Raw genomic sequence first — 144,179 nt, 5'->3', positions numbered from 1 at the left:
ATTTAAGCCATTTCATAAAATGCATTTTTATTGGAATAATAAAGTTTATATCGCATTGTATTTTAATATTATAATTGTTATCATGGCTATACTTTGCCATAAACAAAAATATCAACCGGATGTGATATAAAATAGTACGTGATAAAAATTATTTGTTTGTCTGTCTTTCGTTTGTTATTATGATAGCTCAGGGCAGCCACTATGGTTTATTGCCTTATTTGTTATTCCTATTTGCACGTGTAATTGTAATATTAAGTTTTTTTTAAGAGAAGTAAAATAAAGTACGTCCCCGAATTCGAGATAATGTTTATTTAGATGAATTGCAAACCAAAAAAAAAAATTCGGAAATACAGTAATCGCAGAAGTCTTATGGTTTGTACTTTAAAATACAGTACATCAATAAAATAACACGTTTAAAAATCAATAAAAGAACAATCAATCAAAAATCAACAAAATAATCAATAAAAATCATCAAATATATATATTCAATTATGAAATAGAGTAAAAGGCAGTAGGGACTAAAAATAAATACACAATATGACGTATTTGTAAAAATTAACAAGTATTAAAAATTTAAAAACATCTGACACGTGTTCGTTTGTCTGATAAAATCTGACTGAGTTCATAAGGCCCAGTCAGATGGATAAAAGTGGTTAAACATATTAGCTTATTAATTTTAAAATGTTTCAAACATCAGAAACAAAACCCATTAATTATAAAAAAAGTCGAAAGAAAACTGCACGTTTCTAATAGAGAAAAAAATCTGTCTCACACACACGCACACTGAATGTATTTTCTCTTACACTAAAGCTCGAATCCACATACAAGATATTACCATCTTCTAAATACGTCTTAACCCCAAAATCCATTGAGCCAAAACTTCTTGTCGACACCCACTATAAGATGCAAAGAGAACCTTTTTGCAAGCATCAAAAATACATAAAAGGCAAAAGTAATTTCTATTTAAATATTCGTAATATTATCAACTAAAAGTCATTCTTTTATCCACGATAACAAACGATAACAAGACACCTCCTGCCATCCCCATAATACCATTTATAAGAATTCATACAAAAAAAAAAATAAAATAATAAAATAAAATAAATCATTAAGCTTGCTCCAGTTTGTCGATTGAGTTCTCCAGCTTTAACGCCCTCGTATAGAAAAATTCCTTTTTTTAATGTCCATTCTTTGCTTATTCAACCAAGAAAAAACATTAAAGTATCTCGTTATACCTTCATCAGGTCTTGCACGTGCTTATGTACGTGTTACGCGCCAAAGCAACTAAGGCTACAAGGCGTCAGTATATTGTATCTATAACTGCATGTATTGTTAAGTTGATTTTACGTTTGCTGGATGAAAAACCATTCAATCCCCTCTCTAGACCGACTAACTCAGCCAAATGAAAAAATAAATAAATAAATAAATAAAAATGCCCATATACAAAATATAAATCCTCGCGTCATTAACGGGATTCGAACCTACTCCTTTTCCACACGGGTTAGACGGAAGGCAATCCAAACCACTGCATCAACCACAATTGGTAGGTGGGCCATAAAATGTCATATTGATTCTTAAGTTCCTATTATTATTATTCAAATAAATTATATTCTCTGAAAATAAAAATGAGGATTTCGTGCTCTATTCTGTCTTATCAATATGTTACTAGCTTTCTCCTTTAATATTAAGAACCATTATAATGTATTAACTACATTTATATATCAATTATATTGAAATGGTGCAAAGGAATGTCAATTGGTATTATTTATAGGAAGAAAAGCAAATTCAAATTTTACGACCAGTGACTGGTAAGGATTTCGTCACCGCAACAAATATCTTAGCTCCGATGTTTCCCAAGGACCAAGACAGGTACAAAAGTTCACGCCTCATTTCCGTACGCTGACGTTACTCCATCACGTTATCCTCGAGAGTCCTGGTAGAGCCACTTCCGTATACCTCCTGATATTGAGGTGGTGGATCAATGGAGAAGTAGTAATTAATCGATGCAAGTTTTTCAACGTATAACAAGGACAAATTGGAACTTTTATTCTGCATATAAAATAAAGGTACCCAAGGTAATCATATCGCTAGCAGAAATCTGCACAGCTAAATGCATTTAAATGTATTCTGCGAGACAGAAAACTCAAATACTCGTACGTGTTCTATGCTTTCAGTCGATAACGCGTAATTTTAGAATTTAATAATTACTTTGTTTCCAGGTTCTGCACGCTAAATTGGAGTGGCCGTTTAAGAAGTTTCCCAACTGAAACCAGCCAAGCTCTGCTGTCTCCTCTGAAAAACCGGATATTTATTCGACGATGGAGTTAATTAAACTTTATAATTAAATTTAATAAATACACGACTATGGTTGTCTTAATAGTGGGATGGGTTACCAAGGGCACAGCGAACACACGTTTTGCTAATCTTTTTACCTCCCACGCCCCGTTTCTTAACCTCCTTTTGTTTTCTTTCCCCTCCCTCTTCACCTAAACTGCATAACCTTTTCAACTATCTTAAGAAAGATCATTGTGTAAAAACTTGTTCAGTGCTCTTCTACCCCTCCGTTAAGAAGCAGTTCTTTCAATCCCCCGAGAACTTAATCGATCTTCAAGTGTCCGTGAGGTAAATGTGATGTGACGTCCATCGGAAGACCTTGACCCTAGTCGCTCCCTTCTCTCTCTCTTCTGAGTTCGCTCCCTTTCTTGGCCCCCCCTGATCCTGTCTTTAAGACCAACAGCTGACTTGCATTTTGACTCTCGTGAAACTTCCGCATTCAGTGTGAAAAAGAAAAAAAGCAGTTGGAAGAATCAGGGTTAAATCTATTCCAGCCGGAACCACAAAAATTACTTAATAAACAGTTAACCTAAAAGGCTTTTACTCCTCAAAAGTGTCTTTTGAGGAGTAAAACTTTTAAAAATTCGAGTAAATAGTTAAAGGGATTTTTAAAAATATGAGTAATTTTATATCAATGCTATAATTTATTAATATTGTATAGAAACCTTAAAATATTAATTTTTTACCATGGTATATCAAACAAGAATTGTGGTTTACAGCTCTTGGGTTTTTAATTTTTAGCCTTTCAGTGGATGCGACCAATAAAACTACACCGGTGTCCAAAAGTAAATTTGTAACTATAAAATCCAAGATGGCTGGAAATCTCTAAAATCATATATACATAATTCATTGCCGAATCATTCATGGAATGTCCGTTTCCATCCTGAAACCTTCTATACAGTTTGCCTTAAAAATCTCAAGAGCATCCAGAGATGTTGTAACTCTTGGCCGACCATGAACTCTCTTTGGAGTCACTTCCTTCCTTCCTCCTAAGGTTGTTGCTATAACCATGGAATAATATAATTCTTGACATATATAAGGCTCTGTTCACTTCATCTTACGACTGTTCAATTTTAATCCACAACTTTGAATGTCCTGATGAAAAGAAAATACGTTAAATGTACCTGGGAACGATCTGAACCATTGTCCTACCCTTCCCCAAAGATGAAATAAATAACAGCTGTTCTGCGTAATAAATTTAGTAACCGCTTGTTTTAACATCTTATGGAACAATATGGATGTTAGTTTTACAAGCAATGTGATGAAACTTGAAGGGCTGTCCCAGAATAATTAACAGTGGTTTCTTTTTCATTACAGTTAGAGCGTGATATCTGAAGCATTAACAAAGCAGTAACCTTGAGTTTGACGCAGCAATGAACACACGAGTATTTCTCGCTGGTGCTCTGTCACAATATTAACGGAAAACTCATAAATAGAATTGCACATTAGGTGGGAATATACGAAACATGCAGCTGTACAAACACACTGAGATCGATTTTAGGAACTACACGTAACACTCAAATGGAGTTTTTGTTTTTGTAGAATGGAACATGCACTGTCGATTTGATGTAGCGCACATATTTTAGAAAAAATTGGCAGCAGAGTCTCTGTAATTATTCCAGCTTAGAGTACAGTGTATGAAGAAGACAACAGGAAAGGTGTTGATACGCATCAGAAGCCTACATTGATTTATCAAAGTTATTTTGATGACATTATAAACGTACAGTATAACGGAGAGAACATTGCCAGAACCATTGCGAAATTTTGTACCGATGCATTAATAGAATAACAGATTTCATATGACCGATAAAATCAGCCGTTTTTTTTTCCTTTCTTTCTGTTGAAAATGTGTTGATGGAAGAGAATAAAAATCGGTTCGCAGAATGCCATGTTGAAACAACGGAAGCTTCCGAGAAAGACATTTAACTGCGGAAGTGCCCACGTTACCATAGCAACGCACGAATCGATCGTTTTTATAACGATAACACAGTTGCTCGCTGCTCGAATAATATGGGCACAATATTTTAGAAAGGAGACCTTGTGTTATGAAAGTGATATAATATATTCGAAGTAAAAGTCCCCGAAGTACGGCTTTATTGTTTTATTCTTTTTTTAATGTTTGATTGACATTTGGTAACCTCAGTTGTGACGTTGGTATTATGATAAATATATTCCTACTGATTTTTATTTTTTATTTTTTGAGCTTTCGCCGATTCTAGGAAACAGAAACACCTGTTATTTGCTCGATAGATTTCAGTATGCATAATTCACTTCATGTTTATAGCTGTCAAACGTGAAGAAAGTTTTCTATGAGTTTTTGAAGAGCTTATAAGACATGCACTCCTTAAGAAAACCCGACTTGTAATTATATTATGCTCTAATATAATTACGTATATATACGCGAATAATAATATAATTACAACTCTCATCAAGCCCGAAGTTTTAAATTTATGACTAAATGTAAAAGATGGACTCCATAGACCCCTGATTAATGGGTCCCAAATTCTAAATTTTTAAAATGTTTATTTATATGTACAGTAAACTCCCGTTATAGCACTTTATAAGGGATTAGCCGTATTGAGCACGGATTTATAAGGGATTAGCCGTATTTTTGGAGTATTGTGAGTGTTGGGGGAGTATTTGGGAGTGATGTTGTTGTTATTGGGATTCAGGAGGATTCAAGATGGCATGAGGCCTCCCATCCCACCAAATTTTATGAAATACATCCCATCATTACTGAAGGAACTTTTACAGGCTATTTAGACATGGCCGAGTTAGTCGGTCTCGGCAGAGAGTTGCATGTTTCTTCTCCAAGATACTTCGATTTTCTATCCCCCAAATGGACCATAGCATGTTTATCCTTAGGCGGCAATTTACAGACAAAATATACTGACTCCTCGTAGTCTCTACTGTCCTTTCGTAAACTCAGAAGAGCTCAAACCCGACTTAATTGTCACGTTTATCTTCGTTGCGAAGCAGAAAAAAACAAATTGATTAAGTCCAAGTTCAGTATTTCAAGCATAAATAGGAAGTTTGAATGAAATCATTGAAAATGCCATAAGTTCTTAAGGGGTTCTAAAACTAAATGGAAAGCATATTATGTTTATAGAGAAAATGCCTCGAATTTCCCGAAATATCGGTGTGGTTTTCGAAGTTTCGATTTGATCACTTCACAGATTCCGGGTCGCTCATTTGAGACACTTACTGAAGCCTTTCAGACTTCAATGGGAGTTTATCTCAAGGTCACAAATCAGGAAATTGCTGGAATCTCATTCTATCTTTGAGTTTTTGTACTCGTCTTAATAAAAAGTTAAGTATTTGGTTTGTAAGATTTACCGATAACAACCACAACCGAATGCGGAACAAAGGCTTTAAAGGAAAGTAGTGTTGATAAAAACTTTGCAGTGAATGTCTTCTTTGAGTTGTGATGAAATTGATATGAAAGTCACAATAATAAATGTCCCTTTTAGTTACTCACTATAATTACAGGAGATCCGCTGGCTAAGTAAGGTCATGTATCCGGTTAATAATGTCTTTTAAAAGTAATCTAGGCTGCATTGATTTTCGAATTATTCCAAGGGATGTTCCATTAGTTGGCAGATAAAAGAGCCGGGTTGCAAACATGATTCAGAAGATGGAAGAAATTTAAGTTTAGAAAATTAATAAGGTATAGGCGGTTGTCTTTGATTAGCATTGTTTGTAGCAGTTAATTAAGGAGGTACCTACTTCAATTCTAAAGGGAAGGGCCTTTGCTTTCATAATGGTTCATAAACGTGTCTACAGGGGTCTCAGACAGTTTTTGAATTCTGTACAGTGGGATCAACTGATGACGTTACCAACGTTGAATTCTAAATGGGAAGCCTTCAGGAACTTAATTTTGGAGACTACTAGGCTTTTCATTCCAAATAAGAAATACTGTTCAAGGTTTAGGCCTAAATGGATGTCAGATGAATTAACAATGCTCGTGGCCTTTCCTTCTAGAGTGTAAACTCTAGAAGGAAAGGGAAGAATTAGATTGGACCACTTAACATAGATGGGTTGAATATTGATGATCATACTCAGTAGCTGATGAATATTTTGCGTCTACATTCATTCAATGAGGGGAGTGCCACAGGTTTATCAAATTCTAACAGGGAACTAAGGGATTTTGTAATAACTGAGAGCAAAGTGGAGGAGAAATTGTTGAAGTTAACATAAAAATTGTTGAAGTTAACATAACCTGGGGTGGACGGGATCTCGCCAGTTATATTAAAGGAGGCATAAGAGCTTCCTTGAACTCAGGGGAGGTCCTCATGGATTGGAGGTGTGCAAATGTATCACCAATTGACAAAGGGGGATCAAAAGGTGACACGAGTAACTACAGACCTGTTAGTTTAAATTGTGTTCCGGGGAAAATAATGGAATCACTGGTTAAAGCGATTGCAGAATCATCTAGACAAGACTGAAGTAATAGTTAAGCCATGGCATGGGTTTGTTAAAGGGAGGTCTTATCTGACCAAACTGATTGGATACTATGATGTGGTCACAAAGGAACTGAATGTCAAAAACAATTTTGATATCAATGCTTGGATTTCAGGAAAGCTTGTGATACTGTTGCACATGGTAGACTGCTGTGCAAATTGGAGAGGTATGGCATTAAGGGTAAGTTACTACAACGGATAAAGGGATGATTGAGTGGGAAACGACAGAGAGTGGTAATCAATGGACAAATGTTATTATTATTATTATTATTATTATTATTATTAGCTGTATGGCGCAAGGAAGCCTGCACCAGCCAAAAAAAAAAAAAAAATTCCCGAGTTACCCTGAGAGAGAGAGAGGTATTCGTAGGTAAATTTAGGTATGCGCCTGCATTTACGTTCATTTACTCCATGACATGTCCATTTACGTAGACATGCGCACGCGCATTCGCAAATTGACTGCGCACGCACATACGTAAATCGACCTGCGCACGCGCATACGTAAATAGACAAGCGCACGCTCATACGTAAGTGAACATGCGCATACAAAAATAGACGTGCTCACGCGCATACGCAAATGAACATGCGCACGCGCATACGTAAATGAACCTGCGCACGCACACAATATTGAATATGTTGGTGTTTCTTGAGAATGATAACTGAGAAACTTAGCAATGACATGGCAACGCGTATACGTAAATGAATCGGCGCATGCGCATACGTAAAGTGACATGCGCACCTGCATAAGTAAATGAACGTGCAAAGTAAATGAACCTGCACACGCGCATACATGCGCACGTGCCGGGTCAGTGCAGGATGTTCACCATTTCTATGTCACATGGTGAACATGTGCAGCACAGTTGAAGAGTTGACTGCCCAATACAACATGGGCCATCCCGGAACAATATCTGGCATGACCATGCGTCGCACGCGTGTGTTTGCGTGAATACGCACAATATTGGATATGTTGGTGTTCCTTGAGAATGATAACTGAGAAACTTCGCAAGAGATTAGTAACAAAATCAATGCAATCAATGGATCAGAGCTTGCGGTTATTCACCTCTTCAGTTCAAGTCGGAAGTGATGGAAGCAGTTAATTTAAAACTACTTCAGAGAAATCTTGTTTCCAAGATATGATAATAACAGCATGGCTTCTCTATCGAAGGTATCTTGTATTGACATTGTACGCAGTCATTTCGTGGAAAGCTTCAAAGCACTTTCATGCACGCGTTACGCAGAACTCGGCAAATTTGCTTCTACCACTGGGAAAAACATTTCCTAATGTTGGTAAGCAATTTTGGATCTCTCTCTGTTCTCGATATTGTTTCCAACCTGGACAAAAGACCATAAAGTTAAACTGAGCACTAAATGCCAAGGTCATTAGAGAAGTAAGGCGGGTGTACTCATCCCATGGTAACCGAAATGCGTGTTGTAACGTACGTTTCTCTTGGCTGAGACACGCAAGAAAATTTGCCACGGACATGCGCGAGTCTTGTCGGGCCACGAGAACTTAACAATCCTATCAGAACGAAAAGATCACATCGGAGTATGTTCTACACAAGCTGCAATGCTTAATTTCCCTTCTTATCAAGATAAGAGGCCATGTAATGCTGAAAAGAAGTAATTATGGATCAGAGAAATATTTACCGTGTTTAAAACTGATAAAGATGAGTTTATTTTCGTACTTTTCTCACTAACGTGTGTGTATTATTCTTCTAACTTTACAAGTTTAGAATTCTAGAGATAAATCTGTCGTTTAGTTGTGTTTCCATACACTAAAAAGGGAAACAAAGAACTTTTCTCAGAGTAGCATGCAATCAAAGAGCTCTCTTTGTCATCGAGAAGATTGAAATCAATAAATAAATTAAAATGATGCTTTAAATGCTTAAAATGATGCATTAAATTAAATAAATACATTTTTATGTTTTTACAACATAGGATCAAAGGAATTTACAAAATAGCAGAATATGACAATATTTAGCGGTTACGTGGATTTGAACTGGTATTCTACTGTACTCTAGTTTGACCACTCGGCGACATCAAGGTGTATAAAGATGCTGTGATCAGTACAACCCTGACCCATTTTTAGAATTCTGACCTTTTATCTACGAGTAGAAGTATGGGATTAATTATTAACTTAATCCACTTTTTCTATTAAAGTTACTTTGACTAATCCATTAAAAAATTTATTCATGTGAGAAATTTGGTTTGGAAGAAGAAATAGCGGTTTAGAAGGGCCAATTAATGCAAGACCTTAATAGCAATGAATCGTAGGTCAATCTAAGGTCTTGGGAGTGGAGGAGGTGACCGCAAACATGATCGAATGATGATTCATTAAATTATTACACGGTCATTTGCTTAAATGCATATACTTGTATGTTAAAGGATACAGGATTGGATCTTGTCTTGTTTTTCCATTTGATTCCATCATATTTCGCTTAGGAATCTGCAGTTTTTGTTTATCTTCGCTTTGCAGAAAATTCAGCGGAATTACAGTAAGAGGAAGGCTCCGATAAAGGCAGATTTAGATAAGAACCTCGAAGCAATTCGTGTAGTTTTGTGTCAGGGTTTCACGACTTCGGAAAAGTACGAGGGGATCAGCGTGCAGAACTATGTGTGTGTGTGTGTGTGTGTGTGTGTGTGTGCATGTGTGTGTGTGTGTATGTTTGAGCAAATTTTAACTCAACCTTCAAATTGGGCGTGAATTGGTTTCACGGCAAAGCCCGCTTTTTACCCGTCACCTGGGGTGAACAACCTAGGTCATGGTGTCAATTGGTGTAATAGGTAGTGGAGTGTAGCCTTGGCACACCTTTCCCGTCTCTTTGTTCCACTTTTTTTTTTTTTTTTTTTCCTAGTCGCATGGCTTAGCGATTCCATGGAATCGAAAGCGACGGTCCAAATGCTGAACGATTAAAAGGATGGCACTTTTTAATGATGGGGGGAGGGGTGCATAAGTCATGTGACGCAATTTTAGTGTGGTATTACACGGTCTCGCATACAACGTTTTTTTTAATAAAATATATTTCAAAAGATAACGATTTCATCTTCGCTAAAACTATGAATGCCTTAAATTAAACCGTTATTTGATCAGAAAAAAAAATGGTTTAATCAAGTTTAGATTATTAATTCTGTTTTTATTTTAAATATCATTCTACTACGAATAAGAAATACGTATTTCGAGACGAATGTCTCATGTTTTAATAAATCGTTCTCTACAAAATGACATAATAAAGAGAATGATGCTTTCTATTGTTTTGTTAACCACTTAAATAACCATCTTGTGTGCTCAACTGGATAAGAGCAGTATACGCATTTCAGCTGGCCGTGATTCGAGTTCACTTGATCGCTAAATACGGGTAATGTAACATTCTTATCAAATGACTTGCACTAAACTATGTTGATCTATTTTCTGTAGCTCGCAATCATACCAGAAGAATCAGTATGCAGTGGTCGAATTTCTTTATTTTATTTCACTGTCACTGCGTCGCTCATCCAAAATCCAGAGAAACAATTGTGAAGAGAGATACGCATCATCTGTCTTATTCCTTCTCGAATTCTGCGATCTATTCAATTTTTTTCCATCATGGCTATTCGGCCACTGATGGAGAATTTTCTTGTAATTTCTTCTGCCTCTGTTTCCCTAGTTTCATCACCCCTCTTCCTTCCTCTGTTTATCTCAATTTCAGGCAATGCTTTATACATCACAGAAATCCTATAGCGAGTTTCTGTAATTCAGACAGCTTCAATTTAAACGTGAGACTAAGTATGATCTTTTAATCATCCAGAATCAGTGGGTTTAATGTCCATCTTTAACAGCATCTGCAGCAAAATTGTCATCATTCCATATAATTCACTGTGATCATTTAATTGTTCGTTAAAAGAATGCTACGCAAACTTACTTTTCTAACTATATACGTATAAATTAATTGTCTGTATGCTCTACAATTCACCTGTCTTCCTTCACGAGCAAACCACATCTAGTATCTGAAATCAGAGAAGAATGGCTTCGAACTCATCGGACTATATAGTCGGATGATTTAAAACAGGAAAAGGGATGCTCTTTATGTATTTAGTGATTTGAGTTTAAAAAGAACGAAATTCTGTCTCTTCCAATGATAAATTGATTATCATTGGAAAAGGCAGTTTAATCCAAAACCAAAGAGCAGTACATTTTACAGAAACAGAAAGCTAATAACCGACCAACACCTATGATCAGACTATGCATTACTTACGTTTTCAATTTCAAACTTCAATTTAATTTAAATAATAATTATTTAGTTTACAAATAAGTCTGAAAAAGCTTTTACTCAAGTTTTATCTTTTACTTTTGAATTTAAATTATAATAATTTATTTAAGTAAATGTTATGTATCTGCAAATTTTGTACAAAATATAATAATTATGATAATATTAATTTAAGAAATCTCTCAGAATTTTATTTTTAGTTAAATCAGAACCGGGTATCTACAATATTTCTAATGTTATTAGTGGAGTCCCCCAGGATTCAGTGCTTCAGTCCTGTTTTGCTGGACAAAAAAACTGAGTTTTCAGGAGAAAAAGAGCCTTGTTATCCTCTCCTGACATCGACTAACTCAACTAGAATTTAAAAAGCCGATAAAAGTTCCTCGTGTCACTGACGGGATTCGAACTCAGGCCTTTTCCACCGGGTGTGGAGGAGGACAGTGATTATAATCACTGTGCTACTTGTGAGGACACAAAATGATATAGCGACTGTGTACTTCCATGGACAAGAGAAAATTCTCAAGCATGTGCAACGCTATGTAGTTATCTTTAAGGTTTATTACCACGCAGTGTCTGAGAAACGAACAGCCTCCATAAAGCCACCCACAACACATTTAGAGAGAGCATGATGAAATCATTTGAAGGTTATACAAACCCAATGATATTCGCTCCCAGCAATATTAGGCTGACCTTTGATATTTTGACTAGAGAGTCGATGATTTTGGAAAACAAAGCCCCCGTGAAATTCCTACTCACTAGACTAGATACATACTTAAATAATTTAAAAAGTCCTTGATCACTTCATTCTCTTTAGAGGTTGAAGTGATCAGGGCATAATAATTTTCACATTTAATGACTCAAAGATTCCAACACACATACGAACAGAGGAAATCATGCAAAATCCATCGGTACCTGTGTAGGACTCGTTATAATAATGCGTCCAATATAGGTCATGGCTGTTGGAAGTGATAGTAAACCCAAATGAAATACGAGCATACCATTTAGAGTAACGAACGATAACACGCTCGAACCAGCCAAGGATCTGCTCGTTTCCTAAAGTCATTTAAAAAAAGGGCAACAAACTGATGTCCTCGCTATGGAAAGAGATAATCAGTTATTTCTATATGTAAACAGAAATTCCTGAAGTTTATGATTGTAACTGCTGTAAAACCGATAATTCAGATTCGTGATGTGTTTCGATAAGTTCTAGATCGTTGAGTTGCGTGAATATTTCTATTCAGACTTAATAGATAACGGTTAGCCATCAGTGCCCTGGAAATGATGTCATTTATAACGTTTGCGTGAGCGAATAATGCAATAAACGCTTAATTTCATTCAGAATGTAAAAAAGATTCAAGGATGTTCTTTTCCACGTATTTGATTTTATGAACAGAAAAATTAGAATTATTAAAATTATTTCTGATCAGTTTTTATTAAGACAAATAATGCAGCGCGTTAAAAATAAACATATGCAAGGTAAAATAACAATAGTTAGAATGGATATAACCAGCAGCATTACCAGAATTCAGTGGACTGAACAATGAAGAGTATGGATAGGATGCTGACAATACAATATGAGAAATGGAGTTAACTCCTTTGGTTATGTGGTAAGCATCCATGTCAGCATTTACTGTACAGATTTCAATATCAAAATACGAGGTTCACCTCCAAAAGCAATGGTTTCTATTGTTTCTCTCAGCGATTAAAACGAACAACGCGGTAATTACTTAACTTAAATATGTGTAATAAAAGCTGGGCACTTATTATAACTCAGCCTCCATTACATTGAATTCATTTTTCCCTACCGAAAAGCAATTCCTGGTTTACAGTGGTGACGAATCCTGGTTTACACAGGATTCGTCACCGGCTATTATCTGTTGAAGGTGGTTGTCTCCTAAATGCTTAAGAAGTTTTCATCTAGTTTCTTCTTCTCTCTACTTTTTTTTTTGTACGTCAATGAGCATGCACTGTACTCGTCTAAGATAGATCTTACTGCATCTAAGTCATGTTCTTCAGGGAACATATTTCTTCTTAATGAATGAGATCCAACGTGTATACGGGTTAAAATCAGGGGCGGTTCCAAGTAGGAGTTAAAGGGAATATGGCCCCCTTTGACTCCTACTTGGACTCAAATATTTTTATTGCTGCACAATGATTAAAGCTTAATGATTCCCCAGAACACTGCATAAGCCTCACTATAGAAATTTCTTGAGCCTCTTTCTGGTTATAACAACATATTACACCATTATATTAATAATAAGTAATTTATTCCGTGCAGAACTGAAACATATCTATTATAGTACGGAATATATACGAATCTTTCGGATTATATGCAACACTCTTCACAACATTACGCATGTATCAGAAAAGTTCACCATTCTAGCCTGTTGTATGAATTCCAACCGGTATTTTGGTCCCCTTTCTAGAATACTGACGGTCCTAGGTTATGTTGATTTCCTCTCCTAAAAATTTTCTTTATTATATATAGCTTGATATTATGGTTTGAACTATCAATCTTTGGGGTAGCAACATCAAGGATTCGGGAACGTTTTGGAAGAATCACGGAAGAAAGGCAGCAGAGAAATGCTAAGTAATTGTGCTGTAGTGTGGAATTCATAAATCAGAATGTTCATAGTCTATTAGTAAGCAAATGGAAGTGTTAATGTGAAGAAGAAAATAAGCAAGCGTGTCCAAGGCATTTAAGCAACATCTTTCTGTATAGCATGAAGATGATGCTAGGATTTTCGAAAATGGTATTTTCAAGGAGAACTACTTTTCTTTTGCCCTTGAAATAGCAGATTACAGGGCGATGATTCACAGACGGCAAATCATTTTGGTTGTATATATATTTTTATAATCACTGCACTCCCGGAACTGAGAATTTAATAGGCTGTACGTACATACAATATTTAGAATTTATGCTGACAACCTTGGAACTGCGCCATTTTGACTCCAAAGATCATGGCGGCCTACAGTAGAGTACAATACAGCAGAACGCTTTCACTTTTTGTTTAAGCAGTTAGAAGAAACAGTTGCCTTCGTGATCAGCACGGTTTTCCCCATACATTCTTAATATATATGATTTAAAAATTATGAATTAATTTTTGTCCCAAATTTATCCTTGGAGATCAAACAGATGGTGCAAACAACAACACTGTGAACTCTGTACACCCAACCAGTATGGCCCCGACGGAATATATTACCTAATGCCCATCCAACGCTTATAAAATAAATCACTATATTTGCTGCTAACCTTTTACAATCGCATCTTCATTGAACATTCATTCCCAATTTCGGGCGTCACTCCTATGTACTGTAGTTCCCAAACAATATACAGAAACTTTGCTAGCAGGAGCAAAGAAGTGATTATCCCTTTGTATAAGGCCATGGTTAGGCCGCATCTTGAATGCTGTATACAGGTCTGGAGGACTCACTTTAGAAAGGACGTAGAACTGCTGGAACGGTTGCAGAGAAAGGCAATCAGACGGATGAAGGGAACAAAGGGGTGCTCTTACTTAGAAAGGCTTCGATTCAGCAAATTGCAGCGTTTCGCACTAGGCACTTCCGGGGAGATCTGATTAAGGTGTTTAAAGCCTTAAATGGATTTAGTAAGCTGAATGTTAATGGCATTCTTCAACTTGCTGTGACCACAGTCATGAAGGGGCTGTAAATTCAAGTTGACGAAGGATAGTTGCAGGTAAGCTGTGTGGAAGCTTTTCCTTCAGCCAGCGGATAGATAGTAGATTGTTGGAACAGGCTTCCATTATTGCTGTGGACGTGGATGGGTTGAATAAATTCAAGGGAGGTTGGTTGGTTTCTTGTTGTTGGGTTTTAGGAGCATCGATGACTAAGGCCATGTTGCTCCGTTTATATTGTCTGCAAATTGCGTGTGTTCCGAGGTCGATTTAGTTTTTGCTGGACGAGAAACCCAAGCTTCCGGGAAGGAAAACCATGGTACTCTCGCCTGTGGCCGACTAACTCAGCTACGTTGTGAAAATACTCATAAAAATTCCTCCCGTCATCGATGGGATTCGAACTCAGGTCTCTTTTTTGCAGGGTACGGATGGGTGAACTGTGTAGGTTTTTTGTTTTGTTTTTGGCTGATACTTGCTTTTTTGCATCATTTGTCATTACTACTAGTACTTCTACAAGAAGAAGGAATCCCCCAGGGTTCTCTTCTCAGTGCAACCTTATTTGCAATAAAAGTAGATCAGATGATCAAAAAGTCTGAGGGTAGAGTTAGTGCTGCAGCCGTCTTTCCCTATAACACCATTTCTGTTTCACTTCCCGCTGACTGCAGCAGTTATACATCTGAATTACGCGCCATCAAGCTTGCTCTAGAAAATATTCTTCATCTGTCCATCCGAAAAAGTGTAATGTATACAGATTCACAGAGTGCACTTACCACTTCACCAACTCATCCGTTAATAAAATCTCAGCTGATGTATATCCAGGAACACTAGCAAGTAGTCATTCTTTGCTGGATCCCTAGCCACTCCCGTGTATCAGGGAATGAGAGAGCGGATTATGCAGCCAAACATCCATTCAACATTATTTCGTTTCATATATTGACTACAGATCCAATATAAGAAGTATATGTAAGGAACAATGGAAGCTTCTATGGCAAGTTCCTTCAAATAAAATCTGAACCACAGTTATGGGCTTCCAGTTTCCCTGTAAACGGAAAGGAAAAAGTCATCCTAGCCCGAGTACGAATCGCTCACAATCAGCTCAGTCAGCTTTTTCTTCTACCAGAAAAGGATCTTACTTACTGCAACTCCCTGCTCACAATGAAGCACAATCTTGTTGGTTGAATGTACGTTATGCACTCATGCCCGAAAAGCATTTAGGTTCTACAAAATCTTGAAGAACCTTTGACACTTTGCCATATTATAAGTAATGATGCAAATCTCCAGGAATTGTTTTGATTCCTAAAACGGACAGAACTATATGACCGTTTCTGACTGTTCTTAAAGTCACAATATGTGACCTTCATCTCTTTGATAGGCGCAATATGGGCTTAAGTAGCCCTTGCGAGGGAAACAACAATAACAATACAAATCCAATCCAACTGGAGGTATCCAAAAATTTTAATTGAGGATTCCGAAATGCACTGAAATAAACTTCAGAGAATGACACGACCAAATATCCATTAGAGCTGAATTATCACCTGATTGCAGCTCGAGTCAATTTCTTTATGTTGTTAATTCAGTTGTTTGTAAGAATCACGAAACAGGTTTTCGGAATTGATTCCAATGAAAAATACTATCCAGTTAAATTGTCGATACATTTCTGCATGTCATCAGTTAGTTATCTCTTCTTGTTGAATAATTAGATATTCCTTAAAACTTTCCTGCTACAAATAACAAGTTGAGATGAAATTGATTAGTAAGATATTCTGGTTAGGCAACTGGATATAATGGAATTCAGGAACTAAAGTTGTGTTTTCAAGTCATGAATATGAGCCGTGAGCTGTCGTGACTTCAGGTTTCTTTATTCATGACACGGAGCGCCATATCGATAGCTTTCACCGAGAAAGAAAGCCTGTCTATATTTTCTAGATCAATTCTGTTCCATGGCGACCATTATGTTGCCCCAGATACCAATTGTTCCCTCCGTTATGGTTGGGTAGTTTCATCAGTGTTAATGATTTCAGAACGTGTCTTATACCATCCTCTTCATCCCCCCCTTCTCACTGAGAGATAGTGATGAAATTTGGTTTCCAGATCGCTAGTGACAAACTTGGTCGTTCGTTTCCCTCTGTCCTTTTGATTTACATAGACAATAGCTGTATATTGAACAAAGCTCCATTGTGGTCGTGTTTCTGCGTCAAAACATTTACACACTCTTGTCGGAAACGACCAAGTGAAAAGCTCCATAATTTGCCTTTCCCTGCTGCCAATAAAATGAAACCAACAGACCAGAAATAACTGGACCGGAAACTACCCTGTCGCTGAGACAGCGTACAAATGACACGTGGCAATTCAAACTAAAAACTTTATGACACAATTTGTTAACAATGTGGATTCATTAACCGTGGTTGTTCTGATGTGGAATATTTTTGCTCAAATTTATGGTTGTACGCAACACACACGCACACTGACACGTTAGCTTTAATAAGAGAATGAATATAGCACGTGTTCCTTCGCTGATGCATAACAACTGAAATAAACTAATTGGAATTCATTAAGATCTCGATAATCCGAATCTCGTTCATCTTGAAACAATCAGGAATGATTGTGAAAGTTTTGTTTTTGCGCATTCGCCATATTGTTCAATCATTCCTCTAATCAGCGTCTGCTAATAAAAATAATAACCAGTGCTTCATCAACAATATACCATATATGGATAGCCTATGTGATATGTATGAAAATAATAATAATAATTGTCGGTCTCTATTGGTCTGATTTTAATGAAATGTGGGATGACTCTGCATAGCTTTCTTAAGGTCCAAATATAAAATTTTAATAAAATCCATCTATCGGAACTCGATTGTTACGTGTGGACGGATAGACTGACATGGTGAAGACAATATGAGCATTATTCATATACGCTAATGCGCTTAAAAACATATTGTATCTGATGCTAAATATTTCCACTTGATACAACTTGTTTTTGCCCTAAAATTTCTTCAACTTTCGTTAGGTTTTGAATATGCCCATGTAGAAACTAACGATTGTTTCGAATCATTTTAAATCCTTGGATTCCGAGTACAATAAGTACGTTTTTACCTAAATATTGAAATTCCACTGATTCTGAATTCCCTAAACACACATGTTAGTACCCATTTTGTTTAACAGTAAATATTTAAATAATTAATTAACAGTAAATATTTAAATAATTAATTAACAGTAAATATTTCAAATTTCTCAAAACCCATACTTTAACAGTGCATCTATTGGGATAGGAAAATGAGGTTTTATATTCATGTACGATTTAAGAAGTTGATTGACCACGTTCTTGCCACTGTACTTTTAATTAATCTCTTTTTATTTATAGGAATTCAAATTTGACTTCCAGGACGAGAAATCGATTAAAAAAAGAAAGAAAAGAAAAGGAAAAAAGCTGACAACAGCACGTAGTAATGGTTGGCTTGTCACACAAATAGGTTTTTTTTTTTAACCCGAGGGGATATAGAAGTGCTGCTACAGTAATTGAACGTCTGGCTGATGATGGCTTTTTCTTTTTGTGATGTAAGAAACAATAATTAGGTATGGATCTTTTGATCTGTTTAGTTGAGTTGCTTTAAGAGGAGTTGGAAAGAAAAGAAAACAGAATTAAGGAAAAGAAGACCGAAATCGTGGGAAGATAATATTTAGAAAGGCAGGTCAAGAAAGACATCAAAGAGACACCAGACTTTTTTTAGGAAAGGAGTGAGAGAAAGTCAGATGGAAAGAGTGAGAAAGTTTTAGCTGTAGTACAGTAAAATCCTTAAAGCTAATATTGTTTTGATCATGATTTGTGTTAAAGAAGGTTACATAAATAATCGTGTTAGTTTACCGAGTTGTTTTAACGCACTGGGATCCTCTGTAATTAAATAAAACAAATCCAATTAAAATTCTCCCGATTTTAACTTCGATTTTTACGGTGTGTCTCTTCAAGGAGGAGTCAAGGACAGAAAACAGATGTGCAAATGAGTTGCAGCCCCTTGGAATCAACAGCTTTGCTGACAGCTGGGTCATCTAAATTAAACGTAATCAGTTCACGGTTGCGCATGTTTCAATTTGGAAAACTCACTTCACGCATCAAGGTTTCGTAATAATAGCAATTATGAGATCCACTGTAAGAGAAAAATAAGGAAAATCGCAAAATAATAACGCGTTACCCTTCCTTTCGTTTTACAGCTAGTAATTAGGAGAAAATAGCGAGTGGGGTGACATTTTTGCTTTCTTTCTAATGACCTCATTTCCTTCCCCCTTTAACTTTCATTGCCTGCGAGTCTTGTGTTAACAATAAAAAAAAAAAAAAAAAAAATCCATCGCTCGAAAACAAAGGAAATGAAAGAGGAAAAATGGGGAAATATAAAATGGATAATAGTGCAGAATCTCTTTGATTCGGCTACTACTAACGAAACACTGGATGTCAAATGTTACATGTAATCCGGCCATAAATTAAAATTATGGTGTTTCTATTGTGGCACTGTTTCTGTGTCACCTCTCACAACAATTCTAAAATGGTTTAGTGACCTCTGAAGGTCACTAAACCGTTTATAGTATCTAAATGCTCTTTCTTTTACTTGGAAGGGAGGAAATATCTCTGCCATTGACCTCCTCCTCCTTTTTATTTCCTTGATTCATTCATTCATGAATTTTTTCCTCTCTGCTATTTTCAGGTTGAAGCTCACCGAACAGCAACATCAGCTTCGGAAACTGCGATCGTCTACTTCGCAAGTCTGCTGTTACGGCTGTTGAATCGTTCATTTATCTCCTGTAGCGTTTTTATACGACCATGCGCAGTTCCTAAATGTCTGGACACGTGATTTGCATTTCTACAGTTAAACGCAGTTCAGTATTAATTTCCTTTTACGTATTTCCGTTTTACACGCTTTAAATATATTAAATAAATATATATAATAATTGCATATAATAAATATAATTAAATAAATGTATAATAAATATATAATGAAATAAAGGTATAATAAATATATAATTAAATAAATGTATAGTAAAAAATAAAATAAATAAATATATTTTAAATAACTACCCTATTATAAGTATAATAGTAGATAGTTTTAAATATCTGATTGGCTCATTTAATTTTTTTTAAGTTTTAAGTATTTTTTAATTTATGTATCATACCGATTAAGCTACCACGAAGGAGATCCTCTTCAGTTAGTAAAAATTGGTTGATCAACAGTGGTGAAACCCCAAAGAGCAGTTTTAATTTATTTTAAAAAGCAATGTCTGTACCAATATCACCATCTTTATATCGCGAATTCACTTGTAAAGTGAATTTAAGCCCTTGAAAATTTTAAATGATTGAAATATCCTTGTATGTCAATGCGATTAAATACCAGAAGAATATGCATAATTAATAGTGTTTGTTGAAATGACCTAGTTAACCTTTTCTTTATTTAATATTCAATATCCATCACTATTCTGAATAATCATTCAACATTCATGGAAAGCGGGCTGTTTGCCAAGGTAATCTCGTCCAAGGACGCTCCCCTTTCACTGAGTTGATCCGTTTTAGTTAAAGGATATTTGACGTGTTTAAATGCATTATGAATTTTCGTGAAGGACTGAAAAGAAGTATAAAGAAAAAAGAAGCATGCGTAGATAATTTAAATGCTTTCTTAGAAATATCCCATAGAGTTCTGGGCACCAGTGAATGTTGTTGTATTAGGGTTTTAAGAGCATCAGCGACTAAGGCCATATTGCTCCGTGTATATGGTCTGTAAATTGAGTGTGTTCTGTGGCCAATTTTCGGTTTGCTGGACGGAAAACCCCAGTTTCCTGGAGAAAAATCCATGGTACTCTCCCCGGAGATCGACTAATTCAGCCACTTTAGGAAAAAGACCCATAAAATTCCTCACGCCATCGACGGGACTCGAGCTTAATTCTTTTCCATCTCCTGTGGAGAGAACTGCGATTCCACCAACTACACTAACCACGAGGGCCCCCAGTAAATTCCCATTTCACTACCACGTGAAGTCCTGCAATACTTTATACATATGGTACTCAAATTTATATTAACCTCAAGTGCATCTGTGTTCAGCTAAAAGTATGAATTTTAAAAGTTTTTTTTCTTTTTTTACCCTTCTTGTGATCTTTATAGAAATATTCCGTTTTTGATATATTGTGAAGTTTCTTTTTGTTACCCTTCCGGCTTCTTTGCTTATATAGCTCGTTTTGTTAGCCTTCCAACGTTCATAGCAGGTCACCTGATACAGTGTTCTCAGTTTTCTATTTTTCAGCGATAACAATGCTTTTTTCCGCTCTACTGAAATACTGGATTCCTTCCTCTTTGGTTTCCTGTAATTATATCACTCACTGGTTCCAATGCTATAGAAGAATGCCTTTATGACACTGTTATCTTTGAAACTGCAGAAAAAAAAAATCTAAGGTTGGTTATTCGATACGATTGGAAGAAAAGCATGAAGAGTTGAACGATCTATAGTCCTTATAATGGTCTTCACAATAAAATTTAATTGGAAACTTTGGGGTTTGGTGTCACTTCTTCAAAATATTCACTAGATTAAATTTCTTTTCTGTAAATATTTTTGAGAAAATACTGGATATCTTCTTTTTTCGTTAACAGTACGACAGCACATCAAAGAAACTATTAATAAATACACCGTTGAGCCAAAACATTATGACCACCTACCTAATATGATGTTGACCCTCCACGTGCAGCCAAAACAGCTCGAACCAGGCGAGGCATGGAGGCACCTCTGTAACCAGGTGGGCAGGAGCAGCAGTGCTTAGCACACGCTTCTTGATTAGACCGGGGTTCGAGCCCGTGACCACCAAATACGGAGGATGAGGAAAGGTCAGGGAATGACCACCGCATATCCCCGGAGCAATATGGCCTTAGTACTAATGCTCCTAAAACCCAAATAACAAACAAACAAGCGAGGCATGGACGCTACAAGATTTCTAAATGTGTCTCGTGCCAAGGCCTACCCGACTATCTGCTCGCCCTCCTCCCAAAGGGAAGAAGAATTTCCTCAGGAGGATATGAAATCGATCGAAGGAAGAAGGGAGAGAGAGGAGAAGGACTTCCATGCCCAGAGAAGTCCCAACTTAGGAGAGATGCAAGAGAGGGGGAAAAAATTGAGAGAGGAAGTAAATAGGCTACCCTGGGCTGAGGAGTATCAGTCCAGAGCAGATTGCGATAAAATATATAAATAATAATAATAATAATGACAAAATAATAATAAAATAAATATTAATAATAAAATAAATAAATAAAATATTATAATACAAAAAATAAATAAAGCAGTAATAATAAAAAATAAAGAAAATAGTAATAATAAAAAAAATAAAAAACTTATAGTTTCAGAATAGTGTTTTAGGTGCTGGAGTCAGGAATTGTCTCAGAATAACCTGACTTCCTGGCCTGATTGTTGGCTGCTGCTATAAGTTGTTTCCTTCTATTTAAGACTTCCCTTGCGAAGGTCTGGAATGCTGTCAATTTCAATGGTGCTTTAATCATTTGGTTGACTGCATTTGGAGAAAAATCTTCTACAGTTCTGGTAAGTTGCTGCCTTAAGTCTCCGTACAGTTCACAATGGAAGAGTAGATGTGCCCAGTTTTCCACCTCCCCACTGGAGCAGAGGGGCGAGTCCACAAGCCGTAATTGGTATAGTTTCTCGTTTAAAGATCCATGCCCAGTTACCAGAAAAGAAGTTTCTAAGCTGAGTGAGAACCATGTCTTGGCTTTTTTTGATGTTGCTAATGTGACCTCTGGGAGAAAGCATCGAGTGGTGGCCCCCACCGAGGCGGTGTCCCATCTGGTTTGCCAGAGATTAAGTAGCTCATTATAGCAGCAAGATTTTTCTTTTTGATGTCAACTTCTAAGTTTATTTGTATATCTAGGATTTTAGTGAGATGTGCTTTCTCAACCGGTAGCACAGGCCTTTGAAGATTAAAAATATGTCCAGAGGAAGAGTTCCTGCTATGACTTGCATCGCTGCTGTGGAGGCAGTTCTGCAGAAACGATGTGTTGCTAAGATGCTGTTCCGTTGTATTGATTGGAGTTCGTCCCTGATCCTGCTGTGGACTGTCCTATGGAACCACGCTCCAGCAGCGAAGGTGGTGATTGTAAGAAATACTGCGTTGTAATATAATAAGAGTGTTCCTTTGGAGAGCCCCCAATCATTCTCTGATATTCTCATTATTGCTGCTGAGAATCTTTTGATTTTGCCGTTTAGATGCACAGTATGGGGTAAGAAGGATAGCTTATGATCTACTATTATTTCTAAGACCCTTGTTTGGGTGACTATGGGGAGTTGAGCCCTTCTATCTTAACCTGGGGAGGCCTCCTGATGTCCAACTTACCGCCGAAGATCATCATACTAGTTTTGCTGGTGTTGATCTTGAGCTTGTTTCTTTTGGTCCAGTCAGTGAGATTTGCCAGGATTCTGAGGGCTTTGACCTCCAGGGCCCGGCAAGAGTGCCCTGAGAGGACAATGGTGAGGTCATTTTAGTTTCTTCAAATTTTAGTTTCTTCAAAGGTGTCTTGAGCCAGTTCTGTAAAACAATATTCTAGACATATGGACCGAGGAGGGACCCCTGTAGGCTGCCTCGCTGAATGCTCCTGTTCACTTGGTTATGTTTGGACCTTACTGTGATGTGTCTATCTTGGAAATAGCTTCTGAATAGCTAATAGAGGTGCCACGGACAGTCTGCTTTGCGGAGGCGTTCGAGGGCACTCTCCCTCCAAACATTGTCAAAGGCCCCCTCAAAGTAAATGAAAACTGCCAGCTGGTACTTTGAACTTGAAGTTTTTTTGTGTAGGACTAAGTCCACCAATGCATCTTCGCACGAGCGACCTGGTGTAAATTCGTATTGGGATGGGGAGATTACGTTCTTGATTTGGAACAGATTTGTAAAGCGGTTTGCCATTAGCCTTTCAAGGATTTTGCCCATGTTTGCTAACAGCGCAATCGGGCGAAAAGATCTGGGATTTGTTGGAGGTTTTATCTGGTTTAGGTATTAACCGGAGAAGAAACTCTTTCCAGATCCTTGGAAAATGGGTTTGGATGAATCTTTGATAATAGTATTGTGTCTTTGGCCACATTTAGGAGTTGCGATGTGATATAATTTGTCACATCATCAATAGGCTGGAGACGAATTTTTTCCTCGTCGATAGAAATTGATGGCTGAAATTTTGCCCAGTTTGGTTGGGCAAATTTCCATTTCCTGCAGGGTCTAGTTAAAGGAGCCTGTGCTATCAATAACTTGCATTCGATTGGGAAGTGATCACTGCCCTTAGGGTCATTTCTAACAAACCATTCTATGGTCGGGACCAGTACTGGAGAACAAATAGAGAGATCTATTGCTGAAGTATGCCCAGTTGGGAGCTGAATGTAAGTGTGCGCGCCAGTATTCAGTATGGCGAGATTTAGTGCGTCTAAAAGGCTTTCAATGAGTCGACCCCGTGTATCTAATTTAGAAGTTCCCCATAAGGGGTTGTGCCCATTAAAGTCCCCTAATATACAGAGAGGTGGAGATATCTGTCTGAAGAGGTCTTCAAGTTCTTTTAAACAATAAGTATGCTTTGGCTGTAAGTAGATTGATTCTAGTGTTACTGCAATATGGAGAGTTATACGAACAGCAACAGCAACAGCTTCTATTTCAGTTTGAAGTGGGATATGCTTAGTTGGGATCTTTGAATTTATTAGGATTGCGACACCACCGTGGGCAGCATTTGCTGTATTGCGATCTCTTCGATAAAGGCAATAGTTCTTTATCGAAGGAGAAATTTGCGAGGTTAAGTAAGTTTCTTGAAGACAAAGAGCAACTTGAGAATACCGGTTAATTAAATCATGGATATTATGTGTGTTGCAACGAAAGCCTCTGCAGTTCCATTGTACAATGAAGGCCATTATTTGTGTTTAATTGTTGGAGCTGTATCTGACTGCTTTTTGAAGGTGACTTATGACTTTCGAATTTTTGTTTGTCTTTTTTTTGGAAAACTGGCCGACCAGCGAATATTTTTCATTATATTTCAATTTGTAATACATGGTGTGATAGCACTCATTGGAGGAGGAGATGCCGCTGGTATTGTCAGAGGAGTGTTATTTGCCAGGTCTGAGACTTTGTGTTGGAAACGTTTCTCCGAATGTGTGTGGTTAGTAGTTTCCACTAATAGGTCTCCTGAGTGCAGTCTCTTAACAGTCTTAGGAGATCCTTCAATACCTTCCAGATGTTTTTGAATCACAAAGGGAGACAGTTTGCTCATAGGCTGACTAGTGAGGGAGTGGAAAATTAGAAACGATTGGCACGGTTGCTCCATCCTATCTTCGGTCTCTTTGTATTATTTCCTAAGTCATAATTGGAGTCATGGTCATTGTTATTTTCTGCTCTTGAGCTCGAAGGCTCTAATGGTGTTTAAGTATTTTTATCCATGTTGGCTCCTTTTGGCCCTGGGGGTTTCTCTTTGCACCGGCCCCGCCACGGGGAGGCAGGAGCAGTGCCACGAGGTGACCAAGCGGCTATTAGTTGTATTAGTAATAAAGGAAAAAGAAACAGAAAGGTGTCTTTCCTTTCTGGGCCTTTGCCTACTTCTTGTAGAACGAAAGAGCTACTGAAATATAAAATGAGGAAAACGGTATTCAGAAATAAACAGAATATGTATTGGCAAAAGCTCTTTAGATAGTTCGCTTGGATAAACGCACTGAGATCGTTTGGCCACGGAACAATTGGCACCCGGGGCCATTGGGGGGGCTGTGTGAAGTTGCTGCTCTCTGGTCCACAGACGATTCGAAAGCGTGTTCAGCACCTTCTCAAGAATGGGGGTTCTTGTCTTGAGTTCTTCATTGGTGGCTTTAAGTTTCTCGTTGTCGAAGAGGAGAGCAGTAGTAATAGATTCAAGGATGGCACAGAGTTCCTGGACATAACTTGCTGCTTGTCTTGTGAATCGTCGACTAGTATCTTGATTGAGAAAGGTCACAAGGTTCTATGTTAGTGTAGCTATTTTTTGATGGGTTCGAGAGTCTTCATCTATGGGTTTGTGAGTTGTAGGGTATGCAGAAGGTGTAGTTGCTGGAATTGATAGTTTTCTGGATGGAAGCAGGCCTGTTGCCACAGTCTGATCTAATGCTGTGGGAGGTCCCTCTGGTTGTATGTCAGAGGTCTTAGGGGCCCATGATGGGATAAGGAGATTAATTAATGGGTTGGCTGCAAGTACAGTGCTAGGACTCTAAGTTAGATTAGGGGAGGGCTCTGAAGCTATGTGGGAGGCACGAGTACTTAGGGCTGTGGGAGAGAGGATGACTTTTAAATTTCCCAGTGGAGGAAGGGCTTGTCTGTGGAGATTGTGGAATAGAAGAGGCAGGGGCTAGGCGTTGATGTATTGAATTCGAACTTAGATGAAACCACAAGGTCAGGTTCATCAAGAGGCACTTTGTTAAGCGTCCTGGTTTTTGTTCTCCTCTTACTTCTCTTTTTCTTTGACTTGTTGACTTTGGGAGATTGGAGACCAACCTGGTCTGAATCCTCGGCTGCAGCATCCTCGTCAGCCAACGATGAGGATACTTCTCTTGAACTCATGAATAGGAGTTGTGTGGTTGGAATGAAAAACCAATAAAGTTATACTAAGGCAAGTGTAAGAGGTTACTCCTGAAAATATTTGATTTCTCCTGAAAAGCCTACAGGATGAGGAATAAAGTTCCTAAATTTTGTAGTTCTTAGTAAATCATTTGGGGGCACTATTATAATGTTTAGGTAGGTGGCAGACGTCAGAGGCCCGGCACATGGATGACTGCACCCAGGGTATTCCAGCAGAACATCGCCCAAAGCATGACACCACTGCCACGGTGGTCCACGGGGCATCCAGGCGCCATCAGGTAAACGACGCACACGTACACGTATTCGGCCGTCCACATGGTGGGACAGGAAACATGATTCATCGGACCAGACGACCTTCTTCCAATCACTCAAGGTACAGTTTTGATGCTCGCGTGCCCATTGTAGGCGCTGTTGCCGGTGAACCGTGGTTAGCATGGGCACTCGGAGCGGCCTGCAGCTACGCAGCCCCATTTTCAGCAGGGTACGATGTACTGTCTGTTGTGACACATTACTCCCGTCACTAGCATTCCAATTACTGGCAAGTTGCGCCACAGTCGCCCTTCTGTTGCCAATTACCATCCGTGAGAGCCTTCGCTCACCTCGAGCATCGATGAGCCATGGTATTCCATCACCTCGCTGGCGGTTCGTGGATTTTCCCTCCTCGGACCACACTCGGTAGGTAATACTAACTATGGCTGACCGTGAGCATTCCACCAGCAGTGCTGTTTCGGATATGCTCTAACCCAATCGTCTGGCCAATACAATTTGGCCTTTCTCAAACTTGCTTAAGTCCCATCTGAAGAACAAGAGTAACACTAATTAATGGAGCTCAGTATCAGATGTTTTTTATACCGTGTCCTGATCCGCGCAGGCGCCATAGTTCACCTGCAGTTGCTTCGATTTGCATAACGACTCGCTGGTCATAATGTTTTGGCTCATCGATGTATAGTGTTTTGATGAGAGTGAATAATATGTGAGTAAGAGAAGGCTGTAGTTAATTCCTAGTAATTTTTAGTAGCAAGACTTGTGCAGTCCCGTCTCGATGGAGGATCCTTTATCTGTTTTCTTCGCACCGTGGAGGAGTTAGCCCGTCTTGGACGAAGGTTGCAGGCGCTTTCCAGAAACTATGTATTTTCAAAACAGAAAAATCCTCAGAAACTTTCTAAACACCCTTTATATATTCATTTTTATAGAGAGTTTAACCTTTCTGGATCACCCAAATAGTAGCGAAATCAGCCCAACATCAACAGGGAACTGAAAGGATATCACAGACTTCCAAAGAGGTATCATCTTCGGCGCGTTTAACAGCTGTTACAGCAGAGTAGACGGCTGCATTGACGAGTTTTCAAAAACTTGTGCCATTCCAGTATTTAGCCAATGGAAAATATCCGGAAATATCATTGAACACCAACTGAGGCCGCAAATGTAAGATGATGGAGTTAGGTGCTCAATGTCTAGACCGGATTATGAAGTGTACTACTTGTCAAGCGACAGAACAATTAACAATAACTTCTGCATTTAATGTCGGTGCATCATATGGCATCAGAAGTCGCGCAATACAAAGAATCCTACAGAGGATACTGGAATAAAAACCTTCACGGAAGCCATTGAGCTCGGACATCAGCTGGATAATACAACTACGTTAGTACCAGAAATGCAAGTCATAGGTTCGGTGGCAAGTCATAGGTTCGGTGAGTCCTGATTTATGCATTTTATCACTGATCAAATGGTGCACATACAGAGAAACCGCAGGAGGCTTCGGCACCAGGAGTAAGGGTAATTGTGAGGCATATTTTAGGGGCATATTCTTGATCTCCTCATTCAACTGGACGGCATCGTGAGCACCTATGGATACACTTGTGGATAGGGATATCCTATCCACAAGTGGAGTGGTGGACTTTCAAGATGATGTATCATCTTGAAAGTGCACCACTCCAAATGTGTAGAAGAGTGATTTAAGGATCTCGAGGCGGACATTAAACACCTACTGTAGCCAACTCACGTCCGGATGAAAAAGGCATGTTCGCCAGCACAGTACCTGTCATATAACTCCAGGAATTGAGGACAGTTTGCTTCTTGAATGGTGTAATATTTCTTGTCTTTTCAACACCTTGATTCCAAGCAACGCTGTATTGGACTACGATTGGCGAGAGCAGCGGTTCGTCACGAAAATTATTTCATAGCGATAATAAAATGGCTTAATGTATTTTAAATGTATTTTAAAGTACTGCAATAAGGAAAAGCAGAAGTTTTATATTACACTCTAATACTCTCAAGAATAGAGCTTTTTCCACGCCACAGCTGTATTAGTTGGTTTCAGGCCAGAAGAGCAAGTTAATTTTCTTTTAAATTGTATTTTTCGCGAATTTTTCGTATTGGCTTAAATAAAAGACAAAATATAAGAAGATTATAAATGCTTTAACAAAAGATTTAACCTTACTAACAACTAATTATAAGACAATAAACATTTTTTGGGAAAAAAAAAACTTCTGTCAGCGAACTCAAAGAAATTTCAACTGAAGGAATTATTAATCCTTGTGTAACCAAACAAAATTCCAAAGCATTCATCGCAACGAATTCACTTGATAAAAATTCCAATCATTCGTTTATTTTTCTTTCTATCTCTCCATTACTAAGTAATGGTGATGTGTAGTATTCTACGTGAAAACATCTCATATTAAACGTTTTCGTTTTGTTTCTTGCGTTATTTTCTCAAGATATTTTCCAAGCGTTCCGAAGTGAGACGATTTGTTTAGCTCGGGTGGGTTTTAAACGTTCATACATATGTGTAAGTGTGTTCAGTCAATCATGGTCGCTTCCTGGTTGCTATTTTCAGAAGGGGTTTCAGTGGTGGCAACTATCACTGATCAGGCTTAGCCAAATTTCCCAGTTTCCTCTGTTACTGTCCAACAGTTATCATTATTGAAAGCCACACTATTTTCTGAGGATTTCCTTTCGAAGCATTCTTTATGAGATCTTAAAACTTTTATCTTTGGTAAAAGTGGAGGGAACATCGCTGACTTTTATTGGCAACTGCGTTACTTTACTCGTGTGAGTTCCATTTCGCTTACTTAGCTCGCGATTATGACCTTTGTGTACCTTCACAGACAGTTAATTGTAAAAAGCTATCTCGAATTAAGTAGGAGCAAATTTACTGTGAGAAAATCGGTACCTGTTCAAGCGACCTCCCTCTCTCTGTAGAAAAGGACTGAGTTCGAATCCTCTCAATGACATCAGAAAGTTTCATGGATTTTACACAACGCGGCCAAGTTAATCGGTCTCTGGTAGATGTTGCTTACATGGTTTTATCTATCGGAAACTCGGAGTTTTTCGTCCATAAAACAGACAAATCCACCGAAAAACACGAGCAATTACACGCGCAATCTGACTCATCATACCCTTTATTGCTTTGGTGCTTAATTAACACAGAAACCTAATAACTACTTAGCTATTGTGGTTTTAAAAAAATGCTACATGCTATTCTGTTTTGTGGATTCCCTAAAATTATTAAAATAGTTTTGGAGGGGAAAAAAGCTTTATGGATGTGTTAAATATTGGAGAAATTCCAAAATCTGCTTCTCATTATTATTGCAGTTCGAATAGCCTGATTTTTTAATTTTTCTTTTATCAATGGCCGTGTTAGTCGGTCTCGGGTGAAAGTTTTTCCTCCAGCAAAGCATTCAGATTGATCATTCAATTTATACACAATTTACAGACACAACAAATTGATGTTTATCGATTTAGGTGCTTCTTTCAAATTGTAAATAATTCAGTCCTCTTCCACCACTTTGGGAACTAAGAATTGTTTTGGAGTTAAAGAGATGGTGATTGTTATTCTCGATGACTCATCGTCATTCTGAAACAATGAGGGTAAAGACCATTTTCATCTTCGGAAACAATGCTGACGATCTCATGACCTGCTTTACCTGAACTGCCACACCTGCCATCATTTGACGATGAGAACTTTCTTTTTTTAAGAATGCATATCAGTAAGGGTTTAAAGCTATTATAAAATGCTATTAGAATGCACATTAATTACGCTTTTTCTGTGGATATTTTCGTTATTTAAGAAATGAATTTGTGCAATGGATATAATCAGGAGATGTCTATTCTCAAGGGTCAACTTCTATTCTCCACATCTGCTTAGCAATCGTTAAGAAACCCTAACATACAATAAGCGTTTTAAGTGTGTGGTATATCCTTCCTTGGGTCCATTGCTGTCTCTATTTTCCCGAGGAAATTGTCAACTTTTCCACGTAATTTCTTTCTTTAGTTGCAACATCCGGTGCCATATCCGGTCAGGAAAACCTGGGGATAAATTAAAAGCAAATTTCACTTAGTGGAATAAACAAAGAAACACATTAAGCTATAAGTTTTCTTCTTTACCTCAACACACACACACACACAAAACTACCACGAGGTGGGGGGGAATCCCACCACTCACTTTTTCCCTGTACTTCTTTCGCTCATTTCTCAGTTGTTAAACAGGCCAATGAAGTGAACGTGTTTTCGTATTTCCCAGTTACGAACTACCGACTGCTAACCAACGCTGACGGGTAACTAGGGGTAACCGGTAGGAACCTAGTACTGGCTCGTGATCTCTCTCGTTTGCACGCACCGTAAGGCATAGCGTCCATACCACGACTGTACCGAGTAACGTAGCAGGGCTTTTCGTTGTGTCTGAACAAGATGTTTTGTCTTTAGGCCAGTAGCTGAAAGCAGAAGGACTTGTCTAGCTATTGGTGACATGCAGGAACAACGTAGGGGTTGTCGCTGAACCTGGAAGACGATTCTGCTGACACAGGTAATAAATACGATAGTTTTCAAGTTGTTAACTGATTTTAATTTAAGAAGCGGTGCATTTCTCAGCCTTGAGTGACAACGAATTACAGAATTTTTATGCTGTTTTATACTTCGTTTACTATTTTTAAATAATCTTTATCTGTAATTACGTTCCGATTTTTTGTTGCTTTGCAAACAGTGTGATTGATTTTTTTCTAACGCGTGGGCGACAATAAGTCAAATGGCGAGCATCGACTTTGGTTTTGATTAGTTTGCGTTGGTTGATCTTTAGACAAAGGCTTATAGTTGCTTTATGGAAGTTCAGAAGTTTTAAGAAAGTTGCATTAATTTGTATCGGTTTGCAATATAAAGATTCTTTCTCTCCCTCCCTCTTAGATTATAGTAATTGAGTTCATATTAGTTGGAGTATACTAACTTGGGAAAACCAGCTACTGACAATAGTAGAAAAAGACCCTTTGAGCTAAAGGGCTTTTAGACGAATTATAGTTTGACTGCAGAACGACTTCACAACATAACCATGTTTCAAATTATGCTTCAACTAGGAAGAACGATGGAGAATTCGTGACTTGGGTATGATGGTATAGCAATCCTAAGTTAGTCCCATTGCTCTTGGTACGAATTGTACAATTAGTATACACCGTGAACCTGAAGATTATCTTGACCTCACTTCAGTCTGGCAGATTTTGTTGGGCTCATTGCGAAGGTTTCTTATGTATATATTTATCTGTACAATTATTTTTAGTCATTATCAAGTTCCATCTTTTCAAGTTATGTTTTCTGCTGATTATTGATAAGATTTCCTTACTGTACTTTTCTTAACTTTAATTTTGCTGATATTTCGTTATGATGTTAATTCCGTGGAGGACCTAATCCATTCTCCAGATTAGGGGGATATTTGCAATATGCAAACAGGCAACGCTGCTTTTCCAAATTCAGTGTTTTATTTTTCTTCCTTTTTTTTTTTTTAATAAGGAAATTTTTTAAAATTATTTTGAAATGATCTGTTGTTTCAGATCGTCAGGTTAGGTTAATTAGATACTGGTTAACGAGTTTCTAAGAAAAAGGTCAGTGCGATCGTATCGTCGCTTGCGCTTAGTAAATAGATTTGGACTCAATCCACTAGTCAGAATAGACCTACCCATATTTGTAATTACGAGTTACCCATTCCATCAGTTTCAATAACGAACATTTTTAGCAAACACTACTGTGAACTATTTTCCACCACGAGCCAACAAAGCACAATGAATTGCTTGTTTGAGGTGGTGAAAATTTTTAGGCCTTTGCCAAAATTATCATATGATTCGGATTTTGTAAATCATCCATTATAATTAGTAAAGAATAGCAACCTCCTTTTCAGGCCCTTTCGCAAAAAGCGCCTGTTGGCCTAACCACAAGGCTCGTCGATTCGCAGTGAACAGATTTTCATAATCTACGTGGGTTGAGTTATCCATAACTGAAATTGAAAGATTGAAACTATATTCGTCTGTTCGGTACATACTTCGAAAAGGAAAAGTCAGCTAAGTTTTTAGTGGTGTTTTGTTAGTCCCTGAGAAGGTTTTAGGCTGAATTTCGATTCCAAAACACTCCTCCCCTTACCACTCAATTTCCAGAAATTCGGATTTTTCATCCAGCAAACCAACTGAAGACATAATTAAAGTACACGCAATTACAGAAGCAATGTTGTGATGCCTCATAGCTTTAGTTTCTTTGGTGCTTGACACACACCGAACAAAATTTAAGGTAGACGAGGGTTAACCCAATTATTCCGTGCTCTCGTCCTCAACCCTTCAGGTACGTCATTTGATAATAAAAGAAGCTTGAAATGGACTTTACGAATTTATCGGATAATTGCAAGAAGCTTGGTAGAATTCAAGATTATAGTGCCAAGTTAGATAAATTAGGGTCGAGGGGTGGAGACTTGATGAATTCAACGATGTTTGAGCGAAATAGTCTGGTGTGATAAACACCCGTTTTATTCACCAAGTGACATCTATTCAGCTCGTATTTTACCCTTTAAGTATTACCATTGCTTTTACATTGGCATGCGGTCAAGAAGCTAGTGATGGCGTGACATTTAACATCGCGTGATAGTTTGACTGCACAGCAGCGTAAATTATTTGGGAGGTGAGCATAGCCGATGCTCATCTCGCAAATAATTTACGTCTTTGGAATGGAAAAACTCTGATTCAGAACTGCGGTAGCAGGCAACCGTTAACTGATACAAGGTAACCTATAACTGGCATAACCTTCATGCTTCAAGGTTAGTAGCGGCTGGTAATTGGCAATTTGCAGAAGATAGCTTTAGATTGAATTGACAAAAGAAACCCGTATTATCTTATTTTGCTGCTTTTGGGATGCCCTTCTTTGTTACAGTGTAGCTGAATTACGAATCAAATTCCACAGTGCTTAAACTTTGAAACTGGACAGCACAAATCTTTAAGTAAAGACAGTGTCGTGGTCTAGGAATACATCCTAAGGAGCAGCGTCTCCTGCGAATCCACATGTTAGGGAGCAGCTAAAAGATAAGAGTTCATCCGATTTTCTTTTCTTGAATAAGCAACTTAAGACATGACTCTGTCTAATAGGCGAGTCTAGACTTTCGTCTGGGGCGAGTTAAACATGTGACGTTAATTGACCTTGATTATAATGCGATCGTAAAATAACATTATAGGTATGTATAATAGAAATAAATGCATTCGAAGATCAGAACCTATGCTGCTTATACCACGTTCACTTCATGAACACGGCTTCATAAAATAGAGCTCGCATAAATTCCTTTTATCTTGTTTTCCTTAAGTATACCTCTCACCCACATTTAAAACATCTTTAACCATGCAGATAAAAGCGCATAAACGAAGAAGAAAAATCATAAGTACTTCTTTATCTTATTTCTTCCCTTTTTTACGATGCTTTTGAGCATTAGGTGAAACTGAAATACATGATTATCATAAACTGTACTCTTTGAACTGAGATACTCGAAATTTAGTTTCATTTTTGTATCTGGTATTATCGAGTTTGCATTTCATACGTCGATCCTTGTAGAAAGGAAAGTGAACATGAACCAGGAAGGAAACTGTTTATTCAGCTTCTCGTGAAGTAAGCCTTAAATTTAACATAAGTTCCTTCCTCTTTTATCACAAACATAGCGTGTATGGGGATTTTAGTTTCGCGATTGTGATAACTGGAAAGAAAACTGACTGCAAGATTAAATTTACAGTTGGTCCATGATTTTAAATGGACAAAGTATTGTCCATAATTTTGCTCCTAATTTATGTATAATGCTTTTACTTCATCTTCGCTTCGTAAATATTCATTTTCCTTGACACGTGAGCCACCTCTCTTAAAGGTAAACGTAGGAGACATTCGGGACAAGCTCAGCAAACATTTCTCTTAATAGAAGCTGAAAGTAAATAACTTCAGAATTTCCTTATGAATGACACCAAAGAGGACTTCATGCCTAATGTGTCTCTGGATGTTAGCATATATATATTTTTTAAAATTACTATATAGGTCAAGGTGTCCAGGAAATGCTGAAGGACACTAGCGTCTTTATTGTGCGTTACTTATATAACGCTATATTGGTCAGACGCGAGGGTTCATAAGTACACGTGCCTTGAGTGATTGGAGTTTATACATACACTAAATTACCAAAACTAACCGGACACCCCCATGTCTTGAATAACCTTTTATTCATACAATATTTAATAATATATTGGCTCATCGTTGGCCTTAATTACATTGTATCCTTGTCGATAGACTTCGCACCAATATCTGATAATGGGAAAGCGGTATTTTGGCGCATTCCTTCTATAATACAGTGGTCAGTTCAGCTACTTATTGTAAGTATATTGGCCTGACCCCAAGCCGCCGTTCCTGTTTATTCCAAAGGTATTCAATAGGATTAAGATCTATCTTCGGGCAGGTAAATGAAGCATTCCTATCCCCGTCTTCAGACCAAGTCACCATGACATAAATGACTTTGTTTGAAGACGGGAGTAGAAAGTTTGCATGATGTATCGTCATACTGAAATAGAAAATGGATTTTCCCATACCGTTTCCAGAGTGTAGAAGAAGAAGAAGAATTGTCCAGCATGTTGGTGTCTACCAAAGGAATTTATCGATACAGAAAAGACAACCAACAGTCGAAGCTCAAACCACGAGAAGCAAACTGAAATCACAGCAAATCCCCAAACTTCCCAGTTGGGACGACACACTGGTAAATAACGTTGTCCTGGAATTTTCAAGACCTATACACGTTCTTTAGATGGGAAAATCGTGTACCTTAATTTCTTACTTAATCGCACAACTTTTTAACATTCCAGAGGTTAATTACAATGGATTATGCAACAGCTGAGTCGATCCCTTGCATTGCGTGTTATGATGTTTGGTTTGTGTGCTGCAGCTCTTCCTGAAAATACTATGCCACTAAGCTCCCTACGTATTAAAATCAGTTTCTGTGGCCTCTGAACTACTCCTTGACGGTATTCCATGGTGGCAGATGGGATCAAACATGTTTCCAGTTGATGATTTCATCAGCCACAGATGATCTAGGTGTTCAGTTTTGTTGCAGTGGTACAAATAGATAATTTGTCACCGTTTCCCCAATGGAGGAATGGTGTCCTACTCTATTTCTCCTAATGGAAGATGCCTCAATCCATCAGTTTTATTTTTGCTCCACTTACTCCTAGCACGAAAGTGGTTGCCCATCACACATATTTTTGACGCTATAATTATGTGGATGGCGAATATAGTTTATTTTAAGCCAAATCTCCGGGATGTCCGAATATATTTGGAAATATCACTTCATCAATGAGAGGAGTCATGTTTTCCCACTGATTTTTGGTTTCGAGTTTCGAAACGCTGTCTTATGACATTGACACCTTGAGGAATGCAAAAGTATCCTACCTGACGTTACCAATATTTCGCTTGCTGTCTTAAGTCGATAACTGCGTTCTTCGTCTTGAGCATCGTCGATCATGAAGTTAAGACAATTTCCCTCCTATATAATGGTAGATCAAAGCATAAGCGCAATATAATAGTGGATTTATATTTTTCATAATTTTCGTGTGCATCGTCTTTAAGACTGCCAACTACGAACGCGTATAAATAAGAAATAAACTTAAATAAATAAATTAGGCTAATGTAGTGAGTTTTTACGCTGAAACTTACTTATTATATTTTTATATTTTACTTTAAAATGTTTAAAACTTTTTTATTAAATAAAAGAATATAAATATAAAAGTGCCAAAACTTTTATTACAATCTTTAACTTATATTATAAAGATACATGCAGTCAGTGATATAAAGAATAAATTATCTGGAGCTTAGAATTTATTCCGCACAATCGCCAAGAACAATATTACTATTGAGGTCAAGAGAAAGATTTCTTCTCAACTTTCGCTGGCACAGCTCCAAGAGATAGAATCGTTATAGTGCCGGTTCAGATTAACTTTGATAACACTACAATTTCGGATAAGCCTTTCTCGTCCTTTTTAAATAGGACAACTTCTGAAAAGACGTGATCAAGTTTTTGAGGAAAATAACGCTTATAAGGCATTCACATGTATCGGAAACCTCACCCATGGACGTAAAAAGAGGAGAAAGTGGAGTAACATTTCATTTTGGCTACGTTTAAGAGGCTAACAATGTCTTTCAGCTCCTTGAGAGACGTCAACATTCCATCCCATTGGTGAACTCCAATTTAGGACTCAGCTAGAAGCTCAGTAACCCACCCACTTTACGGTTTTACTGAAGTATGTTTACAGTTATTGATTTTCCTGTGCAGCATCTCTGCTCGTTTTAAGAAACGCCCTTTGTTTTCAAAACTGCATATTCAGGATTAATCTTATGGGCACACTCTCCAATGAAATGCAATAATGTGAAGTTAAATGTCCTAGTCACGCTAATGTATACATTTTACTTTGTTTCTGTGCCTCTTTCTATATATTTCTTTTTAAACGAGTCAATATAGGACAGCTCAAATCTTGTCTCTGACCTTTAACACTCTCCCCCTAATTTTTGTTCTTAATAATGTATTTCTTCTAATTTTTCACACATTTTAAAACAAAAGCAACCATCCTTGACTCCATTGCTTTGTTTCTAGTGAATCTAGAAAACGCATTGAGATGCCGAAAGATCTTAATTCTTGCCTTACGAAGCGTAAAGAAAAGATAGTATACAACTCCATGATATAAAGCAGATGCATCGTCAGCCAGGTTGAAGACGGATGGCAGAGCATTTCAAGTTGCTGACAATGCTTTCATCAAGTAAACGAGGTAACGGCTTAGTGTTTCGGGTCAATGATCGGAGAGAACCCACCGAAGGATCAGTTCGCATCTGAGAATAATGTCTAAGTTGCAGAACCAGATAATTAAAACTAACTTAATGACATTTTTTAGAAAAATACTCGATGATGATTCTACACATGACTGTATACGAAGGTAATTGTTTCTGAGGAGTTAATCTTTAAGATATTTTTCAACAACTCAATGAAATCCAATGACGTAATTAAATATTCCGCTTTATTACTCTTATGGAAAGCATGTATTCAAATATCTGATTGAATTGTTAATAAGTATGCAGTTTAATGCGTAGATCTTGAACAGGTTGTTCTGCGATATCTCTGTATTTCAATTCTTACAGAAATTCCTGCTGTGTGTCCTCGAAGACCTCTTTCAGTGGGTGAATACGAGTTTGCTGTTTGTGCATATATATTTATATATTTTGATTGGTGAAAAGTGTCCACAGTGTGTGTGTGTGTGTATATATATATATATATATATATATATATAGTTATCCTTTTCACAGTGAATGTCCTACACTTACTGGCATCCACTGTAAAACGTATTCAAAATATAAAAAGTCCTTTTCTTAAAACTTAAACAAACGTAATATGAAAGTAGATGTGGGTCAACAATTTTTCCTTGAATTAATTGTGGTGGTGGGAGGGGCTGGCCAAGGACGTCTATTAAGATTCTCCCTTCTTATTATACCATTTCGTAATTCCCTCCAATTTAAGTTTACTATGCCCTTATGTTGTTTCTTGTTTAATTATAGAGTATTTGAAGATAACGGTTATGTCACAATATATGCATGCCCTGTATAGGTATTTGAAGTTCGGTTGTTGTCTCCATTGAAATAGCATGGGCATGGAAGAAAATTATTATTGATGGATCTCATGAAATATGGGATAAGCAAGTTTCTGGACTGCAATTAAACAAGGTTTTTTTTTTTTTTTTTTTTTTTGAGAGATATCAGCTATAAATCTAATTATAAGAAAAAATTCTAGCACACTTGTACCAAAGTGCTAGAATCTGGAATGTACCAGAGCAGAATAAGAGACGTATCTCGCAATAAATGCTACTGATAGTTGAGCCAACTGGTATTGTCGCTTGACCCCGAGTGCCAAGCGATTTTTCCCAAACGATATATAAAGCGATTTTTGACAGTAATTTCGTTTTGTTTAATTTCTAGTGCCCTTATTATTATAAGTTCACTGTATGTGGTTCTGTACTTGACAGATTTTGAGTGAGAACCCAGAAAGGGAAACCACCTTTCTTTTCTTTGTATATATATTTATTAGCTTTCTCACTAACCAACTAACTTCACTAGCAGCTTGGTCACTAGGTGGCACCGCTTCTGCCTCCACGTGGCGGGGCCGGTAACCTGGGGAAAAAGTTATCCTCCAGGGCAAAAATGAGCCACAATGGGTATAAATGAGTATCCACCTCTAGAGGCTCTAAACTCAAGGCCAGACACATCAACCGACAATGACATGAACCAACCGAAAAGACTTCGGAGGGAGAAGGAAGAACAGTGCCATGACTTCCCAAACTTTTTGGTGATAAACTCACTGTCCACGCAGCCTGTAGGCAAGTTATCACCATTTCTAATTCAGAGATACTTAGAATCCATTGCCAGATTACCAAAAATGGTGAAACGACTGCAATCGGGAGACCTCCTGATCGAAAAATCTCCCTCCAAACATTCTCAGTGGCTGCTAAAAACAAAGATCTTTAGCGGGCTGCCAGTATCTGGGACCTACTTAGTCTCTGAGGAAGAACTAGTTCAAGAGCTTAGCAGTCAAAAAGTGATCAGTGCCAAACGAATTATGACAAAAAAAGATGTAAATCTCGTTCCTACTAGTTCCATCATCTTAACATTTAGCACTCCAGAATTGCCATCCACAGTAAAAGCTGGCTATTTAAATTGCAAAATTCGCCCTTACATCCCAAACCCGATTCGTTGCTTTAAATGCCAGAAATATGGGCACTCTCAGCAGGCATGCAGAAGGGATGCCATCTGTCCAATTTGTGGATCAAAAGACCATACACAAACAGATTGTTCAGCCTCAATTCCCATTTGCCCCAACTACAAAGGAAGCCACCCTGCTTTTTCCAAATCATGTGAAATGTGGAAAACTGAAAAGAAAATCCAAAAATACAAAATTTAACATAAAGTAACATCCTGAGGCACGCAGACAGATTATGCTGACCATGCCTAGTCGATCATATGCGACTCACACCCGGAGCTATTCGTCAACTGCAGTTCAAACAGATGTGTCAATTCCGTACAGCACTTTTCTTGCTAACTGGGTTAAAGCAACCCTATCAACATCTGGAAAAGACAACTAAAACCAGTGAAGTCACTAACACTTCAATCAGTATTCCAACTGATACTCCAACGGTCTCGAGTGACAGAGGAAAAGTGAAAACTGCTAAAGCCTCTGAGAAAACCGAAGCACCCACTAACAGTATGGAAGTAGATGAACACCAAGGTTATGAGGAACCCATCTTGGAACTTCATGCCAATGGACATAATGGATACTGGACGCCTCACGTTTCCAAAAAAAAAAAAAAAAAAAAGACTCAAGGAAATTCCTCGTACAAAAAAAAACAGTCAGATGAATCTTCCTAAACTAAACCCAAATAATGCAAAACATCAGAAAATTGAACTACAGAGGACTAAGAAGCCATTCAGATGACTTGAAGGATTTACTTATGCAATTTAATCCCATATGCGTATGCCTACAGGAAACATTCCTCTCACCGCAAAGCTCGCCAAAATTTTCAAATTGTCATATACAGGCGAGATAGAATCTCCTGCACGTGGAGGAGTAGCTGTTCTTATTAATTCCAATACTCCTTGGAGGCTCATCCAGTTACAAACCTCCCTAGAAGCTGAGGCAGCTCGTATTGAAGTTGGCAACTCAGTTACCCTTGTTACAATTTACATTCCACCATCTCTGCCGGTTCCTCATTCAGAACTGGACAATCTCCTCACACAACTCCCAACACCAATTGCCTTTTCGGTGATTTTAATTGCCACCATTCATTGTGGGGATCCACTACAATGGACGCAAGAGGCAAATTGATTGAGGAGCTTTTGAATAACAATGATCTAAATTTACTGAATTCTGGATCTCCCACATACATCCATCCACCTACCTACAGGATCCACTTCTGTAATTGACCTGTCAATTTGCTCACCGTCAATTTTTACAGTCATGACATGGTCGGTGTTAACCGATCCCTTTAATAGCGATCATTTTCCGATTATTTGCACATTACAAACAGGGGTAACTATAAATCCAGACCAACGATCCACTTGGAAGTTTAGAAAGGTGAACTGGGATGACTATTCTGCCCAAATATATCTAGACCGACTTTATGTTCAAGAACAACCCATTAATGATGTAACTGCATACATAACCAATCAGATTCTGACAGCATCCGATGGATCTATTCCAAAATCCAAGGCATATCGAATTCGCCGGAATCACTGGTGGAATACAGACTGTCTTCATGCCAAAAAGGAGAAAACCGTGCGTGGAATAATTTTCGAAAGTATCCTACCACAACTAACTTAATCACTTATAAGAGGCTAAAAGCAAAGCAAATTAGATGGATAGCAAAACGTGATTCGTGGATTGCCTTTGCCTCAACCATCACCAAAGACGCCGACACCCGGCTCATCTGGAGAAAGATACAGGCTTTAAATGGCAAATTTGCTCGGCTGCTCTCTCGAATACTTAATTGGAAAGGGAACGACGTGTCTACTCTTGAAGTTGCTAATGCACTAGCAGAATCGTTTGCCACAATCTCTGCTTCTACTTCCTATTCATCCATCTTCCAAAATATCAAAATAGCTGCAGAACGGCATAAAATCAACTTGCTCACACGCCACTATTTCCCGTACAACCAACCTTTTACATTAACAGAACTCCAAGAATCATTAAACAGATCATCCAATAGTGCCGCAGGCCCAGATGGTATTCATTACCTTATGCTGAAGCGTTTACCTGAAAAGAAATTGCTTACTTTGTTGATCTTCTACAATCGAATTTTCTATGAGAATGCTTATCCTTCTTCCTGGAGCCATTCTTTTATTATTGCCATACCAAAACCAGGAAAAGATCCTACCCTTGTTCAAAATTATAGATCCATATCTCTCACCAGCTGCTTGGATAAATTTTCGAAAGGATGGTTCATAGTAGGCTCACCTACATCCTGGAGTCAGAGAACCTCTTTCCAGATCATCAGTATGGCTTTCGAAAAAAAATGGATCAACCCTAGATGTGGTCATCAAAGCTGAATCTCATATCCGCGATGCCTTCGTCAGGAAACAACATCTAGTTATGGTCAACTTAGATCTTGAAAAGGCATTCGATACTACCCGGCGTCATGGTATTCTTATGGATCTTTGCCATCTGGGATTTAGGGGCCATTTGCCTGAAATAATTAAATTCCTGCAATTGCGCACTTTTCAAGTCCAGTATAAAAGCGATTCTCACATTCAGGAAGGAGGCCCGCAGGAATCGATACTTTTTGCAGTTAGTCAGCACCATGACACGTGATATCCCAAAAACTGTCGAAACTTATATGTATGCAAACGATCTTACCATTTCCTGTTAGTATCAATACCATTGAACGCCAACTGCAACTTGCCATTAAGGAATGGTTATCGACTATCAGAAAAAGAAATGTACTGCCACCCACTTTTGCAAGCTTCGGGCTCTCCATCCTGATCCTGAATTACATATCAACAATATTCCAATCCTACTTGCTAACTAATGTCAGATTTCTTGGTCTGATATTAGACAAGCTCACATCACTCAATTAAGAAATGTTTGTCTAAAGCATATGAACATACTTCGGTCAGTTTCGTCCATGTCTTGGGGAGCTGATCGATATACTTTACTTCACCTTTACAGAACGTCAATCCGTTCACGCTTAGATTATGGTTGTCTAGTACATGACTCTGCTAGAAGTACTACTTTACAACGTCTAAACATCATTCAGAACAGTGCTTTGGGGACTGCGTTGGGCGCTTTCAGGACTTCTCCAATCCAAAGTGCCTGACCAATTTGATTGGATACTATGATGTAGTCACAAAAGAACTGGATGCAGGGAATAACTTTGATATTATATATTTGGATCTTAGAAAGGCTTTTGATACTGTTGCACATGGAAGACTGCTGCACAAATTGGAGCAGTGTGGCATTGGAGGCAAATTGCTGCTATGGATAAGGGGATGGTTGAGTGGCAGAAGACAGAGAGTGGTAATCAATGGACACTGCTCAACGTGGACTAATGTTATTAGTGGAGTTCCTCAAGGTTCAGTGTTGGGTCCGTTGTTGTTTTCGGTGTTTATGAATGATATTGATGATGGGATATCAAGTTTAATGTCCAAGTTTGCAGATGATACAAAGGTTGGCAGGGTCGTTAAGGACAATACTGACGCTATGCTGCTGCAACAGGATCTGGACAGGTTGAACAGATGGGCTGAGAGGTGGCAAATGAGGTTTAACATCGACAAATGTAAAGTGCTGCATATGGGAAACAGTAACCCCAGAGCAACGTATCAACTCTGCGGTACTACACTGACAGTGGTGGAGAATGAAAAGGACCTGGGGGTAATTGTGCAGGCAGATATGAAGTTCTCTGAGCAGTGCAGACGAGCTGCAAGAGTAGCTCATGGTGTCTTGTCAATGATATACAGGAATTTTTCTAGCAGGGATAAGGAGGTGATTATTCCATTGTATAAGGCAATGGTAAGGCCACATCTTGAGTACTGTATACAGGTCTGGAGGCCTCATTTCAAGAAGGATGTAGAGCTGCTGGAACGGGTACAGAGAAGGGCAACAAGATTAGTAAATGGAACAAAGGGTTGCTCTTACGAAGAAAGGCTTAAGTTTTGCAAATTACAGAGTCTGGAGACTAGGCACCGGCGAGGTGATCTGATAGAGGTGTATAAGGCTTTGAATGGTTTGAGCATGCTCAATGCCAATGGGATTCTTCATCTTTCTCAGAATAATCACCTCAGAGGGCATAAATTCAAATTGAGGAAGGACGGATGTCGGATAGATGTGCGGAAATTTGCCTTTGGCCAGCGGGTGGTTGGTTGGTGGAACCGACTTCCATCACTGGTTGTTGAAGTTGATACCCTAAACAAATTTAAAGCTCAACTGGACAGGTATTTCGAACGAACGGAGGGGTGAAATGGGAGTGGGTTTTTTTTTTTTTTTTTTGTTTTTTTTGGCTGATGCTGAATAAGCTTGCTTTCTTGCATCATATGCCTCTGCTAATGCTAATGCTATATCGAAGCGCATGATCCCCTAATTACATCTTCTTAGGAAATTATTACTGCTCCACTACGCTGCTAAAATCCAACGTATATCATCTCATCCCAGTTTGGAGTATCTTTATAATACTCGGTGGGATTTGTTCTATCAGAGCAAACCGAATGAAAATAGACCTGCTGCACTCAGAATTAAAGAGCTTGTTCAGAATTGGAATGTTGATTTAAGTGATATCTTTCAGGACACACTGCTCCTGTTCCACCTTGGACATACGTTTCTGCATCTTACGATGTACATTTTCTTCAGTGGGGGGAAAAATGTCATACCACCTTACAATATCAGACAGTTGCACTCATCACGCGCTACTCTGAACTAACTCCCATGACGGGTCGAAAACTGCGAGTACGGTAGGTGCTGCTGCAGTTTTTCCTTCATTTACTGCTACAGCCTCACTACCATTAGCCTGCAGCATCTTCACTGATGAATTATATGCTATCAAGTTAGCACTTGGTAAAATTATTGAGCTATCCATCTCACCTGCCATAATTTACACAGACTCCCTCAGTGCTGTTTCTGCCATAAGGAAGAATTTCTCATCTTCCCATCCAGTCTTGAAATACATTAATTCCCAGTTAATCTCCTGCAACGTGTCCAATCAGTTTTTGCTGGATACCTGGTCATTCTGGCATTCCAGGAAATGAAAGTGCTGACTTTGCCGCTAAACGTCCTCAACCCTCTCTCTCTCTCACAACATCCTCAGGTTCCTTACAGCGACTATAAGCCTATCATTCGCAAAACATGCTACGACAACTGGTCACAGATCTGGAAAATTAACACCAATAATAAACTTTACCAGATAAAAGAAGATCCAAAGCTGTGGCCCTCTAGCTTCCGACTAAACAGAAGAGAGGAAGTGATGGCACGACTGAGAATTGGACGCACTCATCGTACACATCTCTTCCTGCTGTTGGGAGAAAACGCACCTCAGTGTTCATCCTGTGAGATGCAATTTACGGTCCGTCATTTTCTGGTTGATTGTCCCTTACATTCAACCATCCGCTTTAACACTGTCAAATCTCTCCACATTGAACATCTCTCATGATTTATCGCGCTTCATAGGAAATGAAGCAAACATAGAAGAACTTTTGATGTTCCTAAAACATATTGACCTGTACAGGAGCATATAATTTAACATCTATAACTATATGTTGCCCGTAAATAAACGGGAACAGACAATTCGGTCTCAGTAGCACTTGTGTCATTAAGCTCTGTACCAACAACAACAACATCGTTGTAAGTGGCTGGAAGTAATCTTAATTAACAGCATGGGAAACGTGTTGTTGAATATACAAGGTCTTCAATACGCCGTCTTCTTGGAATTGAAGTTTTTTTTCCTGTTTGTTGTTCTCTCGAAGAACCTGGTAATTTGTCTCTAGGCTGCTTCAGATGGAAATGAAGGTTAACACCTGCTGTCGCGTGTACATATCAACTTGTGCATCACGAACTCAGTTTATTTTCAATTTGAATGTGATTTACCAAAGCTGATAAAAGAAAGGTACTGTTTAAAAATAAGTGTCATATGTATCGTGAAATACATTTTAATATATCTTATCTTTTTTGGATTGTATCTTATGATACATAGTATAATTAAGTCAATTTGGCTTAACTTATAGTTTAACTTCTAGGTTTAGCAAAGTGTCTGTTTGGCTGGACAGACTGAACATTCTTTACATTTACTTTAATATTGTATTAAGTTTAATTTTTAGAATTCAGTGACAGTTTATTATTGAAAATTGAGTGCCGAGACAATACAAAGCAGGTTTAGACACTTCTTCGTGTTATAAACAGTAATAAAATCTACAGGAGAAATTTATTAAATCTTTAGAAGATTAATATCAGTTCCTGTTCATTACGAATAGCTTTATAATCATTAGTAGTCATGTTTTTACTTCTTTTCAAATTATCCCACGTAATTTATGTTGGTTTTATGATTACACGAGTACCGTGCGCATTTTTGTAATGTTATTGAGCGATTCTTTATTCTAAGGAGTTTGTCCAAACACAAAAAAAATCAATTGGACATCATAGGTGGTGGGTTAACAACTGGTCGTATTTCCGCACTCGTTTACCAAGAAGATTCACGCTGTGTCCTGGATGACGTCAATGTAGGTATTCGCTTATGCAAGAAAGATCATTCAAATGTGGGGAATGAAAACATCCTCTCTTGTTGCTGCATTATTCTATAATTACAAAACATAAAATCTAGGTAGATGGTGATTTATGGCCGCTGTGTTAAGTAATAGCGAATAAGGTCATCGTACTTTTCCTGAAAAGCGAATACCTTTTTAGTATTCGCTTGCCAGTTTACTGGAATTGGCTGTGGGTGAAGAAGTTTCAAAACTCAGCTAATCCTCCTAAGATACAAGTTTCACACGACTATTCGGAGATTATAATCTTGCTGGAAAAGTTGAGTCAATATTGAATTTTAAACAGGAATATTGAAGATATCGATATTGTATTAGAAAGCCAAATTTCTTCAAAATGAGTATTAATAAAACGAGAAATGAATTTCTTTTACCATCATACTATAAATTAATATGCTGACGCTGTAATCAGAGAATTACTTCTTAAAATAACTAAATTCTTCAAGGAAGGCGACTTTATGGTTATTGCTGTAATCGGGTATTATCTTTTTCTACTCTCCAAAAGTAAGAATTTTGCTACTGCATTTTAAACGTCTTATCTCGTTTAGTATATAAAGATGATGGCACGTAGTTTATTATTTCATGGAATTAGTGTGCCTAAATACTTAGATATAAACAAGAGCAACGGTATCCAGAAAAGATAAGAAATCTTTTTCTGTAAACGGTTCCGCATTCCTCGTGCATGATTTTTTTTGTGGTGATTCTAAAGCCGAAAGCTGGTTGAGTTCTAAAGTTAGTTGGGTCGCATGCTAAAGGTGAGGGAGGGGAAGATATGTATGTGGACCTTGGGTCAGAGTTAAACCCATTGTGTAATCTCTGGGTATATTCTTGTCTACAAGCGGTGTGTATTGGTTCGGTTGTTTCTATGACCAAAATTCAGCGTTTCAGGAGACAACTAAAGGATTAACAAATATTGGCTCGGCATCAGAATAGTCTTAAAATTTACTTCTCAAAAATGCAGGTATATATCAACTTCAGTCACGAAATTGAAGCCCTGGGAATGAAGTCTAGCGGAGAGTATTCCAAACCGCCTAGACTTCATTCCCAGGACTTCAATTTCGTGTCAAGTCCAGCATCGACAGAAGATACTTGTCGATGCTGGACTTGAATTTTTTATTTATTTTAAGAAATACGTATAGTGGAAGATTGTTTCAGAGAGAAAAAATAGGGGAGACGAATAATTTAATGCTATTTCGATGAGTTTGGAGTTAAATGATTAGATATATTGGCGTTTTGTGTTATGACTGTGTAAAAGAAAAATCTGGAATTACAAATAGCATTTCAGGAGAGGAAGTATTTGTAGAAAATACGCATAGAAATGATTATAGAAATAACGTGCAGTAGAAGCTGACTGTGTGATAGAGAATATGTGATTAGCCGTCACTAATTCGCGTGGCTGTTCTCCTCTTTAAAGACCCTCCATTGACGGGTAAGAGATTATTTGCTAGGCGAACTGGAAACGTTTCCATAGAATTGTTTATTATTTAGCGACTTGTCTATGAATCGGTTTTAAATCTGTCCCTCAATATGTAAAGAATGCTGCATTTAAACTTGTGTTATATAGTTATAAAACAGATTTATATTATACGACAGAAGAGATGAAAGGATGAGAAAGCAGGAGCTTTGCTTGGGGATACAAATATGGTTTTAGCTGTCTCGGGCCTCCAGTAAAGAAGTTGATGATTTTGCACTGGGTGATGGGAATTAACTACCAGCTGTATTGCCTAGTGTCACAGAGACCCGGTCATTCCTCTTTGAGACTGCGGGCGTTCCACCTTTTGCCTACGTTAGCTACACCCAGTTTTACTGAAAGTCCCACCAGATGATGTGGTTACCGCCAAACGTTTGCTGAAGTTCTATACCAGCCCCGAAATGATTATAAAGTGCAAATGACGACCTCTTTCGTCTTCAAATAGTTTCTAAGGTTGCCGTCATGGGCGATCTGATGCCTGAAAAAGATTAACTCAATGCAGTAGGCAGTTTTCTCCCAAGCAGTTCATAAAGATTTTAAGAATGAAGCCATTTTTAATGCTAATATAAACTGCATTTAAAATTACGAAAATTAAGTGTAAGCATGTAATTAATCCTTTTTTGGCATTGTGGTTTGCGTTCATAGAGGAATCAATCAAAATTGGTGCAGACACCGTCTCTGGAGCCAAGGTCAGTTGACCAGTATTCTTCTTATAGATAAGATGAGATGCAGTCTCGAAATCATATCAAATTCGATATTATTCAGTGCTGTAGTAACATTATTGGTTTAACGGAAGTCCATCGAATATATATTTTTCTGGGTATCTCCAATCACGGTTGTAACCTCCTTCTGAAAGCCAGTGTATGGTTTTGCTAAGCCATCGGGACACGTGCAGTAAACTGTCATAAAAACGAGAACACATTACTCCGATTAATATTTTCAATTGAATGGATCTGGAATTTTTCCAACTGCGCACAAGCTGTTTTTAACAACTTCGGAATCTAACTCTGGCGAATTTAATATCTGTATAATCATAAACATCTAACTTTTCGCTTGCATTTTCTTCCAGGTATGAATACTACTAAAACTGAACGACTCTTTTCTGTCTTTTCAACCTCTGAAACATAATGATACACTGCGTGCAAACTTGGCATAAAAGAAACCCCCCGGTATGACTTATTTTTATGTAAGGTTTTTTCAAAAAAAACCTCTCATTTGATATTCAGAATCTGTGTCAAGAAAATTAATGTTCCCGGAAAGTCAAAACATTCATGAAATAAAACATGATGTAAAAACTGAGTTGATGTGGTACGAAGAAAAGTATTATTAACTGCACCCAGTAATGTTATTACATGTAGTGGAAGAAAACTCCAGGATAATAAACTGTCACAAGGCGAGAGTTGCAAAATTTAAAGAGGAATGCGGTAAGCCATTCAATTGCTAGCATATTTATATCTGGCAGACAGACTAGCTGCATTCCCTGCTTTTTATAACAGAGTTTTCACTGCCCCCCCCCCTTCAAACACTCAATTCATACGTGATCATGTTTTGAAGGAAGATTTACACTCTTATGCAGCAATATGGCCTCCGAGTGCTAAGCGATTTCTAGTGCGATTATATAATTTTTTTTTTTATCTATGGACAGTATTAGCTTTTCTTAAACTCTACTCCGCTCGCAACGTCCCTCTCCCAAGGGCTAAAAGGAGCAGCCATGGATTGCGATGCATATCCACCAGCAGAGCCGACACGCGCTCAACGCACTGACACCCACAGAATGGAACATGACCTTAGTCATTCCCAAAAGAATGAGAATGGATTCGAACAAATCCCAAACACCAGCCTTTCTGATAATACATTCTTTATTGACTCAGCCGGTAGGCAAACCCTTTGTCATTAAGGTCCAGAAATTACGGCAGGTACACCAAACGACTCCAGTCAGGAGATCTATTAATTGAAACCATTCAAGAAAGGCATTCTGAGCTGTTATTGAAACTGTTCTCTATAAGCGGAATCCCAAAGTCATACCACATAACACTCTAAACTCCTCGAAAGGATATAAGCGAGTGGGATTTATTAAACCTCACTGGAGAGGAAATGTTCATGGTATTACAAGAACAGAAAGCAACTCCAGCAAGACGAATAATGATACGGAAGGACGACATGCTTGTTCCAACGTGTAATATTATATTGACCTTTAGTACACCTAATTTGCCGACCTCAGTTAAAGCAGGCTACCTACACTGCCATATCCGACCATACATTCCAAACCCTTTAAGATGTTTAAAGTGTCAAAAATTTGGTCACTCTTAGACAACATGCAGAGGCGAGATTACTTGCCCTAACTCTGGGTCAAAAAGTCATTCACAGAGTGTAGTGCAAAGGCTCCAGAATGTCCAAATTGCAAGAGCGATCATCCAACATATTCAAAATCGTGCGACCTCTGGAAAATGGAAAAAAGAATGCAAAAGTATAATATCGAGAATAAGGTCACATATCAAGAAGCAATAAAACAAAGTCAACAATCTCAAAACGTACGTACGCTACCGCTACACAAAAGTGCAAAACTGAGGTATCCCATTAGCCCTTGTGTCATTAAACTTAATACTAACAATCAAATTGAAGTATCAATTCTGCTTAATACATCCATTGCAGAATGGGCATCCGTACTGTCGACACATTAATCTACTACTAAACCTGTTTTAGTTGATGAAATAAGTAATCCCGTATCACAGTTCTGCTTAATATTACAGTGATGCTGCTGTTCCTCCAGATTTGCATCACTGCGATCAACGCCCACAGCCTAGGTTCAAGGCTATGATCATAGGAATTCGGTGTGTTTGCTGTGCGCTACCAACCGTGGAAACTCTGAAAGGGGACTCTAGTGGTTGAGGGCCCAGCTTCAACACATCACTTTGGTCCCTGCTTAGACAAGGCAGGTGGTCCTGGATGGCTCTGCCAGGATTAATCAGCTAGTGGGTTCGCCTGCAAGGGTCAACCGCAGCAGTACCATTCCCCTACCCTCATGGTCCGAGGGACAGGATTCAAGCTGGCAGTGTTACGGGTATAGTGTCTGGGTAGCCCTGAAGTCTCACTCCGATCGCATTTACTGCATGCCGGGTAGTGGACATCCAATTTGGGCACCGTGGTGGGTGGGGAGCTCGGGCACTAAGCGTAAAACATACTCATGAATCCTGATAATCAATTTTTCTTCTGGAAACAGAACACGGTTCCTACCAGATGATAGTACCTTTTGAAAACAATATAAAACAGTGTATCTAAACTGCCCATGACTTACACCACGCTTCCTGGTAATTCATTCCGTTATTGAAAATGTCATTGGGAAGATATAGCCCTTCTTTATTCAAAAGAGGGTGAAAGGGTTAGCAGAGTAACAAAAATAAACGAAACACCTACGATCCGGAGATATATTGGTAGAAACCAAAAATGAAAATCATTCGGAACAGCTTCCTAAAGCCACCTCTACTGGGCGAATGTCGGTTACAGTTCCCCCCCCCCCTCCTCATAAGAATTCATTGAGTGGCGAGATCACCGAGTGGGATCTTGCAAAAGTGTCGGAGGAAGAGATCTGTTTCGAACTTAAATCACAAGAAGTGAGAGCTGTAAAGAGAATATTCGTGTGTAGGGTAGGAATCTAGTACCCACTAGAAACTTCATCCTTACTTTCAATTCCCCGACGTCTTCTAATGCTTCATAGCTGGTTACCTACACTGCCCAGTCAGCTCATGTGTACCAAATCCATTAAGATGCTTTAAATGTCAAAAATACAGACCCTCGCAAATGTCCTGTCGTGGTGGCCTAGCAAGCGCTCGATGTGGGGCAAAGGACCACGAGATCATGGGGTGTTCAGCAACAAACCTGTATGCATCAACTGCCTTGGAGAACACCCTGCATATTCATGTGTATGCCAGCGGTGGAAGAAGGAAAAACAGACACTCAAGGCAGAGTTAAACCTATCCTATCAGAAGGAAAGGAAAGCAGTGAAGCCAATAAATAGCAGTAAGTCAACATATCACGAAAAAGTTGCAGGAAAGCACTCCATTGGGACACAAGCTGAAATGACTGTTCCACCAAAAGTAATTCATCCCAATTGGATGCTATTTATTGAACTCGCTAAAGCTCACCCAAAAAACAGTCAGCTGCCACTTCAGTACTTCATAATGCCCCATAACCACCAAGACAAAGTGATAAAGTAAAACCGAAAGAGCCACTACCTGTATAAGAAATAATCGATGTAGCGATTAAGGTGATACTGGAAGATAGTCCTGGAACTCTTTCCACAGGAGATGAAGAGGAGAAAGAACGAGATATGGACACAGGTCAAAGTCCAAGCCATCAGACGGACCCAGCAAACTTAAATGATGACTAAATTCAAACCTATACAATAGACTTGTCGTGGATTCCTTTGGAATAGAGATGACATCAAGGCCATTCTTCAAGTAAACATGAGCCAACATTCTTTTGCTTATATGGACGTATTTAAAGGCAAATGAGGACTCTTACTTGCATCAACTGCGTTTTGTGGAAGATTCCATCGGTGATTTCCCACATCTGCGCCATGGTACTTTGTTGGGAAGTACAGAACCTCTAAAAGCTAGAAATGTGTGGTTTGTGTCAGAGTAGTTTATGTTCTGTTGTTGTGTTTTTGGCTACTTGGCCGCAGAGCCCCTAGTAGGACCTAATATTCAATCCTTAGTTCGATGGCCTTAATCAGTTGCAATAAATGTATTTTACATAAGTTTGTTATACTTTAGATATCTGCACTTGTCTTTATATCTTGAATTAGATAGGTTCATTTTAGTTTTTATTATAATATATGTACAGCTGGTACGTGCTCCTCAAAAACAATACCTAGCCGGGCAACGGTGTCGTACATTATTTCTACCTTCCAACCCATTTCAAATACCTTCACATTCTGATATTTCTTTTTACTGAACATTCACAACTTACCAATACATCAAGTGTGCTCAGTTTGAAAACAGTTGCTTAACTTGCCTCTGCAACTCGACCCTCTTGCATTTGTTGTTCAATTGTCTATCCTTGTTAACTTCCATACCTGGAGGCTAACTGCATTTGTAGTTGCACCTGGTGTTACTTCTACTTCCGGGTTTCGCAAAGTTGACTCTAAAACAACCTTGTCTAAATTACGTTTCAGGAATACGTATTTGGTAGCAAAAACTTAAAAGGTCTGTATTTCTGGGTGTCCTTTCGCGATTTAAAACTTTCCTAAAAAAATTATCTTCCACTACAGTCAATTCTGATCCTTAACAGAGCAATTGACAATGAGTAATGTTCCCCCTGACTTATAAAACGTGTTCAATTAAAATATCTAAATCTTACGAGCGAGGTTGTTTTGTTCAAGTTGGTCACGTAATGTTTCAATGTTATTTTCCTTTCCTCTACGTTTACTTAAGTTAAACACGTGCCTGTATCCTGGGGCAAGCCAACTATCAAAGAAGTCGCAGTTGGAATGGTATGTGTGAAAACAGCAAAGAACAGCTGACTGAAACTTTCCCATTTCTATCTTCATTCCTGTTTTCAGTTTTCCTGATTTTTGAAAGCGAAATGAATAAAATGATGGAAAATTTCTAAATAAAGATGATACTTGCGCATGTTCAAAGACCAAACAATAAAATAATGTTGAGAAACGTGGCTAGATAGGCAATCTTCTTTATAAAGAAAAATTAATTTCCCTGTGGACAAAAACATGTTTTAAATTACCAAGATCACGAAGTCCCAAAGGACTCACAACCACAGATTTTAACAAAAGACCACAATGGTCTTCGCTATCGTCCATATTACCTTGGAGACTATTTATTATTAACAATTTAGTTAGATATTTGAAAAAAGATAGCGTGTTATGCAAAAACTGATGTGAAACTCTTGTTGCTCTCTCTGGGCTAATCGTTGTGTTGACAGGCTCTCTGCACACAGGTATCTGCTAAATTTAGAGCAACAGTATTTTCAGTCTCCCTGGAGAAATCCGCTCTAGCAGGGATGCTCGGTGTTGTTGTTTTTCCTTACTGGCTATAGATAAAACATGAAATTTGAAAGATGCGAAGTAAACACCACTCGTTCAACTTTATATGGTACAATGGCTGTTATATGGGCTCCCTAAACCGCTTTTTCCTTATAAAAGTTTTCACAATGCGCTCTCGCGGGTAGCATGTGGATGTAATATAATCATCCTCCTTCCCACACTGGGTGAAAAAGGTAAAGTCTGAATCCAGCCAGTGGCAGAATGAATTCTTAGAGGCCTTTTTAACAACGCAGCTGACTTAGTTGGTCTCGGGCGAGGACAGCGCGGTTTTTCATCCAGCAAATATACACAAATCGACCACAGAACGCATATAATTTACAGACTTAAATATGTACCTCTCAATATTGACTGAGTCGCTGGTGCACTTAAAACGCAACAAAACATCACCATGCTTATATTGTAATTCGGCGTCGGATTGGGTTTATTAGATTAGGACTTTGAGTATCAATATGGAGACTACTTGGAAAAACTGGTAAATTTCGATCTCTGTATAAGCGGCTGGTCAAAATATTCAAAAGATTTCTTTATTTCACGCCGTGATTGTGTTGGTCAGTCTCCACTTGAAACAGTATGATTGTTCCTGAAGAAAACTTCTGTTTTTCATCCTGAAAAACAGACAAATCAACCCAAATGCGCTCAATTTACAAAAAGTATACTAACGCCTCATATCCTTAATTACATAGAAAAAAATCTGTCATATTAGGACCACCCGAGAACGAACTAATCTGCACATGTATTATGTCCATAAACTGCGCGTGTTCTCTGGTAGAGTTGTCTGTCTTGCTGGACGAAAAATCTAGAGTGGGGAGATGAGAACTTTTCTATCCACGCTTGAGACTGACTACCTCAGCCATGGAGTGAAAAAAATGCCCATAAAAGTTCCTCGTGTCATTGGCGTTATTTGAACTTGGGCCTTTTCCACCCGGTGTGGGGACGATGGTGATTATAACCACTACGCTATCGCGCTGATTAGTTGCATGGGCAGTGATATTTAACTCAGTTAGTTAGACTCATTTCACCTTCAAAGAGGATTAGGAAATTCTGCACGAGCTTAAAGATGCACCTGGTGATTTCTGTTTGCTTATTGGATGCTGCAGCGGTGCGAGGGTTATAAGCACTGGTTGGGAAATGCTTCGTTCACATTCTATAGAGGCAGACTGGAGTGTTTTATATCGGCTTGCTTAATTCGTAATCCTTGGGCATATTTGAAATTCGATCGACAAAGTAGCCTGCGGGATTATCTGAGATCAGCGAGGGAGGAAAACAGACGCAGTAACTTGTTAGCCTTGACGATACGAATAAATCTAACGAGTTTTTTAGCCACACAAATATATAAAAAATACTTATTTTTGAAGTATTTTCACTTAAGTATAGATTACAAGGTCAAATTTCGAAAGTGGACAGTAAGAAAAAAAAAATCTTTGTAATTTTGAGGTTTCACATGGTAGTCGCCATACATTTTAGGCCTTATTTGTTAAGTAATTATTTATATTTCGTTCTGGTATAAGGATTTCACCTTTTTTAAATTACAAAAAAAATAAATTAAATATATTATGCTTTATTGTGAGAGTATTCTACCCAATTTTCCGTTCATTTTGTTCTTAAATGACAGACTTGTCATTCTTAAACGAGCCCACCAAACAACTTATGGACAATGAATTTTTGTGCGTAGTGCTGGCTCGAACTAGCTACTTTTTGAATGTCTAACCCTCACGTAACTGTTGGTCCACGGCCACACCGTTGCAAAGTGTTGTCATGCAGTTTTCTTGAGATAACGTCAAGTTCTGCTTAATCGAAAAGTGCTCGCCTTGGACATGACGTCATCATTGATGAGTCAGGTTTTGTTTGTGTTATAAAGGAAGTTAAGGTGACATTTGATTACCTTAGATCCTCGGAAATCACATTGGCTGGCTGGCATCAGATGATATCACGAGTTGAGATTCCGGTTTAGTAACGCAGCAAAGTAATATTAGCTGCTTCTGTGATTGGTGGATTCTACTGAATTAACTGGTCACTTCTCGTTTAGAAATTACCTTCTTGATATGATGACTTGAGACTGCAGTAGTTGGTGCAAGTCACGAATTTGGGTTCTTCGAGAATTCTATGACAGAGAGCTACTACCTTTCGAGGCGGAGTTTAGACAACAGGTGTTCCCTGTGAGAGGACAGCATGCCACTATAACCTTGAGTTCACCTTATTAAAACCAACTTTATATGCCTGATGTGCAGTCCTTGACATTTGACATTTTTTAACTCGCATTATGCTGGCTTAGGGAACAGAACCATTTTTATTCCTTTCCATGTTCTAGGTGGTATATTATTTTTTTAAAAAAATGCTGCTCTGGGTTTGGCATTGTAACTCTACTGGTTGAAAAACAAACATTTTGATTTCCATGATGGTTTTAGTAAAAATATCATTAGGCAAATTTAAGTGGGTGTAAAAAAGGGCATTTAATTGAAATATAGTCCCTAACAAACCCTCTAAGACTGGAAAGATTTTTAGGGGGTGTTTTTTTATACTGGCCGAGTTAGCTTGTTTCGGTGAGGTCTGTTTTGTTTTTTTCCATCTCCCCAGTGAACGCAGGTCACGATCCTGAGCAGCATGCGTGCTGGAACCTGCACGACGCCACAGAAATGCACGGTCCATTGCCATTAGGAAAGCTTTTAGCACTCTTCCTGTGTACGAACAGAAAGTAGCTTATGCGCTGCTCAAAGTAATTTATTATTTAAAGCAAATATCCGAGAACTAATTTCTAAGTTTGTTTTCAAACTTTCATAGACGTAAATATATAAATCATCTATCACGCTACCATTTGAGAAGAATCCATTTCCCCCCTCTAGTTTGTGTGTTATGGTGTCAACGAAAACAAAGACTTTTATTCATGTTATGATTAAGCTTATCGAATACTCTGCATTTGCAGTACGTCCAGGGGTTTCGATTATTGGGTGTCTCCGGAAATATGTTATCATTTAGGTCGTTTGACCAGCATAAGTAAATTAAATTTATTTTCCTCTTCCTGCACAAAATAAGCCAAAAGGATAGCACCATAAAGGAACAGAAGGAAGTGTAAACTTTCCATGAAAACTAAAAATATCAGCAATAATAAAAAAAACACAATGCGTTTAAGTAAAAAGGCTTATGGTGTTGTGCTGAAATGACACTTGACTTTTGTGATAAGGGCACTTAGGATGATAGAAGAACATTTGATTAAAGATTTTTTTTGGTGGGGGGGGGAGGAATTGTGAAGAGTACATTATCGAAAAACTATACTCTCTGGGTATACGAAAAGAAACGCAGAGAACTGGTTAAAGCAATTTATTTCGTTTTTATTTGAGTGCTATCTGGCTCTGTTATCTGCATCTTTTTCCTTGTTTCAACATAAATTTGCAAAATATTCTAAGATTACTAAACCGTAAAAATATTTGCAATAATATTTATGTATTATAAAGAAACAGGCTTTTTTAATGCCATATAATAGCTATTTTGAAACAGCTTAACCTCTAATGGAGCACAGACTTAATGATGAAATTCAAAAATTAATGTAAAAATACGTTCTTGTTTAGTATTTTGAAATGGAAAAGTAAGACTATTAAATTGATCAGAAAATATTCTCCATAATTATTTATAAGAAGGTGATTTTATGATACGTAGTTTGCTTTTAATGACTTGGCATATGAACTGTATAATTCTTTAATTACACGATGTTGTGCAAACCGTTTGTACCACATGTATTTATTTATGATGTGGTAACTCTTAAATTATTTGATTAATACTTTGAGGTAAACAAATATTTCGGGGTATGTCCATAAATTGCGTGTGTTCTGTGGTCGGTTTGCCTGTTTTTGGGAAAAAAAGCCCCAGGATTCTTGGGTAAAAAAAGCTTGCTGTCCTCGCCTGAGACCGACTAACTCAGCCAGATGTGAAAATGACTTATAAAAATTCCTTGCGTCATTAACGGGATTCGAACCCAGACCTCTTTTACGCGGTGTGAGGATGACGGTAGTTATAGCCACTGTGTTACTGCGATGACACTTTATGGGGTAAAAGTGATGCAAGTTAAATCCTAAATGAAGTCAGAGATCTTATAAATCTCTATTTTAAACGTTTCAATTTCCTCCACTGAAAAATTTGTTCAGTAGGAGATATTTATACGTATTATTGCTGTGATTCTGCTAGGATTTGTATTGAAGGCTGGGATGGTTGAGAAATGCTTCGCCTAAATTCTGCAGAGGCAAATTGGAAAGTTTTATAAGAGGAGTTATCATTCAATTCGTGGACTGGCGCAAGGTTTTATGTTTATCATAAAATTTCGCGAACTTTCCATAACTGCCGCTAAATGTGCTGATCGCTACTGAGCAGACTTTGTGCGCGCGTGCCAGTATTTGTCGAACTAGTGTTGTGTGTCACTGACGATCGTTTTGAAGCAAGCATCGTGTCGGACATACAGATTGAACAGTGATATGTGATTCGTTATTGTGTCAGACTGGGCTTAGATGCATCGGAAAGAGATGAATGAAACATGTGGTAATGAGAGTCTTGGGAGGATATTCTTAAGATTTTGAAGAATCTGAATGCAATTGGAAAAATGTCATTTCCACTGGACAGAGTGTACTCATTTGTAGTTCGCTGAAAGGTAGTGCTTGGATGCAACACGTGAACATTGCCCTGGATTGGTGCCAGTGTTTTTCCCACTGTAATCCTCGGTTCTTCATCCCACAGAAGAAAAAAAAAAAAAAAAGAAAACAACAAACATTAATCCGTCACAGCAGACGCAATACACAGACGTCACACTATGTTTTGAAACAACCACCTATTTCAGCTTTTATCTTATTAACGTGTGTTTTGCCAGCGAGAAATGCGCGTTCAACTACTGAAACGAAATTTTACAAGTATATTAAGCCGTCGCAGATGTGTTTTCGTCGTTCCCATGGCAACAAAACATTCGGTGGGCTTACGTTAAGCAGAAACGGAAATTGCCCCGGATGATAGAGCAGCATCTCCCGTCTCCTTTCCGGCCGTGCTGTTTTCCGGTCATCACAAAGAAATGCGGCGAAGTTTTAAGTTTTCGGTCCATTAGAGATTTGCAGTTTCTTGCTTTTATAACGTCCACGGATTTTATTATCATATTTTTTGTTAATGGATTTTTCGCGTTACTTCTTTCAGTTTCAGAACTAATGGCTCTTTTCGATTATTATACTCATTATCAGATAACAAATATTTATGGAAACTTTAAGAGCAAGGTGGGGACGATGTCGTTTGCCATTAGGTAAAAGCCTTGCCACCCCCCACTCCTCATCCTAGAAATCCTCTCCTCTTCTGATGCATATTTATCAACAAAAGTAAAATTTATTTATTTAAAAAATAAATTGATTTATTGAAGCAATGTGCGGTTCCCTGACCTGTTAAGAGGAATTGTTATGTTACTGGATTAAGTATTTTTTTTTTTTTTTTTTTTTTAGTTTGTAATTACCATAGATTGGCTAGTATGGTGGATTCAGAAAAAGGAGGCGTTTGATGGGAATATTTTGGAGTTACAGGGTGTAATGAAGGGGATGACTTAAAAGATTTGAGGATACTGGGTGGATCGGAGAATGTCCGTGATATCCTCAATTTCTATTTAAAATATCAACATATTCACTGCAGAGCTGGATGCAGTTGAGCTTGCCTTGTATCATATACAAACCATCCACCATCAAATATGTATGATATATACACCGATTCTCTCAGTTCATTGCAGGCCTTGTCATTGATGAGGTTTAATCCTCATCTAGTCCTGTCCCAGATACAGCAGAAGTTCCACTTCCTTTCTCAATCTGAAGTTGATGTTCGTTTCTGTTGAATCTCCGACCACGTTGAGATCTGAGGAAATGATTTGGCAGACACTGGAGCCAAATCCCAATGACAACACTCATGACATGGGCAGGCTGCAAACAAGTTATGAGATTAAGCCGTTAATCGAACGTTGGTAGTAAAGTCTGCACCGGAACCATAAAGAGGAAGTTGTTCTATCTCGGCTTCGCATAGGACATTGTCACTTGACGCATTGCTATTTGCTGAGGGAAGATGCTTTTACCTTTTTGACTTGATGCGTAGACTCTGATGTGCCCTAAAACAAACAAACAAACAATAAACTACAAAGCTCATCAGTTCTTATAACTGACTATAGTAACTTTTAAATAAATTTATACAAGACGGCCACATAGATCGAAAGAAGTTTTACATCGCAGCGAGTACAAGAAATTTAGGTGACAGTTTGGCCAAACCGTGAGCGATTGAAACACATACTACTAGCTTCGCCTTTGACCACTGCTCATACCTATCAACATTTGGACAGTGGACGATGTAATTAAGTGGATAAATTGAGATTAGTCGGGATATGAAACCTGTGAAGGAACTGTTATAGCACTGGGCTGGCTTGATTTATAGACCACTGGAAGTTGCCCGTGAAATCGGTCATATACCGGATTTGGGTTGAGCCTGACTGTTTACTTTGGTGAAGAACTTAATGTCATCGTACTCATTACCGTTTGAACTGGTTGACTAAGAGTTATGAGAGAAGAGCATTTGTATATACATTGAACTGAAGCGTCCCCGACTATCCCTGTGGAATGCCACTGAGTGTAATAATAAAAAGGTACTTGGGTTCACATTGATAGGAATTACTTTGAGGCTCTAGTGATAAGTAGCTGCTAGACCAGTTCAGTAATGGATCAATGAATCCTAACAACAGTAATGGGATTAGAAGAACGCGAAGTATTTTATCGAAGCCATAACGTCTTTAAACACTGCATTACATTAACCTAATGACTTGCGTCATTAGCATCGGTAACATATTGCCAGTATTTTAAGACATTGGTATCCACTAAATTTTCTTATCACGCAGCCAAAAGGTACATTGTTGGCTGATTAAGAAAGGTTTTAAAATACATACAAAAATTTCTATGACTCGCCAACCGGACTAAGCAAACAGTAAATTGAACGCTGGTATTAAAAATACATGTTCTGCTTTACAACATGTATTTTAGTACATGCTGAATTGCGCGTGTGGACACACACATTTGCAGAATAACTGTGACAGGCACAATTTGGCCTTAGTTGCTCTTGTGCCAATAAACTCCCATTAAAACCAACCAGGTTATCCAAAAACCTCCTTTACAAAATTACAACGTTACTGTGTGAATAGGTACATGATATAATCCTGAAACCAGAACCAGGTGTTAGAGGATATCTTTAAGTTTTAATTAGTGGCGTTCCATATGGGTACCTTTAGTTACTCTGCAGATGTCCCGCCTATAACCTAATTTCCCTCATATTCGCATAACATATCCTTACGTGGTCAATTTGCTTCACAAATGCATTAATTTCCATAATAATTCCTGGCAGTGGAATATCTATCTGATCTTTTACGAAACCCCTGAAATCTAAAGTAGTTAAATCAGGAGTCCGTGGGCTTAAAAAAAAATTGGCCATCCTCTTACAACCCACTTTACAAGAAACAGTGTTCAGATTTGGGCAAATTTCTTGTGCTAACGTGTTAGAGCTCCATCTTTTTGGAAAATCAAGTCACTATCATTGTCATTTTGCAACACTTTCCAACAACTCATCAACAGAAAGGCTTGTCATCAAATACAATCCCCAGTACAAAATGGTAACCAAAGAGATATTTTTAAGCAAAAGAACTAGTGGAAACTTGTCAAGAATGGATTATAGTAACCGACAACCGAACCCCACTAAGGAGGTATGGTCGCAATGCGCTCAGGAACACCAGCACTGGATAGAGGAAGATGGATTGGAAAAACGTTCGACCCATCCTCAGCTGGTGTCAACAATGTAGGCTGGTAGTGGCAGAGCAATCGTGTGGAGAGTGTTCGCGATGCATTTGGGTCTTTTGATATCAGTCGAGCAACATTTGGGTGCCACAAATTATCTGCAATTGGTTCCGACCAGTACATCCCTTCATAGCTGCATCCATCTGCAAATGAGTTCTTCCAACAGAATAAATGCGGCATGTCACAAAGCCAGAATTCTAGAGGACCCGAAAAGAAAGAATAAAGTGACACACATGGTGTTATCAATTAATAATTAGCCATAATTCAATAAGATTAATCACTCTTCTGTCTGTGACATTATTGCTGAACCCACAGCTTGTATTTTGCAGGTAACTACTACTGTTACCATATCGGTGGAGGTCAATACCAGTATAGAACTGGTTCCAGAAACATGAGATTGAACTCAGCCTATTGCGGTGGTCTCCTCAACCACAGCTCTCAGTCCAGCTCAGCACCTGTGGGATAAAGCTGAACGAGTTCCGTAGAGTTCATTGGTAGAACTGCTTGCAAATTGGATGGTTCATTCGTTGAGTCCATGCCAACGATATAATGTGTTTTGAGGGACTATAGGGAAGGAGTATCCTAATATGGTAGACAACTGTGTGCTCGTTATGTGTATTAATAGAGATAAACAATTTGATTTAGTTATAAGATCATCTATTAGACCATTAAACGATTAAACCTTTGTGATTGACATACATTTTTTTAATATAAATTTCAAATGACGTTTTGAAGGCTATATTAACAATTCATCATCAAAATAATTTCAGCTAATGTTATCTTAAAACGATGGTTGATATTGGATATCAATACCCAACACTGAAAATAATTTTTCCATTCCTGACACGAAATATTTAATTATTTGCGATCGGCCGTAACAGTTCTAGTTAGCTTTGGCAGCCCTAGAAATAGTCTAAGTTTCAAGAGATAAATAATACTAAGAAAATAATTACTATCCGCGTACACGCCTACACTGTGGAAGGACAAATGCGTGCACAATAATTCGCTGAGCAGCGATACACAGGAATTGAAAAGAACATTCTCTTCTATCAGAACAACTTCTCTGTTGATTCTTAGCAAAATATGGAATTAACTAAACGTCTTCCAAGAATGCTGAGATAAGACGTTGAGCAAATAGTTATTTATGCATCTCTTTGCAATTTCCGTTTTATGATAACTGTAGGGTACAGATGGATTAAAAGCGTCAGATGGGAGACCCCGTGACTTTCAAATAGAATACAAATACGCTGAGGAAACGGCCATTTCGTGTTCACAGCTTACGCTTTCAGACAGTGTCTGCTGCTTTCTTACTCTCTAATACCGGTTGACACACGGATGTTGTAAATGCTGTCCCTGACCACATTAAGTAGCGAAACCTGACTTAACGTCCCTGAACTGAGGGGTTTGCTTACATATTTCGGGTCGTTGAAGGGCCTTTGGCACAAGAAACCGAGGTACAGATTCCTCAGGGCGAACAGAATTTCAGCAAACAGGCCACCCTGCCCATGGGTCTCACTCGGGGGACAGCTACCGTTATCACTGTCCTTGAATCACGCGCGTCACATGACGCACAAGGTGAACAGTCGCGCTGACCTGAGCTGCTCTTGTGCCACATGCAGTCGGCAGATGTCTTTACCACTACGTAGATAAACTAGACTAGAATAATAGTGTAGACGTTGTTCTCCTACCGAGATCTTGATTTTGCGAGCGCCTAGGTGTAGAGCACAGTAAGTGAATACTTTTGTAATTAGGCTTATGAATGCTGGAGATATTTTGGTAACTTGATATCAATAGCGTGATTCTGTTACCTTAAACTATATTGTGAGACTTTAATGGTTGTGCGCACTTCTCGATTGGCTAGTTCGTGAGTCATCAGCGAGGTTCGTATTATTCGTTTCCTTTTTTACGGGTTTTCTTTCTGGTGGTGTTACCACTTAAAGGACATAACGTGGATCATTGCCTGTAATTCCATCCCCCTTTCCCCCATCCCAGATGCACTCAACAGTAACTGGTGTACGGATCAGTCATTTGCGGAACTGCACTTTTGAACAAAAAGATTGCAGACAGTGAAGAATGTGCAAATTCTTAGTTTTTAACACGAAAAAGGTGGAGGAAATCGTTTGTGATGAATCAGTAACCAGACTAGTCACTCGTTATTCATCTGTTTTAGGGACGTTATTATTAGTATGGATATTAGAATGAACTAATTGCACTTCATATTTCTTTTCAAAGGTTCATGTATTACATCTTAGACTTTTTTTTTTTTTTTTTTTTTGGAAATGGATTGGGTACTTTGGATTGTCAAATTGGCATGCCAGGCAACGAGGATTTTTCGTGTGTTTTAATCAAAGGGTTCGTCTATTTTTGTGATGTCTCCATCTGAGACAGATTACCTCAAGTTCATCTTAAAAAGGTCTCATGTCTCCTATAAGATTCGAACCCAGGGCTTTCCGGGTGGAAAGCTATATACCCATTTGTGGATCAAAGATGATTTCTGACCATAAGTGAGCATTATTTTTCTTGGTAGCACATGGAAAGTTGAATTACCAGGGCAATTTACGTTAATGAGAAAGTATGCCATAGTTTGGGCGTGTAAGAAGCAATTAAACAAAAAATGGTTTCAGTCAAAAATTGGTTCAATACAACCAATTTTTGACTGAGAGGAGGAGACGGGTGCAAATAGGATAAATTAATAGACCACAAATATTTCTTGATGTACTGAATTGCTAATCTAGGTGAAGTCGCAATCACCTAAATTGCGTGAGAAGAATAGCTTTCAGGAACTGAACTGTCTCAGTGGAGAGTGATGGAAGGATTTCTTTAGGCTATTGGGAGAAGACTCGAGTAGCAAGAGATAAATGTCCAAAAGATTTCTAAAGCTATTTATACAGAGATTCTGTCAAAAAGACTTTCTGCTAACTAAAACTATCTGAAAGACAATTTATCTTTTCTGCCTATAAACCAGGACAGCATCCCCCTGGGAGAATTCGAACTCCCTCTCCCTTTTCTCGGTTAATCCATTCCTCATTTTGATTATCGGACATCTATTTCATTAGCCATGCATTTAATTATGCAATATTTCATCACGATCGGATTCCACAACACTACGATGTACCACATTCCAGTATCACAGTGTCACTTTGCTTTAATGATACCTGCCATCCAGCGCAGGAGGTTAATATGTTGCGTTGCATAAAGAGGTGAACAGAATTAATTACTTGAACTGGTAACCCAAATTGATGTTACAGCAAAGGAGGGAATTGAAGACATTTCACTTTTTGAATTAAAGTTAATAATATATGCAATTTTGGATTTTCATTTGATTATTTAAACTTTGCATTCCATATGTGTGTGTGGGTGTGTATATATATATGTGTGTATATATATATATAAAACATCGTTTATTTTTTAATAATAAAAACAAACCAACTCTCAGCTGCTTGCTACTATTTTTAGAAACATTTCTTTCATTTAATCGCCAGACACGTGAAAGTGAATCTTGATTTTTAGGTGAAAACCCAACAGCCATCTGCTGCTAGAAGCAAAATGATTTTTCAATCAGCCTCTCGCAAGTATTTGTCAGCGGCACGTGCGCCTGTCGCATCTGTTAACCGTTACATCCTTTATTTGTGTGACATCGGACCGGCGTTTTGAAAAACGGAGCCAGCAGCTGCATGAACAGCTGAAACACTGGGTACCGGTGGTTGCTAGAGAAGCTCTCTATTGTTGACACAGATACGCATTGTGACGTCATCGTTAACCAGCTGACGCTTCCGCCCGAGGGTCGTCAAGCTTTGATGGTTAAATGATGGCAGATGCTTTCTGTTAATTCTGGTGAAGTTTTTTTAAATTCGGGTTTCAAAAAGTGAAGCAGTCAGAGAAGAGTGCAGAACTCGTGGAGATGGGTGTCCATAGATTTTTACTTGGAGAGAAAGGACCACTTGGATAGTAAAGTAAGTTACAGCTTATCCAGGGAGTTGTTTTAAATGCGTCAAGGCTTTAAGTTACTCTTTCAGGTAATATTGAGCGGCTTCATTTGGTTGCTATTTATTATTTAAACGCTTATTTAAGAAAAGTCTTAGCTACAGAATCTTCAACATCTTCATTACTTGAAATACCTGCTGTTCTGCCAAAATGTGCGTAAAGTTTATATCCGTTTGTTTTTAATACTAAATATTTTGGCTATATTTTTTTCCTGACAATTTTAATTTATATTTATAAAAATTGTATTCTCTATGATATTTTTATTCTTGGCTTTTTAACTTAATTCTTTTAAGATTAGTAATTAGTAAATCAAACTTACTAATATACCTTTTTATATTTTAAAATGAAAATTTTATAATTAAAAATTGATGGAAGTGTTCCGTGATGCATTGATATTGACATTCATCTCCAAACTTTCGTTTCTATAGTCGGACTATATTCAAGAAATTCCTGTTCATTTAAGTTTAGTACAGGATTGAGTTTAGTACAGCAGTTAGAACAAGATTTAGTTAAGTACAGGAGAACGACATTATATTTGAGGGCATTTACGAACTGTTGAGTGTACGTCGTATGAGTGTACTGTACGTCGTATAATTAGGTTCATGTCAAATAGGTCTTTCGTGAGTGCGTGAATTACATTTATGGTACTGTTCCACTCGCAGACCCTTCACGCCTACAAGCTAATAAACGTGAAATGTGTTATCAGGCATGTTGATGTTACGTTTAGAATATAGTGAGTTTTTTGGGTTTTTTTAATTATATTTAGATCGCTCGGGTGATGTCGGTTTTTACCAAACTTTACGAATGATCTGAAAATGGTAGGTGAGCTCCAAGCAGGATATTCGAAACGCTTGACAGTATGCAAAGCCCACTACATCCTTTAAGGTCTTCCTTTCTCCTTTTTTTTTATATATATATATAGGGTGGGAGGAGAAAGTTGCCTTACATACGCGGTTGTGATAAGTGTCTGCCCACATCGAGACTTAAACTACTTTCGTGGGAGAACGGGTCACGGGAAAGGGTACAGTGAACCTATTGTGACGTGGGAACTGGGAAGACAAATAGTATAATTTGGTGTGCTGCAAAACGGATCTTCTTTTTTCCTCATAACAATTTAAAAAAAAAAAAAAGAGAAAAAAAAAGCTAAATGTTTTTAAAACAGCATTAATATTTGTCTAATATGGGTGGAAACTAACCGTGCATTTAATTAATAAATTGCTTTTCAGTTGCCTTTTTAACTATTTTATTTTAAGTTTAATGACATGAACGAAAGCTATTTTTCGCATTTTGATGAAAGAAATCTGTCTTTGTGTAAGTTACTATATACATGTTGTATTTAAATTCATTTATGGTGTTTAGAAAAACAAATCTAATTCTGCAAATTCTAAAGAAAATATCAAAGCAAGTTATTGATATTATTAAATACAGCAATTTAAGTGTCAATGTTATGAATTTACATAAGTACATTTTAAAATTCTACTTCTACACTTCGAATGTAGACTCACGCTTGCTGAAAACGAGTTCAGTAACATCTATTCATAAATGTTAAGTACAGTAATTTGCACTTCGCTAGTCCAAAGCCTATATAAGAAGCCAATGAACCTCCACTCCACCTTCGGAGAAAGATGCTGCTCCTAAACTATGCCGTTAAAATAAAGTCTTCCATCTCATCCTATTTGGACACACCTCTATGATCCTCAATGGGTAAACTGTTTTAGAAATAAACCTCATGAAAACAAACCTACAGGAATCCGCCTACAAGAACTAATTCAGCAGTGGAATATGAATTTGACCAATTCTCATCAATACAGAGAAATCGTGCAACCTCCATGGAGAGCATACGTACCTTAATGTGGTGATTACTTCCAATGTTGGGGAGGGAGGGGGGGTAACAGTCTGAGCAATCAAACTTTTCAGAAACTACATGCAACCCACTCCTTGGCAAATGCACAAACTCTGCAAATGTATACTGACTGCTCCAAAAGTGACAGCTGTGGGAGCTGCTGTGGTTCTACCAACATCAACAGTTTGTCTCTTTACTACAGGAATGCATTGTTTTCACTGCAGAACTCTATGCCTTTAACATCAAAAATGCGATTTACGGAAGAGTAAATCATTAACTAAATTAATACGGTCTGAAATTGGAAATGACCTTTTTTCTTTACCATCTTTCAACTATTATTATTATGATTATATATATATTTATATCCAGTAGTATATGCGACTATGCGACTTTATTGGTTTCAAAAGCCAAAGTTAGGCTGACCGGGTGGGTAAAAGTGCCTGCCTGGTAACCCAAAGGTCGCAGGTTCGAATCCCGCCTCGGGCTTAGATCAGAGTAGAAAATGCAAATATAGCCACAGAAGCCAATGTGCCAACAACTACAAAAAAAAAAAAAAAAAAGACCAAAGTTAGCAAGTTCGTTTTTCACAATATGCGCTCTTAATTTTTCACTAACTTCATAAAAAAATTATACAAGTTTATAAAAGATGTTCAGAAGAGTATACTAATAAATAAAATTAATTAAATCAATTGATTTAATTAAATATTAAATAATTCATTTAATTAAAGTTAAAGTAGAATGGATAATACTGAAACAAATTAATTCATTTTTGGAATGTACAGGTTCTTGTCGTTGGTTTTTTTTTTTCTTGGCGCAAGGGCTACTATGGCCAAATTGCGTCTGTTCCTGTGGAGAGACTGAACAGATTAGAAAAGTTTATAAGAGGGTATATATATTTATTCTTTCTGCTTCAGGCAGTTAGATTAAATTTATTGCCGACAAATTTAATTCAAATATTCAGTCTACAAATTAAGTTGTGAAATGTTTTAAAATCATCATGCAACAAATTTCCTGATAATGTGGTCGATTGGTGTATAAAAAAGTAACTAAATGCCTTGTAATATATATCAGCGCCTAAGGGAAATAAGTTAATAAAAAAAAAAAGTAAGATTCGGTACCAGCCCAGACAAAATGACATTTACCTCTTCCCGGATGTAGGAACAGGAGAGCAGGTGGCTCACCGATCCTTAGTTTAACAATACAAAAAAGCGCCACTTTTTTTTTTTTTTTTTTTTCAAGACTTCCTTTCAGTGGATGTCTTAGTTGGAGTTTCGCTTCTTTGAATACACTTATATCTAGACCTATTTTCACATATTAGATGTTAAAGGTCATCTAGTTTTTTTTTTTCTGCGTAAAACTCTTTAATCTGACAGGTTTCTCTCGGTACCGTTTGGACTTTAGTCATTCAGATTCTAACAGGCGAATAATTCATAAAGGAAATTGTTTCTTAAGTTGGGCGGATTCTATGTCACTCCCGGACATAAGAGGGTGTGCAGAGTAAACACACCGTAAACTATCTTTATTTCTTTCTGCTTCAGGCAGTTAGATAAATAGCAGCACAGTAGTTGTAAAGGCCAAATTATATAATAGAACTTGGGCATTACACATTCTTGCAATTTCAATTGCTGGTGAATGTTTTTTTTTTTTTTTTTTTTTTAAACAAGCCAGCTGCCTTATCGTGGCTATTAATAGTGAACGGATACTTAACCCAAACTATGGCCGATATTTACACAACTACGCATGCGTCATACTGAACATTAATCTGGTCCTGATTTACGGTTTGGTTATTTTTTGTTGAAATGGCCTCTTTCTTTTCAATTAAATATTGTCAGACGTTTTAACCCTTTGCGCTAAACTTAGACAGAATCTCTGCTTTACCTCATTTACCTTCAAGTTTTAGCGATGTCCATATTTCTTTTAAAACAAGGAAAACTTTCATTTTTATCTTCAAAATTAACTACGAGTGGCTTGTGAAAAACATCGAATGTTTGCGTGTTGGCGTTCTACTGGCCTCAAAATTTCTTGCTATACACGCCAGTTGCGTATGCATCTTACCAAAAGGATGTTCCTAGGTCAAGTAAAGTTTCCTTAAAATGCAGTGACCCCACTCATCTAAGGAATTACCTCATTTTTCAATGCGTATACACTTCTGGCGCAAAGGAACAGTTGCCAATGGTAAAATGTTTTCATCACAGCATCTGACCTCTTCAAGTTAGTAACACATTTCCTTCCATATGTGTCATGAATTCGTAACCGAACCCGTTTTCGTAAACACGCACGTACACATTGGATCTGAAAAGATGCGGGAAGAATAACATCGAGACGCATAAAATATTCATCTGAAGGGTATTTGTTTGTTTATAGTGAAAGTAAAATTTTAATTCAGTCTTTACTTTTAGAATGAAATACTTGGGAGTTACTGAATTTAAATTAGTAATACATGTACTAGAATTAAAAATAACTGGTAGTGTGCGTGTGTGTGTTTTGATGATTAGTATTATTCATGCGGTGAAAAAAAGGGTGTTTACTACTTCCCGTATGTATTCCAGCGATCTTTGAATTTCTACAAACTATAAACCATCTTTCAACATCAAATATTAATAAAAACAATTTATTCTAATGATTTAACAACTCGCTGGCTGAAGGAAAACTTCCTATAATCCAGTCTACAATGCCCCCCCCCCACCTGTAAATTCTTATCTTCTGGTCTTACGGTCATTTAGTACCAATGCCACATTCTGACAGAAAAATCGTGAATACAATTAATTAGGTATGATAGAAATCAATTAATGTAACCTCGTTATGAGTGTGCAAAAGCCGTGTATATATACGTATATGGATTTGTACATGTATTACAAGCTCGTGTGCCTGTGGATGATTGTTACTTGTTATGTGCCCTTTTCCAGGTATTTGAAAATTGCTTTTCTGGTCCCACAGTGGATAAGGATAACACAAAGCGCGGACTTGTCCAGGGCCACATGTTTCAGGGCCTCTCCTGGACCTCTTCTAATTGTTGGCGTCAATTTTTATGCTGGTCTTAACTAATGATTTCAAACAGTTCTATGACAAACGAGAATCTAGCTGATTAATTTTTTTTTTTTTTTTTTTTTATCGCTGGTTCCTACTTACGAAGCTGCGTCCCTGAAAAAAAAAAACATCTGCGTCAGCACCTAGATAACACTAGAACTTTGAAAAGAACCGCCCTTCTTGGTGGAAAAATACTTTCGCTTTATTATCGTGATCAGTGCTGAGTCTAGACTGGTGACGACTGTCAAGTGAAGTACAGAGTGGAATTAGGTTACTCATAGTTGTTTATCGTTTTTGTTTACCAACAACGCCCTGTCAACTATAACTGAATTGCTGGTGTCTACAGTTTACGAATTAAGTATTTTGGTTGCTCTGATGAAGATTGAAGAGATGGGATGTATGGCTATGTTTAATCGTCACTGTTATTTAGATTAAAATAGAAATTTAGATAAAGAAAACCCATAGCAGTGGCCTTTTTTTTTTTTTTTTAATTGAATGTAAGAGAATATGGATCGCGTGAACAGTGGAGCTAATTTCCTCGATTACGTACCTCGTGGCAAATACATTGTGGACAGATTTGTTTGATTGTATTTAATTAAAAAAAAAATAATATTCTTTACGTTCTTTCTGTTCTAAATGAAAAGATATTTTAGCGAACTTAGATTATCCTTTAAATAAAACCAGTATCAGATGATGCTTAATTTCCAATTAAGAGAAAGATCCCTTAAACTGGTTAGAAACTGAGTCTTCGCGGGTAACATAATGCTTGTAATCGCCGTCCTCCCCCCACACCTGGTGGAAACGGCCCGGGTTCGGCTCCTAATGACGTGAGGAACTTTTTATAGGTATTTTTCAGTCCGTTAGTCTGTCCTAGGCGAGGATAGTTAGGTTCCTTCCCCCAGAAACTCGGGTTTCTCCCCAAGCAAGACAGGCAAACAGACCAGAGAAACCATGCAATTTGCATGATTTCTGTAGTCTGTTTGCCTGTATGTAGATAATATACACGGTTGGTGAGGTAATTTTCGGGTCATCCTAATATGGCAATTTTTTTTTTATTGGTCAGATACAGGTACATGCATACAGGGGGGGGATAAGTCCTTCCCCTTAACCAGAAATTTGAAATTAAAGAAAAAGAATGCAGGAGGCGTTCTAAAAACAAAACAAAGGATTGAAACGACAGAATATCGCCCTGTTTTTTTTTTTTTTCTTCTCCACTTTTTTTTTAAACTGAAGCATGAATTAGCTATTATTAGAATTGTGTAATAGTATTTGAGTACACACATATTGCGTGGAAGATTGCCGCTCGGAGGTTATAGGGCGTAGAATGTGACAATTTATAATCGTCAATATTAGAAAATAAAGGGGAAAAAAAATGAAGTGGTCTCTTTTTAGCGTCATTCAGGTGATAGCTGGAAGGTTTAAGTTATGCAACAGAATAACGTTTCAAATGGGAGGAGTGATGACACTTAAAAAATTTCATTTGTCACTAATTCAATGTTTATAGTTACTAAAGAGCTCTGAGCGAGATAAACATTGATGTGATGTATATTACATCGTCAAATGTGCCAGAATATTAAGAAATATTTAACAACTTGTTTGAATTGTTACAAAAGATTTACTTGGTTATCGTATCTACCACGCTCATGATGGCATACAGTCGTATTCCTAAAGAACCCGCCTTCTTGGCACGTGTTGGGAGTATTATTTAGAAAACATACTGAATTCGAATTCAGTACGTTACTAATGGAGGTAAGTACAATAATTCCCTGTCCATTTTGAAATAAAATATAAATAAATTATTCTTTCGGAAATTTACTTTGAAATATTTGTATACCATCTTTGCAAATCGTGAAGAAATTGTTTTTATCAAAATGTCTTTAGTTTTCTTTATATGGTTGCTTATCAGGAAACCGTAAAGGTTGAGGTATGGGGGAGGGAAAAGTCTCGATCAGCTCTGGAATAGCCAGGTGAAATGACAAATCTTTATGTTAATGAGTTCCGGTTCTCACCCAGAACCAAGTTGTTCAGGATGTTACCCCGGGACTTATATTCTCAGGTTACACGCGTCAGTGAAGGTAAGAGAGCCTTAAGCAATGTGGTTCCTGACAGCCAAGAAATGAAGTGAGGTACTTGCAGAAAAAGAATACGGAATTCAGCGAAAGGTCATTGTAAACTGCAGATCTCCGCGTCCAGATTCTACAGAGTGTCTCGTTAATATTCATTGCACTGGGCAAGTTTCGTTACTAACTTGCAACTAGAGTATTGAATAAATGCATTCATTATCATAAAAGTATTTGATCTTAAGACACTTCACGCTTCTTAGAAGTCCTTAAATAGAATTGCTTGATTGTTGTTACACTCCTGTTAAGAGTGTAATATTGTATTAAATAATCACGATTTATTTGAATTTTTAATTGAAAAGAGTGGGCAATGAGGTGGTTCTTTGAAGTTGACTTAATAGAGATAAACTCGCAGTCAGTGGCCAACAGTAATGTATAAATCATAAACACTCCATAGGAACAACTTCGTTTAAACTTTTATTATAATATGCTGTTCTGCAGTCATTTGAAAGTTTTAAGAGGAGGCATGTTCTTAGGAGGGGAGGAGGTGGAATTATCAATTCTTCATCTCGGAAATAATGCAATTTCCGTTGGAAGTTGCAGTTGATATGATTACAGACAGAGAGAGCTGTACTAAGAACAGACAGGTACGTAGGAAGCAAAATCGAAATTAATAGTAGACAAAAGTAGTTGTTTTAACAGGTCAAAGTCGTCGGAAGTTTGCAAGACGAATGATTAGTTAATAATTGCGCATTAACTGTCCATTGTTCTGGGGGAGGGGAGAGGAAATCCAGTCACATTTGAGTTTAGGTCGAAAATGATATTGTCCCACCAAAGAGTCATGGGATATTTATCCTATGACTTAAGGTAGTATGTGTACATATGAAGGATTTCAAACCCTCAACACGATTGAGAATTTTTATTTTGGATAATGTAGCATTTAATGATTAAAGAAGAGCACTTCATTGATAATGTATGGAAGACAGCATTTCTTAGGTTTATGGTTTAGAACTTGACCTGGGTCAGAAAATATGTCGTGGGTATATTATGTTAGTTCAGTCCCATAGTTTGGCGTTATATATGTCGCCAGTCGTAATAGACGGTATTTGACACTGATAGCATTTGTTGTCCTACTATTTGCTCAAAGTTGAAGTGAGATTTAAACTTAGATATGTGTTTTTCGTTTTAAGCCATTACTCTAGAATGTTATAGCAATTCATATTGTTTTTATTGTTGCAATATAACTTACAGAATAAGATCATTAGTGGTGTTGCAAGGTGTTATTGTTGCAAAAGACTTATAATAGCTTTGCTTTTCCTCTCTTCGTAAACTGAGATAGGAACTGATTATCAGAGCTGTATAACAGCATGCTACTTCGTATTTTCAATTAATTTATATTATTCATTCATTTTCAATAAATTTAAATTAACGGGCCTATTTGCTAATAGGGTGACGTTGAAAAATCTCCACTGTACTTGTTTGTATATTTTTATTGTCTTTTGGGTTCTTGTAAACAGTTCAAACTATTGTGGAGAGCGTCTTTAAAGAAAAACATTTATTAATATCATGATTATAAAAAGTGTATCCTTAAACTTAATCGTAATAATATTATATAATTCTCCTTACTTAATAATTACAAATTTATGGAGACACTTTTTTTTTTTTTTTTAAATAAGACAGTTATTTTAGGATTGTATCAGACAATCCTAAGCACACATCCAATACTCGACCTCCTCACAAACACCTTTTCTAAGTATACGGCCCAGGTGAATGGTCACCCTAGGTATTTCAGATCGCAACTTGGTGATGGTGTCTTCTCCAATGAAGCCTTTCTTTCGTGGCCATTCTCAACAGCGTGTTTTTTGGCATTACGAGAATGCCAAATGGGATGATCTGCGAGCTTCTTCTTTTCCCTGGTTGTATTACCGTTTCAAATCTTTTGATGTCAACGTTTGCTCAGATCGTGTCACTGAAATTATTCTTGTAAGGATGCATTCCTTCATCCATGCTCAACTTTAAATCTCGTACTTTATCTAAACCTTGTTTTTTTTTTAATGAATATGCTAAGCTGTTCAAAATAAGAACGTTGCATATCGAAATTGACCTGTATCCTAATGTCCTTTATTTTCTGCCTATACTAAAGCTCGAAAGGGCCTGGTGTACGGGGATCCATGGTTAAGAAAAATACAATATAAACCAGAGAATATAAAAATACAATATAAACCAGAGAATATAAAAATACAATATAAACCTGGTTTATATTGTATTTTTCTTAATTGTAAAGCAATTATTAAATTAATCAGCCCAAGCGACATTTTTAACAGGCTAAAGTAGAAAACTTGCTTCTTGTCCAAATGGTAGTCGAGCATTCCGGTCTCTTGCCAAAGCTATTAGCCAAAACTTTATTTTTTTTCCATCTCTATTCCAACCTCTGTCAAAACTAAATGGTTCTATTGCCATTTCAGCCAAAGATAAAGCTGATCTGCTAGCATTCTACGTTTTTTACAACTCTTATATTAATGATCTTGGTAAACCAACTCCTATTTCCAATACAGTCAATTCAATGCCTTCTTTGGTCTTCCGTCAGAAGAATTTTGAATAATCTTGTTGCCAAGAAAGCTACAGGTCCTGATGTTTCTCCGCTTGTTCTCAAAACCTGTGCTTCTGAGCTTACTCCTGTTCTGCGTCGATTTTTTTTTTCACTTTCATATTCCAACGGCGTTTCCTTTCTGCTTGGAAATTCGCTCATATCCAGCCAGTTCCTTAAAAGGGTGACATGTCCCTCCCATACAATTATCGTCCCATTGCAATTACTTCTACTCTTTCTAAAGTAATGAAGAAATCAATTAACCGCCAACATTTAAACTATCTAGAAACCTTTCATCTGATCAATGATCGCCAGTATGGATTCCGTCCGTGTCAATTCATTGGTGATATTCTTGCTTATGTTACCCATCTATGGACAAATTCAATAGAAAGGTTTGGTGCAACTCAAGCAGTTTAGCTTGACATTTGATCGTATTTGGCATGAAGGTATTCTGAATAAGCTTCCATCTTATGGTTTGCCAACTGTTTTTTTTTTTTTGTAATTGGGTATCCAGTTTTCTTTCTGATCGCTCACTGAGGGTGATGATAGATGGCTATGTCTTCAACTTCTCCGCTAATGCTGGTGTTCTCCAAGTTTCGGTTCTTTTTCTCACTCTTTTCCTCTGGTATATTAATGACCTTCTTCCATTGACGGAAATCCTATCAATAGTTTTGCCGATGATAGCACATTGCATTCCACTTTCCAGTTTGAGAAACCTCGCCCTGCTCAATCAGCTATAACTTTTCGAATATCCGCTACCAATTCCTTAACCCCTCGACGTGGGCACCTGTACGTGGTGAGGGGACCTCCCAGTGACGCTGCTGGACTTCCAGACTAGCATCACTGGGATCTAACGCCCATACCTTGGTTCCAGGGTTACATCTTTGGAATCCGGCGTGTGCAGCCGTGCGCCGCGACCCGTGGAAGCGGAAAGGGGGATCCTGGTGGTTGAGGGGCCCAGCCTTAATACACCACTTTGGCCCCTGCTTCGACGAGACGGGTGGTCCCGGACCGGCCCGACTGGGATCAATCGGCGGGTGGTATTACACTGCTAGGGTCAACTGCGTTCCAATAAGTCTCCCTCCCTTTGGTCCTGGGACGGGATAGAGACCTATTGGAAACGTGGGTATGGTGTTCTAAGCGAACTCGGCGTCCCATTCGTGTACGCAGTACCTGCTAGTTCACGAGTGGGCGCCCCCTAGTAGGGCTCCGTGGTGGGTGAGGTACTTAGGCATCAGACACTTTTTCTTTACTCTTATGAGTAATTTAAATTCTATTTCTTCTGGGGCCCCAACAAGGCCCCTACCTAACCGAGACGAAACCACAGAAAATACTTGTGCAAAAAGAGCCAGAACTGAGGATACACCACCATCTGTCACACCGCTTTTCCTCATTCTCCATTCCACCGGAGAGCAGGCACTCGGGAAAATGTCACCCTTTTTCATCCAGAAAGGATTAGAAGGGTTGACAGGATCCCCAAAATCTGTCAAAAGGCTACGTTCTGGAGACATTTTAGTTGAGGCTGCAAGCCAAAAACATGCACAGCAACTACTGAAAGCCACATCTTTAGGGGGATTACCGATCATCGTTACTCCCCATAAAACCTTGAATTTCTCACGCGGTGTCATATCAGAGTGGGATCTTCTTCATGTTTCTGAAGAAGAGATCTGCTCTGAACTTAAAGAGCAAGGAGTGACGGCTGTCAAAAGAATATCGATGCGGAAGGATGGGAATCTCGTCCCTACCCGAGTTCTCATCGTAACGTTTAACACCCCACGGCCTCCAAGTTCCATAAAAGCAGGCTATTTAAACTGCCCAGTGAGGGTTTATATCCCCAACCCACTGAGGTGCTTTAAATGCCAAAAGTATGGCCACTCTCAAACAGCTTGTCGTGGCAACCCCGCCTGTGCTCGCTGTGGTGCTAAAGACCATGAGAGCAAGGAATGTTTAGCTTCTAAGCCAAGTTGTACAAACTGCCAAGGGGAACACCCTGCATACTCTCGAGCATGCCAGCGGTGGAAAGAGGAGAAGGAAATTCAGAAACTAAAAACAGAGCTAAACATCTCCTATCAGGAGGCCAGAAGACGCATCCAACCTATAAATAGCGCCAAGCCCTCATATGCCCAGAAAGCTTCTGGGAAAAGTACCATTGGTACTCAGACTGATATGAGTATTCCACCAAGGGAGTATTTTACCCCCATTGCACGCTATTTATTAAGTTCCGAAAAGCCCACCCAAAAATCACAGTCAGCCGCCACTGCTATATCCGTACCTCCTAGTGCTCCACCACTTCCAAAACAGAGTACTAAAGAAACCAAGAAGAAAGGGGAGCAGACATCTACAATTCAAGAGACAATGGATGTCGAAAATAAGGAGGTACAGGACGACCCTGTCCTGGAACTCTTTGCGAAAGACGAAGAAGAAATGGATACAGGCCAACGTCCAGTCTTTCCAAAGAGAGATAAACCCAGGACTGAGAAAATGAAGCCCTCAGCCCTTCGGAAGCCACCAGACGGACCCAGTAAATCAAAATAATGGGTACATTTAAATTTCTCCAATGGAATTGCCGTGGATTTCGTAGAAATAGAGATGACATCAAGGCCCTCCTGAGTAAGCATGAACCAACTTGCTTTTGCTTACAGGAGACATATTTAACGGCAAATGAAGATCCTTACTTACGTCACTGCTCAGTTATTCGCAGAGACAGAGCTGGGGATGGACCTGCCCACGGAGGAGTTTCTATCCTTGTGGGTAACCACACCCCCTTTCAAGCTGTGATTCTTACCACTAATCTAGAGGTTGTAGCAGTTCGTCTTACAGTAGGGTTCCTACTAACTGTTTGCTCCATTTATTTGCCACCTGGGAACGACACCGCCCAGGCAGACCTTGATGATCTCATTAAGCAACTGCCACCCCCTTTCCTATTATTAGGGGATTTTAATGGACATAATCCGCTGTGGGGTAGTTCTGACATCAACAGAAGGGGTCGGATTATCGAGCGATTGCTTGAAAACAATGATCTGGCCCTTCTAAATGTGGGATCTAACACCTTTTTCCACACGGCTACCCGTACATTTACTGCTATTGATCTTTCCATCTGCTCCTCTTCCCTCCTGCCTCTGAGTATATGGGAGGTTGAAGATAACCTTTATGGTAGTGATCACTTCCCCGTGTTATCCACCATTTCAAATGGGAGACAATGTCACCAGTCGAGGATACCACGTTGGAAGATCGATCATGCCGACTGGAATGCCTTTCGTCATCTGGCAACGTTTAATACCACCATAGTCAGCCAGGAGTCAATTAATGAGGCAGTTAAAAACGTCACAGAAAGTATAGCCCAGGCAGCAGCAGTTGCAATTCCCAGGACATCGTCCCGTTTTCCACGTTTTCCAAAACCATGGTGGAATGGAGAATGCACAGCGGCTAGGAAGGCTCAAAACAAAGCATGGGGATTTTTCCGCCGTTACCCCACCACAGATAATTTAATAGCCTTTAAACGTGCACGTGCCAAAGCACGGTACATTAGACGTCAGAGCCAAAAGGAATCTTGGATCAAATTTACATCTTCCCTTACAAGGGCCGCCAATCCCAAAGCCATCTGGGACAAAGTTCGGAAAATGAAGGGCAAATACAACTCACACCCTTCATCGATCCTGGAACATAATGGATGTACAATTGCAGATCTAACTGCAATTGCAAATACTCTAGGGGAGACATTTGCTAAAGTGTCTTCAGAAACATCTTACCCCCCAGAGTTCCTCGCACACAAGCAGAGAGCAGAAAAACATCACCTAAAGCTGTCCTCTAACAATCGCGAGGAATACAATCAGCCCTTTACACAGTGGGAGCTGAAAGCAGCACTCTTACTCTCCAAAGCGAGTGCTGTTGGGCCAGACGACATCCATTATGAGATGATTAAACATCTTTCATCGGAATCCATGGATCGTTTGCTCTGTCTCTCTAATAGAATCTATATTGAAGAGACATTTCCGGACTCGTGGCATGTGGCAACTATCCTTCCCTTTCCGAAACCAGGAAAGGATCCAAAAACACCAAACAATTACCGTCCTATTGCTCTGACGAGCTGCTTGTGCAAGATCCTGGAAAGAATGGTCAATGCTCGTCTCTTGTGGTATTTAGAAGCTAATGACCTCCTTTCCAGGATACAGTGTGGCTTCCGAAGGAATCGGTCAACACTTGACCATTTAATCCGCTTGGAAACATCTATACGTGATGCTTTCCTAAAACGTGAGCACCAGGTGTCAGTTTTCTTTGATATGGAAAAAGCGTATGACACGGCTTGGAGATATGGAATTTTAAAAGATATATATAACTTTGGTCTTAGAGGACACATTGCCCTCTTTATCAAAAACTTCCTTACAGACCGGTCTTTCCAAGTTCGTGTGGGATCCACCCTCTCCCGACCATTCTGCCAAGAAGAGGGAGTTCCACAGGGATCAGTTTTAAGCGTTACGCTTTTTGCAATCAAAGTTAACTCTATAACCGAACAACTTCCTCCTACCGTAAACAGTGCCCTCTTTGTAGATGACTTTAGCATCTTTTTGCAGTCATGCAATATGAGGGTCATCGAAAGACAATTGCAGCATGCCATAGACCACGTCAACTCTTGGGCAGTGACTAATGGTTTTAGGTTCTCGCCACAGAAGACCGTTTGCGTACACTTTTGTCGCAAACGGAACCTTCACCCTGAACCAGAACTTAAACTCGGACAAGACATCATTCCAGTAGCACCTGAGACAAAATTCTTGGGGCTCATTTTCGACAAGAAGTTGACATTTTTACCTTACATTCGTCAACTTCGGACAAGGTGCACAAGAGGGCTGAATCTCCTACGCTCTATTTCCTCCAATAAATGGGGAGCAGACCGCTCCACTTTGCTCAGCCTCTATCGTGCACTTGTCCGATCTAAACTAGACTATGGGTCCCAAGTGTACACATCGGCTAGAAACAGCGTACTTAGATGGCTGGACCCAGTCCACCACCAAGCCATCCGAATTGCTACTGGAGCATTTAGAACATCCCCTGTCCAGAGTTTATATGTTGAAGCATCTGAACCACCACTGTCATTGCGACAAAAGCAATTGTCTTTAAAATATACTGTTAAATTAAAATCCCTGCCAGACAACCCTACGTGGACGTCCGTTTTCAAGCCACAATGGGAAAACTTATATAACACTCGTCAGACTGCCAATCGGCCTTTTGGTATCCGTGTCCAAGATCTGCTCAGAGAGCTCGACATCACGGTAGACAATGTTGCCCAGTCACCAAGGCAATCACTTCCACCCTGGCATGCTCGCATTCCATCATGCGACTTCTCCCTTAAAAATTGGGGAAAGTCCACAACTCCATCTTCTGTCTACCACCAACTCTACGCTGCCCACCGGACCGAATATTCCGACTTCTTGCCTATCTTCACTGATGGCTCGAAGTCGGAGTTGTCTGTTGGATGTGCTGCTATCTTTCCAGGTCTTTCTATATCTGGAAAGATTCCCCAACAATGCAGCATATATACAGCTGAGTTGTATGCTATAGAGTTAGCCTTGGACCACATTAAAACCCATAGGTACCAAAAGTGTATGGTGTACACTGATTCTCTAAGTTCACTGCAGGCTTTATCGGGTAGGAGGTATAATCCTCATCCATTTGTGACCCGGATTCAGCAGACGTTGCATTCCTTGTTTGAGTGTTCATTTGACATTCGTTTCTGCTGGATTCCAAGCCACATTGGGATAGTGGGAATTGAACTGGCAGATGCTGCGGCCAGGTCACCCGAACCCCAAAACAGTTATTGCCTGTTAGTCCCCTATACAGACTACAGGCAGTTAATACACGATAAATTACTGTCCCAATGGCAACAATCCTGGCATGAGCAAGTCACAAACAAGCTCTATCAGATAAAGCCTGTAATCGGACATTGGCAGTCTAGTCTGCGCAGGAATCGCAGAGAGGAAGTTGTATTAGCTCGGCTCCGCATAGGACACAGTCATTTTTGCTGAGGGCAGATGACTGTCCTATGTGTGAGAATTGTGACACCTATTTAAGTATACGCCACATTTTAACCGAGTGTCCACGTTTTAGACACGAACGTGATTTTTATTTTACCGCTTTTAGTCCTCTGGCTGAGCCTTATACACTCAGTCAGATTTTATCCGACAATGACAATGTGTCTGCTGTTTTTAACTTTTTAAAATCAGTAAACCTTTTTAATCGAATTTAAAATTCATTTGGCATTCCTTTGCTCATATGTTTTGTACTTTTACTCCTTTTATATCTTGACATGGTGGCCTAACTACTTAGGTCACTGAATATTTTCACTTTTTATATATGACCGGTATTTGGCGCATTATAGCCTCAGTTGCTGATGCGCCAATAAACCCCAAACCAAACCAAACCAAACCAATTCCTTAAATGCCGATCTTCAGGTAATTCTCCAGTGGAGCAAAGATAATTTCGTTGATTTCAATCCATCTAAAACTCAGTCCGGTCTTATATCTCGCAAAAAGGATTATTTTTCTCCTAAGCTTATCTTCGACGACACTCCAGAAATTTCTAGGCAAGGTTATATATCTCTATTAGGGATGACCTGACTTCTAATCTCTCTTGGCATAAGCATAATAATTCAGATACGAATATTGCTTCCTCTGCATCTAAAAATCTGGGTTTTCTCTTTCGCTCTCGGCGTTACTTTTCTTCCAGACAGCTATTCACTCAGTACAAATTGCAAATCCGCCCTACCATGGAATATTGTTCCCATATCTGAGGCGGTGCACCCAAAATCTCTCTCAGGCTGCTAGATTCCATTTAAAAGAGGGCAGTTATCTCTAACAGAGTCTCCCCTCTCTGTCTCATGGATGTTCTGTTTTTGCTGCATGCCTTTTCTATAGCTACTTCCATAGGCACTGTCCTTCTGAACCGGCTTCTATAATTTCCGTTCTGTCTTCCAAATCAGTCTGCAGCCAGTCAGCATCCTTTTACTGGCCAATTTAAAATTCACAGAATCAACTTTTCTTCTTCCTCATTTATTCATTAACTTCCGTTTTCTGGAACAACCTTCCTTCATACATATTTCCTGAAAATTACAATCTACAGAAATTCAAATCTAATGTCAACAAGTATCTTCTTTCATCTTCTCAACCTTCAACCCATGCACGGTACTTAGCCTCTTGTGCTTGGGGTTCTTATAAATGTAAGTCATAATCAGCCATTTTCAATCCACTGCAGGATGAAGGCCCCCCCCCCCCCAGCAACTTCCCAGTTCCTTCTGTTTTGAGCACTGGCCATCCATTTACTACTCAAAAACTCATGAATTTCATCTATCCATCTCCGCCTTTGTCTTCCAGGTTTTCTTCTAGCTCCTCTTGGGTACCATTCTGTTATTTTCTTAGTCCATCTGTCATCATGTCTTCGAGCTATGTGTCCTGCCCAAGACCATTTTAGTTTTGATAAGAATGTCCTTTACTTGAGTTTGCTGCCTAATCCATGTGTTTCTCTTCTTATCTAACAGTCTGATTCCCAATATAATTCGTTCCATTCTTCGCTGTGTAGTTTTCAGCTTCTCTTCCATTCTTTTGGTGAGTGCCCAAGTTTCACTTCCATAAGTCATGGTGGGGAGTATACATTGGTTCATTATTTTAGTTTCAGACAAACTGGGATATTGCTCTTCAGTATGTGACTATATTTCCTGAATGCTATCCATCCAAAATTTATTCTTCTCTTGACTTCCAGCCATTTATCATTATTACAGCTAATAACTTGTCCCAGATAAGTATATGACTCCACCTTTTCAATTACTGCTCCTTCAATGATTATTTCCCTTTCCGTGGCATACTTGTTCATCATTACTTTTGTTTTAGCCATATTCATCTTTAGTCCAAAATCCTTACTAACTGTGCATAACTGATTAAGATTTTCCTCTAATTCTTTGAGATCGTGGCTTATGACCACAATGTCATCTGCAAATCGTAAATGGTTTAGGTACTCTCCGTTCACATTGACTCCTTTCTGCGACCAGTCTAATCTTCTGAAAGCTTCCTCAAGGGCAGCAGTAAACAGCTTCGGAGATATTGTGTCTCCTTGTCGAACTCCTTTCTCGATTTTAAATTTCCTACTGTCTTTGTCTAGTCTAATAAAGGATGTAGCACTCTCATATATTTTCAAAATCATAATATATGGAGTATCTATGCCTTGTCTTTCCAGTGCTCGAAACATTGCCTTATGCTGTATGTAGTCAAATGCCTTTTCATAATCCACAAATGCCAGGCATTTGTGGATTATGGTGTTTGCATAATGGTGTTTTATATTCATTTGCTTTCTCCATTAGCTGTGATATTACGTGAAGGTGATCCATAGTTGAGAAACCTGTCCTAAAGCCAGCTTGCTCTTTCGGTTGATTCTCATCAAGTATTCTTTCTAATCTGTTAGTAATGACCCTTGTGAACAACTTGTAGATGTGGGATAACAAGCTAATTGGTCTATAATTTCCAATTTCTGATTTATCTCCTTTCTTATGCAAAACTATGATTGCATTATTCCACTGCTTAGGCATCACACCTTTTCTAATGCACTTTGTGAAGAGCCTTGCCAGTTTTTGTGTTATGTCTCTTCCTCCCAATTTTAACAACTCTACAGTAACTTCATCTTCCCCCGGGGCTTTCCGATTCTTCATTTTCTTCGATGCATGTTCTACCTCATCAGGAAGAATATCGGGTATGTCGTATGTGTTGCTACTTTGCAATCCAACTTCCCCACTGCTAGTATCATTCCCTTGCTCCTTGTATAATTCTCTATAGTAGTCTTCTGCTATTTGAATTATGCCTTCTCTGCTGTTTATAAGTCACCATCGCTATTCTTCAGTTTCAGTATCATTTGTCTTTCTGTATTGCTGCTGATTTAAATCCTTTGTTTTCCCTTAATGCTTGTTCTACATTTCTTGTGTTAAATCTTCTTATGTCCTCTCTGAGTCTCTTTCTAATGGCTTTGCATAACTCAGTATACTCAATTTTCTCCCTGTCAGTGTTTTTCTTGCTCTTAATTTGTCGTCTTTGGTTCATCATGACAAGTGTTTCTTGACTAATTTTTTCTTCTTTGGATTTCTGTTTCCCTATAGGTTTCTTGGGCTTTATCACTTTCAGAAAGTTGTAATATTCCTCGTCGATATCTTGGTCCTGAGCAGTCTGCCGAAGCTCAAACTTGTTCTTAAGTTCCAGTACATACTGCTTTTTCTCCTCCTCTGTTATTTCAAAGACCTTTGTATTATTTACTCGAGTCAGTTTTTTCCTTTCCTTTCCTACATCTATATCAAGTGTACATCTTACCATTCTGTGATCACTTCCAACATTTACCTTATTCAGGACGGTAACATCATTCACAATATATCTTCTGTTAGTGAGGATGAAGTCGATTTCATTAGTTGTTAATCCATTTGGACTCTTCCATGTCCACTTTCTGTTCACCCTTTTCTTGAAAAAAGTGTTCATTACTGACATTCCTTGAGATTCTGCAAATTCCACAAGTCTTTCACCTCTTTTATTTCTTTCACCAATTCCAAAATTTCCTATAGTTCCTCTTTCTGCGCTGTTTTGCCTTTTTCCAACCTTAGCATTGAAGTCCCCCATAATAATAGTGTAGTGGGTTTTCTGCTCATCTAGAAGACTCTCAATTTCAGTGTACATTTCTTCAACCTCTTCATCATCATGGCTCGATGTTGGTGCATAAATCATTATAATCTTTAGCTTGTACCTCTTAGAAATCTTGAGTATTAGTCTTGACACCCTTGGTGATGTACTTTTGAATTCCAAAATGTTGTTTTTAAAATCTTTATGGACCAGAAACCCAACTCCACCTTCACTCCTTTCACTGTTTCCATTGGTGTACAGCAGATTTCCACTTGATAAACTTATAAGTGATTCATTTCTTCTTGTTGTTTCAGCCAAACCGATGATATTCCAATTCACATTTTCTAATTCCTTTTCCAGCTCTAATATCCTGTCTTCACCAATGAGTGATCGTACGTTATAACAGGCCAAGTTCAATTTCCGTGCATGGCAGCCTGGTCGTACCCAGAGATTCTTAGCACCCTCTGCTTCCACTCTGATCCTCTCGCTGCCGTAAGAGGGAGAGTGAAAGCTGCTGGGGACTGAGGGCCATTTGTATTGTTGTGCTCTCATTGCTGGAGGGTTTGGTCTTCTCCTCTTCACGCTGACCAGGCGTCTTGAAGAGAACCACTCTACACGTTCGTTGCCACAAAAGTGACGTAACAGGGCTTACCATCGAGAAGGTGTGCATGAGTGGATTTTAGGGAGGCAGGCCAACCGGACTTCTCCTAAATCTTCTGTAATAGAGAGATATTGGATCCATCAGTGTTTTAGGCTGAGTGTTTGATAACACACAGGACATAAATGCAAGTATAAACGCTCAACCGTAGATCAAAACAGTCAGACTAATAAAGCAAATAAAAAAAAAAATTAAATGCATTATATATAATAAATGCATTTAAGTTAAAAATAAACAGGTGTCCATATTTATAGTTTCTTTAATATGCATGCGTTGTTGTTAGGTTTCGTGGTCTTGTAGTTGTGACTGAATTATTATTGATTTCTTTTTTTATCATAAGAATTTTTATTTTTTATTTTTGCAAAATATTTAATTTTCTCGTGCCATATGTTTTTGATATTTTTCTCTACGCTTCGCACGTGTAATTTATAAATAAACTCATTTGTTACACTTACAAAAATGGTGTTTGGAGAACTCCATTCTGAACATTCTTTTAATGCTAAAAGAAGTCGCCATTAGACTTTCCGCTTCACATAGGACGAATAAACAAAGGAATGAAGCAGAGCGTGTCAGAACAAGCATCATAAAAAAGCAAGCCGGTTTATTAATGTCTTCTAAGTGTGATTTTTCTTAGTGGAAATGTCACAATTCTCGGCCCGCTTTAGTATTCTTTGTGATACTTTCACAAATAAAAGTTTGGAGGTAAATTAAAAGTTACTCAGCCCATTTTTACTTCTTAAAAAAAAAAAAAAAAGTTTTATATAAAGTAAGGGAGGCTGTAACCCCACCATTAGCGGAGAATGCACTGACATCATTTCCTCAGAGTAGTTAGATTATGAAGCCAACCGCGAACAATAAAACTGGCTTGAGGTGAACGCCTTCTTTAGCCAAGATATTGGAAAGAAGCAGCGCGTAGCCGATTTTATTCTATCTTTTCATCCTCACCCGACAACTTTTCCTCTTATAATTGGTCACCTCGGCAACTGCTATTCACCGATCTTCCAACTTGTCCGCAGATGCGTGTCGACCCTGAATTATACCAATCGTCATTTCCGCTTGCATCCGGAAGTATTCAGCGGGTGCTGATAGCACATGAGCTAGCACAAAGCGGGCGCCCTATCAGGCTGCGTTTCATTCTGACCTGTTAGTCGAACGGTGGAGGTGTTTGTAGGAGAACTCGGTGGCTTTACTATGGGATGGATTACTAGCACGTGAAAGGTAGGGAAATTTTGTTTTCTGGCTAACATTCGTTCGCGAGTGATTTGCTGCGCGTGACTTCAGGAAACGTTCGAAGGTTTTTTTAGGAGGGCTGGAAGGCAATAAACTTAGAGGGCTTCAGCCGTTGTTTTCTGTTGTGCGATTCGTGACCTCTGCCCAACTCTGGAGAGTATTTAAAATATTTTTAAACTTGTGGCAGTCAGCAAATGGAAATTAACATTCAGTAGTGCTTGATTAATTAATTACTTTGGATATAATGTGCGCGTTATTCAAAATAATTCCTTTGATATTTCAACTATTAATGCAGACTCCCATATTGAGTTTATTTTGGGGACATTTAGTGAATTTTAATACTCTAAAAGATGTAGTTTTCTGGAGATTGGAATATTTTTGATTTTTAAATCGAAAATAAAAATTTTAACTACCCTTTAAGGAAATTTAGATCTATTAGAGAGCGTGTGTTGGAGGGTTGAGAGTTTTGCCTCTTATCTTTACAACCTTTTAACTCCAGAGCACTCATGTTACGACTAGGAAACAAGAGACGCTGTTTACTTCTTTTTAACAACCGTCTGTGGTGGATCGGCCATGTGGCGAATTGGCCACGTGTGGGTCGATTCTAAGTGAAAACCTTTTTTAAAATACTAAATTTTGGCTTCATTCTACCGATGCTATTGAGCAGAGTTTTTATCTGGATTATTCAGAATATTACATTCTGATTTGTTATCTGATCTCTTATGTCCCCCCTGCCTAGTACGGTGCATTTTGGAGGGTCTAATGTGTATATTTTTTTTATTTTATAAACGCTGTACTTGCGCTTTTAATGCGATGGTTGCATTGATTACGCCTTTGCTCGCTCTTATCTTGAAATAGAATTTCAAGTGATCACTTCCCTGGCCACGTTGGGAGTAGCCTGATTGGTGAATATTCCATAACCACTCTTATTTGTCTGATAATATAAATTGACGCCATTACTATAAAAGGGGAAAATTTAAATAATGAACAAGCCATCTATTAAGGCTTTTGTTTCTAGTTTCTCTGTCGATTTTTCTTTATTTTGCTTAATCTAAATTTACAACACTCTTAGCATTTAAATATTCTGAAGCTTATAATGAAACATTCTTCCACCCCCCCCTAGAAACTTAATTTGTAGCATCACTTAAATTAGGTGATGTAATTTAAGTTTTGTTTTTAATCTATATGTAGAATGCGAAATTTGTTTCTTTGTGGACTGGGAACTGCATCGATCAGAAGGTTTATCTCGAGGGATTTATCAGTAGGAAGAGCTCATTGCACTTCAAAATCATAATTCATTCCCAAAATTTAATGTTATTTTGTTACCCTCACTGCGAACCCATTCCCCCGTGAAAACAGTGATGCACACGTTGTGAAACGCTCTTTTATAAAACGAAAAGGAGACACGAGTGTGCAAAACCCTTAACCTGACACGTGAAGTCTAATCACCCCAAAAGGAATTTTTTTTTTGGGGGGGGAGAAGGAACGTTCAAAACAGTGGGTAGAATCTATTTTACCTTAAAGAGCCATAAATCTTTCTCATTCCTTGTAATAATTGGTCCCATTCCATTTCGGTTAAAAGTTAGGCGCGCGCGCGTCTGATTGCTGTCATTGGTACGTTAATATAAGCAAATTTTTTTTCTGGAATTTGTTGATTATACGAATATTGTAGTGGGTAGTATTGCTGAATCCCCTCAATAGAGGTATAAAGGGAGTTTCAGAAGGTAGAGGAATCATTTAAAGTAGACATTATTATGGCTCTAATATGACAGTGATAAGTTGAACCTTCAACATGGCGATTATCTAATTCTACAACAGATCACTGAACAGTTGGTTTTGTTGTTCTGGTAAACTGCGTTCATAATGTTACCATAGAATCATAAAAGAGGTCGTGGGATATACAGGTGCAGTTATTAGGGTGCACGCTCTACGCAGAACCTGGCATTAAAAGGGCTGCTACTGATAAATTTTTCATCCAGAAAGTTAACGCTCAACGTTTTGTCTGGTGGTGTTAAGGAACAGACTCAGGGAAAGTGGAGAGGAAGCTCTGGAGAACCGAATGCCGATATATCCATTGCTTTTCATCAGATGGAAGGAATTTGGCGTGGCATCCAATCAAAGGACTACTTGAAAATGACTGCACAGTGTTTACTAGACTGAGTATGGTGTCGGACTGATGGTTTTTGTAGATGCACGAGCAGTACTATGACATTCTCAATGCTAACGCAATTTGATGGCGCTCAAGACCTTAAGCTTTCAACGGGACAATGTCCTCTGTCAAGAGGCTTGGACTGTGCAGAATGTAACGCCCATAGTTTGCCATGCCCAAGGACAAATATAACGAGTGTGAGAGGAATTCAAATAACGTGTGGGGTGGATCTCCATGGTGGCGAAGATTACTTGCCTAATAAAATGTATCGACAGAGAAATAATTCTGTTGATGCACATAGAACTGGTGTAAAGCGTTCTAGGAAAACTAGGTGCTGTTTTCAGGCCATACATTTAAATTAAAAATTATTAAAATCTGATCTATAAACTACTATCTTTTCTTTTAATGCCCATTACTTCTGGTAGCACAGTGTATGTTTTAATATGGAGTAGGTCGATGTCCTATTGCCATGTTGTGGATCCCATCCTGTCAGATTTAATTTAATGGTGGTTCCCTTTCAAACGATGACACAGATTATATTCGTATCATTGGTTCTTACGAAAAAGACAAGAATTTATTGCAGTTCATCGCCATAGAGGTTTATTCACAACTTTTTTTTTTTCCAGTTAACTTAATTTCCTGAGACAACTGTTACCCATCAGGATACGTTACTGAGGTATCCAGGTAGTTCACCTTCCTGTATGAAATCCGCTTTAACGGATATTGCCGACATGTCACCATAACAGGGAAACGTGGTGATTGAAGTGTATACTGTGACTCATCGCTTTGTTCATACAAGGATACCCTTAGCTGAGTGTATTGAAGGGGAGCGGTTAGAATCATTCTTCTAATGAAGGCCTTATTTTATTCAGATGACAGCATGCAGAAGTTAGTTCCTTTCTTATTAGTCATCATCTGGAGAAATATAAACAGAAGGCGACCACTTAAGATAAGAGGAGTTTATAAGCTAGACTGCAAGAATATTGCTGTATGTTTGTGCCATCTTTAGAGTTCCAACTCTCCCACTTTATCGCATTTAAAGAATATGTGGAGGGGGGCATAGGCTTTAACTTGGTATATTATTACTTACTATGTGCGAATTTGAGGTCATAACCCCTTCGCAGTGTTTTCGTTCCAGTGGACATATTTTTTATTTCTATTGTTAATTCTATTCTCTGGCTTCCTGTTTCATATCTGGTTGTGTAATTCCTCTTCTATTGTCAACGAATAAAGCTGGCTACGTCAGGTCTTTGCTGTTAGGTGTAGCTAACAGTCCGTGAGGGTTGACACGGTCGAGAGTTATGTTTGTAGAGTTCAAGGATGAAGACGAAAACGATCTTGACAACATACAAAGATATTTCTTGTCGAAGAAAAAAGGGCGGCCAGTTATCGTTCAGATTTACAGATAAATTTATATTTATCTCTCTCTCTCGTGAGTTTTTCTGGGTAGTGTAATTACGACGGAAGTAAATAACGCTAGGAGTGACACATTGAAGTTCCGTGTCACTGGATAATGTGGGCGTCAATTCGTAGGGGGAAGAGCTACGCCATCCGCTTCCTGTGACCAGGAAATACAAAAGGTTGCGTGGTGGAAAATCCGTACGTTGTTATAGATGTTTATTTACCGTGGACCATAAACGATGATACCTCTATTCAAATATGGAATGACAGATATATTAAAGCCCGTGTAGTATATATTTTTCCTTTTTAAATTAGAACGTTTTAAATTATTACTTCATAGGTTTTAAAGTACTCGTGGCTCTAGCCTCCCCTCCTTCCAAACAGACATTTTGTTCACCTAATTCATTATTTTCGGTTCTGTTATTTTTTATTATTATTTGGGATGGATAGCCAAATTATTTTCTAGAACGATTTAAACTGATTACAAAATGGTTCATATTGGACCTTAAAATTAACATTCTTTGCAGGTCTGTGCAGTTAAACGATTGACTACGGATGGAAAACAATTCTCCCTTCCTCCCCCACTAGGTGTAGTTGCAATTTTGAGTAGGGAATACTATATATGGTTAAAATTCAGTAGCTGACAGCAGCAAGAGTAATTCGTCCTTCACCTGATACCGAGGAAAACCAGAATCTCAAGTAGTCTGGGGGGGGGTTCCCGTATTCAACTCGACTGTTGTCCCTTCTGGGGGAGTCCGTGATTTTTATTAGGATGATTTAGTAATCGCCCTTTCATTCAGTTATTTTATACGTCATAAATTACATTAGTCTAGCCATAACTTAGTTTTGTCTCTATCGGAATTATAAAGATGTTTACAGATATATTTTCAGTAGCTGTCTGCAGTAAAAGATTTCTAATGTTCACCGTGAGTAAAATTTTATTCATGGACTTTGAGATGACTCACACATGTGTATTGCAAGCGAATGGTTTGATATGTTTCTTAAGCCATTCGCTTGCAATATTCTCTCACCTTTTGAGGTGAGAAAGGGGGGTTACTAAGTGGCAATTCCCCCCCCCCAATTGTGCTTAAAAGAAGCACTGGTTTGGATCATATCTTTATACTGAGAACGTTTAATGTAACATTTTTGGACTAATTAATAGATAAATTTAAAAAAAAAAAAACATTTAAAGTGCATCATACTAAAACGATATAAGCTATTTCTACTTAATAATAAAAATTGCAGTTCAGTGAAAACAAATATATTGGTTTGTTACTTAAAAATTCAGATTGTTCTTGGTTTTCAACCTTTGTTGTGTATAAGCAAAATGCACTCTTGGTTTTTGCGCTAAAGTAACTAAGGCTGTGAAGTTTCAGTTATATTGTAATTATCGATATTACAGTCCAGTTCAGGCACGCTGAATACAGAACCATAGGTATGTTCCTCACCGTGGACTGTGACCGATTTCATAAAGAAAAGAACTACCAGACAGATTGTGCATCGCGTGTACATCATCTTGCCCACAACTACCAGATCGAGATTCGTAAAAGAAAGGTCCAGATCAATTAATCATACATCTCAGGAATGCTGTGTTCCAGATTTCAGCTGCTAACCTCTAGCGGTTCCCTCTCGAAAGGAAAAAGTCCAAGTGGTCCCAGATCCCGATACAGAAGCAGACAGAATTCTGTTTCCATTAAGAATGAAACTCAACAACCTTTCTTTCCTGAACAATATATTTCCAGCACGAGCCACGCCTTAACCCCTTGGAGGTGTCTGGTAAGATAAGAACCAACTGTGTTTTTCCCTTGATCCAAGGAACCAATTAAGGGGGGGGGATAATTGTTTTTGTTGGTTTTCTTTTAGTTCCAGCTTACTGAAGTCTCAAGCCCACCCCAAAAACGCAAATCTGACTGCAATTCACAGAAAACTCTAGATTGTAAGGTGTGTAAAGCGGATTTTAGCAGAACATTAAAGAGACCATTTATTTACAAACCTTTAATGAACATTATCTACAGCATTTACATAAAAACAAATAATTACGTACATATATGCATATCACTTTCCATATATCTCAACTATACTAGTACAATACACTATGTCTCACATCAAGTCAATTTACAAATTATTAACATTAGTTTGTATCACTTGTATCTTACTAAATATGAATCCTTGATGATTACTCAATCATTCTCTTACATTACCAATTTTTATCACTTGCATCAGTAAACTCATTTCAGCTCTTTTTGTATGTTTATTTCTAGCCTTTAACACATGAAATGTATTACAACTGGTATCCTCTTACATCAGTAATGTTCACCATAAATCCCTCATTCTACCTTAATTACTCTCTAGTTATCATCTTGGTCATCCCCTTTACCAGTTGTCTCAACCTTAGTAACTAACTTGCCTAATACAACAGGAATTTTTTTTTTTTTTTTAAAGGACTATCACGCAATTTTTTACAGAGCTAGATTGAGTCCTTGAGTTCGGTGTTCAATAAAAAAAAAACCATTTTCATCTTGCTATCATGAAATGTGAACCCTGACCACCAAAAAAAAGTCTACTTCCACTTCAACCCGCAAACTCACGATTTTCTCCTCTTAGACCACAGAAGTCAGATACAGAGTGGACGCTTCCTCCATTACTCTCCCCGAACTTTTCTTTTTCCCTCATGTTTGGAACGCCTCCACCAAGGACTCCAACCAATCCCCATATTGTTTAATTTTTCATTCCTTCCTATTTGCTAAAACATCTTCACCACAGCCGTCTCCCTATCGTACAAACCAACCCTTCTCTAGAAATTTATTTTCTTCATACAGCAGTTGGACCTTTTCATGTTTGCCAGTCACCTCCAAAACACTCAATTTCGTGTTCACACCCTCTATGCTAAATAAGGCCAACTTAACCCAAATATCAGTTACCCTGACGCCATTTTCTTTTGACGCAAACACTGGACGTCTACTCATTTCCTGTTCACTTCCTAACGGTGGCTTAGATCAAAAGAGACTCTTCGTAATCCCATTTCACGGTCCTATTGTTCTTGCCCTCAGCAACCATTTCTTGCCTGTTCTCAAATGGCACCCTTACTCGTTTTAACTTTAGTCTTTTTACGTGTGTAGACATGTTGGATATTGCACATAAGTCGAAGTTTTCACACTTCGAAAGGTAACCAAAGCCCTTTTTGATCGTGATTTATATTTTGTATAAATAAATTTATTTAATTTTTATAATTATCCTTTAATTAACTTAGAATAATCTGTTTAACTGAATATTAAAATAAATATTTAATTTAATATGTATTTAATTCCACATTTAATTACATTTTAATTAAAAACTAATTATAAATTTTATTTTTATAATTTATAAGATGCATAGAAAAGAGGAAAAGAGCAAGGTATTATAAGAGTTGCGTTTTCTATTTATTCATTGATTTATTCCTTGTTTCCTTTAACATTGCAGGAAGTTTCCTAGTTTAACCAGAAAGGTCACCACGATGACCAGGTAAAGTCCCTCGTGTAGATTCGTCTCGGTTTCTTGTCTGTTGGTAATGCTATAAAAATGGGAAATCCTGTTGAAGCCCAGCAGTCTTCTTCAACGTCCGCAATAGTGGGAGGATCATCGGCAAATTCGCCTCCAAGTCAGTCCGTTAATGAACCACCAGTGACTTTTTTAGAAACAGTCTCTCGGACTGTCTCTAGAGTTGCTTCACTCTCCGGGTCCAGACACGCAAGCGCGACTAACATCACACCCAGAACGAACTGGAATAATAATAATAATAATCGTGAAAGACCCACCAGTGACAGCCAGAATAACAGAGAAGGGGTGCCTTCTAGTGTGGCAGCAGATAACATGCGTGAAAGGACACTGTCGGAAGGAAACCGACGATCAAAGAGAAGCATATGGCCTACTAAGAGTTCTTCTTTCTTCGCGTGCCTCAGTTGTATCCTGGGGATGTATAATATCAGTAGGTTTTCTATGTTGGTGTATGTATATAAAGGTAAGTTCCTAATTTTTAACCTCGAATTATAAAATACATAAAGTTTTCCATGTTGGTCTGTTTATGGGTTTAGAGGAGGAATTAGCTGTCCAGGAAAGCTTCATGAAAACAATAGTTTGAGTTTCCCGTTTGAAAATACAATATTGGGCTCTTTTATTAAAAATTAGTTCAATTCAGGTTTATTTAAAGGTCTGATTGCTATAATAAATAGTTAGTGATCATTAATAATTATCGTGCACTGGTGACATAGTTTGAGTGACACACATTAAATGTGGGACAATTACTTTGACACTTACTGAAGTACCAGTAAGTCACAAAATGATTAAATAATCCGATGAGAACATCTTATCAGACCCAACAATTTTCTTTTCAATATTTTATTTTAATTATATCTAATAAATTGTAATATTCATTTATATAAATGAATTATAACATCCCAATCTCCAAACCTCTGAGTACTGAGAAGGAAACGCGTTGGTTCTAAGAGTTTTGAGTTCTACGAACTTTTCTTAGATTGATTTAAAGTCTGGTGAATTGATTGCTTAAGCTAAGATCTGCTTCTAATGTCCCAAGATAGTTCAACAGCAGTCTTTATCAGACTTGCGACATTAAAACAAACGCACATGCCATTCTAATCTCCCACGCACAGATGACAAATAGCGCTGGGACGTTGAAGCCAATCCGTTCAGCACGCGCGGGTCACGGTCTAATGACTTTATTGTATTCGGAAGTTGACACTGGCGTAGCGTTTGCTGTCGTCATGGTAAGGACAGGTCATGGGATTCGCTCGTTCTTCTACGGTAAAAATGGAGATTGATATGAACCCTCGATTCATTTGCGTCTGAATGTCTTATTACTGTTGGTATTCGCTTCTTACCGATTGTGACAACGAAGGCGATGTGTCATTGTGCAAGGCAGCATTGGGCACGATTTTAATTCCACACCTCGTAAATCCGGGTTTAAAGGAGGAAATAGCAACCGTTGTTTTCTTATAGATATTTAAATTGGTTCACGGTTGCATTTTTTCCCTATCTTTGGCACACATCGTTAGTTTAAGTGACCTTAATATTACAATGTTGCAGTTTACTTTTCTTTTATGCGGGTATGCGTACTGCATTTATATATTGTATTTATAAAATTTCATTTGGTACTAAAAGAAGAAATTTTATCCTAAAATCTTAATTACAAAATGGTGTACAACACGATAGACTTCAGATTTAATTTTTTTCGTAAATAGGTTTGGGGGAAACTGATAATCATTGTTCAAAAACATTAATTGCCATTAATCTGTAATAAGAAAGGTCAAGTTACTAAATTTGATCTTTCGGCAATAAAATGTATGCCTTGTGGCATCTGTTTTCTTGCAGAAGGGGTTATATAGTCAATTGAATGAAATCCTTAAGTGCCGAAACTTAACTCAGTTTAGTTACATAACACCCCTGTATGGTTAGAAGTGTGAAGACCGCGTGTTATTTGCAATTTATAATTATAGCAGGTTACTAATATTAGCTAACAATTTCTAATAGCATTGCAATTTCATTAATTGCTTCGGGGACTGAGGATGATTCCGATCCACACAGAAATCTGTGAATAGCGTTGCAACCGACAAAGAACATTTTTGGCTTAAAAAACCATCTTTTCAAGAGTGGAGGATAATTTTTTGCGAGTATAATAAGTGCTAATCTAGTTTTGAACTAGATTAGCATGGCTAAACAAGGTGTTGATAGCCGTCGTGGTATGGTGTAGTCTTTGTAAAGACTACACCATACCACGACGTATACCATATTATTGGCCTGTCCATCCTAAACAGTGACTAGAGTATTTTAATCACAGTTAAAGGACCCTTTTTCCAAGTCTTCTCAATGGAAGAGCGTATATTCAGAAGGATTCTAAAAGATTACAGCCCTATTGTAGGAACAGTCCCTTTAGCAATGAATTGTGCCGAGACTAGTAGAATGACCGCAGCAGTCCTCTAACCTTACTCCTCTTAAAGCCAATGTTATATGACTTGAAAATACGTAATGTCGATCGTCTTAATGAACTAATTGCCAATACAGAGATATTGAACTTTGGACGTTCAATATCTCTGATAGATAAAAACAGAACCACATAAGCAATTCATCATTATATTTCATCCTCTTAAAGAAGGGCGATGTTTTTCGCATTAGCTCATCTAGCAAATAGAACTTTAACGATAAAAGTATATCGAGTGTATCTTAATAAACTTAAATCAAGGTAAAACAACAATGATTATAAGACCTGTGTATCATTTTATGTGGCTGGTTTGTATTCTACGTTTCGGATTATCTCTCAAAGAGTCATGAATTTATTACTAATTTTGATTTCTAGATTCTGCAATTGAGTTAAGACTTGGAAAAAAGCCAATACACCAAACAATAGAAATTCACAATTAACGAATTTTATGGTAATTAAACAATAAATCGAAAAAGTGATAGTAGTATTGGAACATAATTCATTGACAGTCATTTTCATGAAATGGTACAGTCCTTCATTAATAAAGCAGAGGGAAAATTCGAAGGGACATTGTATGTCTTTCATTTTGTGCGAGACTTGGCCAAGAGGAAATATTTAAGTGACTGTCTTGAACATAGAATGTTATTCGGCGCCAGTATTGAGTATCTCGGAAACTGCAGCCTTACTGGGGTTTCACGCAACACTCTTTCTTGGGTGTTTCGAGATTGGTCCAATAACCAAATAGCATCAGCTAAGTGCAATTCCATCATAGGAAACAGCTCGTTGATGCGAGTGGTTAGTGGAACCTGACACTTGAAGAGTTCATAACAAACCGTTATTAACCACAGAGCAGCGACCGAAGCTGATTCCACTTCTGTCAAACAAAAACAATCAGGTACGATTACAGCGGGACAAGGAACACTAAGAGGATCTCGATGAATCCATTCTGCTGCAGATGTCAAGAATTCTGAAGAGTGGTGGATGTGTTAATGGAGTGGGAACTCTCGGGTGTGTAGAACGGTGTCCATTGATGCCTTATTAGTTGCTGAGTATGAACCAATTGATTTGGTCATAATGTGACGCACTCTAGAGCTTGCGACTAGAAATAATAGGTCAACAGAAATATATGGGGTGCAGTGCTTCACTGATGTAAGATTTGTGGAAAGGGTAATCTAAAGCAAGAAGGGAACACTTCCAAAAAGGATTTACCGAGGAGCGTTGGAATTTTTCTGTTTTTGGCCTGGCGAGTTTTGCCTTCTTGCCTGAGGTAGTTGTAATGAAGAATAATAGGAAATGGCTTAGAATGGGAGTGTTTGGTACTTCCATTGTGGCAGAGCAGTCTTAGGGAACGATTGGCTGGGTTAGGCCATTTGCAGAATCCTGAATTTTGTGGTGAAGTAGAATACTTTACACTTGCTATATGATTGTTCTTTGGTATATATAAAGTAGATCGAAGTTTCATAGAAATATTGGCACTGGGGCATTTGAGCCGCACGAGCTTTTTATGAAAAAAATTGCCCAAACAACGTGAAAATTGGCCAATGAACACTCACTTCTAGAAACGTTATACGCTGACCCAATATGTCTAAGACCCACCCTTATTAAAACTCACTTCATATAACTAATGCATTTCTTATTACTTGTAATGAGTTTGACTTTGTCTTATCGAATATTTTATATTTCCAGGTTCATTCATTGTTGAATTCTTCATTTTATCCCTGATCTTTGGGATACCATTTGTGTTCCTTCAGATGACTTTAGGTCGATATCTTGGAGCAGGCGTATTGGACATGTGGTATATGTCTCCTGCTTTTAAAGGTAATGGTTTATTGTAATTGAATCTTATCCATCAACCTTAAAAGTTAGTAAATTACAGTAACCAACAAACCAATAGAATTTTCACATTGTTTTAGATCCCATGATGAATATAGATAAATACACGAAACTCTATTAATCAGAAAAAAAAAAAATATTCTTATTCGTTTAAAAATGTTTGTAATTACTAGATACTTGAGTTTTGTGCGTAAATTCTAAAAATCAATTTTCCAGAAGATGTCATATTTTTTTATAAACAAACACGTTTGGATTACACACTCGTAAACTTGTTTAGTGGAAATTTCGAGTTTCATAACTGAATTCTGCCTAGCAGGTGGACTTGACGCAAAACGAATTACCACAGCGCTCTTATGGGAAGGTACTCATCTTTGGTAATATTACACCATCTGTGTAACGTTATTGCCCAAAATAAGTTTATAACATATGGTACCACCGTATAAATATAAACATCTCTGAATTTTAATCTTTTCTAAAATTATTCTTTTATAAACAGCGAAGAATCGCCCACGTACAAGTCTAGCAAGGACATTAAAATGTTATTTGACAAGGATATTGTGTAATCTAAACGTAACCTTACTGTCACAATCACTTGCTGTCGTCACAGCTTACACGTTCCAAAATGCACGTGCACGTGTATTAATGGGGGAGGAAAAAAATCCCGGTTATACTTCACCTGTCTCCTTTTGCGTCATAATTATAGGTGGTTTTTTTTTTTTTTACCTTTAAATCCCTTGGATTTTTTCCTGCATTCTATTTTTATATTGATGCGTTATGCCACACAGGACGCACCCATCTTTTAATGATAGGTTTGTATATGTCGTGACACTGTTTCAATGTGGTTTTTATTAATTTAGAATGACAAAATACGCTTCTCCGTTTATTTAACTATATAAACTTTAAGCCTTCAAAGAGTTGTACTATCCAAGTAGCATTCATCTCATTCCTAAACTTAGATTTTACTTCTCCGTTTGCTTTTATTTTAAAGTTTTATTAGTTAGATAGCGTGACTTAATTAAAAGCTTTAATTACAGTAATATTTATTCTTGTTTTTCAGGTCTCGGTGTCGCTTTGTTATATGCTTATATTATCATTAGTGTGTACTCGGCCGTGCCGATCTCTTGGCTTTTTATTTTCTTTAAGGATTCATTCATCACAGCCAGAGAAAGTTACAAGTGGGGTCTTTGTTATCCCAAATTTTCCCATGAAAGTAAGTATCAGCTGCTGCATTTTAAGTGCTTTATTTTTAAGTTATTTTCTGATAAGATTACCACATTCTTCTTCAACCGTGATGCTGCGAGCAAACTTTGTCTGGAACTATCTTTCTGTTCTCTCCCTGATACGTCGGTGAGAACACCTTGTAGATTTATTGAATATTTTTCCGCATACCTCAATTAATTAACCAAGCGGTGAGGCAAGCAAATAGAAGGGAAAACAAAGGAAATCCGTAAACCTTCATTATTCGATGTATTCCGTGGCGAAACGTACCATACCTTGTCCTGTGTCTGTCACGATGGAGGCCCTTGAAGGATCAGTGTGCCCTTGCAGTTCAATTAGCATAGCTGTTAAAGAGTATTGATTATTATAAAATTAACCAACTTTTAAGGACTTAAAACAAAGGTATAGTCCGGATAAGATTCGATAATTTACAAATGATCATTAATGCAGATTCTATCATATAGACTCCTTGATGTTCCTCCATCTGGAACATTTTCTCCCTAAACGTAATACACAGAGCGGAAAATTATCTTTCACTCTTGTTTTCTTTCAGTCTAACATTTCGAAAAGATTAACAAATTTTAGACCCGGGGCCTGATCTCCCTCTGCTAATTATTAAACTCCGTTTTGGCAATCCAAGCAGCAATGGTCTTTGAGTTCTATGGACTAGGAAGAATGACTTTTGAATAAGGTTGAAGTTATATAGTATTTCAGTACCCATTGATCGTTCTAATTTCACTTTTTTTTTGGTTCTAGCCTCAAATTATTCTCTCCACTTGATCAGAATTCCTTGTATTTTATTAAATGTTGGCAATCTCCATCTGGAAAATTTTCTGAATGCACAATATGTGGTTGTACTCATCTACGATGAATATTCTTCGCCATCAACCTACCAAAACATGTTGAGCCGTTAACAGAAGGTAATATAGTATTAAGGCATACTTATGTCTGATTAACAACCTCATTATTCAATGCCATCATGTATGTTATCTTCTAATTCCATTTTGAAATCGAGTAAGTTGCTTTCATTCTCCTTAATCTATGTTAAAATCTTACGCAAGTACAGTTGGTGCTACTCAAGTTGCAGTAAAATGTACGTATTTTTAACGAAGCTTGCATTATTCTGATTTTTTCAGATATTCTGACCCTGCAATGATTGCAATCGCAGAGTGGCAATTATTTTAATTCAAAAGGACGGTTATTTGTTAAGACAATCTTTGATAGTGTTTAAAGCTGTTCTCTAGCAGCAAACATAATGGAAGATGATCCGTTTCCAGTTTAAGGTCTACTTTATTTTATGAGACTTTCAAATCTTCGTGAACTGGCATTAAAATTCTAGGTGCAGGAAAAACTATATTCAAGTAATGTAGTCATACTGTGATTTATATAAACATCGTGGCAGGAATTGTAAAATAGTTTAGATTCTAAGAAATCTAAAACCTTCTTTCAGAAGGACTGTCAGACAGAAAGGAAATTTTCACCAGCAACTTCGCATTTCCCCTCAATGTCTAATCATGTCAAAAGATTTGCTTCAATTTAATTCCAATCATTATATTTAGTGATCACAATCGATTTGTTTTCTTTAAACTTTTAATCCTAAAGGCATTCATTTCTCTTTCTAGAGATAAAAAGGCATTCCAGCCTTTATAAAAATTCAACTGCTTGCTGTTGAGACACACATTGTTTGCGCTCATTCACAACTTACCACCCTCTCTTTCTTTGTTGGAAAATCCACAACGTGGAGCCAATTTCTAAATAGAAATAAAGCTTCATGGCTCCTAATGATAGTTGATAAATTCTTCCTTTCAGATTCAACTCAACAGTCTTCATTTCAACCATCCCACATCCATTTTATCTTGGCTAAGAGATTCTTAGTTGATCTTCTAGTCACAAGTTATAATGTACTCCATTAATTTCAAGAGGTTTCAAGTGGGAATAACATTTATTAAAATGAATGCAGTTTTTGATGTCACGGACCTTCAAATTTCTCTAAAATTATGAAGTGAATATTTCAAAAAAAATAATAATAAATAAATGTTATGTTTATACTTCGGTTTGGCCACAAAGGTTGGGACTAGTTTGCAATTAGCAGCCATATTTATCCGTAATGTGGGCTGAAACGCGTGTAATACTACAGTCGAGCAATTGACCATTCTGTTTCGTCAGTCCAGATTCCTGTCATTCCTCTCTACCCTGTTGATTAAAAGAAATCCGCTTTTAATATCTTGGATTCCATTCTACTAAAAATCTATGCATCTGTCCCTTTTCCGAATTGAAAAAGCAAAATACATATTTTGCTGTTGATATAAAGATCTCGTGTTATTAAATCTGTGGTCAACCTCCACCAGATCAATCGTGACTTTGGTAAGGATATTAAGGAACCAGTCCAGTATCTTAACCCTAAAGTATACCAGCTTGCTGGTATACTTTAGGGTTACGACAGAAAGTGAAAGGTATGTGATACCTGGCTTTTCTAGGTTTATTCAATTAATTATTAGCTGTTACTGTTTGTATATGTTGATAAACTTAATTATTAATAGTTACAATTTTAAGTTTATAAGGAGACAAAATTGATGGCATAGAGAATCCGAATATTCAGTTAGAGGGGCGATTAACTGGAGGTTTAAAGTATTGGTACTCTCAGTTAAGAGCATTACACTGTATGAATTAGTCATGTAACGTCTTTTCTAGGAACTCTTTTCTGTCAGTACTTGGGAGGCCACAGTAATGCTCCTGTGATTCCCTCACAGGTAAGAGAACACATGCATTACGAAAACCCTTAAGGTACTTTGACTTATGCGTAAGCGGATTGAAAAGATGTTGAGGGTTTCTCCTATATAAGACCTGTTTTCTTTGGAAGTTGTGGTATCAGGTCTCCAGCGGAAAGTTGGGTTTCCTTGCGTGATTTCTGGTTTTCCACCTGAAGGCACTCAAACTAGTCTATAATATATGCGAATTTATGGATGCTGTATGTCGACCCCTTATGATTTTAACTACAACACTGATTATTTTAAAAAACCCATTTCAACACAAATGGTGTTTTATACCATAATATATTCAGTAATTAATGGTAGGGAGAAGTAGGAGCAGAGATTAGTTTAGTTTAATTTTCTGTCTTCTTGAATACAACTTTCAATTTTAATCGATATTTTAAATCACAAAGCCATTTTCATAGGCAGATTTTTTGTGTAATAGCTGTCATATTCCTTGGATTTGTTATTCTAGTGTAATATCTAATTTATTTGCCTTGACATGGACATATTTATTCTTTTTGGACACATTAATATTTAAAATGATAGATGTTATTTCATTTATTAATATAAATGCAGTCGGCCACCAAATAGTTTTAAAAATTCTCAGCGAATATTTAATATTTTTTTAAATTTATAAAATAAAAATATTTCATTTTTACTAAATGAAATAAATACAATATTATACTTGTATAATCAAGTGTGCTGACAGATGCATCATTCTCTGTTTTCAGATTGCGTTTCTGCACAAAATGCCTCTTCAATCGATTATATAGGGTGGACAGTTCCTTCCTATTTTCAGTAAGTATTTTTAGCTTTTCGATTTTATCCACTTGTTTAAATCGACACAGTGTTTGGTTGTTTTTATAATGAAGCACATATTTTGCCTATAACTCATGAGGTTTCAGAAAAATTTAAATATTTTATTTCTATTTTTCAGCGGTCGGGTGTTGGATAGAAAAGCAGACAACTTTGATGTTGGAGATCTTAAATTCGAAATTGCTTTCAACCTTGCCATTGTGTGGCTTCTAGTCTTTCTATGCCTTAGCAGAGGTCTCCGTTCCTACGGAAAGGTAATCAGCAACTTTGGTTTAACATTCATGATTCTAAGTACATCATAACATTTTTATATTTAGTAGTTAAGCTTACATCTGCTCTCCAAACTTCAGAATTTTTTTTTCGCAAAAGGTGTTGATTCGATATTCGTATTGCATCTTCAATTATTTTGTCAAGGGCAGTATTTGAAGAAGACGTCTGACTTCTATCATGGTAATTAATCGGCGCGTGTGGAAGAAAACCTCGGGCGTTACAGCACTTTATTCCTCAGGGTTTTATTTCCAGTTCAAGTTTTTTAGCTATTTATATTATGCACACTGGATGTCATGACGTATCATCTTTAACATTCCAAAGAATCATCTTCTTGTAAGACTTAATAAAGGAGATAAACAATCTGATCATTTCTTTTCCATATAGCTTTTTGATTACGTCATTCAAATGCTGAGTAATATCAACGAAAAATGCCAAATCATAGTATCAGTTTCTAGAATATTGATTCTAAGTATGAAGAAATTTTCTGGACGATCATAAGCCCACTTTATGGCAACTTTCAAGTGAAATTTCTGTTTTACTGCTCTCAGATTTAACTTTCTTTAATACAGCAGTCAAATGACTTTTCCAGATGACTTAAGGTCGTAGTTTTTCGATGTGAACGATAACATATAATTAGCGTAGGCATTGATATTTGACAAGGACATTCTCAAACCAATCACTGCAAGGTTCCATCTGTCATAATGTAACTCGTATTGGGTGTAGCTAGGTTATATGTCCATTAACACCAAGTTCTTCATTCACTTTTAGGAGTGGTTCTTTTATTGCTTTGAGTGGAAGCTATTTCCTCTATTGCACAAGACTATAACAGAGCTGAGTTGTGTTTATATTTAATAATGGCTCCAAGACAAAACAATATAAAAAATACTAATAGTACCACAAAGTTCTTCAGTGTTTGTCGACACCATTTGAGTAAATTAACTGATGATGCCATCTTTACTTTTTCTGGGACGACGCGCAAAGCTAGACATTGGATTGAACTAGATGGGAAAAGGATGGTAACAGGATAGATGTGTAACAATTTGTTTTCAGCAGCTGAGATCGAATTCCGGATAACGTTTGTTGTTAATTTTCTTTCTCTTCTCTATCAGTGAGAAACAAGTTTTATTCGTAAAACTCGTTTCTCCTTCACCTTTTTCATTTTGTCATAAATTCTCTCTGTGACCCGAATCTTAATAAGTGAGTAGCAGGAAATTTAGATAGTTTTAGAAATGTGGGCAAGATTGCTGTAAAGAGGAGTGGTTGTGCTTTCAGGCGTATCATTCTTTTGCAGTACAGTATCAACATTCTTAACTTATCGCCGGTTACATATAGAATAAGAATTTTCCTGAACTTTTTAAATTGCCTTTCATACAAGAGGCTGTCTTACTCGAAGACTGTGGTATTTGATTAAATAAGGTATATTTATTTAAAAGCAGCCCTAGAACTACGGAGGACATATGATGGAGTCTGCATAATTTTCCTTGTGCGGAGTTCGAAGAAATTTGTTTCTGACTCATCTGTTTAGCTCTCCGAATAACTCATAACGTAATCGTTCAGATGAAGCAGAAAAGGCAAAAGAAATGTTAGGAAAAAAAGCTAGAGAATTAATTATTATCGGTTTGAGTCTTAAAACCTCTTCCAGAATTGCCATCAGTTAATTTGAGTAGGCACAGTAATTATGGTAATGATCGAGGTAATCGAAGAAAGGGAGCGTACAACAGGAGTGATTTGAAAGTGGTAACAATAAGTGCATTGGATGCAATTGAGAGACTCGTGCATAGATGAATCGTTTTTGTGCTCTTACTTTTAGATCTTAGAATGTAGGGTCTTTATCGTGATAATGGGCCGTTTAATTGGCATGAATGCTAATCGAACCCATGGAGTAGTACAACCGATGTAAATGGAACTCGTCTTGGTTGGCTATGAATTATGTTCAGTTCTAAATGTGCTTTGGGTCTCGGTACAGGACAATGAGGATTAAAACTTACTTTTTGCTAATATCAGACATTCTTTGCAGAAGTTTAATTTAAGAAGAAGTTTAAAGTTTAATTTTTGCTCTTAACGAATGCTTCAGTACCTTGTTAAATTGATGGTTATGCGGGACGCGTGCTGATTTCTTACATGTTCATTCTTTGATCATGGGCTGCTTATTATTTTAAGAGATTACTCTGCCAATCATCCCCGTTCCTGAATCTGAAGTAATCAACCACAATTACTTAATCACTTTTTAAACGACAGCTAAAGGGCGCACTGTTTTTGTGTAAGTCTGAGGTCACCAAAGACAAATCTCATTTGCGTTTTCGCAATGAGATTTGAACCGGCCAAACAAGTATTTTCTTAATATTTTCCAGATGTGCATAACTTGAGTGTTGCTCGTTATTTAAATGTATGTGCAGGACGAAAACAGCTCACTCTGAAAGACTACACGCACTTTTATTCATGCTAATGCCACAGATAGCGCTTATGCCGAACCATTCATTGACTACTTAATTTTTATATATCCTTGCACGCACCATCTGAAGATGCTCATAGGCACTGAGTTTAAGAAACTGACTCTGCTGCACTGCTTAAGTATGTACGTATAAATAATAAAAGCGATATGTATAAATAATATAAATGTTTCTGTTATTTATACAAGTTCAGAAATTTGGACTATAAGGAATTCGATTTCTCGGATGAAAGGCAATATAACGCGAAGAGAAATTGTGTTATTCATCTTTATGGTTAAACTTATTCATATTACCATTTATACTCGACACCTCGGGAAAACACTTTTATTAACTGGCCCATTTCGCTGTATCCATTTCCACTTGAATTTCATTTTATGGCTTCGTTTCTGTTACATGATTCTGAGTCGCATTTCTCGCACTTAATAACTCAGATATTACATTCTCCCTAGTGAGCTCTGCGCCTTTCTGAAATTTGAGCCTGAACATATATTATAACACGAGGAGTTTTGTAGATTGAGGTGTTTCTTTGAAAAAGCGTAAGATTTTTACTTGGATATTCACTAAGATCTGTGTAGCCGAATCGGTCCAGGGGAGGGAGATTCTATAAAGGTTAAAAGAAGAAAGTACAGAGGATCATTATTATGGCAGGTGAAAATTCTTGAAATAGTTTTCTGACGGAAGTTGTACATGCTAACAATATTATACTTTTAATTTTGGGTGCTAGTTAGGATGATTATTCTGGGTAGAGGATCGAGTAGATTGCAGGTGGTTATATACAACTTATATATTTTCCACAGAAGGACAAACAAAGGTTGGAAAGTGAACTTTATGGTAGCAACTAAGTTTTGAAACCGTTCATAAATTTTAAGAAATTTATTGACCGTTTACGAAAATTCTTCGGAATGGTCTACTAAAACGAAATTCGTAGTAAGTAAACTGAATATAGGTTTCTCTAAGAGGTCCCCTCACTACATACAAGTGGCGACGTCGAGGGGCACCTGTACGTGCCCTAGCGTCACTGAGGAACCTACCAGTGACGCTGCTAGGGTTACAGATTAGCATCACTGGGATCTAACGCTCAGTCTTTGATCCAAGCTAACATAATAGGAATCTGGCGTGTTTGCTGTGCGCTGCGATCTGGGGAAATTCGAAAAGAACATCCTGGTGGTTGAGGAGCCCAGTTTCAACACGCCACTTTGGCCCCGCCTTCAACAGGACGGTTGGTCATGGAAGGCCCAGCCAGGATCAATCGGCTAGTGGAGGTCATATGCGAGGGTCAACTGTGTCAATGCCATGCCCCTACCCCCATGGTCCGCGGGACAGGATTAGGGTTGGCATCGACACGGTTGACCCTGGCATCCCACTACCCGGCAAGCAATTATTGCATGCCGGGTAGTGGGCTCCGCGGGTGTTGTGCCTAGTCCAGGCGCTGAATAAAAAATAATAATAAAACTATATGAATCCTGATTGACTTATTTCTTCTGGGGGGCCCCCAGCCCTGACCCTATCTGAAATTGTGAACGTTGACTCAGCTGACGTCACTTCAGCAAAAAGACAAACTCTTGATTACTTGATAACGCGCATTCTATAGGAAAAATGTCACCATTCTTTATTCAGAAGGGTTGATAAGCTCTCCCAAATCTGTCAAACGGTTTCCCCCAGGAGATATCCATGTAGAGACTAGAAGTGACAAACATTCAGAACAACTCCTCTGAGCTACATATATGGGGCAATGTCGATCATGGTTACTCCCCACAGAACATTGAACTCATCCAGTGGTGTCATCTCCTAATGGAATCTCATGGAAACATCTGAAGAGGAAATCTGTTCTGAATTAAAACAGCAAGGAGTAACAGCTGCGAAGAGAATATTCATGTGTGGGTAGGAGAAACTTTTCCCACTAGAAACATCATCCTGACCTTTAATTCACCGACATCTCCTAATGAGATCAAAGCTGGCTATATCATCTGTCCAGTGCGTCCATATGTATCAGACCTTCATATTGAGGTCCATTGAATAAAATAAGTTTGAGTTGACCGTGATCTGAGTTCATAGTCGCTAAATACGAAATGCCTTTGTATTTCTATTGTTGAAAAACCCCTCTGACCTTGCCTGGTCATCCCACAAAATTTATTTTATTTCAAACATTCGCAACACAATTCCTGGAAGAATTTTGAAATCATAATTTGCTACTCGCACTACACAGCACTTATTAAACAATCTCGAATTTCTTTGTCTATTTGACCGGCTTGGACAACCAATGAAAAAGCCGCACATTGGTAAGCTGATGAAGTTTTTTTTCTCTCTTCAGGTCGTGTACGTGTTGAGCATTATGCCTCTCTGTTTGATGTTATTGGTTGCCATCCGTTATTTGGAAGACTGGGGCACTGGCGTCTTGGAAATTTTCTCTTCTCCTTGGAGACCCGTTCTTGCCGATTCATGGGTAAGAAAAGCTAACAATTTGTGAAAGTAAATTCACTGATTTTTATAACCTTGATCAATCAAAATAAGAGTATTCAGACTGATCTCATCGTCACGTTAATTTTTCCATTTCATTTTCAGTCATGGTTGCTTGCTGCTCGGGAAGTGTTTCTTACGTGGGCCCTGTTCGGTGCTGTCACCTTACAGATGTGTAGTCATAACAAGCCAAATTTTAGCATAACGAAGTAAGTGATGTATTTTAGTTAACTGTTTAAGTATGGACCAAATGAATGCTTATTGTAAGCATTATTACCCAGTAAGGAACAAAGACGTTATGAAGTGTGAATTATGTCAAATCGTTTGATAATTTATCGTTAAATTAACTAAGCTACCGCAAATTAACCTAACCTGACCTTATGATTAAATCATGTACATTGAGTCTATTAATATCGGTACAAATATTTTTTTAATTATACCATAATGCGTCACTTAAACTAATTTCATAATTCAAGTTTGAATGAATATTGTTTCTTTCTCAGCAACTAAAGATGTCGTTATATATTGCACATAATGTTCTATCGCACAAGAGGAGTCAGAGGAGTTTACAATAAATCATGAATAACTGTAATAACAAACTTGATTAGTTCCCTGATTCTGAATCTAGACGATTCTCTGGACCCACGGGTGAGGGGCAGTACCATAAATTAAGGTATCTGATTTGCGACTCCTTCTGATTATACCAGGAAGAATATAATGGATAAAGAGATGATTATCCTGTTTTCTAAGGCAATGGTTGGGCTACATATTTAGTACTGCATCCAGGTTTGGAAGCCACATTTTAGGTTACATGTGGATCCATTAGAATCCACATGTAACCTAAAACTTGCGCAAAGAAAAGTAACAAGATTAGTTAGGGACGATCTTGAGAATAGACTTGAGTTCCAGCGTCTGGAAACTAGAAGTTTGCAAGGAGACTTGGGGTGTTTAATGCTTTATATTTGTAATTAACTAGATGATGGTGATGGCGCCTTCACACATAGGAGGACAAACATTTAAACTGGAAGACCGTGATTGCTGGATAGATGTCCGGAAATTTACTTTCAGTGTAATTGATTGCTGGAATAAATTTGCGCTTGGTGTTGTGGAAGTGAGTAGTTTGAAGAAATTTAAAGGAGGATTGAAAAAACCACACTAAACAACAATACATATTTTTCGATAGAGATTTGGTGGATTTTATTTATTTATATATATTTTTTCAAGTACTTGGATTTTGGTCTCTGTTCATATTTGTTGGGCTGCTAACTGAGGTTCTAGAGTGAAGTTCTCTAGGTCAGTTTTCAGCAGCTTGTGGAATATTCAACAGTCCCCATTTTTTTTATACAACCATCTGACATGCTCATGTCAGACGGATATATAAAGCACACCTGCTATAGACAGGTCAGTCTTAGTTACGTGTATGTGAGTTAACCAGAAAAGCCAAACTACAACATGAAGCCCACAGTCGGGACTGCTAACTCAACGAAAATACATGCAATTCCGCTAAAAATCTCTTCACATGAAAAATCAATTTGTCTCCAGGCTTTCTCCACAGACAACTATTGAACAGATGTGGTCTTATTTGAATGAAGACTTAGGTATAGACACAAGTTACCAGGCTCACGACCAAACAACCATACTATGCATCATTCAAAATCACTACAGCAGAATCAAACTACAAACTACTCAGCCTTGCATCTTCTTGGCCTACAGGCGCATTAGTGAAACACTTCTACACTACAAAGCGTACCTCTACCTGGATGCGGTATCCCCAACGTATTGAAACCACAAATAATGAAAGGAAAACCTGACTCAGACCCGCCATTAAGTCTTAAGTTTGGGGAGGAACATTCCGGTTATACTAAGCAGGATCTTCTTAAAGGTTCAAACACTCTCACAGAAGCTTGCCAGCGACATGATCACCCACCACAAACGCCTGAGGGAAGACATATGAAGATTGAGGTGAGAACTACCTCCAGAACGAACCATAGACGATTGATGAAGGCCATCAGAGCTCCAACAAGGGCATACATCCAAACTTCTTTAATGTGCACAATTTTCTATCAAAATACTAGAAGTCTGAGAAACAAGCTTCAGACAATGGAAATTCTTCTTTTGTCAAGGTGGTATGACATCATTTGTATCACAGAGACATGGCTGTCCCCCAATGAAGAAGACCTCGCATTTTCTCAAGCCACTTGCTTCTCGGGCATTTTTGCCTCCAGGGAACGGACAACTGGTGGTGGTGTAGGTATTCTCTTCAACACATAAAAATTCTCACTGACAAGCTCAGCAACATTAAAAACAGAACTGTTTGAAGCTGCAAGAGCCTCACTCAGCATTCAAGGCCACAGACTTGACGTGTGCACAGTCTACATCCGCCCCCCCCCTCCCACAGTAAAGAACACTTTACAAGAGATCTCCAACTGGATCATTAATCAATGCCACTCTAAAGCAACATTACTAGTGTGTGGAGACTTTAATATTAGCTCAGGCCAACACAGTCTTCGCAAATTGTTATCTTCTAATCTGGCATCAGTAGGTCTGACCCTCCAGAATTTTTCCCCTACCAGAGGCTCTAACCTGTTAGACCTAATATTTGCAACAGACACCCTCACCGTTGACAGCCAACCGGAAACAGCCTTCATGTCAGACCATCTACCAGTAGGCCTCATTCTTCCAATCACTCCCAGGACATCCTGGCAACATCAGGCGCCAGTTAAGAAGACAGTGATTAGCCCTTCTCTCCTCAATCCAGAGAAATGCAGCATCTATTTTTCCTTGGGAAGCCCTAAACCAATGTGATCCACAGCTCCGGCTGCACTTTCTTACCTGCTGGCTGCAGTCTATTGCTCGAACTGCAGCGTCAAAAACAGTTTCAATCTCCTGTCGAAGCAAAGCATGGTGGACCCAAGATCTCAGCCTTAAATTTCGGAATAAACAAAGACTACATGCAAAATGGAAAGCAAAATCAGACCCACTAGACAGAATTGCATACTCAAGAGCCCGCGCCCAGTTCAATAGAAGCAAATCTGAAGCCATTAAAGCCTATATCGACAAAACAATCAAGATCGGGAAAGCACCGTTTAAGGCAAGGCATGATGAATTCCCTCAACAACTTAATCCAATTGAATGGCTAAACTACATCAGACTTTAAGAGCATTCACAACAGTTGTTAGCGAGATGTCCTCGCTTCCATCATCATCACAAAAAGAGAGTTTATCCAGGCCATCAATGATATCCCACCAACGTCTTGCACTGGATATGATGGGGTCCCACAATTCATTCTTAAGAGTGTTAGGGTATTCATCATTGATGCACTCCTAGGTATCTTCAATGGAATCCTCACAACGCAAAGTTTCCCAACAGCCTGGAATCAATATATTGTCCGACCAATCCCCAAAACACAAGGAGAGACATCAATTTCACAATTCAGGCCAATAATCAAAGCCTTGTCTCCTCAAAGTCATGGAGAAATGCCTTCTTCCTATCCTAATCAACCAGGTTCTGCCATGTGAATCGCCATGCATTCACTATGCCTTGAAACGCAGGTCCACCATTACAAACCTATTGCAAACCACCAACACCATTCTGGGGGCTCTACAAGATAGGGCTGAGATGGCAATTGTTTATCTGGATATCCAGTCTGCATTCGACAGCATAGACATCCAGCCCCTCCTGCAACTTTGTGAGGATGGATACCGGATAAAAGGCAATATACTGGAATTCTTGAATCGCTACTTACGACCAGGTTCCTTCACTTGACTGCGAATAAAAAATCTTTCACAAGGAAAGTTTGTGTAGGTGTACTCCAGGGCGGAGTTCTCTCAGGGCTCCTCTTTACGGCTGCCATCCACCCATTCCTGTGTCAGCAAACAGAATTTATCAGTTATGCAGACGACTTGAAGCGGATCAACGGGACCGCCCGACCTGATTCTGTTTCTGGAAACATTATCAACAGCCTCAAGAATCTGATTACATACTTGGCACAGTTCTTTCTCGCTTAAGATAAATCCAAAAAAATCTGCACAAATGGTATTTTCCCTCAAATCAAACCCAACGCAACTAAACCTGGAAATCCACGGAACCCCCATCACCCCAGTCATCAAGCACAAAGATCTCGGCGTTATATTCGACCCTAAACTCAGCTTCAAACACCATGTTGCAGACATTCACAACAAGGTCTGCAGAGCAAGATGGCTTGCCAAACAACACCTCCTTCATGTCACAGAGCCTGAGTACACGCTCCAATACATATACCGGTTTCTGCAGCCAGCCATCACCTACGGGTCAGAAATCTGGGCGTCGGCAACGAAAACCACGCTAAAAACCATTGCATCTGATGAGTACTGGCTTCTTCGGTGGATCCTCTTCAAGCATAAACTGCCACCACTCATACATACTTCAGATATCACCCAACTTCTTCTAAATTACAGAAAAGTCTCCAAACGGATATTTGCCCTCCGCTTGCTTGTGTCAATTAAAATGATAGCGGGTGAAGTCAATACGCCAAATTTTTGGCAGATGTGCAATTGGAGGATCCCCCCAAAACCCCTAAGAGCCCTCCCCTCTCTGCAGTCTGTGGCGTGGAGGCTCAGAATAGGGGATAGATTCCTGCCCATGGAGATGCTCCACAATGTCCAGGAGATGGATGCGGACTACAAAAAGTTCATAGAGGAGAAATCGTACAGACGCATCATCAGGGACCAGCTTTCGTCTTCAACAGAGTGACTGCCATCCTCTTTTCATCGCTTTTCACGTGTCTTCATTTCACATGTTAATATTAATTTTATATGTAAAATATGTAATTATGTTTTATGTCCTAATATATGTTTTAAGTAATTCTTCTTGTATTAGTTATTTAATGTTAAACCCCTAGCATTGTCGCTGTTGTGGGTATTATTGCATCAGGCAATCATGTAACCAATCACCGCCTGCAATAAAGATATATATATATATATATATATATATATATATATATATATATATATATATATATATATATAACATTTATTATATATTAACCAAAGTGCTTTTTTTTTTTGTGGTTTCCGGTGTCGGTTGAATATGCTTTTAAAATATATCAGTACATTGATTTAGTATTTTTGTTATGTTTATAGTGATTACACAAATCTCGCGGACAGTATATAACGCCCTATTAAACAAAGCACAAGAACTTTATTTTGGCTGCAAATTAGGTGATCAGAATATACTTGTCCTTCGTGTCCCAGAGACTGGTTCGACTGCAACAATCCAAAATATCATTGCCATTCGCTGTTTCTGTGGCTTTGATGGAGTCAACCATTCATATCAATGACTGCTAATATATGTACTCGAATGTCCTTCCAGCCAATAGACACAGTGATAAACTTTGTTCCTCTAGAAAGCTGCTTATTAGTAGAGGAAAATACAGATACACCAATGGAAATACTCCATAGGAGCTCTGAATCACAATACTAATTCGATCCAAGTTCTTCCCATTTAAGTATTTATAAAAAAAAAAGTTGATTATATTAGCAAGTTTATTTTATTAACTGTAGGATATTTGTCTTCTTATAGGAACTTGTTTAGTCTCGCAGTCATAACATTCGTCACCCTGGTGATAGCATCATTGTTTTTCGTCAGTGCCACCAATGTTCTCTCTCAAAGGCGGCTTGCACTAATTCCAACATCATATGGTAAGATTTTTCTCCTACTGTTAAACATTTGAAATAGTCAATTACGAAAAGATGTAATCATTATCAATAATGTTTGATTCTTTAAGTTTTGTACCACTTGCCAAAAATACTGATTCAAAATAATCAGGGAAAAGTTTAACCTTTGTCTAAGCCCAACAACTCCATGCGTTCTTTGTGAGTTTACTCTCGCGAGTTCGTGTGCCTGACGTTTGCACACTGTGCATTAGCTGATGCTGCAGCCTCGTTGAGGGCTCTGTGGAAAACAACATGAAGAGAGGATATTTCTACTGTGTTCCATTTAAAAAAAAAAAAAAAAAAAAATGCACCACTCTCTTTTGTATCTCCTTGTGATGCAATGGTTGAAATGCAACTGGCGATTTTGTTGCATCTCCTTGTGATTCAATGATTCCCGTGTAGTATTTTCTTTGTTGTCTTTCTGCAACCATCATAGTGGGCATTCTACAGTGGTGTTGACTAGTTTGCTCATTTTTTTTTCTTGTAGCTACACATGATCTACTCGTGGCGCTGTGGTACAACCTGGACTGATCTTTCCTTCTGTATGATACCAAATATTGATCTCAAAGCGTCAAATACTTAGTGCAATTGGTGGTCTTAAAAGTATCAGGAGTGTACAGACCAGAACATGAACTCTATTGGATATTAACAGTACGTAGACAGTAGATCCATGGTTTGGCTCCACGTGCCAGGGATTTTAATCAACTAGTGGCAGTATGTGTTTATTTTATATAGGTGGCGGGGTTGCCAGGAAAGCTGGCTGGGACTGCCATCTTAAATAAATAAAGAAATATTTAATGTCGATTGACATCTCTTGATGAATGAATTGTAATTATTTTAAAGTAAATGTTAAAACGTAAGTCAATATTGGGATTCCTTTTGAACATCGCTCTCTTCCCCCCCCCCATCATGTACTTATTTGATTATATAATTGTATGAAAGATTCAGTGACATACATTGGCTCTCATTGCTACACTTTACAATCATGCCTTTCATTCAACATAGATGCTATTCTACCTTTTTTTTTTTTGATCCAACTAATCTTTCTCTATGTATGCTTTCACTCGTCTGTTTTTTTTTTTTTTAAATAAAAAGAACGTTTGATAGTACGGTGCCCAATTGTGGCTTTCATCTTATAATAAAAGTAAAATAAAACCAAATACATCTTTTATATTTCTGTGCAATTCAGAAAGAGTCCACTAAAGGAACCTTTTTAACGCAACGAACAACTTTCCCATCACTTCCATATGATAATTCGATAGCTTGAAATGGAAAATGTTATTATTCACACTGTCTTTACTAGTGACTACTGAAAATTACTTTCCAGCTTCGATGAGCCCTTTTATATTGCAGAAACCACATCTACTCTTTAAGACAGTAAAAGGTTGTGCGGTCTTAAAGATAGGAGTGCATATACTTTTAAAAAATAAGTTCGCCTAATTTGAGTCCTCGTGGGTAGCACAGTTGGTATAATCACAGTCCTCCCCTCCCCATCGGATGCAAAAGACCTGAGTTGGAATCGAGGAATGACGCCAGGAATTATGGGTCTTTTTCACAACGTGACCAAGTTAGTCGGTCTCAGGCGAGGGTAGCGTGGCTTTTCTTCCAGCAAACAACAAATTGATTACAGAAATGACGCAATCTTCACAGACATATGCGATGCAATATGATCTAAGTTGCTGATGCGCCTATAACCATGAATTATTAATAGTTATAATTATCAACATTATTTCTCGCGATTAGAACTATTTGTGCATTAGTAATACTTTATAAGCAGTTATACTTTGCTATATTGTATTTTTGAAAGTTTTCTCTACGCATTGCTGTATTCAGTGCATAGTAGAGAATGATTATGAAAACCTAATGACTTGTTTTTTTTTTTCCTATTCATAAGAGATTGAATCGACATCGAAATTGGCACACTCGGTTCGTCAACTTCCGTCATCATTCTTAAACATCTCTCTCATAAACCTGCTGGTTGGAGAATCGATGATATCACCTAGCCTAGGTCATTCAGTCAGCGGATACGTTCCCCTGAGGTTTGCCACGGAACTTTTTCCTGCTTCACTAGCTGCAGAGGGAGTTAGAAGCGTATCGTCTTTCTGGTCCATTTGTTTCTATGGGATGATGATTCTGTTTGGACTCGGTCAGCTGGTAAGTTACCTCACGCTGTTCTATTGTTGATAGTGAGTGCACCTAACGAAAGGGCTGCACATAAAGTTAACATTAAAGAACACAGTTGACCAAATTGCTATTATTAATAACGGCCAATAACGAGTTACCCATGGAGTTAAAACATGAAGACCTAAGAATTCCATTTTATTCCATAGTGTTGCTCTCAGTTTCATCTATAACAGAATCGTGGCGTTGGAGTACCATTTGAAATAAAAATAACATTTCCTTTAGCTGTACGTTCTCGGATCTGATTTTTTTTCCCCTAAGGACTTTTCTTAAAAGTGGGGATGTCACCATGTTTTAGTTGTAATCCCCGTGATCTCCAAATTATTTTATGAGTAGGTGGTGATCTGTTCAATACTTGATTCATTTTTAATGTTTATTAATTGGTTCATCAATATCGTTTGGAATTTTGATTTTGTTGTAAGGAATAGTTTCTTCATAGAAATTCCCCATGCAGAATTTAACCTCGAGCACTTTAGCTAGCATTCTTTACATGGAACTTGAGCTGCACAAGAGAAGTTCTTCAGACTAGAGGACGAAAAAGATTTAAAATTTTTATTTTATGACCAAGTCTTTTACTGAAACTAAATTCTATTTTTTAAAATTTATTTCAATTATTTTGTGGTGGAGGAACCATTTATTTTACTGGGTTCACCCAGTAGTATTGGAATATTTAGCGTATTGGTGTTAATGTCTTTGGTGGCTGAGAAAGAACTTTTTCCTAATCAGCATTCTAAAACTATTAATTAAAATGCATTATTTTACGAGGACAATATATGAATATTTATAAACTAGGAAAATAATATTTATCATTATAATAAGAACTACATATTAGTGATCTTCGTCGTCTGTACAACATAAGTTTAAGAAACACTTTAGAGTAGACTGGTTGGTATGGATTGTGACATACTTTAATAAATGATAAACTGTATGATTTAGTTCCTTCTTCTTTTTCTTCTAAAAATAATCATCTCTTAATAGCCAGCCATTAAGATGGTCGTTAAGATGTTTTTATTTTCAACAACGTCTTTTTTTAGCGATTTGATTATGGATGTGATTTGCTGAAAAATGGGTATAATGGATCATCATCAGCAGTTTTCAATCCACTACAGGATGAAGGCCTCTCCAGCAACTTCCCAGTTTCTTCTGTTTTGTTGTTGTTGTCCTTCAGGTTTTCTTTTAGCTCCTCTTGGGTACCATTCTGTTATTTTCTTAGTCCATCTGTCATGTCGTCGAGCTATGTGTCCTGCCGAAGTCCATTTCAGTTCTTAATGGACAGTCTGATTTATCGTCAAGTCAGATGACTCATGTTATTCCATATTGAAACCATGATATGATTCATAATAGCCCGGTATTATACAGTTATTTAATTATAGGGAAAAAGTTTAGCAGGACTATCTTAAATAGATCATTTCGTTCATGTGACAAATTCCGAGAGACAGAGAGAGATCTTGAAATGAGATAATGATAAATGTTCAAATTATGATTGGATTTTCACTATATTGCTTAGTTAAATCTGTGGTGACATTAGGACCATAGAATTAAATATAATTATCAATATTAATTTGTAAACTAAACTATTTGTAAAATTTAGAAAATTAAGAAAACTTGGTACCAGAATTTGAAAAACCGAAAAATGTGTTTATTTCAGATTTTCATATGTTGTCAGTTTTGAAATTCATAATGCAAATTTTATATTGTAGAATATTTTTGATTTCATTAGATAGCTGTGTGGTGCTGTGTTTTGGAAGCCATCATTTCAGTTAATCCAGAAATGCTAAGGCCATGGCAGACTGTTCTTACCTTTAGTATGTGTGCTTCTGCACTTCTCCTAGGTCTACCTATGACAACAAATGTAAGTGCATCTATTATGTGATTATCATGCAAAAGCTACTGTAACGTTAAAAGAAAAATTATTAAAAGTTTTGTAATCTCCATCTACAAGAATTCCAATTTTCAGTCCAATTCAAAATTGGCATTGCTGGCAATGCCGATTTTGAATTGGACTGAAAATTATTTTTAATGTGGATTTTGGACTGTCAGTTTTCTATATGTATTTATTTTTGTATCATGAGAGAGAGAGACCCACCCTATAATTGGAGAAAAACATAAATGACAGCAGTACGTTGCAGTAGAATGATGTAAGTTATCTGTACATACAAGATGGGGTCTCCAAGGGCTGGCTGGGACTTCTTAAATATAATAAATGAAATATCCATTGAGATCTGATGTCTCCAAGGACGAATTTAGAATTCTTGTGTTGAACACAAATGATCTTTTGAGAGAATGCAAGTCTTTAACTATATTTTAGGAGAATCAACCTGTGTTCACTTCTCTTATACTGGGAATGTCAAGGGGCGACTCGGATGTCTCGGATTGGAAGCTTGATCAATCTTGGAAAACTCCGTTCTCACTTAACACCAGTAAAATGAAACTGAAAGTTCACAGACCTTGCTGGTCAAACACCCGCACCATTGCAAACAAAACAGACAGTGCTGACTTTTCTTTATTGTCTCTACTGACAGACGGTTATTCATTGATCTGTTTTTCCCACAAACTCATCAGTTGGAGAATCGATTATCGCTTAACCTTGAAATGGTCACCTTGAACTTTACTCCTCGTCATCTACTGCACCGCTCGTCTTCCAGATAGTTACTACAAAGCATGGTACATAACGTCACCATAATCAGAATAATACGAAACAAGTGTCAGCCTTGCACTGTAGATGAAATCAGCTTGGACAGTACCTTACACATGTTTTGATTCTTACAAACCTCTTGGGGCTTTTTGTTCTAGCTCCTGTCTTGTTAGTATGTGGTATACGATCGCGTGTTGGTTTTTTTTTTTTTTTTTTTTTTCGTTATTTAAATACGTTGAATCTCATTTAAAATTCATAGATAATTATTAATCGTAGATTAAGTAATTTAGATATTTTTATAGATTATAAATGCAACTTATTGAACCAAACAGGACTTATTCACTGGCTGTTTTGTCTTACAGCCAAAATTCATTGAATTTTTTCTTCAGTACAGTATTGAGCATAGTGGACGTTAGTTATAATTAGGAGAACACAGATTAACTTTAAGCGCTGCCATTTTTGATTTTTTATCAACTAGCTTAACAAGAAAAATAAACTATAAAAATAGTACTCCATCCATCATCGACAGTACTAAGTCGGGAATGATGAGAGAATTGCAACTATCCAGAAGAGAACAACAAACATTTATATGAAAAGCAAAAACAGTTAATGATCTTCTAACCCTTGTTTCATAAGTCACGATTAGTTTATCGAAATTTAGGTCGATCATACTTCTGAGGTCTTTCCTCAAACGCCCAGTTTTGGCCCCTCGACGTGGGCACCTGTACGTGGTGAGGGGACCTCCCAGTGACGCTGCTGGACTTCCAGACTAGCATCACTGGGATCTAACGCCCATACCTTGGTTCCAGGGTTACATCGTTGGAATCCGGCGTGTGCAGCCGTGCGCCGCGACCCGTGGAAGCGGAAAGGGGGATCCTGGTGGTTGAGGGGCCCAGCCTTAATACACCACTTTGGCCCCTGCTTCGACGAGACGGGTGGTCCCGGACCGGCTCGACTGGGATCAATCGGCGGGTGGTATTATACTGCTAGGGTCAACTGCGTTCCAATAAGTCTCCCTCCCTATGGTCCTGGGACGGGATAAAGACTTATTGGTAACGTGGGTATGGTGTTCTAAGCGAACTCGGCGTCCCATTCGTGTACGCAGTACCTGCTAGTTCACGAGTGGGCGCCCCCTCGTAGGGCTCCGTGGTGGGTGAGGTACTTAGGCATCAGACATTTTTTCTTTACTCTCATGAGTAATTTAAATCCTTCTTCTGGGGCCCCAACAAGGCCCCTACCTAATCGCGATGATGACGCAGATAACACCTCTGCAAAACGAGCCAGAACTGAGGATAAACCACCACCATCAGTGACACCGCTTTTCCTCATTCTCCATTCCACCGGAGAGCAGTCCATTGGAAAGATGTCACCCTTCTTCATCCAGAAAGGATTAGAAGGGTTGGCTGGTTCACCCAAATCTGTTAAACGACTGCGTTCTGGCGACCTTTTGGTCGAAGCTACAAATATTAAACAGGCGGAAAAAATCCTGAACGCCACATCAATAGGGGGAATACCTATCATTGTAACCCCCCACAAAACTTTGAACTCTTCAAGAGGCGTCATTTCAGAGTGGGACCTTCTTCATGTTTCTGAAGAAGAGATCTGCTCTGAATTAAAAGACCAAGGAGTGACAGCTGTTAAAAGGATATCAATGAGAAAGGATGGGAACCTCGTCCCTACCCGAGTTCTCATCCTAACGTTTAACACCCCACGGCCTCCAAGTTCCATCAAGGCAGGCTATCTAAACTGCCCAGTGAGGATTTATATCCCAAACCCACTGCGGTGCTTTAGATGCCAAAAATACGGCCACTCACAAACATCTTGTCGTGGTAACCCTGCCTGTGCTCGATGTGGTGCGAAAGACCACGAGAGCAAGGAATGTTCAGCTTCTAAACCGATCTGTGTAAATTGTCAACAAGATCATCCTGCCTACTCCAGAGCATGCCAGCGGTGGAAGGATGAAAAAGAAATACAAAAACTGAAGACAGAGCTGAATATCTCCTACCCAGAGGCCAGAAAACGTATCCAACCAGTAAATAGCGGGAAACCTTCATACGCCCAGAGGGTTTCTGCTAAGTGCACTATCGGGACACAAACTGAGATGACTATTCCACCAAAAGAGTCATTCACCCCGATTGCACGCTATTTATTGAGTTCTCAAAAGCCCACCAAAAAAACACAGTCAGTTGCCACTCCTATATCCGTACCTCCTAGTGCTCCACCACTACCAAAACCAAGTGGTAAAGAGCCTGCAGTAAGAACAGAAACAATGGATGTAGAGAACAAGGAGGTACAGGATGAATCTGTCTTGGAACTCTTTGCGGAGGAAGAAATGGACACGGGACAGCGTCCATTCTTCCCCAAAAAAGATAAATCCAAGACTGACAAAAGTAAGCCCTCAGCACCTCGGAAGCCGCCTGATGGACCCACCAAGCCAAAGTAATGGCTAAATTCCTACAATGGAATTGTCGTGGATTCCGGCGAAATACTGATGACATCAAGGCCCTCCTGCAAAAGCACGAGCCAGTTTGCTTTTGCTTGCAGGAGACTTATCTAAAGGCAAATGATGATCCCACATTGCATAACATCACAATCTTTCGTAAGGATAGAATTGCGGATGGTCCTGCTCATGGAGGAGTGGCTATCCTTGTGGGTAATCAGACCCCAGTTCAGCCCTTGCTAATTACAACCAGCATTGAGGCTGTTGCAATTCGCCTGACAGTGGGATTTTTATTAACTGTGTGCTCTATTTATTTGCCACCTGGGACTGACATCTCCCAGGAAGACCTTGATGATCTTGTATCGCAGTTGCCTCCCCCTTTCTTACTTCTCGGGGATTTTAACGGACATAACACCCTGTGGGGTAGTGCAAACATCAATGGAAGGGGACGGGTCATAGAGCGTATGCTCAATGACAATGACCTTTCCTTTCTAAATACTGGAACAAACACCTTCTTCCACATGCCTACCCGTACCTTTTCTGCCATTGATCTCTCTATCTGCTCCCCTTCTCTACTCCCTTCACTCACTCGGGAAGTGGAGGAGAATCCATTTGGAAGTGATCACTTCCCTGTGATAACCTTGTTACACAGCGGGAGACCATGTCTTCCCTTCAGGTTACCACGGTGGAAGATTGATCAGGCTGACTGGACTGCCTTCCAACATCAGGCAAATTTTGAACTCAGTACGGTCAGTCAGGAGCCGATCAATGATGCAGTAACGTACATCACAGAAATTATCGTCCAAGCAGCTGCGAATACTGTTCCAAAAACATCTACCCGGTTTCCACCATTTCCCAAACCTTGGTGGAATTCCCAATGCACAGCAGCAAAAAAGGCTCAAAACAAAGCGTGGGGGATATTCCGTCGATATCCCACCACGAACAACCTTATAGTGTTTAAACGTGCACGAGCCAAAGCACGCTACATCCGCCGTCAGAGTCAAAGGGAATCGTGGATCCGTTTTACATCATCTATTACCCAGTCTACCAACTCTAAGGTAGTCTGGGATAAAATCCGGAAAATGAAGGGAAAACATACATCCCACCCTACTTCAATCCTAGATTATAATGGATGCGCTATTGCAGATCCAACTGCAATAGCCAACTCTCTTGGGGAAACATTCTCTAAAATCTGTGCAACATCTTCTTATTCCCCAGAGTTCCTGGTCCTGAAACAAAAAATAGAAAAACAGGCACTTAATTTTAATTGTAAGAGCGACTGTCCCTACAACAGGGAATTCACTATTCATGAACTGAAAAGAGCCCTCACTCTTTCCAAAGCAAGTGCTGTTGGACCAGATGGCATCCATTATGATATGATTAAACATCTTTCACCAAAATCTATGGATTATCTGCTCTTTCTGTATAACAGAATCTTTACCGAAGGGCAGTTTCCGGATCCCTGGTGCAAGGCAACCGTTCTTGCCTTCGCTAAGCCAGGAAAGGATCCAAAAGTCACTAGAAATTATCGTCCCATTGCTCTGACTAGCTGTTTGTGCAAAATCCTGGAGAGAATGGTGAATTCTCGTTTAATCTGGTATTTAGAAACCAATGACCTTCTCTCCAACATCCAGTGCGGCTTCCGAAGGAACCGGTCCACTTTGGACCATCTTATTAGACTGGAAACATCCATCCGGGATGCTTTCCTAAAACGTGAACACTTGGTGTCGGTGTTCTTTGACATGGAGAAAGCGTATGACACAACTTGGAGATTTGGCATCTTAAAAGATCTGCACAGCCTAGGCCTTAGAGGGCATCTCCCCGTGTTTATTCAAAACTTTTTAGCCAATCGATCTTTCCAAGTTCGTGTGGGATCCTCACTCTCTCGCTCCTTTAGCCAAGAGGAGGGAGTACCACAAGGATCAGTATTAAGTGTCACGCTTTTCGCCATCAAAATAAATTCCATCACAGAACAACTTCCTCCAACTGTAAACAGTGCCCTCTATGTTGATGACTTTAGCATTTTTTGTCAGTCATGCAACATGAGGGTTATTGAAAGACAACTGCAGAAAGCCATTGACCGCCTCAACTCCTGGGCACTTGCAAATGGCTTCAGGTTCTCGCCGGAGAAGACCGTTTGCGTACATTTTTGTCGTAAGCGTAATCTTCATCCTGAACCTGAATTAATGCTCGGACAAAATGCTATTCCAGTAGCAGCGGACACAAAATTCTTGGGACTCGTATTTGATAAAAAGTTGACCTTTCTGCACCACATCCGTCAACTTCGCACAAAGTGCACACGCGGGCTTAATATTCTCCGCTCGCTCTCCTCTACATCTTGGGGAGCGGACCGATGCACGCTTCTTCGGCTTTACCGTGCACTTGTGCGATCCAAACTTGATTATGGGTCCCAGGTATATTCTTCAGCCAGAGACAGTGCCCTTCGATGGCTGGATCCTGTCCATCACCAGGCTCTTCGTATCGCTACTGGAGCATATAGAACATCTCCTGTCCAGAGTTTATACGTCGAAGCAAACGAATCACCGTTATCGCTTCGACGTAAGCAGTTGTGTCTAAACTACGCTTTTAAACTGAAATCCCTGCCAGACCATCCTACGTGGCTATCCGTTTTTGAGCCACGATGGGAAAATTTGTACAATACCCGTAAGACTGCTAATCGTCCTTTTGGAATTCGTCTCCAAGAGCTACTCATAGAACTTGATATCAAGGTAGACAAGGTTGCCCAAACACCGAAGCAACCCCTTCCACCCTGGCATGCTCGTATTCCAATATGTGACTTGTCCCTTAAAAATTGGGGAAAGTCGGACACTCCATCATCGGTCTACCTGCAGCTTTATTCAGCACACCGAGCTGAACATTCTGACTTCGCGCCAGTTTACACAGACGGTTCGAAGTCAGAATCATATGTGGGATCTGCTGCTGTCTTTAGGGACACCACTACATCGGAGCAGATTCCCTCTGAATGCAGTATATTTACTGCAGAGCTGCACGCTATTGAGTTAGCTTTGGATCACATCAGTAAATGCCAAAACCAACGGTTCATTTTATATTCTGATTCTCTTAGTGTGTTACAGGCTTTAATAACCGTGAGATTTAATTCTCATCCAGTTCTGTCTAGCATTCAGCAGAAGATTCACTTCCTCCGTGAACGTGAATATGATATCCGCTTCTGCTGGATTCCTAGCCACATTGGGATTAAGGGAAATGATTTGGCTGACACCGCAGCCAAATCAACAATTCCCAGAAATAATCGCTGCCTGTCAGTCCCCTATACAGACTACAGGCAAAGAATACTCGAGAAAATACACTCCCAATGGCAGGACTTGTGGAATAGACAGACTGGAAATAAACTATATCGTATAAAGCCTGTAATTGAACCGTGGCAGTCTAGTCTGCGCAGGAATCGTAAGGAGGAAGTTGTTCTTGCCCGGACCCGCATAGGACACAGTCATTTAACTCATTCATTTTTGCTGAGGGCTGATGACCCTCCTATGTGTGAGTCTTGTGGCACAGTTTTATCAATTAGACACATTTTAATCGAATGTCCAGTTTTTAGCAGTATCCGTCTTACCGCTTTTAATGATCTGACTGAGCCATATACACTCAGTCAGATTTTATCCGACAATGACAATGTGTCTGCTATTTTTAGATTTTTAAAGTCAATAAATATTTTTACTCGTTTATAAAATTTACATTTTTCTTATACTTCTTGACATAGTGACCTAACTAATTAGGTCACTGAAAGTTTAAATTATTTTATAAATGACATGGTCTTGGCGCATTTAGCCTTAGTAGCTAATGCGCCAATAAAACCAAAACAAACCAAACCAAACCAAGCCCAGTTTTGGAACAGTTACTTGAGGAATGTATACAAGAAATGGTTGAAAAAAAGTTCATTTTTTTACAGTATGCTGGAGTCAGGACTACCAATCCTCTCGGAAATTGCTTCAAGCATGATAAATGATTCAAAGGTTTAAAAATACACCAGTTTTTCTTCTCCTTAAATAATAAAATAGGGAGACTTCATTAGTATGCTGCAAGATGGATCTCGGAAATGTGCCGCAAAGAAAAACTTCCGCTATCGCAAGTTTCCTCGACACGGTTAATGTGCATTTTAAGAGCAATAGCCAGTTTAACCCTTGTAACAGACAAACTGAATTTGAATTTTGAAATGTAAATAAACTGATCAGTAGAATTATTATGTAAAGTATGAGAATTATTTCTTGTAAACGCAAACATTAATATGATTGATTTATTATTGGGCTTCATAACCTTATCATGAATCCTAAGTGACTTCTTCAAAGAAAGCAAATCATTCTTATCAGTAATCGAGAAAATGTACTCATTTTCTTGGTTTATTTCCTTGTTAATTCATTTATCAAAAGTGCAAACTGTTTATAATAACAGCCTTACGTCTGGTGAGCAAGTGTCCTAAATAGGTAAATTTTTAGCTTAAAAAATTAATAAACGTGTTAGAAATAGGTCTGTAAAAAAAAAAAAAAACCAACCCACTTTCTGCCACTTATGCCATCCGCACTGCGAATGGCAATTCAATAGAAGTAAACTGCATGTCAATCTTTCGCTTAGTTTTCTAACATCGCATAAAATAAACTTGATTTCTTTGCAGCTGGCATTCATTTTAAACTGCAATTAGAAGACGAAAAGAATGGCTGTACATTTTTATTACTTGTTTACCTTAATTTACATTCAGTTTTGATAATTATTTTCGAAGTAGACCCTTTTGATGTAATTCAATCCCAACTTTGTTATCGAGGGAACACAGAACTTCATGCCACAAATGCGAGGGCACTCATTGCCATGATAAAACATCCAGCCACTGGTATTGACAATTGGAATATGTCCATCGGATGAGTTCTTTGAGGATCATAAGCAAAAAACTTATTGAGCAATAACTGTTTTATGGGGTGGTACAACGTGTTGGTATTCCAATGTCAAAGTTAAGAGTATGACCTCTCTTTGGCGTTGGAGACTTCATAATGGAATTCTGCTGTGTTCTTTGAATAGTCGAGTTTCACGTCCTACTGAAATCTTTGCATAGGAGCCATCATCACTTTCAGTGAACATTTTTCCTCATTTTATCTGTTAATTACATTTCAACATGCATATTTTTGTTCTGGCATCGGCCATCTTGGGATCCGTCGCGTGCAACACCACTCATTTCTAAATGCCCTTGTACTATTACACGCATGCCACCTAAGGATACGTTCATGATATCAATGCACTACATAATAATAAAGCGATCTTCACTCACTGTAGCACGATAAAGCTAATCGATTACAGAACAATCTTGATTCAGTAGCTAACGGGCCTGTGATTCTGTCTTTAAATCGTTAAAACCGCTTAGATATGTCCAAATTCTCTGTGGGCCTCTATAACATGGAGTAAGCTTTTATGATAACTATTTCTTTAAATGTTAGAAATATTGACGAGCACCCTGCTGTGTTTGTTCTTCATGAATATCAGCCATTATGGCGAAAAATAACTTTTGAGCGTTCTACAACTCCAGATATTCTTAAAGCAGACACATCTAAGCTGCCCAGCTTTTAAAGATTATATTATTGCAGTTATGAATATTAATCGAAACGATGTGAATTAAGGATTAATAAGAAAAAGGAAGAAAAAAGGTTACAGTATTTGGATTTTGCGATTCTATGGATGTAGTTATATATTAAATGTTTGCTTATGTGGTTAGTGAGAATAATGGGTGAACTAATTTGATTTTACTTAGGTTAATAGCGAAAATTTTATTAATTTATCCCATTCATATCTTTCAGATTGGAATTTACATCGTTTATTTTTTCGATTTTTGTGTCGGATCCCTCTGGTGGATTTCAGCAATATATCTAGTGATGCTCGTTGCAGTATTACTCATTAGAGGTACGTTCAAACTCTTAAATACTCAAAATGGATTATAAAATAATCTGAAACACCAGGGCCTATTTTTTCCCTCTATTTATTTTCTATAGATAACTCTTTTAAAAATAATTTAGTCTTTAAATATCTTTAAACCGTTTTCTTTTTGGTATCCTAGGACGTCCATATGGCACAGATCAACTAGTCGGCACCATAACCAAGAATGGGAAGTTGAAAATGTGGTTAATTCCTGCCCTCACATTCCACTGGAATATTGTATTGCCGCTGTCATATTTGGTAGGTTTATTATTGTTAAACCCTTGTAGTAATTTAAAGGTGGCCCGAGAATCTAACTAATTTTATCTAACAGTTTAAAATGGAAAAAACGTTTATACTCATAAATAACTAACCTTTTAAAATATATCGCTATTAAACCTTTCATTTGTATTTATAGGTTCTATCTATAGCTTTTCTACGAACTGGTCAAGTAGGTTCAACGCTATCATGGGCAGACCAGGCGGACCATTACAGTTTTTGGCCGGTGTGGGCCAAAAGGTTGTCTTCAGGTGTCCAGATATGTCCTCTATTAATCGTCGTGGCTGTTTGCGCGTATGAAGCTGTTTGCTACCTCACACCGAAATCGGATCAGCCCTTGCACGAAGTAAGTGTGCATATCTTTTTATTCTGTAAATGAAATTTAATACTGAGCTCTTAAAATATATGCCAGCTGTGTTCTACATCAATATAGAAGCCATTTTTGCAATAGAAGATAATTTAATTATTTTTAATTAGGAAAATTCTTATTATCAAACTACTCTATAAATTTTCAATAATTAATTTTAAATGAACCAGGAACTGTTGAAAGAAATTCACGCTTAGCTTCATTCAATATTTTATGCTAGTGACTATTGATGAAATTCTTAGCATATATATATCTAAATCTCCTTATAAGGTAATTGTAATTTCATCTTCTAAAATATCTAATATTAAATAAACTGCTATGTCTAGAGTATTAGGCAATATGTTAATCTTTGGCTCCTAAAAAAAGAAACTCTAATAACTCTGCAATTTTATACCTGAAAGGGATGTGAATCCACTTAATTTCCATCAAGGATGGGCGAAGACCGTGAATCCTTTCTGAAAAGAAGTACTGTAGCTTCAAATGCTCTGAAAAGAAGGATCCTTTTAAGTGCATTTGGCGATAGAAGTTCAGTAACATAGTCATCTTGATTTCATTGTTAATTATCAAAGATTATGGCAGAGGAGTGTCAAACCTGCTGCCATATGCGTTGATGATCAGAAATTAAATTGCATTTTGAAAAATGAATGATTGGCGATACTGTACTGCACTGTACTTGCTGCCCATGAGTGTTCATGCGTCCTTTTAAACCTTAAGGTTTAATCTTGTTCTTTGGTCCCTATCCAGAAAACGTGGGACTCCTTTGGATTATTATGGAGAACTAATGTACTTCATTAGCCAGGGGCAATTACTGCCTTCATTACATTTAGGTGGCTTTATACTCTTCTTCATGGATTCATTACGGTAGATCAACCATCGCCAACCTCTCGTACTTTGAAACTTCTCTAATAACTACCTTAGATATGAGCCCTCATTGGATGTTATAATGATTACATAATGCTCTGAGCAGACTAAAATAACATCGCTCCGTGAGTATTATTATGCAAATGGAGCTTAATTAAGGGTCTAGCTGCTTTTTGAATTCTAAAATTTCTGACACAAGAAATCTATTGGTCTGCATGGGCATAACTTACTTTCTCCCTTAAGGAAACTCCTGTGTTTCTTCCTGCTATTCCTAGCTTTTCCTGCTATGCTATTTATAGTCAACAAAAAGGTTTTTCCTTTGGTGAGGATACGTGAGGATATTTATTTTACATATATAATGAATGAAGGTGGGATTTTTCGCTGTTATAAAGAATTCCAGAACTAGAGGCCATCAATTCAAATGAGGGGGGTTGCGGTTTAGATTAGATTGTGGAAGTTTTCTTTTAGCCAGCCAGTTGTTGATTGCTGGAACAAATTCTTAATAGTTGAGGCTAACAGTTTGAATAAATTCGGTCAACTGGATATTTACTTGTGTGAGTGGGGAAGCACATAATTTTTATTTTCTTATCTTACTTGGTGGCTTTGTTTGCCAGTGCAGCAAAAGCCTATGGCTTCCTTGAACTACTTGGCGAATACTATTGCTACGTAAAACTGCACAGAATTATTTAAACACTTATAATCACTCATAATCTGTGTCTCCAACCAGATACAAGTGAATTCGCTTGCTAATAATATTGGTAAATATCGTTAGTCCACATTTCTGTAACTTACATAAATCAATTTTATTTTCGTATACCAGTCAGGTCTGCGACTTCTACCTTAAGATTTCCCATCAGGGTTTATTTGGAGTACTTGTTTTCATTTCCTGGAGTTTGATCACGTTAAGACCTTTTCTGCCTGCAGAAAATTGGATAAGGATGTTTAGCGAATTCAACATTTATTATTCATGAATAGTCTTAAGAAAGGAACGTGTACCTGGTGCGTGTTCAGTTTTTTTCTTTTGACCTTACTGAGAACTAATTTAATTAATTACTATTTCTTGCTCCCACTCATCCGATCAATTATTTAGTTGTAGCTTCAAGAATTATATTGCTTTCACTTGATCTCGTTAATCTTTTGAAGTAGACTCGATATATTTTAGAGGAGTGCGTTATTTAAAAATATGTTAAATGTTCCTAAGTAATGAAAATGAGTTGTAAAAGGGGAAGTCTTAATTTTTCCTTAAATGAAGACCACGCGTCTACTCTACATCAGCATCCAAACGAGGTAGATGAAGAAAGATTTCATGCTTGTTATTAGTGTCTTGTAGATCTACTCTAGTAGTGATTAGCACACAATATCTTAAACTTAATGTAATAATTGTATTTCTGTGTGTATAATGCGGTTCTTTTATTTCTTTTCAGAGAGTGCAATCTTGGTGCTGTCCTACGTTCATGATGCCGCCATTAACTCCATCTCCATCCACAATACCTGTGCCTCCTCCAACAACAACTCGTCAAGGAGTGGTAAATAGTGCCTTCGAAGAAGATCCCCCACCGAAATACACCCCTCCACCATCGTACTCGTCAGCTACAGCCAAAAAGATGCTCCGTCAAACCAGTTCGGGAATAGAATTAGGTGTAGTTGAAATGGACATGTCATTAGCGGGACGGCAGCGCACTGGAGTGGATGCCATTTCCCTCAGTCCTCATCCGGAAGTCACCGAAGTGGTCATTAACCACCCTCTGCAGCAAGCGCTCAGCCGTTGTCACTCCAGCGTAGGCAGACATTCGTAGCCGAAAACTGAATACGAATCGTTAAAAACACAGACCCAGTTTTAGTCAGTTTCCATGGTGACGGTTTACAACAAGCCGTTTTCCTTGTCTGTGATAATTAGTTCCCGCCCACAGATTTCAGATACTTCTCCTGCCACCCGGTTTCACCCACCAAAGTGAAGGACAGTTTCCATTACGATGACTTTCGTGAGTGCACTTATACAGTGATCCGACTTGAGATCTCCAATGCATCATTCGTGCGTGCTCTGGAAGCATTGCCGGTCTCAGCTGCCTTCACGCCAGGAGGAGGGCAAACGACGGAGTGACTAATTCACAAAATGTCCTCAGTGAAATTTGTGTCTTTTGGTGCTAATGTGGCTGCCACCCGATCAGCACACTTGTCAAGATTTTACCTCTTTGGAAGTGATTTTAATTGCATATTCCAGTGCTATATAGCGTATTGTTCATTATATACCTGTAGAACAGACGAACAGTGGTGACGAGCTATTTATTATTCTTTCGTTTGGAAATAGATTCAGCTATGTAGTACAAATGTTAGTAGTGTAGTGGCGCTCGCCATTCATGACGTCAGTGTTTTGCTAATCTACAGCGCTTTTTACAGTCCCACCCATTTGTTGTTCCACGTGATCGTCTGTACGAAGTATTTGGAGGGATTATTTAAACTGTTTAACAAGAATTTTGGAGCAATCTTTTTATTCAGATTTTATTTCTTCTTTGTATTCCGCACATTGACCTCTCCTTGGACTTAATGCAGAAACCGCGTTCTCTCTTTTGTAAATAAACATTGATATTTTAATTGAGTAATGGAAGAGTATTTTATTCATTTACAATAGTCAGTTGATAAAGCATCTCCAATTATAATAAGGAGATCAGTGATTCAACATATCAGCAGTTACCGAAGTGGCTAAAAATAATGATTTTGAATTTAAGAGTAATGGCTGTTGACAAAAATGTTTCAGTATAACATACGGTATATCTGTAGCAACATGTTGTATACAAATTTATTTTTAATTATTGAATACAACTTGAAATTTAAAGAATAAAAATTAGACTTTGCATAGCATATAGCAAACATGCGCAGATAGGGACATATAAAGTAGTTTAAATCCTTCGTGATAATGGAGTGTTGTTGAGAATAATCTTCTGAATAATATTCTCATTTCTGACAATATTCAGAGCATTTCTGATAAGGCATCGAGATCTCATAACTGGCAGCATGTAATATCGTAGTAACCAATGCACCCACAAAAAAATAATAGAATAAAACCAACCACCTTTAATGATGGTATCTAAACCCAGACTATCCCAAATGAGTGACAAATGCCAAGTCCACTATGCTGTCATGGAAGGTCTTGAATAATTATGGATAAAAATGTTTGTATCCGAATCGTAAATCTTTCTCTGAAAAGCGATGGTATATAAAACATTTAGCAAAGCATTTCTCCTACACCGATTTAACAATCTTTAGCTCCAATGTATAGTGAATAAAGATCCTTGGGAAGAACATTGTAACAAAATAAAAATTACGAACTGGGCATAAGTACATTTTAATACAAATAAAGATGCAATATATTTAAAGCCTGAATCATTGCATTAACCATGAAACAGATGATTTATTTGGAGAAGCAACAAGCGAAATCTGCTTTTAGAGCAAAGGTAAAATTAATAAATCGATTAGTATTTGACCCCAGTGGTAGGGCGATGACAAACTCGTGCATTGATTCTTTCTGTTGATTCAACCAACCAAAGAAAAATAACAGCTTAAAGCTTTATGGCTTTTAGACAGTTTATTTGCACTACATGTTTATAAAATGGTCCAGGAGTTCTTATAAGAATTGCCCATCGGTGTTCTTAAAAAGACTTTTATACATAAAGAACTCATTGAAACTCATCTGCATTTTGAACACAGTTTCTTTATGGGTTCCAATGAAGCTTCAATCAGTTACGTCCATTTGAACAGTTAACATATTGTGACTTAGTTAGCACAATTTGTTTTAAAATGAAATTTTAAAGGCAATGTCTTTAGTTGAAAAATATATAATTCGCTGTGCTGGCTAGCATAGCTAACTATATTTTCAACTGAATTTCTGCATAACATTTGATTATAAATTCTATAACATTGGAATTTATTCTCATTAAATGTTATGTAGAACTTGAGTTTTCTTCAATATATTCAATATTATCTGAAGGGTTTGCGGCTGAATAATTGGATATATACTTTAATGAAAATATGTGTGTATAGATACTAATACACAATTAGAGAAGGTATCCTTGACCATTACTAACCCGAGTATTAGAAGATCAATATAAATTGTTAGTATACATTCCACTCAATGTCAATATTTTCATCAGCAATTCATGTTGGGAATATCGACTCAGCTGCGGGGAGTCCTCTTGTAGTACCAGGCAAAATGCTAATCGAAGCTCGCACACTAGAAAACATCAATTCCGCAATGGCATTGATTTGTTATATGCAGCACTATCACCAGCATCATCCACTCTATAAATAATTCAAATTCGTGATCCTTTCGAGGGATATTGCCTTTATTATTAATACTGTACCAACCACTATTTTTTTTTTTTAGTGTTTTCCTTAGCGTTTCTAGTAACTAACAACACAAGAATTATACAACAAAAGGCTCAGAACACTAGGATAAGCAATCGCACAGTATGTTTATATTCTTTTGTACATTCTGTTTTTGGAACACAGTAAAATGAGTGCTTTTTTTTTGATTCAAAACTAATTAGCTTCTCAGTCATTCTAATTTCTTGATTTTATTCCTAAATCACATAGTGATTAATAATATAACATACAGCAAGTATCCAAAGTAATTCATAAATTCGTTTGCGAATGGTAGGCGACTAATCTTGTCCAGACTTGCAATTCTCATCAAAACTATAACTCAGAAAGAATGAATTGTCAAGTAAAACATAAGTGTCTAAAGCTGCAAAAACTGATACTGTAATAATCGTATCGAGGGGGGGGGGGGGAGTATATTACACCAAAAGGATGATAATTTTCTGTACCATAGACTGCTAAAGAACGATAATTCTAAATGGATTCGTAAGAGACTTATCTCAACCCTCTCAAATAATTTATTATCCTCATTTTATTTCTGTGTCATCGTTTACTTTGGCAGCCGCTGTTAATTTTGTCAACAGATGGTGGTTCTTTTGAATACTTTATGAAATATGACAAGAGAGTTCACATAAGTCTAGTCGTGACTGGTCTGAAACGTTGTTGAATGTATCCCCAATATACTTTGGGAACGCATTCTCAATTGGAGCATCTTTTAATGTGATTGTTTCTAACCATCCATTCACAGTAGTCTCCTATACAGACTACAAGCAATCAGTACGTGAGAAACTGGTCTCCAAATGGTAACACATGGCACGGACAGGCTGCAAACACGTTGTGGGATTAAGTCTAGACCGAGGCTTAATCTTGTATCGGGGATGACTATACCCAATGTCTCAGTAACCTAGTGGTTAAAGCACCTTCCCATAAAGCATATTCACCTTAGTTCAAATCGCAGCAAAAAATAATTTAATTTAAGAGCAGACATATTTAAAGGTCGCATTGACACTATTGAGATTGAGTAATCTGCAGACTCCACAAGTACAAGGCATTGTTGAACAAAAGTCGCGAGTTGAAATTAAATTAGGGTCTGCCCCGACACGAAAGAGGGGAGTATATGATGAGAGCCTTGTCAATTAATTCGGCCCTGGAGATATTGTATAAGGTTCATTGGGTACAATATTCCTCAGCGTGGTCTTTGCTTGTTAAAAGGAGAAATTGTTTCTGCAGCAATGTGATATATTTAAATAGAAATGATGCAAAAATATTTGCTGCTGCTATCGAGGGAGTTCTAGGTGGGTCCGAAAACTGCTAGCTTGGGGGGAAAACAGACTAACAATGGCCGCAGGCAGAGATAAAAGTGATTCTTGCACTGCTCCTACTGGAACGAGCAGCAGCCTGTAAAGCTACGGGCTGGAGGTTTCAAGGACTTCTGGCGTCATCAGGAAACAAGTAAATATGCGGGCTATGTTAGGGTAACTAAGAGTTAACAACAGGTGTATGTCTACTTGCGTGTACACCAATGCTAGGAGTATAGTAAATGAATTTGAAGTGCTAGTCAAGGCATCAAAGGCGGATATTGTTGGGATATCAGAGATGTGGTTCTTCGTTCAGATATATGGGATGCAGAATTTGATATTCAGAGTACAATGTATACAGAAAGGACGGACAGACAGACAGAAAGGGAGGATTAATGCTCTGAGTTAAAAAAATTACATAAAATCTAAGGCAGTGCAATGTTGAGTCAGTTTGGTGTGACATAGAGCTGGAAAAGCAAAAATGAGAGTAGGAGAGTGTTATAGGCCTTATTGTACTCATCAGTCATGATCCAACTGGATCATGACTGATGAGTACGAGTGGGCCACTAAATCAGAATGCCTTGTAACGGGGGATTTTTACTTTCCAGATATTGACTGTAACTTGCGGTTTTGTCACTGAGATTAGCAAGACTTTTGTGGATTTATTGGATGATTGCTTTCTACAGCACCTTTTTAGAGAATCAACAAGAGAGATTAATACTCTTGATATAATTATTCATGCATTAAGAATCTGCAGATAAAAGAACCAGTAGGTAGCAGTGATCACAGTGTACTGATTTGGGATTTACGTAAAGATGTAACCACCATCAAGGGTAAAGATCGGAGTTTTTGCTTTTATTAAGGTGACTACAGTGGTCTCCGATACATTTTGAATTCTATGCAGCGGGACCAACTAATGATATCACCATCAGAAAATTCTAAGTGGGAAGCGTTCAAGGAATTAATCATTTTTGGTAGCTTATAAACTAGTCTGTCATAAAGTCACAAAACAGGTCAAGCAATCGAAGGCATCTTACGAGAAATCTCTGGCGAAGGATGCAAAGAAAAATAGTGAAAGCTTCTTTACTTATGTAAACACTAGAAGGAAGGGGATGAATCAGGTCTGTCCATTCCATATCGACGGTTTTACTGCTGATGATCCTGCCCAAACAGCTGACAAACTGAATATTTTGCATCTACATTCACACATGAGGAATTATTTAAGGAAGGGGGATGCCAGAATTTTCTATAATAACTCAGAAATTGTTGAATTTAAAAATGAGAGGCATCTGGATTGAATGGGATCCAGTTATATTAAGGGAGGTAGCCATGGAAATAAGCAAACCTTTAGCTATAATTATGAGAGCATCCTTGGATTCAGGAGAGGTCACCCCGGAATGGCGATGTGCGAATGTATACCCAATTCATAAAGGGGATTAAAGGACTACAGGAGTAATTATAGATCCGCTACTTTAACTTCTGTTGTAACAGGGAAAATAATGGAGTAAAGAAAGTAATGCAAAATCATTTAGACAAGGCCACAATTATAGTTCAGACACAGCATGGATCTGTTAAGGGGAAATCTTGTTTGACCAAGTTGATTGTATACTATGATGTGGTCACAAGGGAACTGGATACAAAAAATGAATTTGATGTCACATACTTGGATTTCAGGAAAGCTTTTGGTACTGTTCCGCATAAGACTACTGTACAAATTGGTAGCAGTGTAGCATTAAGGGCAAGTTGCTGATATGGATAAATATTGTTCTTCGTGGATAAATGCTATTAATGGAGTTTTCCAGGGGACCATTGTTGTTTACTATATTTTTAATGATATTGGTAAAGGCATATCAGGCCTAATGTCCAAGTTTGCAGATGAGACGCAGGGTGGTTAACGACGGCAGTATGCTACTGCAACAGTAAGCATTCTGTTCAACACACAAATTCTCACTTACAAGTACAGCCACTCCACTCTAAAAACAGAACTGTTTGAAGCTGCAAGAGCCTCACTTGGCATCCAGGGCCACAAACTTGACGTGTGCACATTCTACATCTCCCTCCCACAAGAACACTTTACAAGAGGTCTCCAACTGGATCATTAATCAATGCCACCGCAAAGCAACATTACTCGTGTGTGGAGACTTTAATATTAGCTCAGGCTAACACAGTCTTCGCAAATTGTTTTCTTCTAATCTGGCTGCAGTAGGTCCGACCCTCCAGAATTTTTCCCCTACCAGAGGCACTAACCCGTTAGACCTAATCTTTGCAACAGACACCATCACCGTTGACAGCTAGACTGAAACAGCCTTCATGTCAGACCATCTACCATTGGCCCTCTTTCTTCCAATCACTTCCAGGACATCTTAACATCAGGCACCAGTTAAGAAGACAGTGATTAGCCCTTCACTCCTCAATCCACAGAAATGCTGCTTCGCAGTATCCATTTTTCCTTGGGAAGCCCTAAACCAACGTCACCCACAGCTCGGACTGCATCTTCTTACCTGTTGGCTGTAGTCTATTGATCGAATTGTAGAGTCAAAAAAACAGTTTCAATCTCTTGTTGAACCAAAGCGTGGTGGACCCAACAGCAAAACCTTGAATTTCAGAATAAACAAAGGTTACATGCAAAATGGATAGCAACATCAGACCCACTAGACAGGATTGCATACTCAAGAGCCCGTGCCCAGTTCAATAGAAGCAAATTTAAAGCCATAAAAGCCTACATCAACAAAACAATCAAGATCGGGAAGGCACCGTTTAAGGCAAGGCATGAATTCCCCCAACAACTTAATCCGATCGAATGGCTAGACTGCATCACAAGACTTAAGCTTTGGCTTAAGTCTTGTGATCTAGTCAGCATCAGACCTTAAGAGCATTCACAACAGTTGTCAGCGAGATGTCCTCGCTTCCATCATCATTACAAAAAGAGAGCTTATCCAGGCCATCAATGATATCCCACCAACGTCTTGCATCGGATATGATGGGGTCCCACAATTCATCCTTAAGAAGGTTAGTGTTTTCATCATTGATGCACTCCTAGGAATCCTTAATGGAATCCTCACAACGCAAAGTTTCTCAACATCCTGGAACCAATATATTGTCCGACCAAAACATAAGGAGCGACCTCAGGTTCACAATTCAGGCCAATAATGAAAGCCTCATGTTTCCTAAAAGTCATGGAGAAGTGCCTTCTTCCCATTCTAACCAACTAGGTTCTGTTATGTGAATCGCCATTTATTCAATATGCCTTGAAACGCAGGTCATCATTACCAAACTGCTGGCAGCCACCAACACCATTCCGGGGACTCTACAAGATAGGACTGAGATGGCAATTGTTTATCTGGATATCCAGTCTCCATTCGACAGCATAGACATCCAGCCCCTCCTGCAACTTTGCGAGGAGGGACACCAGATCAAAGGCAATATACTGGAATTCTTGAAGTCGCTACTTACGAACAGGGTCCTTCACCTGACTGTGAATAAAAAATCATTCACAAGAAAAGTTTGTGTAGGTGTCTCCCAGGACGCAGTTATTATTATTATCAATTTATTTCTCTATTGAAGAGACACCCCTGGGACAGCCATTGGCTAGGAGGGTGAGAGTTACATTCTAAGGTGTGAAGCGGACCCATGAGCAAAAGGTTACAAAGTCCATGGGACGTTCACCCTGAAAGGTTGAATACAGAATTTCGGAATACATGATAATTTATGATTTTATAATAGAATATTTAAATTTTTGGTATCTTTGAACATCATAGAATATTTAAAATTTTTACATCTTAGGTTGGCATCTAGAATACCGAGAATATATATTTAAAAGGAATAAAAGTTAAATGCAGTTTTTGAGCCAAGTGGCTGTGTACTACAGTTGCACAAGACGATAGGAGTCGGCAATGACTTTCAATCTGTAGGCTTTTTCATTACAGAGCTTTTCAGGTCAATTCTTAGATGATTGAAGAGTTCTATCGTGTTTGCTGGAAAAAAGCGACTTAAGCTGTCCAGGTTTCTAAAGTTGCTTTAAAGAGGATATCTTGTTTCAGCAATCATGATGGCTTCTCGATGAGAGCGAAACAAGCCGTTAATACTGGGAGCGTTTAATCTTCCTATTAGCAGTTGGGTTAATGTGAAAATGTTTCTTGTGTTGATTGTCTGTTTCCAGGGAGGGATGCTGAGATTGGAAAGTAGGATGGCTCTAGAGATAGTAAATGGGTGATTTGAGATCCTGTTCAGCCATCTCAAGAGCCAGTATTCAATACTTAGTAAAGCTTTCAGGTTGCTCGGTGGGGCAGAGGACCAAATCTGTGAAGCATACAGTGGGATGGGAAGTATACACTTCAAGATATACTTTTTAACAAGATCTGGGTTTCTAACGCATTAACTCCTGTTTGGCAGCCCAGAGCGCTGCATATGGTTTTGCTTTGATGTAATCAAAGTGCTCGGAGAATGTTAGTCCCTCATCCCATTTTTGGCCAAGGTCTACGTGCGATTTAAGCTTTGGAACTTCGCATCCGCTTACCACCATAGAGATATTGTTCCTGCTCTTTTTCTTTGTAATTGTCATATGGACAGATTTGCTTGTGTTTAAACGTAATCCAATACAGTCGAGGTAATTCTCCAGTTTATTTATTGTGTTATTGGCTTGTTGAATTGTTTGCTTAACTTGTTATAGATCTTTAGATTTGAAGAAGAATCTTAGGTCGTCAGCATATGTAATAAAGTTGTCTTTATGGGATGCAAAAAATGGTTCCAGAGCTGCAGCAAATAACAGTGAGGAGAGAACACCTCCCTGTGAAATGGAGTAATGTGCAATGAAATCGTCATTACAAATTATGAGGCGTCTTTCTTTCAAAATGTTACATAAAATTTTCAGAAGATTGCCTTGTATTTTGAAGCAGAAAGATAAAATTTGTTGCAGTTATTAAAATGTATTGTCAAAAGCTGCGGATATGTCTAGGAAGATAATCGAGCTGTTCCTTATTGTTGAGAGTTTACTGCATCCGGAAAAGGGTCTGGAGGAGATTTGTGACGGTTGATCTTCCAGATAAGACGGAGTGTAGGTGCAGACAAAGATGCCCAAAGCAGTGTTGGGTGAGAGCTGAGAGAAGGGTCTTCTCAAAAATTTTCAAGAAGGTGTAACTTATGGCTATGAGTCTATAGTCTTTGACTTTTTTGATTTCTTTATTTTAGGAATGGGCCTGACTACGTAGCTGTTCCATATACAGGAGAGAGTACCTTTTTGAATGATTTCACTGAAAGTGTGATGCAACATCTCAATAATGTATGGGCTGCTGATTTTTGCTATGAAAAGAGGGAAGTTATCAGGACCAACAGTTGCTTTATTAGGAAGTTCATTTATGGCTTTCATGAGGTTTTCTTTGGTAATTGTGATGATTGTTAGAGGTGTCTTTCTTGATAAATTTGAAACGGATTCTTTTTCTGCAATTCGGTGAAGGAGGGCAGTTATTCTCTTCCTGATTTCTTCGGTTGCTAATTGGTTGGACACAGGAGGTTGCCCAAATGTCTTCTTGGACCATTCGGTAAAGACCTTGGTAGTCATGAGACCCTTTTTTCTTCTTTGAGCTTTGATAATACAGCTGCGTAATGTGCTTGTGTTTTCAGCTTTATAAAGTGAGAACTCTATTTTTTGTACAGAATGTAGTCATTAGGATGTCCTCTCTTCAGCCACTTCCTGTAAAGTCTGCTTTTTACGAAAGACATATTTTATCTGTGGATTAAACCAGTTTTTGAATTTTTTGGTTATCCTTAGGTTCTTTCAGAGTTCCTTTTTATGGCTGCAATTCACCCATTCCTGTGCCAGAAAACAGAATTTATCAGTTATGCAGACGACTTGAAGATCCTCTATCGGATCGATGGGATCGCCCGACCTGATTGTGCTTCCGAAACCATCATTAACAGTCTTAAGAATCTGATTTATATACCTTGCACAGTTTTCTCTTATGATTAATCGAAACAAATCAGCACAAATGGTGTTTTCACTTAAATCAAACCCAACGCAACTAAACGAAATCCGTGGAACCCCCATCACCCCAGTAACCAAGTACAGAGATCTCGGCTTTATCTTCGACCCTAAACTCAGTTTCAAACACCGTGTTGCAGACATTCACAACAAGGTCTGCAGATCCAGATAGCTTGTCAAACAACACCTCCTTCATGCCACAGAGCCTGAGTACACGGTCCAATACATATATAGATTTCTGCAGCCAGTCATCACCTACGGATCGGAAATCTGGGCGTCGGCAACGAAAACCACTCTAAAAACCATTGCATTTGATGAGCAGTGGCTTCTTCCGTGGGTCCTCTTCAAGCATAAACTTCCACCCCCTCACACATACTTCAAATATTACCAAAGTGCTTCATTACAGAAAAGTCACGGAACGCCTCTTCACCCTCCGCTTACTCGTCACAATTAAAATGATTGCGGGTTCCCCCAAAGAAACCCTTAAGGGCCCTCCCCTCTATGCAGTCTGAGGCTCAGGACAGGCGATAGATTCCTGCCCATGGAGATGTTTCACAACGTTCAGGAGATGAATGAGGACTACAAAAAGTTCATAGAGGACAAATCGTACAGAAGACGCATCATGAGGGAACAGCTTTCGTCTTCAGCTGAGTGATGGCCATCGTTTTTTGATCTCGCAGTGTGTAGCATGAAAAAAAAATGTTCTTTCATTTCCCGTGTTAATATATATAATTTTTATATGTAATACTCGTATACAGGAAATTTGCTAGCAGCGATAAAGAGGTATCCCATTGTATAAGACAATGGTCAGATACATCTTGAGTACTGCATACAGGTCTGTTGGCCTAATTTTAGGATATGGACCTGCTGGAACGAGTACAGAGAAGGGTAACGAGATTGTTAAGGGGGAACAAATGGGTTTACTTACCAAGAAAGGCTTCAATTCTGCAAATTGCTGCGTCTGGAGACTAGGTACCTGCGAGGTGATCATCTGATTGAGGTTTTTAAGGCTTTGAATGGATTGAGAAATCTCAATGCTAATGGGATTCCTCCTCTTGCTCAGAACACACACATTAGGGCGAGGGGTACCAGTTTAAATTGAGGAAAGTTGGTTGCAGAATAGATGTACGGAAATTTGTCTTTAGTCAGCGGGTGGTTGACTGCTGGAAGAAACTTCCATCTGTTGTTGTGGAAATTGGTAGCTTAAACAAATTCAAGGAAGAACTAGACAAGATATTGGTGGGAGTGAATAGGTGAAATAGGAAGTGTAATTTTTTCTTTTTTATTTATTTTTAGTTGATGCTGTATAAGTTTGCTTTCTTGCATCATTTTCCACTCCCAATGCTGACCCATCTTCAGAACTGGGTAATATTTTCTCTGGTATTTTGCAACCTTAAACTGGTAATACTATAGAAATACTGTTTTTCTCTTTTAAGTATACCTATGATATACTTAAGAAGATTTGATCATTTGATTGATCATTCTGAAGAAAATGCTGTGGTAGGCAGCATGGTGACTGCTGTCATCTGTCATCCTTTTGTAAAAGAGTTCGTATTCGTAAGATAACTCAAGGAAATAGATGTGTTTAGTCGAGGGATTGAGTGAATCAGTTTCAGGCAGAAGTACAAGAGTTTCACTAGTTTTTACATTGTCATAGGATGCCTATACATCCTCTCCGGAAGTCAGATGTAGGATGTAAATATCAGTAGGAAAATTAGTTATTGATTAATCCACTAAAATTGACATAAATTATAATTATCTAAAGAAATTCTATCGCTGTGTCATTGTTTAGAAAGAAAAGGCATTGTATATAATTTAATTAACAATAAAACAATTCAAAATAATTCTAGTTAAATTAGGACAAAGAAAATAACAACAACCAATCAGAAAATTCCAAATACGCAATATACACCGATGGTAAGAAATCCGGCAAGAATGCTGAGTTGTATGCAGTCCAGCTAGCCTTGATAGAAACCTGCAGTCTTTCCTTATGGCCTGCCATAATTTATACGGATTCTCTCAGTGTATTATCGGCTATTCGGAATAATCTTTACTCTTCCTATCCAGAATTGAAAGGCATCAGAAACTGCTTTTGAACACTGTCAAGAACACAGTTAACAAATAACGCTCTGCTGGGTATCGGATCAATATGGTATTCTGGGAAATGACAGAGCAGATCAAGCTGCTAAACGAACTGACCATTTATCTCCATGTTCTTCTCTAGTTCCCTTCATGGATCTTAAGACATAATCCAGCAGTATGTGGATATATGATTTTTTAGGTGATTTGGGGGAAAGTCCCTTTAGGCTGCCACTGTTATTTAGCAATTACAGCTGTACTACTCCATGCTGCCATCTGTTGGCCAGAAGCATAAAAATACGAAAACCTATGACTTAGTCAACTCGTATTTTCCATTTGATAATTCAAGCTACATAATTTGAATTTTGCTTAAATGGGTATAGGAGAAACTTGTTTAAAAATAGATGCTTTGTAGAAAAGATCAGGCGTTATTATAAGGAATATATATACTATTTTTTGTACTCCTTGCTTTAGATTTAATTACAATACAAACATTTTAATTGCTATTTATAAGAGAAAATAGCAATTAAACAGAAAAATCGTTGTATTGATAGCCTAATACGAGTAGTAAATAAACCTTTTTGATTTCAGGTTAATTATTTATGCATAATGTGAGTGTGAGGTGTGATCCAAAAACTTGAATCACCTCATACACACATTTTACAAGGTTTCAGTTATCTCCACACTCGTTCTGCTGTTTGTCGATATTATGTTGTATAGATTCAAATCAGATTGAACATAATTTGTTCAAATAAATTGGCATTTGTCATAATCCAGATGAGTAGCGTGTTCCACGAAATAATTCCGTGAACTCACGATGGTCAACTTGCTCTCTATGTGGGTATAGCCAGCAAGCAGATTAAGGCGTGTTCCCAACATGGATAACAGACGATTCTCAACCTGCTTCAGACGTGTAAGTACCCTTTGATCAAGTATAAATAGTGTAAATGGTATGTCTCTGGACACATCAAGATGCCGGGGTTCCTTCCGGGTTCTCAATATGGTTTCAGTAAGCTTCCTTGCTTTTTTTTTGCATCTGAGACGGCAGGATAGTAGAAGAATACTGCAGGAGAAATAAATGATCTGCCAGAGTTGAGTTGAAGTCAAGGGTAGAAAATTAGAAAGAACTAGTTGGGAAGTTGATTGCTAATACGAAAAGCAATAATGCAGACTGTTAGTCGAGTTCAGTTCCATTATATATTTTCTAAGCTGGATTTTTTTCAGACTAAATGTGGATGATGTTGGTGAAGAGCATGAGGAGGAGATCTGTGATGGATGATTACATTTGGTTCTTGGTACAGGATGATCACAATAACCACAAAAGACAAAGATGCTAAGTTCATTTTTAAGGAATTGTTTTTGATTAACAAGAGCAGGCTTTGTTTATACATTTTAAATTTTTGAATTTTTTAGCTTTTTTTTCACTTTTGGCAAAGAATAATAATTCTGTGCGAAAATTTGGTTACATAGTGGTTATATAGTTCTCTAGAAGGGTTCTAACAAATTTGTTATACATTGTTCTCCAGAATCGATACATCCAGTTGATATTTTATGATTTTCAGTCGAACACGCAAGTTTTAAGTTTCCTGTTGTCAGCGTATTTCTTGATAGATTGATTTCATTTACGAAATATCTGCTCGAATGAGTAGCTCAACCCAAATAGTGACAGAAAATCAATGGCAGTTCCTGTAGCGCGAGAAAATATCGAAAGGAATTATTCCGAACAATTTTATTTTTCTGGATATTCTGACCATTTCTTGAATCTATCCATTCAGAAATTCGAATTTCTGAGCACGATTAATTTTATTTCCTAATTTTCGCTTCAGAGAATTTCATAATACTGTATTTAAGTTGAGGGACATCTTAAATGATTTTTTTCTTAATCATAAATTAAAGAATGGAGTGTTTTTTTTTTTTTTTCGATTCTCGTGAGCTGTGTTACGTATTTGTCTTTATTGAGTCATTCAGTAAGTCATTATGTCAGCTTTAACTGAGTTTACGGAGAATTTGGCTCAGTCTTAATATTTTTTAACGCATTTTAACTCTTTAATGATTTAATTCACATTTTTAGCCGCTTTCAGATATACCCACATACCCACTAGCATGTGCTGCCATCTACTCACTACTTTAGGAACTATTTAAAGAAACGTTTGACTATTCTGTGTATCAGGGGGTTGGTTTGTTGGCGTAGGGTTTTAGGGCATCAGCTGTTTGCTGTTTGATGATCGAAAAAGCAGAATTTCCGGGAGAAAGAAAGACGCTCCCCTCGCCTGAGACCAACTAACTCAACCACTGTGCATAAAAGCACGTAGAAATTCCTCCCTGGTCATTGATGGAATTCTAACTCGCTTTTCCAGCTGGTGGATGGAGGGCTGTGATTATATCAACTGTGCTACTAACGAGGCCAAAGGTGTGGCGTTGATTATAACCACTGTTCTACTCGCAAGGACATTCGATTGTTCATGGAGGTTGATTAGGTTGGGATGATTTTCCATAAGTACCA

At 38.2% G+C, this 144,179-nt stretch overlaps 1 protein-coding gene across 2 annotated transcripts; it reads left to right on the top strand.

Moving 5' to 3' along the window:
- The first annotated feature begins 30,780 nt into the window (after positions 1-30,780).
- On the top strand, positions 30,781-130,544 carry LOC150091291 (sodium-dependent transporter bedraggled-like). 2 transcript variants are annotated; one of them, XM_090375112.1, is made up of 15 exons: positions 30,781-31,075; positions 93,253-93,790; positions 97,451-97,582; positions 98,655-98,807; positions 102,300-102,366; positions 102,506-102,638; positions 107,416-107,547; positions 107,667-107,770; positions 113,121-113,239; positions 115,149-115,408; positions 117,156-117,287; positions 126,327-126,429; positions 126,584-126,702; positions 126,860-127,066; positions 129,373-130,544. In XM_090375112.1, the coding sequence occupies exons 2-15, from the start codon at positions 93,352-93,354 to the stop codon at positions 129,742-129,744; spliced, it is 2,472 nt and encodes an 823-aa protein (XP_090231238.1). In that variant the 5' UTR covers positions 30,781-31,075; positions 93,253-93,351; the 3' UTR covers positions 129,745-130,544. The 2 variants fall into 2 exon arrangements, with proteins under 2 accessions (XP_090231238.1, XP_090231247.1); XM_090375121.1 differs by lacking the exon at positions 30,781-31,075 and adding an exon at positions 86,148-86,231.
- Positions 130,545-144,179: the final 13,635 nt, after the last annotated feature.

The sequence above is a fragment of the Mastigoproctus giganteus genome, chromosome 1 (genome assembly GCF_048544385.1).
Source record: "Mastigoproctus giganteus isolate SK-2022 chromosome 1, ASM4854438v1, whole genome shotgun sequence".
Classification (NCBI taxonomy): domain Eukaryota; kingdom Metazoa; phylum Arthropoda; class Arachnida; order Uropygi; family Thelyphonidae; genus Mastigoproctus; species Mastigoproctus giganteus.
Note: the sequence above shows the minus strand (reverse complement) of the source record. Positions and strands in the feature narration are given on the sequence as shown.

What these genes read in the sequence shown, in the direction of transcription:
- LOC150091291 (XM_090375112.1), top strand. Translation starts at nt 93,352, where the DNA reads ATGGGAAATCCTGTTGAAGCCCAGCAGTCTTCTTCAACGTCCGCAATA. An exon ending in ACTAATTCCAACATCATATG is followed by an intron (nt 113,240 to 115,148) that starts GTAAGATTTTTC and finishes CCTATTCATAAG; the next exon opens with AGATTGAATCGACATCGAAA. An exon ending in TATTGCCGCTGTCATATTTG is followed by an intron (nt 126,703 to 126,859) that starts GTAGGTTTATTA and finishes TTGTATTTATAG; the next exon opens with GTTCTATCTATAGCTTTTCT.